This window comes from Camelus dromedarius, chromosome 11 (assembly GCF_036321535.1).
Source record: "Camelus dromedarius isolate mCamDro1 chromosome 11, mCamDro1.pat, whole genome shotgun sequence".
Lineage (NCBI taxonomy): Eukaryota > Metazoa > Chordata > Mammalia > Artiodactyla > Camelidae > Camelus > Camelus dromedarius.
Window position 1 is genome coordinate 9,859,408 of NC_087446.1, and position 131,905 is coordinate 9,991,312.

Genomic DNA, 131,905 nt, shown 5'->3' on the forward strand with positions numbered 1-131,905 from the left:
TTGGCTTCAGAATTAAATTATTCCTCTGTTATAGATGAATTTAGCACTGCAAAATGTAGGAAAATGTATTTAAGTGATCATTGAGCTAATAAATCCAATAAATCACTTTGCTCTTACTGCGATGTCTTAGTGCCTTTGTTTGAACTTATAAACGTGCCTTACTACAGTCTGCAGTAAGATCTCATCTGCCACTTTGCTTATATGGCCTGCGTCCTCATCAGCTGTGATCCAGCTCCATCAGACTTCTATTTCTATCTCAGAGTCTCTGCATTTGCTCGTACGCCTGCTTGGACATCTGTCCCGGATCTCCATGCAGCCTCCCCACCTTCATCCTCACCGAAGGAGGACCCCACCCCCTCCATCCTCAGTTCCACTTTCTCCCACTAATAGTCTTTCTTCCACAGTCCTACTTTAGATCTTTCACAGCCCTTCCTGATATATGAAATAATCATATATATATATTTAGATAGACAGACAGACAGACAGACAGATTTTCATTTACAAGTTCATTGCAATGAAGAGTAGACGTAAAAGATGTGAAAGGAGGACATGCTGCTGGAGAGCAGGGCCTTGGGGCCAGACAGCTCTGCCACTTACTAGTAAGTTACTGGGTAAGTTACTGAATTTTATGGAGCCACGTTTTTCTCATCTGGGATGATAATATCCACCTCATGGGGCTTAATATGGACTGAACTGAGGTCCCTCCAAATTCATATGTTGAAGCCCTAACCCCTCAATGTAACAGTGTTTGGAGCTGGGGCCTTTGGAAGGAGCTCTAATGATGGAATTACTGCCCTTCTAAGAAGAGCTCAAAATCCCCTCACCCTTCCTCCCTCTCTCTCACCCCTCCTCCCTCCCACCTTCTCTGCATTGTGAGAACACAAGGACAATGTGGCTGTCTGCAAGACAGAAGGAGGATTCCAACCAAGAACCAAATCTGCCGGCACCTTGATCTTGAACTTCCCAGCCTCCTGAACTGTGAGAAATAAACGTCTTGTTTATGCCACCTAGTTCACTGTATTTTGTTACAATAGCCGAAGCTGATCTAAGACAGGGCTATTTTGAGGATTTGATGAATTAATAGAAGTAAGGAGATTAGAACAATGCCTGAAATATAATAAGCTCTGAATGCATTTAAAAACTTTTTTTATTATGGAATATTTCGAATATACACAAAAGTAGAAAGAAGAGTATAATAAATCCCCATTAAGCCATCATTGAGCTTCTATAATTATCAATTCACAGCCAATCTGGTTTCATCTATACTTCCATCCATTTCTCCCACCCCTAGCTTATTTGGAAGCAAATTCCCAGACTTAATATAATTTTCTTCATAAATATTTCAGTATTATCTCTGAAAGACAAGGACTTCTAAGCAAAACACAATATCATGATCACACCAAAAAATAATGAACACGATACCATTGTCACACTTTAAAAATCAAAACTTTTGCCTTGGCCTTGGCCACCACTATATCCCCAGACCCAGAATAATGTCTAGTATACAACAGGTATTCAATAAATAGGTGTTAACTATATGAAAGACTTATCTCTTTGCTTTAAAGGTCTCAAATTGTCATATTGGACACACCCTCCAAGTGTCTCAACATCTCTGAAGCTTTCTCTAGTTAGATCTGTCTACCCTGTATACCTTTCCATGCTAACTAGTTTTGGCCTGAGTGTCACCATTTGATACCTCTTCTAGTCCTGCAGGTGGAGGGATAAGATGCAAAAGGGAAAGACAGGAGTATCAACAACAGTTAGCAAGTATCTCCTGCTCCCCAGCTGAGTGCTTGACCCCATGCAAATCGCTGAGATCCAGTGGTGACCAGATCCTATGAAAGAGAAGAGTATTAGGAAAGAACTTGGCTTCTTAGAGATCAAAACATATTAGGGTCTCCATAATCAAGTCCAAATGCTGCTGACGAGGGAGTGATACATAGATCAGTGGAACAGAACAGAGATCAGAACTAAATCAACACAGCCACGAGAATCCAATATGTGCAGTGATGGTGTTGGTATCTCAGTGCAGTTGGAAAAAGAGTAATGGTTTAATAAATGAAACTTGCACAGCCAGCTAGCTTTTGTAAGAAAGTTGAAATCTGATTTTACATCATATAAATAAACCCCAGATGGATTAAAATGTTAACAGCCAAAAAATAAAATTAAATAATAAATACCTTAGAAGAAAATGCAAAGATGGCAAGGGCAGTCATATAAAAAATAAGAAAGTTATATTTAAACAGACATTTTACTCCACAGAATTATTTTTGTGGCAATAGACATCATTCACAAGGTCAACATAAAAACAAGAAATTTGATTATGAAATTATTTGCAGCACAGATATCAAATAAAAGGTTAATATTTATAATATGCAAAGAGCTCTTACAAACTAACAAGAATTGAATGAGGAAGATTGGAGTCAGGCAAAGGATAAGACTAGACAGGACATGGTGCAAATCCAAACAGCCAACAAACGTAAGGAAAGATGCACAAACTCACTAGCTGAACAGGAACTTGAAATTAAAGCAACTATCAGATTTTGTTTTATCCCCATCAGACTGGCAAAAAATTAAAAATAATACTAACACCTATTGCTAGAGTGGATGTGGGGAAATAGCAGGCTCATGAATTGTTGGAGAAAATACGACTTGTTACAGCATTTTGGAAAGCAGTCTGGCAACATTGCTGAAATTAAAAAAAAAAAATACACCCTTCGATTGAGCAATCCCACTCCTGGGGATCCAATCCATCGAAATAAAAATGCCAGTTGAAAGGATGTATGTACAAGGATGTTTATTGCAGCACTGTTTATAGAGGGCGGGAGGGAGAAGGAGCAAGAAATAAAATGAATGCCTGTCAGTAGAAGGCTGGGTAAAAAAATGACAGTAATTCCTCACTATGAAATATTATGCTGCCTTTAAAAGAATGAATTAGATCTATTGCGGCTGACTCGGAGAGAATCCCATGAGTGTTGTTGTTTGAATGATAAAGCAATATGCAGGAAGGGTGCCTCATAGGATCCCACTGTGTGAAACCACCCGTTGACCTGTGAATACACACCTGTAAAGTACAAGTGTGTATTTACATGCAAAAGTTATCCGCATGTATAGTTTTGTTTCCACTTGTGGGAACCTGTAGAAATACGCATGTTGTTAATATGGCAGTGAAGGAGATGGGAGAGTGATATATGTCAGCAGGAGGGAGACAATCCAAAGAGAAAAAAGTAGGACTGAGAGAGAGCTGGCATGTCCCACATCATCGCGGTGATGCCCTCTTGCAGGTTATCTCCACGTGGATTTACGTAGAAAGACAAAGGGAAAAGTGAGAGAACGGACCACGCAGAAGAGCATGGCTTGTCCAGAGAAAGAAGGGGAGTGTGGCTGCAACAGTGTGCATGTGGAGACGGGGAAAGAGGGAATGATGTCGGGGGGACAGGTAAAATGGTGGGTGAGATCGGAGGACATGGGGCAGGTCTGGCTAACCATGTGGAGACTCCATTGCAGGTTCTAAGCAGGGAGGCGCTACCATCTCACACATTTCCGGTGCATCTCTGTGAACCACGCAGTGCTGGGTGCTTAATATAAATTAACCCATACTATCCTGAGGGCGTCGCTATTAGTCTTCTCATTTCTCAGATGAAGAAATTGAGGCTCCAAGGGGGAAGCAGTTTTCCCAGGGTCTCTGGGGACTCTAACCCAGGCTTCTAACTCCAGACTCCACGCTCTTTGCAGTATCCATTCAGTTTTGCCTCCACAGCTAAATATAATCCCCATAGCAGAAGGGACAGGCCCAGGTGTGAGCCCAGCAGCCCCCATCGGGACAAAACACAAAAAAAAAGACAAGAGTTCAGTAGATACCTACTTGTCACCGAGTTGAGGGGAAGGGAGGAGGCAGGTGAACCTCTCCCCACTCAGGGGTGCTGACTACCTGCTGACCAAGACCGTGCCAACGGGCAGAGCTGCGTGCACATCACAAATATGCTGTTCCCTGGCTGTTTGGCTTGGCATGTTCATACCCTGAGCTTCAGTTTCCCCAGAGTTCCTGCAGCTTCATAGGAGAAAGGGTCTGGCACACCATAGGCAATCTTCAAATCAGCAGCTCCAGGGTGTGAAAGCCTCAGAGCTGGAATCAAGACTGTCACCTAGGAGCTGTGTAGCCTTGGGCAAAGCTCTTAACCTCTTGGTACCCTATCTGTGAAATGAAAGCCACAGCAGAACTTCCCACGAGGGCTGGCTGTGGAGATTAAATGACTTCAGCCGATGTGAAGTGTCCCTGGCATACAGGCCATGCTCCGCAAATGTCGTGGGAACTGGATGATCAACAGGATCCCCATCATTAAAGAAAACATGCTGCTGTTAGCCCTTTTTCTCCTCTTCTCTCTACTTCCATGTACCCCATCCCATTCACCAATGAACACAAATTGAGGGCCTGTTCTGTGCCGGACTCTGGGCACGATGCAGAGGTCACAATGGAGAGCACGAGGGACAAGGATCCAATTACTCAGAACTTAGGGCTTATCAGGAAAGACATGAAAAGGTATTTGAGGCAAGGGGGTGAGACCCAAGGGAAGGAAGTTGCGGGAGCCCAGTTAAGGTACCAAGCCTGTCCTGGTCTGGGGACAGGACCCCACCCTGGCTTGTGGAAGCCCCACGTCCACCTGGGAGACAGTGAATTTCAAGCATGTCCTGGAGACGGGTTGCCCTGCTAGTGCACAGTGAGTTACTTGGCTCAGATCACAGACTGCTCACAAACGTGCAAGAGACTCCCACTGATGCTGATGGGGAGATTCAGGTACCCATGGCTGATGAAGTGGAAACTGGCACCCTGAAGAACCGGCATCAGGGGCCAGTGGGCAGGGTCATCGTCCACCGTCATCAGGTTTGGCCAAAGCAGGACATGGTCCTGGGCCCCATCCTATAGGCATTCAGAACTTGGCTACCCTCCCACCCTCCACGGAGCCGCCTTGGCTGTTTCGGCCATTTCCGTAAGGAGCCGGGTCAGCTACATTTATGGAATTGGTGGTACACTTGGCAGTACATAGTAACAAATCACTCGTTATGAAAACTTACCAGAGGAGAGAACCCAGGCCAACCCAACTTAGTCCTTATGATTTCAACAGCCCCATGAAGCCACCATTACACCTGTTTTACAGATGAGCAAACAGAGGCACAGAAAGGTCAGTAACCTGTCCTGAGCTCACATAGCTTGGGATGGAGGGGTGGGTGGAGCCAGAACACTAGAGTCTTGGCCCCACCGCCAGGCTGTCAGTGCCCCCACATCCTGGTCTTTGGATCTATACATCAGTGTAATGTCAATTCCTCCTTTCCTTGCATCCCAGGCCTAGAGAAGGAACTCTGTCAGGCTTAAGCCACCCTCGGGTGTGACTAATGCCCCTTGAAGCCTATAGGAAAGAGAAAGCTGGCTCCTGAAAGGCAGGATGGTGGGCTTTGGGACTGCCATTCAATTGAAGAAAGGAGCAAAGGTCACTTCCTCCAGGAAGCCTTCCCTGCTTGTCATTTTCCATGCTGTGTTCTTGTTGCACCATATACCTTCCTCTATCAATTCACATTCAGTCCTTGGTTCCTGCAATGACATGCTTAGTATTGTTCATCTTTGTATACATCCCAAAAAGCTTGGCACACAGTAGGTGTGTTCAGTGCAAGGCCTCCCTTGACCTGGTCCACCTCCCTTTGCAGCCTGATCTCTGCCATTTCCTCCAGGCACTTTGGCAAAACGGAATTACCTGTAGCTCCCATAAGTGTATTGTGATTGCAATTAAACAATCAATTGTGTAATCAGTGACTTAACGTCTGCCTCCCAGGCATGTGCGTTCCTGGTGGCAGAGGCTGCACCAGTCTTGTTCAATCATGTGCCTTAACACATAATAGGTGCTCAACAAACTTTTGTTGAGTGAATGTTCACATTCCTTACCTTCACATCTACTGTTCCCGCTGCCTAGAAAACCCTTCCTGGCTTTCTCTGCTCTTGTCTTCCACTCCTCCTTCAAGCCCTTGCTGAATAGCCAGGTGGTGTTACCTGCCCTCTTGTGGTGCCCCCGTGCGCCTCCCTCCACCCCCATCCACCTTATATTGAGCTCCATTGCAGGTCTCACTCTGCTGATTATTTCTGAGCAGGACCCACATCTTTTTCATTTTTGCATTTAATTCAAGGCACATAACACTCAATAGGAGCTTGATGCGTAGCTAATATTTACTTAGGGCTTACTATAAAGGAGGCACTGTGAGTACTCTTTTATTTCATTTTGTTATCAGAACCGCAACTCGAGGCAAGCGTGCTGCCCCATTTTCCAGACAGGCCAGCTGAGACTTGGGAACATTTGGCCACTTGCCTGAAGCCACACTGCTAGGAGGCATCAGAACTGGGACTCGATCCCTGGGCTCCCCAGTCTGCCTGTGGTCCAGCCCTGCCATCTCAGCAATGCCTCCTGCTCAGTCTGCCTGAAATCTGCATGGACAGCAGTATCCTCCATTTTCTTCCCTACTTGTCACCTCTCTGGGTTCCACCTTGTCCAGGAACCTCTGAAGTGCCCCCCCTAATCCTCTCAGAAACCTCCAGCACTTTCTCCAGAATATACCATTGGCATCTCTGTGCAGAGTTTCAGGCCAACTCTCCCAAGATGTTCCAACCAGGCGGTCCCCATTTCCTTCCTCCTCTTGCCTGCTTGAGCTTCTGTGTTGCTCCCTACTGACCCAGGGGTTTTACCATGCAGTCCACACCTATGTGGTAAGCACCTACTATGTGCCAGACTCCACGTGAGAGGCAGGGAATGTAATAGCAACACAACCAAGCTCCTACCTTTATACTATAAATAAGAAAATAAATGCATATTCGAGGTGAGAGGCACTGCAAAGGGTTACGAAGAGAAATTAAACAGGTAAAGAATGAGGATGAGGGAAGGGGGCAGGTGGGCTTTTATATCGGGTGGTCAGTTGAGCATACTGTTGTGGAAATAAAGGATTGAATCGGCTGCCAGGAGATGAGCATCCCAGGTAGGGGAGCTGTAATGCAAAGGTCCTGGGGTAGGCGTGGGGCCGTAGGATCCAGAATAGGAGTCTGGTTTGGCTGGAGGAGACGGAGGTAGGAAAGGAGAGGGTGAAATAGGAGAGGCTCTGTGGAGGCCCAGCCTGATCACGTAGAATATTCAAGACTCATACTCTCCTCTCCCAAACTTACTCGCCCAAGTGCACTCCCTTCATCTCACTTTCTCCATCAGTGGTTGGATTCCTGCTCCCCTAAAAGTCACTGAAATCACCTTTTCTCTCTGCCCTTCTGCCCCTTAACATTCTGTTTCTTGCTTCTCCTCTGCATCCTTATGTGTCTTCTTTATTTTTTTAACTCTGTAACTTTCTTATTAATTTTCTATCATAATTTTCTTTGCTGTAGCTCAGTTCCTGATGAAATCCCACACCAGCCCCAGAGGTGGGGGGGGGGGCACTGGGTGGGGAAACATCAGACTGATTCAGACCTCAGACTGAGGGTTGAAATCCCGGTGGGAAAGCTACTTCTCGGTGGGAATTCTTGTCATGAGCACCACTATAGATGGATTTTTCAGGCTCAGAACTAACCACACACCCTGTTTCTGAGCTGGGCCAGCCCTGCTCCACTCTCCCAGACCCTCTGACAACAGACACTCGGGGCTCCCTGAGGTTTCCTCGGCTGCTCTCAGCTCTGCCAGAAGTAAAACCTGCCCTGTCTCCTAGTATCTCCTTTCCTCCTCATCCCAGAGCCTGAGAGCCCCGTCTGGGCCTCTCTGCAGCGGATGCTCCAGCATAGGGCTGAGCAGCCTTGCAGGTGGGAAGCCTCTGGTGATTCACGGAGGGCTGGATTTGCGATCGAGGGAGCAGAGCCGTCCAGGGAGGAGCAGCCTGGAAGCCAAGTCAGTGCTGACCTCCCACGTCTGACTCCGGAACTGCCTCACCCGCTGTCCGCTCCCAGTCCTCTCAAAGCAGCTGGGGGCCCGCTTCCACCTTTCCCAGCTGCACGCCCCATCCCCACCCCCACCCACACCTGCCAAGCACCAGGGGCTTTTAAAGACCTGTTCCTACTATTTTCCAAATGCATATGTGTTGCTTAATCCCCTTAACCATAACCTTAATCTCATTCACTCAAAAACCATTCATTGAGCACCTACACTATCCCAGGCACTTTCTAGGCACTAGGGATGCCGCAAGGAACAAGACAGGTGTGCGCTGATGTCCTGAGTGAGGTGGGTGTGTAGGGAGAGATCTCAGATAATAAACAAGGGAACACCAAGTTGCAATAAGTACTGTGATGAAAACAAAACAGGTCAATGTCATAGAGACTGACATTTTAAATTGTGTGACCAGCAGTGCCTCTCTGGGGGTGATACTTCAGCTAAGACCTGAGTGATAAGCTAGACATCCAGGATTCAGGGTGGACAGCACCCCAACAGAGGGAGCAGCAAGGGTAAAGAACTTCAGGTAGGGACAAACAGACGAGGAAGCTCAGAGCGGTTAAATCACAGTCCAATGTCACACAGAGAGTCAGCAGCAGAGCTGGGATTCAAAGCCAGGTCCTTCTGGCTCCACGGCCTGTTCTCTTTCCATTTTATAGCTTCTGTCTGGACAAGGACATGGATGCCAAAGGATGTCTCACCACCCCACACACAGCATTCTCTCTGGATTCAGCCCCAACCGCCTCCCTGAGGTTCCTGATCCTGCTTCAAGTCTGTTTGCGAGGCCCTCCTCTCTTCCTTGACCAGTTGTGATCTTTTCTCCTGGCCTTTGAGGGTAAGCTTGTCACCAAAGCCATCTGAGACACTCCAAGACAGAAAAAAATATTTTCTGCCTGGACTTCCATAGCATATGTCTTCATTTTGTTCATTCATTCATCAAATATGTCCTGTGGACCTACTATATGCCATTCATGAAACAGAAATCCCAAATCCAGAGAGATTTGCCACAAGAGGAGAAGCTTGGAGCTCGGGGGCACGCAGAGGGGAATGCCAGACACCCCAGATCTTCCTGGGCCTGGGTTGCACTGTCTTGGAATTAACTGACTTCTTACTAATCTCCCTGATTACAGTATTTCAATCTTAACTGCCTCCATACCACCTGAGCACGTTGCCAGACCCAGAGCAGGCATGCCTTTGGGTTTTGATATCAATAAAGTAATTTGTTTTTATCAAGCACCTGCTGTGTGCTAGGCACTACTCTAAGTGCTGGAAATACGGCAAGAACACAGCAGACCCAGATCCCTGCCTTCATGAGGCTTAATTCAAGTAGGGATAGAATGTCACTGAATGGATGGTTCTCATGTCCAATTACTTAGTGGACATGCTGAGGAGAGATAGAAAGAGAACAGAGAGGAGGCAATAGCATGGAACAACACTGTGCACATGACCAAAGCAGAATTCTCCATTTTCCCTGTTTCATGCAGCCCCTATGCTCCAATCTGCCTCTTCCTCAGAGCAACGCATCTCAGTCACGGACACCAATATTTATCAATTTTCTCGGCAATATTCCCTAATTCCTCCACTTCTTTCCATCCCCATCGCCACATGCTGGTCCAGGCCACCGTTGTCTCTCACTTAGAGTCCAGTAATAGCTGCCTTACGGTCTCTCTGCCTCTAGGTTTGGTTCTCACACTTCTTATCCCACCAGCCTCCTCCAGGTGGCTTCTTCTGCTTCAGCCTCCTTCCTCTGGCCTCCAGGCTCTTAGCCTAAAACATTTCCCATCATTGTCTTTAGATCAGACATACTTAGCACGTATTCCCTAAAACCAGCCAATCCTCTTTTCCCACGCATGCACACTTCTGCACTTTTGCACGTGCTGTTCCCTCAGCCTGGAATGCCCCTTCTCTTCTCAGCTCTCCTCCGTCCTCCCATTCCCATCTTAGCCTAGCTGACTCTGAGTTAATCTCAGTTTAAATGTCCTATCCTCCGAGAGGATGTCCCTCACCCCCTAGGTTGGGTTTAGTCTCCTTTTCTGTGGCCCCATAGCATCCCTCACCTAACATTCTCCTCAGCTCAGCATGGTTATTCCTCACCTGTCTGCTCCTTCTGCTTGTCTTCAGGCCCTTGGAAGAAGGGACCACATGTCTCCTGCTCAACATCCCCAGGAAACCTACTCTGTGTACCTGACACATAGTAGGTGCTTGATTTGTTAAAAGAATGGATGAACAAATGAATTTAAACTGTGAGACTTGGATTTCATAAAACTTGAAGCAAAATGTTCAAATCTCTGCTGTTTCACTTAACTTGATATATGACCTTGGGACTTGGTTTATAGCCTCTCCAAACCTCTGTTCCCCTATAGGAAAAGATAGTAATATGCAGGATTGTTAGAATGATAAGTGTGAAAATCTGTGTGAAAACAACTTGCATCTAGAAGTTACTCCCTAAATGCTTGCCAAATCTGTGGATGAGAAGCAAATAGCTTTGGTGTGATACTCTCATTCAGAAAGGTCATATCTTGAGTCAAGGCACAGTGGTTAAGATATAGTCTCTTTGATGAGCTGCTGAACTAGACTCAACTCTTCCACCCACTCCCTATCATTCAGAATCTTAGGCCAGCTATTCAAACCATTATGTGACTCAGTTTCCTCATCTGTAGAATGTTTCCTTCCTCCACAGGATTGTTGTGGGACTCAGCTTAGATCGGTGCCTGTTGTCATTACTTTTAACACATAACACTAACAACCACACTGCAAGGCACCTGCCAGTGGTCCTCCTTAACAGATAAAGAGAGATTTCTAGAGAGGTGAAGTGACTGCCCAAGGTCATACAATGAGGAAAAGGCAGCCTTGTGCTTCAAGGCCGGGTCTGCTGCACCCAAATCCCACATTATTTCCACTCCATCAAAAAGGGAGCTCAAAATAGGCCTGTGGCATTTCAGCTAATTTCCTCTAAGCCCTTACCAAGTCACCAACCACAGGCACACAAAGCTGCTTCCCTAAGAGCATCCATTCAGCAATTGCTAAGTATGTGTGCCTGGTGGATCCAAACTGTCTAATGGGGTTTGCACCAAACCAGCCTGGTCTGCAGAAACCTCAGGAGAGAGCTAGGTTAAGATGAGGGAAATGGAGTGGTACATAAGTTAGATGGAAGAAGAATTTGGAGACCAATCTGGATTTAAATGGGGGGAGGAGAAATGCAAGGCAAGCCACGTTAATTGAGTGCCTACTATGTACCAGATACACCACTTAAACCTCACTATAATCACTCAGCCCTTATTTATCAAGCATCTATTATGTATCAAGCCCTGCACTAGGTCCCAAAGACATAATGGTGAACAAGACACAGCTATTGACCTCAAAGGGCTCACAAGTCAGTGTGAAGCCGACACATGCATGAAATAAAGTGCTACAGATGGGATGGTAGAGTTGGAGCAGGGCGCAGTCCTGCTGAAAAGCAGGGAGTACCAGGGAACAACTTCAGAAAGGAAGAGGCAAAACTAATGTGCTCATTTTACATATGGTGAAACTGAGGCTCTGGGAAGCTGGCTTGTTTAAATTGCACAGAGGCAGGCTGTTCCCCCAGGCCTGCTGTGTCTCCAGAAGTGTCTGTTCTCTCCACACCATCTGCCTAAAGCTGTTACATCCCCTCCATCAGCCCCTTTCCTTTTCTCAATGATTATCTGGCTAGAAGATTAATCAAATGCTGCTAAAGCTGCAGCCACTGTCTGTGGCTAAGATGTTAGCAGGTTCTGTGGACAAACAGAGGCTTCTGAGCCTCTGTTACTGAGCAGAAGATTCAGGGGTTGATCAGAAAGGGATGGGGGGAAGGAATAAGAGGGAGGGCTCTATCTCTAGTCTGAAGGGACTTCTTGGACAAGTCAAAGGCAACCAAGGTGACAGGAGTAAGTGAGAGCAAACTTCTCAGGCTCATGTGGCTGCACCCAAACCTCTCTTCACTGCCCCCAAAAGGTCCAGCCCATCTAAGAGGCCTTCTTGCTGGCCCCTCACTTTTTCCTCAAAGATGGAAGCCAAGAAAATCACTCACCTGAACCACTCACTGAACTTGCTATTTTCCTTGGTGAATGAGATCAGCAGATCAGTACCTCTTCCATCCCAATTCCCACCCATATCCTCAAAGGACATGAAACCAAACCAGAGCAATCCTCAATCTGCAAATGTAGCTCTTGCTATACCCTAAAGGTACTTTAGCAGAGTTTGCTGAAGCCTTAGTCCTGTTCTCCAGACACCAGGACCCTCTCCCAGGTGCCAGGAGCACAGCATTTACCCCTCATAGGAGTCCTTCCCTTCTGAGAAGTGAATACAGAGTAAGAGAAGGAAGTTTTATACAGAGTGGAGAGATAGGTAGTTTTTCTACATCAAAAAGGAAAAATGCACCAGCTGTATCTGCAGACCAACTCTGGGCTAAGGGAAAGAAGTTAGCAACACCAAAGAAAGTTTGTTTTGAATTCAGTCATCTTTCATATGCTCTTTGATAATCACCAAATCACTGAGGAATTGTCAAGCAAATGATCTCCAGACAAAAATGGAAGGGAGAAGAAATTATAGAATATTTGAGCTATGAAATTGAAACATCTCTAACCCCCAATTGACCCATCAGACTCACACCTCTCTCTAGGCTCCTCCCCACCAAAATTAAAAACAGTGCACCTACATCATGCTTCATGTGCTCTCCCCACCTAACTATGAAACTGATCAGAGAGAAATACAATCAGTAGCAGAAGGAATCTAATGGACTTCTTTTTCCAGGGGTCACATTATCGAAAATTTGCACAAATAGAAACAAGAGATGACGCTTTAATTAGCCCAGGATAACGATTCTGCTGAAGAGGGGAAGGTTGCGATGTGTCTCAGTATTCACAGCAGGGAGATTCTTATCTCTTCCAATCCAGTTTACAAATGACATGGGAAACTTAAAAGGACTCACGTTTCACCCAGTTCCCGGGCAAACATATTTATCGTTGAGATGAAATCATTGCCCGAGCTCCAACTGCCAGCCAGTCACCCTTTTGCACCCTTTTCCATGAATAATCTTTCCAAAATGTCTCCTTGTAGGAGGAAGATTCAGAATTTCACGGAAAACTACAGAGAAACACACACAGTGCACTACACACCCCTTGTTAGCCAGAAAGAGACAAAGAGATGAGAGAGGAACGACCAAAGGGAGACAGAGCTAACAAAATAAAACAAATCCTCCAAACAGCAAAGTGAAAATGATTTAAAAGACACATAGAGACGGTATCTGTAATTACCCATCCAGGCTATATTTTCACGGCTTCCAGGCAAAGAAACGGCTGGTTGAAGTTTGGTGCCCGTCTGATTGTGATGGGAGGGTTGTATTTGAAGCTCTGGGCACGTAGAGATGGAATGAGAAGGAGGCTGAGCTGGAAGAAACACCGAGGGGGGAGGGATGGGGAGCGAGTGTGAGAGAGGGAGAGGGAGCGGAGCTATCTCTAGCTACGCCTTCCTCTAAGCTCCGGGAGCCCAGAAGAGCGCTCATTTTAGGATTTGGGAGAGGGGTAAAAAGAGGAAAGGCAGCCCGTGCTCCGCCCTGGCCTTGCTGCCCCCGAAGGGAGGGAGGACTCTGGCCCGCGCCCCCCTCCTGGCGGGCCGCCCCGGGAGCCGGGGAGCGCGCGAAGCGGGCGGCGCAGGGAGCTGTCCAGTTCAGCACCACCCGGTAATGCAGTAGGTGGGAGCGCCTCCGCCGGGGGCCGAGCCGGCAGGGAGTGGGGGGGCAGGCGGGCGGCCCATCCTGCAGCAAGACGCCGGCTCCCTTGTTTCCAGGAGCTTTGCAGATAGGGGGAGGGAAACCCGCCTCGATTCTCTGGGAGAAACCCCCTCCCTCCCCCACTTCGCCAACACTACCACAGCCACCAACAACAATAACCGCCGCCGCTGCTCGTCCTGCCGCCGCCGCCGCCGCCGCCGCCGCGCCTGCCCGCCCTGCTGCCACCGCTGCCGCTGCCGGGGCAAAACCATGGAAGGCGAGACCCCCGCACCTGTTCAACTGACATCAAGGGCTTACAGAATACTGGGAAGTCTGGTCTGAAACGAAAGCGCCAGAGACCTCCCAAGGAAGAGAACTGGCGGAGCAAAGGATTTTCATGGCGCAGGCCGCAGAGCCGAGAGCGAAGACGGAAGGTTGCATCTCGGCTTTTACAATCTCTAACTGTCTAGGTCCCGACCATGAGAGATTGTGTTGAGAATGCGGCTGTTGCCTGGTTCACTGTGGAAGCCATCTCCAAATTAGCTATCACATATGGAAACTGGAGACCAGAATTTTAGGAAAAGAGATTAAGGCATCTCACTTGGGGGGGTGGGGGGGTGTCTTTTTATTTTTTCCTTTTTTTTTTAAATCACTGCAGCTGGAACAGTTTCTGATCTCAAAAGGCAAGCCTCTCTTCCCGTGTGATCTTTATAATTTACACTCTTTTCCGTGAGCTTTCTTACCTCCTTTTTTTATATCTCTCCATATTCTCTATTCACACATATAGCCATTATATTAGTAGTGGAATTATTTTTATTTTTATTTTTATTTTTTGCTTTAGTACTCGCACCCTCACACACACTCTCCCGAGAACCAGAAGTCGGTTGGGTGTTTATATAATGAAGAATTATGGGGCTGTTTGATCGAGGTGTTCAAATGCTTTTAACCACCGTTGGTGCTTTCGCTGCCTTCAGTCTGATGACCATAGCTGTGGGAACCGACTATTGGCTCTACTCCAGAGGGGTTTGCAAGACCAAAAGTGTCAGTGAGAATGAAACCAGCAAAAAGAACGAGGAAGTTATGACCCATTCTGGATTATGGAGAACCTGCTGCCTGGAAGGTATTTGATTTCCCATCTCCTCCCCTTCTCCACCCCCCTCCCCTTCTCACTCCCCCTCCCCACCCTCCTCCAAATAAGTCCCCTTTACATTCCACCATTTTCTTACTTCACTCCTTCCACCACAGATCAAGGCTGGTTGGGTTAGTTTCAGAAGAAAGAAAATCAATAAGCAAAAACCATACTCAACTCTCAAGCCTCTACCACCCCCCTTCCCCCAAACCTCTTCATTGGAATAATCTCTGATATGATCAAGACAACAAGAGATTGTCTTTAAAAGTCAAATGTGCTCCACCTGCTTTGGAATCATTAGGATTTGCCTTTTGAAGTAGCATTGCCATCTATGAGGGGGTAAAAAATAATTGCATCTCTCAACTCTGCTTCTCTTTTCGTAATGAAGAATTCCAAAATGCTCTCCCTTTTCCCTCCTCCTCCCTTTACTCCCCAGAAGTCCCAGACACAGCATCATCTGCAAATCTCCTTTTAAAAAAATCTGTTGTTTCTAAGAAACCTTATTTGGTAAATCCTAATTATTCCAGGATCGCAAGTTGAGTTCAAGAGCATTTCGTAATGTCTATGAGCCACACATATCATTTGTTCGAGGCGACCGGCTGCGTCTGTGTATGTGTGTTTTAACGTTTACAAAGTCTAAAAATACGTACGTCTCTCACAGGAAACAAGCCCAAGTTCTAATAAACAGCAATTCACTGGCAGGTTAGGCTGAGAACCAGTTCACTTCCACGCAGAGTGACATGTCTGTTATCCAGAAGAGAGTAGAGTCAGCACTGCAGCCAGCTTGGGAATCAGACATTGTGCAGGGAGACCGGGAGGGAGGCGAGGGCTTGGGAGGCTGAGGGAGGACAGGGGGGAGCAGTGGGGCGGGGGTGTCAGCTGTTTGCCTTGATCTTGCAGGATCATTGGGACATGTGTGCCTGTGCATGTGCTGTAGGCAAAGAGGTCCCCACAGTGTAAAGGCTGGGAGATCAGGGTACAGATGAAAGCATGTGCTTCTGAAACACATTAATAAGCACAGGGGAAGAAGAAAAACAACTCCTGCACATCATACAACCTGCATTTAGCAACAGACTTTAATATGAGGGACTGCATTTGAGAGGCTATGTCTGTGTGTACAAGCCACAGCCACCCATAGAAAGACGCACAGATTTACATGTTTCTGAGTGGAAAGGACAGCTTATGTTCTATGCTTCTGATATGAACCAATACGGAGGCCGTTTGAGGCAGCGTCGGGGAGCGGGGACTGCAGGATTGTTTGTTAAGCTCAACATGGGATGGTGATGCAGGGAGTTGAAACCAGGAGATGGAGAAGAAGAGAGGGAAACAGAAGGAAGACGATGGGAGAAGGAGGACTGATGTGGCCCCAGGGTCTAACCCAAACTGAGCAAAAGCCACTCTTTGGGAAATGGTTACTTCTGGGAAACGGCACCAATTCCGTGCCCCCGCTCCCAACATTCTTGGTGCAAATGGTTGAGTGATGGCTGAACATGTTTTGAATAGCTAAGTGACTTCATTGAGCGATGGTCTATTTGACGCATACTGCATTTGGTGCCCTTTCTCAATCCAAACTGCTGCCTTGAACATAGTCTGCAGAGGAGCTCTAGGCTGAATACTATATGCTCTTCCCCAGCCAGAGAATCAATATCGGGAAATTAATAGGCACTGTTTTAAACATACCGCTCCTTTAAAAAATGAAGAGCCTTTCATGCAGCTTGTCATTCACAGTGGAAAGACTTCCATTTAATTAAACATTGATGGCAGACTTTTATTCCAAAAGAGAAGAAAAGCAAAGTGAATGAGGATCGCTATAGGGAAATGATCATAGTAGCAATTTACCTTCCTCGGATTTTAGTTAGACAGATGGAGATAGGCAGCCAAGAGATTAGAGGAAAGACAGGACATGGTTTTAGGAGAAATATTCCCAGAAATTGGTGAGTTGGTATAAATTACTTTCTTATCAGGGTTTTATTTGCAAAGTCTTAATACTGTGATCTTTTAAACATTTTATAATTCCCGGAAGGCAAGAGGACTAGAGGTAGCTTTGGATCACTTGTGCATTAAAAGTCTTAAGTATGTTCATTAAAATTTTGCTTGGCATCCACATTCCCAAATGTGCTGCCCACCCCATTCACCTCTCTCTCCAAGTCGCAACCCCAACTCTTGCTCCCTGAATCATCCCTAAAAGGGTTGGAATTGCAGCACTTCCCAAGAATTGTGTGATGTGCACGGGAGCCCTGCGTTTGGCTCCTCTCCCCAGGATTGGGCCCTCCAGGCAATGGGGAAGCAGAGGAGGTGAGGGGGCCGGGCCAGCTTCCCTTCTGAATTGCTATTCCTTTTCCACTTGCAGCCAAGGCCCGGGTAGGAAGGGTGGGTACTCAGGGCCCCAGTTCAATCTGACCTTTAATTTCCAAGCCTCTGTCTATATGGGGTTTTATAGGCCTGGGACCCCTTTAGGAGATTGGGCCTTCATCACTTAGGAAGTGGTTTGAAGGTTTTAAGCCACACATTTTCAAAGACTTGCCCTGATTTCCAAAGACTACAAGTGCCCTAATTCCCAAAGGTTGGCGTAGATGGTTCTTGTGGGGCGTTTGTGTGCTGGCTTTTTCGAGCATTCAGAATAGGGTCGGCTTTTATAGAAATCAAGTTGTCAGGATCCCCCAAACTATGTATTTTTTGTGAAAAATTAGACTTTCACAGAAGTTCCCCCACTACCTGTTTCTTGTGTTCCCTCCCTGTACCCAAAAAGTTGTGAACAGATTTCAAATCTTCTCCCCAGGATGCTCCTAATGACTCCAGGTGAAAAACAGCCCTGTCTTCTTATGATCTCTTTGGCTCTCGGGGTTGCATTAGGGCTTTTTGTATCCTGAGATGATTTTTTTCATTCACTTCTTGATAAAAATTAAGAATCAGAAAATATTTCCTTGCCTCTCTGGCCGCTTCCTTTGGAATGAATTCATCTGCTGAGGAATGAGCAGGGACAGGACCACCTGTTAGTGGGAGACACAGCAGGGAGGGGAGAGGAATCAGGAAGAAACCACAACATTTTTCCCCCTCTGCAGAGTAAACAGCAGTAGTGTCTCTGTGTGTGAACTTGAAACTCCTAGCAAACGAGTGCCCTTAATGGGATTTGAGGGGGTGGGACATGGTCTGCACATGGATGGATACAGGGAGGTGGAGAGCGATAGGAGAAGTTCTCAAACTTTTCAGGAAAGCTGCTTTAAGAGCCTCCAAATGGAAAGATGAATTGGCTCTTTCAGGGAAGAGTTCAATAAAATCTTCAACAGGAACACTAAAACCGCTTTCCCAAGCATGATGTCTCTGGGCCACGCACTGGCTTGCTGCTCAGGATATTAACCTCTGTTGTCACCGAAAGGAATCATTGTCTCCAGGGGCAGCAAAAAATTCACTCTTTGTGTTTATTCTCTCCTGCCCTCTCCTGCCCACTGTCTGGGCTCCATGCCTCCCCCAGAGGATTCCCAGCCCTGCAGGGGAGGAGCCAGCAGCAGTACAACATGGTCCATAGCAGAAACGCAGCCTCCTCTCTCCCTCTCTCGCCCCTTTCCTCGCTGTGAGGCAGAGCAGTCATCTTTCTCTGTCTAGACTGTTCAAGTCCTTCTGTAGAATTCCTAAGCTCCTCTGCCTTCCTGGCTTCTCCTCTCTTCCCCTCCACATGCTGCTTACTCACAGTGGCTCTGCCATCCGTTCTCCAACCCTATTCTCTTTAACTCAGAAGTGTCTCAATCTTCCTGAACTATCTTTCCCAAGTTCCCAATTGCAAAGCCTTTGCTTGGCCCGCAAGGTGGCGAGTGCACCATGCTGGGTTCAGCCACGGCTCTCTTGTTCTGCAGAAGGAAATCTTTTATTTTAGGAATGCCCACTGCCTTTCCCAGACACTCTTTCCTTTAAGTGTGGATAAGCTGAGTTTGGAAGTTATTAATGGACCTTCATACCGTGTACATATCTCTCCATAATCTCCAAGATAATTTGACTCTCTTTAGGTACGTTACATACAGTAGGTGCATAAAAAATGTTAATCAATTGGATGATTCAGAAATTCTTAAAATTATTGAAATGAATTCAAAGATCATAAGGACATGTGGCAACCAAGTAATCCAGAGACAGAGAGAAAGGGATGAGGAAGTCAGGATGATTTGTTTGTTCTTCCTGGAACTTCTCTTTTAAAAGAATAATAATGAGTCATGAATTCAGTAATACAAAATAAGAGAATTCAAAAGGAGTCAGTTAGTGGGTTGCCCAGCTCCTCATTAGCTAAAGAAAAATTATCAGTACATTCAGCCTCTACAGGGAAGGAAAAAAATAACCCATTGATTTTCTTCCCTCTTCAGCTTTTATAGTATGCCAAAGTCTAGTTTGATCTTAATACTCATCAGAACAGACACTTCGGGCAGAGAGCAGGCATCATGGACCATCCCTGTTTAGCTTCCCTGAAACCTTCCCCAGAATTGTTCACTAAACCTCCCCACCAAGTTCCCAGGACCTCGAGAAATTTGCCCAGGATCTTAGGTTCTGATCAGCAGTTTTCCAGAAAGCCAGGCCCCACATTCCTAACCCTTCTCACCTTATAGGACAAAGCTGACTCCTTTACTGAGGAACCAGCCCTGCAAGCCATAGCCCATTCATACTGCCCTCCTGCCCCTCCCTTGATAGGTAAGCAGACTGGGGCACCAGGTGTGATGCCAAGGCCACATGGGCAGAAGGTGGCAGAGCCAGAACTTGAATCCAGGCCTCTTGTTCTAACCTGCCAACTTCCAGAAGGCTCTACGCACAGACTCTGGTCTTCTGCGGTCTTGTGTTCATATTCACTGCCAGCATGGATTCTATTCTGTCTGCGATCCCACTGAATGTCCCCACTGAGCGCCCAGCCCAAGCATACCCGGACACCTGAGTTCTGACCCACCTGACTCCCCAACCTGCCACTCCCTCCATCCGCCCACACCTTTCAGGGTGACAACTCTGTCATAATCCCCTCAGTCCCATGAGGCCGAGGGAATGCAACATTGAACTTCAGGCCAGACTTACCATACGCCTCCTTGGTTTCGCCCTTCCATTTTGAGAGTGTCCTCCATGTAAATGACCTGTGAGGTTTATGTTTGCAAGCATTTTTCAGAAAATGGCAAATTTATGTCCCCTGAAGTCATGGAATTTTTCAGATGCAGCTTTGTGATGTATGGTCCTGTTGAAAGAATTTTACAGCCACCCAGACCTGGGTTTGCTTCAAGCACTACAGCCTTATGAGTTGTGTGAGTTGGGGCAATTTACTTAACCTCTCCAAGCCTCAGTTACCCTTTCCACAAAAGGAAGTATAATAGCCTTCTCACAGCGTGGCTGGTGGCTTAGGGATTAAACCAATGCGTGTCTGTCATCTTCTTTCGTGACCACCAGGTTTGAAATTACAGTCAACAGCCCTACCCCATATCCCTCATACACCCTTTTGTTTTGTTTTGCTTTTTTTTCTTTTTTTACATAGTACTTCCCACCTTCTAGCACACTATGAAATTTAGAAATTTACTTATGCTGTTTGTTGCCTGTTTGCACCACTAGACTGTCAGCCCCATGAGGGTAGGGATTTTTGTCTGTTCTGCCCATTGCTGTAGCCACTGCAGTTATGATGGTGCAACATGTTAACCCACCTTGGTTGGCAAATGAACAAGCCCACCACTGTCCACTACAGGGAGGGCACTGAAAAACAGTGGGCCCTTCGTATCATCAAAGGATTGTTTTTAAATTACAGACCGTAAGCAATGGTGGCAGAAGCATCTTTTTTTTTTTTCCTGACATTCCAAAAAATAAATAATGGACTCAACACAGAGAAAAGAGAGAAGAGGGAGACAGGGAAGGAGAGAAAGGGGAATGAGAGAGTTTCGACACACAAGGGACAATAACAAAGAAGGATAATCAAAAAAGAAAGTGATCGGAAAGAAAATAAACGCTGAGAAGGAGGCGCTGGGGGGTGAACGTCCTCTAAATAGATCCTGGCCATGCTTTCCTCTGTCCACATCATCCAGAGCGTCTGTCACAAAGCTCCTCGGGGACAGCTTCCCATGAGTGTTCGCTTTCAGGTCAGTGGGGGAGGAGGAGGTATATAACCTGACTGATAATGCAAGAGATTTTTTAAATGGCTCAAATTTCATTGGTTCTATTTGGCCATGAATATATATATATAAGTACTTTGGCCCCAAAACCCTTATTCAGATGAAATATGCATTTTTAATTTCCAGATTAGTTTACAGCCACAGATCAAGCAATTCCATCACTTGTTTATTTTGTTTGTTAAATCTTTGATGAGTCACTGCAACATGCCAGGTGCTGGGCCAAGGATTGGGGTCGTGGTAGGAAGTCGCTTCCTTCAGGGTCACTGCCTTCAGGGTCCCTAGAGCCTTCTGGAAGAGACAGATCCTACTTCAAAGCTTTCTCCAAAGTATACAGAAGTTATAACTATTATAAGACTCAAGGCCGGTCACATGAGACTGTGAGTTTATGATATTAAGGCCATTCTAATCAGAGAAGGCTTCCCTGAGGAGGTGAGAGGTGAAGAGGTATCTGAAGCATGCATAGAAGTAAACTGGGTAAAGAGAAGAAGGAACATTCTAGGTTGGAGGGCAGCAGGCACAGAGGTCAGTGAGGAAGAGTAGGGGCAAGTAATGGGAGGAGGCCAGGGTGGCCGGAGGACCCAGATTCAGGGAATACCTGGTGGGGGGATGATGCTGGATGGAGGCCGAAGCAGAAGTAGTTAGGACTCAAAGGTGTGGACTTTGTTGGTCTTGATAAAGTTTTCTTCTTTGACTTCTGGCTTCTTGCTTATAAGCTGTGTGACCTTGAGCTGGTTAATTCTGTCTCTCTGCCTCATCTATCTAATGAACCTAATAACGCCTGCCCCTAGGGGCACTCCCCTTTTCTTCTTTGTCATGCTCTTACTACTTCCTCCCAGATCTGAGCCTGGTGGTCACTTTGGCCTCAAACTTACCATTACAGTGCAGAGAAGGGAGGAAATAGATTGTTTTAGCTCCAATCAACAAAATTCAGTGGAGGTGTTGACAACTGGTGCCAATTCTGCACTAAACATCGAGAGGCAGTGGTGAATAAGCCTCACCCTCCCTCAGGGCTGTCCAGGTGAGTCCCAGCAGGGAATCCCAAAGAACAGGCATCTCACAAAATGACTCCACTCCATGCAAGACATCTGACATCGCCTGCTGCCATCTCTCCTTATCACCCTGCCACAAACTTAGAGAGATTCCAGGCATCTCTTACAATCAGTTAGGATCATCAAGGATTTGAGCTGGAATTGGAATGAAGCTCAGTCAAATCCATGAGATTTTTTTAAAATAGGAATGAGAATAGAGAGATGCGAACTGTGTTCCCAAGGCCAAAAAATGCCTGTTATGGAATCGTCAGTGAGATCTATGACCTCGCCAGAAGCCTGGCCCTTTCTCCTAGGTATCTAAAGGGCTCTCATCTCCCAGTTCCATCTTCTCTTAGTTCTGACGCCATCAATTACAAAAATGAACTATCTCCTTGAAGAGCTTTCAAGGGAGGGGAACACAAATTTAATGTACACATCAGTTGTAAAACACTGTAATTTCAGAAACCTTTGAAACTTAAAACATATGCCTCAGAATCAAAGGAAGATGGTAAGCTGTCTTGCTGGCAGAGAGAAATGCAGGCGAGGTGCTGAGAGAGCCCAGGGAATATCTCATTGTGCAGTAGTGCCTGTCCCATGACTCAGGAAGCAGCACAGAGAAGCATGTGGTCTTATGAGTGCTTTTCTTGACGAGGAAAAGGGCGATAGTTGATCTTTGTTCCACAGCTGTTCCCCGACTACTTGCCAGGTGCTGTGTGAGAGTCTAAGACAGAGTCAAAGTCTCAGTCTCCCCTCAAGGAACTTCTAGTCTAGTAGAGAAAACATACCAGTGAACAGACGATGATGATGGCCCAACATGAGTCAGAAGCACAGGGGATTCTGGGAGCACAGAGACGGGGGAGGAGGGGATGCCAGGGAAGATGGGGTTCTGAAGGATGTGTAGGAGTGAGCAAGTTAGGGAGAGGAAGCGCACTTCAGACAGAAGGAACAACATGTGCAGAAACATAGATGCCCGAGCGGCCATGCCAATGGTTCAGTGTGGCTGGAAGGTAGAAGACAGGGAAGGCACAGTGTGGGAGGCAGTGGAGACGTGATTCCAAAGGGACAGAAATGGCTCACAGGACAGTTTGTGTTTCCGCGTGGAAAAAAAGGGAGGCCTATAGAGGTGGTAAGCAATGAGGGTCGCAACTGGCTTTGCCCACTAGTGAGATCACTGGATGTTCAGAGACCCTAATGGATGTGATCGGAGTGGGTGAGACTTAAATGGGAAATTGTGAGGGGGGAGCCTTCCTGACCAGCCTGTCTAAAGTAGCCTCCTGTCCCATTACCCAATTTTATTTCCTTTTCTAACATTTTAACATTGACTTTTTTCTTTTTACTTGTTTATGATCTGTGTCCCACTAGGAGACCATGAGTAGAGGCCAGAGGCTGTGTTGGCCTTGGCATTGAAAGCGTGCTTAGGAGCTAAATGTTGAGTGAATGACTAGGGAAATGGTGCCTGCCCTCAGGGAGCTCCCAGCTGGGGAGGGAGGGAGGTGGGCTTTTCAACAAAAACTCCAAGCCTCCTCTTGACCCATTGTCCCTCTCAGGTTTGGCTGGAACTGCAGCAGAAGGACACTTGAGAAGAGGCTAGGGTTTCCCTAACACCCCGCAATCTGGGGTGCTCTCTGGGTGCCTCCTGGGCCACAGCTTTGCCACAAAGCTTCAGGAAGCTGATAAGCCACTGCGAGCCTGTTCCCTTCTGGGCAGCTGTCCTCTTTGCTCGCAATCCAAATCCTTGCGTTATCGCCTGGCCCGGAGGTACTGACTTAGCCCTGGGTCAGCCTCTGAGGAGCTGCCTCCCCTTTTTCCTTATTGACACTATATTTATTCACTCTTCCCTGAACTTCCTTGACTTTGGGGAGTCTTCCAGCTGCTCACAAGGATGCGAAGGATTAGGTACGAGATCCCAGATGCATGGTTGCTAAGGGATCAGCACCTTGCTTTGCTGCTGCGTTCACCGTGCAATCAATTTACACATCCCAGGGCCAGCCTCTCCCCAGTCTTGCCTTGGGGCAAAATTCACTGACGACTGGCTGTTCCTGAACCCTAGACCTTTCTTTGTCCCAGCTTTGTCCCCATGCTCTCCTTTCTCACTTTCTCTGCGTAAAGTCTTTCATTCTTTTCTGCCATGTTTTTCCCTCAACCTGGATCTCTGTCTGCACAAGTCATCTTCTTTATCCTTCTTGACTTTTCCCTAAGACAGAACTCTGTTCCCGAATTTTCCTCCAATGTATTTTGCAAAGGTTATTTTGAAAAACGACTATTCTGGCATTAACACCAATAATAACAATAATAATAACAAATCACTCATTGAGCCTTTCCTTTGGGCTGAGCATTCTTTAGATGCTTTCAAGAGATTAGCTTTTATTTAATCTTCACAATTTTGAAGGTATGTGCCGTGATACCCATTATCTCCATCTTAAGAGGCTCAGAGAAGTTAAGCAACTTGCCCAAGGTCACACAGCAAGTGGCAGAGCTGGGATTCTGACCCAAGCCTGTCCAACCCCAAAACCTGGGCACAACCTTCTATTATATGAATTATATTTACACCTTCCCCTTGGTCCCCAAACCTATAAATATATTTCTTTGAGAAGCTGAAGACAAGGCTGAGCAGAAAGTGCTGTTTGTACTCTGTGCATGATTAAGAATTCCAAACTTTGAAGCTTAAATTAGGATGTGCTCTTTACTCAAGGCTGAGTAGGGAAAAGTGGAGGGGTTGTCAGATTTTCCCTTCGGCTTTGAAAACAGAAGGATGCCTCAGTGTGCATGAACAGCCCTCTTTCTGCAGTTTGTGGAGGGGAAGGAGGTAAAGTCATGATATTCCCTCTCCCTGGCCGTCTGCCTAGAGGTCCACCCCAACCGCATTCCACTTGTCTTCAGGACTCAGCTAAGTTGTCACTTCCCCTAACAGTTCTGCCACCTCCCACCCTGTTTCCTCCCTCTTTCCTTCCACAGCATCTATGCATGCCTCCAACACAGCATCTTCCGTCTTCTCTGTTGCCTGTTTCCATTTCTGCCTCCACCTCCAGACCACGAGTTCCCAGGTCCATTTCTTCAACAAAATGTACTCAGTTACTGCTGTGCGCCAGTGACCGCCCTAGGCTCTGGGGCCCCGCCCTCTAGGAGCGATGGGGACACAGGCAAGCACACACAGGGGTGGAGAGATTGTTCCAGGAAGAGGTGTGAGAGGGCATGGGGTGTTTGGGGGACCTCAGAAGGGTTCTAGTATTGCTGGAGGACCAGGTGTGGGAGGAGAGGAAGGGGAAGGTATTAATACTGAGAAGTGAAATTAGACAGAGATGGTTCACATGTAAAGAAGCCAAAGAGGAGAATTTTGAGAAGGAAATGATAGGATCAGGTTTGCATTTTAGAAGGATGGCTCAGGAAGCCGTGTGAAGTTGAGATGGGAAGAAGAGGAGGACAGAGCAGGGAGTCCAGGAAGGAGATGATCACAGAGACCGGTGAGTGATGAGACAGCTGACCCAGGGCAGGGGCAATGGGGCTGTCAAGCAGAAGAACAGACATCAGAGGGTCCACAGGACCTGGGATGGTTGCTTGTGTTGAGTAAGGAGTGACAGTGAATGACCTCCACTGAGACAGGTCAAACAGGAGAAATTTGCAGGAAGAAGATGGTGCCTTTAATCTTGGATAGAGTGATGCCACACCTGTGTCTCCAGAGCTTTGCCCAGTGCTTGGCACATGGTAGGTACTCAGTCACTGTTGAATGAATGAATATAGGGAAAAAAACCTTGCATCTGAGATTATGGTGCATATTTAATCTCAGATTTTCCCCAGCATCATCATAATGAAAATGCGCATTAAGTTCTAGCCAGGCCTGGAGTTCGGGTCAGCTCTGGCAACGGACAGACTGGGTTCAAATCCCACCCCCCCACCCCCACCCCTTGATCCCTTACCAGCTTTGTGGCTTTGGACAAGGAACTTCACCTTTCTAAGTTGATTTCTCCGGGTGTAAATGGGGGAAAGTGTATCTCACGCATGAATTGGTTGTGAAATTTTAGTAAGATGCTCCGTGCAAAGTGCTTAGCAAGATGCCGGTCCATAATAAAAACTCAGTAAATGCCAGGCGCTGTTATTATCGGGGGGGGGTACTATTGATCATACCAACAGTTGCCCACGGGGACCTGCAAGCGAGTTATGTTTGGCGCTCAAATGTTCTACAAATTGAGAATTTTCCTATAAAAGCTCTGTCTTTGGCTTCCCTTGGGGGAAAAAAATGTCAAGAGTTTTGTAACCCTGGGCCCCCTTCTGGCTTGGAAAGTCCCCAAAGCTCCCGAGTGTCTTTTGAGGCTGCTGGGCTCCCCTGGCCTTCCCCTGGCCTCTGTAGGCATCCGAGTTTGCAAACGCTCCTCTCTGCCAATGGCAAATTACAGGCAGAGTCTTTGTCTTCTGAGGGCTGAAAACGTAAGCAAAACACCACCAGCCCAGGCGGAGCGTCGCAGCTAACAGAGTGAATAAAGCCATGCATCTGGAAATAAATGCATCAACGTTCAGCATTCCGGGCAGTGCTTGCTGATAAGATTCAGGTGGAAGGTGATCCTCATCTACTCCCTTTTACTCAGCATCTCTAGGGTAAGTTGTTACTTTTAAAATGAGAGGCTCTCGCCCATTTTGTGCCACCCTCACAGCTTCTTTTTTTCCGAGGCTGACATTTTCTGACCTTGACCCCAGTTCGGAAAGTGCACCCAGTTGTGCCGATCACGTGGTGGGCTTTATTCAATAACTAAATGGCAGACGCCAGGGAGACAGTCTACCATTGTTTGTGCTAGCCGAAGAGAGAGAGAGAGAGAGGCGGGGGTATTTCCGGAGAAGGTGGGATTCGCTACTTAAAATTTTTACCTCCTATTAAGGAGACTTCATAGAGAAGAAGGGAATTTCACGAGTTTCTTAGTAGAAAAAAAAAAAAGCCTAGCAATATCTCTGAAAGGACGTGAACTTAAAGACACGCAGTTTGATCTGGGAAAATGGTCAGATCTGATCCAATCTGACAGTTTTTGTATGTTTGATACGTTGGGCCCCATGTTAATTCGTGAGGCACAGAAACAAGTCAGCTCCTATGGGGGCTGATCTGCCTGATCCCTTCTGCTAACAGTACCCAGCGTGTTCCCAGTCTCTCTTGTCTATTTTATTTTCTTCCTCACAGTTTACGTTCCCTGAATTTGCCTACAGTATATATTATTTCTTTTCCAACCAGAATATAAGGTCTATGAAACCAGGACCCTTTTCAGTCCTATTTACTCCAAAGCCCAGGACTAAGATCAGCACCTGGCACCTACTAGGTGCTTAGTCAATGTTGATTGGATGACAGAAGACATATCCCTGCTCTGAAGAAGACTGAGGCATAGAAGAGACAGGCATGTACTGAGATCATTCCCAGCGATCTCAGGCACTGTGAAGGCCTGTGTCAGGGCCAGACAAAAGAGCAATTCTATTTGGGGAGGTGGGGAAGGGGTCCTAAGGAAGCGCCCTCTGAAGTGGGTTTTGGAGGATGAATAGGAGTTTGCCAAATAGAACAGAGGAGAAAGGCCCAAAGCAGATGAAAGAAATTAAATCAACTGAGGCTGCCTCTTAAAGAGTAAGGGCAAGGAGAGAACGGAGCACTTCTGGGTCTAAAGCAGTACTTCTCAAATTTTGGTGTGCACAGTGATCCCCTAGGGATCTATCTTGCTGAACTGCAGACGCTGATGCGGAGGTCCAGGTTGGGGCAGAGCCTGTGTTTCTGGTTCTCAGGTGGGGCTGATACCACACTTTGAGAAGCAAGCCTTTGGAGCAGTGGGCTCTGATGAACATGGAGCTAAATCCTACCTCTGCCACTGGCAGACTGGCCCTGTTTCCTCAGCTCTAAGAAGATGATGACCACCTTCCTCCTAGGCACCGAATAAATTCAAAGTGCCTGAATTTGGAAAAGCTGTCAGTTCAGCCCTGAGCACTTCATATCAGTGTATTTCAGCTAATATTGGCATTAATGGCTAAAGGTGATTGACTAGAGGTGTAAGAGAAAGGGACGATTTTCCCTAAGAACTAATGTGTTTGAAAGTCCCCTGTGTGTTGGTCCCATCCTAGAGACCACTCATGCATCACCTTCCTCAAGCCACACAGCACTCTATAACGTGGGGGTAGTATGGTGTCACTTTGCCAGTAAGAAACCAGGGGCTGTGTATTCATTTCCGGCATTCCACACGTGCATTCGCTGCTGTAACAAATGACCACAAATTAGTGGCCGAAAATGACACAGACTTATTGTCTTACAGTTCTGTAGGTCAGAAGTCTGAAATAGGTCTCCGTGGGCTAGAATCAAGATGTCAGCAGGGCTCTGTTCCTTCTGGGGGCTCTAAGGGAAAAGCTGTTTCCATGCCTTGTCCAGTTTCTAGAGGCCACCCACATTCCTTGGTCAATGGCCCCTTCCTCCATCTTCAAACCCAACAAGTCAGACAGAGTCTTTCTCATACTGCAGTCCTCTGATGCTTATTCTTCTTCCTCCCTCCTCCGTTTCTAAGGACTTTTATGACTATAGGGACTCCTGGGTAATCCAGGATAATCTATCTTAAGGTCAGCTGATTAGCACCTTTAATTCCGTCTGCAAATTTGATTGCCCCTTACTATATGAAACATATTCACAGGTTCCAGGAATTGGAACCTGTACATCTTTGGCAGGTCACTATTCTGTCAAGCACAGGGAGTGAGTGCTTAAAGAACTCCCCTAATGTCACAAGCTTAGAATCTTTTCCCTGGTAGGGATTTTGGAGCTTTTATCAGAATTAGATTTGACTATAAGCAACAGGAAAAAAAAATTAACAGTGGCTTATACAACAAAAAGTTTATTCTCTCTCAAGTAGACTAATCTGGAGACATGAAATACAAGGCTTGTCTGGAGGCTCCACAAACTGGTTAGCAGTTCAGGCTCCTACCAGCAAACTGCCCCACCATCTGTAGTGTGTGGCCTTTGACCTCACAGTCCAGAGTGGCTGCCAGAGCTCCAGCCACTGCCTCCACATTCCAGGCATCAAGGTGGAGGATGGCACAAAGACACAAAGGCAAAAGGCACCTGTTGCATAGCTCTTAAGAAGTTTTCCTGGAAGATATCACACAACATTTTTGCTTCGGTTTCATTGGCCAGAAGTTTGTTATGTGGGACCACACATTAGCTAGAAGGAAGTCTGGAAAACATAATTGTTATTCCAGATAGCCACCTGCCTGGTGAAAAATGAGAGATTCTATTGCTACAAGGGAAGGAAAGAAGGAAGGCAACTAGCGATGTATCCAGGAAGCTCACCTAGTCCAGACCCTCACCTTATAATCCAAGAACTTGAGGTCCAGAGAGGGGAGAGACCTGGTGCCATGGAGCCAGCTTGCAACAGTGCTGGGTCTAGAACCCACATGCCTTGGTCCCAGTCTAGCGCTTAGCTTCCAGCACCTCACACAGTGCCTGGCACACCATAGGAGGTGAGTAATGCTTGTGTAACTGAAGGGATCTGGCCGTTCCAGTGCACCAGCAGTCCCCTCTGGACCGCACACTCTGCTGCTGCCTCTTCAGGGCAGATGCAACCCCACATTTAGGAGGCCCGGCCAACTTCACTCCAGGATCTCTTCATCCTCCTTCCTCCCAGCTTACATCCCTGCTTGCACTGTTGGATAAGCTCTGGGCTTCTCTATCTGTCCCACAAAGTCCCATGAAAGGGCAGTGGGATTTGGCAAAAGAGAATTCCCAAATAGCACTGAGAAATGGAGATTATTTTCCCCTTTGGGATTTTCTGTATGACCAGGAGATTCTACTTAGAGATTTATATCTGGGGTGGGTTGTGGCAGGAAACAGTTTCTATCATCTTGGCATTCCAGTTTTCATTCTGACACAGTGAAGGGAGGGATGCGGACTGATCAAAGCCAGAAGCCATGTGGCAACCCTCGCCTTTTTCCCACGGGCTGCAATGCCAAAGGAGCGCCACTGGCAGCATTTGCTCCCCTGCCAGTTCAGACAGGCACAGAGATCTGTGTACTCTCCCATACCTCTCTGTTTTCAAGTCCTTGTCCACCCAACCAGACAGTAAGGGTCCTGAAACATGATGGTGTCAGGTTGGCCTCTGTGCCCCTTGCCTGGCGTGGTGCCTGGCACACGTGGACACTTGGTTAAGAAATGGGGGATTGACCAGTTGGAATGAAGCAGCTAAGGCAGTGTCTGGCACATGGTGGGCTCTCAGCAAAATCTTTCCATGAAAAAAGGAAGAAAATGAGGACAGGAAGAAAGGATAGAAGGACAGATGGAGGGAGGGAGGGAGGGAGGAATAAATTGGTTGGAGTCTTGGCTTGCCATAGAAGCAGCAGCTCAGAGAAGAGGCGACTCTCCCGCCTTCGGTCCTGGAATAGCGAGTCCCTCCCCCAGGGACCGAGTTCACAGGAAAACATGAGAACCCAGAAGGTCTGTTTCAAAGGGCTTCCCCTCCAGCTTGAGAGCACTGTGCCTTTCAGGCTTCCCAACAGGCCTCCGCGGCCATGGTACCTGATGCCAGGGCTACAAGGACGTGACCAGAGGCAGAATGGGTGGGGCGGCTGATGTGAGGGAAAGAGGGATGTAGGGGAAAAGGAACCCCCTCCCCAACCCCATGTCTAAGTCAGTGGCTTTTCAAGCCAAGGGAGAGGAGGAGACAGGGACGGGAGGGATGATGGGAGGCAGAAGCTCAGCACAACGAGGTTGGTGGGGGAGGGGCGAGAGCATGGAAAGGATGGGCAGAGGAGACCTGGGCATGGAGGTCTGTCTGCTCTTGGAGCAGATGGAACATGGGGGCCAGAGAGTCCAGGACAGCTGGTCAGAGGGAAGGGGAGCAGCACAGAAAGTGGGGAGGGGCCTGCCTCTCCCCAGGCAGGGACAGACACCCTTTCCAGCTCCAGAAACACTGCAGAAGGAGAACTCGCTGAGACCCGGAGAGCAGAGAGAACCACTGGGCAGGGCATAAATACTTGTGGAGTGAGTGATGAAGCCACAGACCCTGTGGCCAGGGCTCAGGCTAAAATTCCAGGCCAGACGACAGGACCACACACTAGAGCAGCCCAGGACCATAGATTTTCCTTAGAACCCAACCACTTCCTGCCCTAGTTTCTTCCCAGATGGATTCGGCAGCAGGATCTAGCAGAAAGAGCCCTGTTTGGGCATCAGACGGGCCTGGGTTTGAATCCTGATTAGCCCTGGATCCTCAGGCAGGGTGGCTAATCTCACTGAACGGCCATTTCTTGCCTGCAACATGAATAATAATACTTAGCAAGCAATGTGTTATAAAAATTAAAATAATCTGCATAAGGGATTTGCACACAGAATAGGGGCTCAAAAGATGATTGACGTTGTTTTAAATCAAGATATCCCATCCTTCAGTATTTTGGGTACCACCTGCATTATTTTTGCCATATCCAGGTACCACCTATATTGTTATTAATCAAACACCTATTTTTAAATTGATCTCAATTTTAGCTTCATTCTAAGCAATAATATCTAAGGAATCCCTGGTTTAATGCTCTAGTTACATTTGTGACACACATTAAAAATACTCAGATTAAATTTGTTTAAGTGTTCACCCCTAAACCAACTAAGTTCATCTCGGATACCAAAATAGCCCACCACTCACTTTGCAAGAGCACCATTGTGACTAATAAACCATCCACTGGCTTTGAAAGAGGGAGAGACGAGTGTCCATCCATCCCCATTACTCATCAGCTTTTTTCTTTAGATGATAAAGGGGCAGTATGATGGAACGCGAAGAGAAGGTCAGAGGCCAATCCTTAGAAATTGCTTAAACTACAAGAGCCGTTCGGTGGCATCAGGAACCCTTAGCTCTTTGTTACAATCTGACCCATTCTTCCCTCTAGGAAGGACAGTGGTGTGGGTTACAGTCCACAGAGAGAGAGGCCGTGAACCCGCTTCCCTTGTTGACACGCTGGCTTGAGCTAGAGGGTCTTCACTTTGTCTTCCTGCAGGGTCTTCAGGAGATGCCCCCTCCCAAGACCACCAGAGTGAGAGGAATTAGCTCTTCCCTCTGCATCTACCAGAGGTGAAGGGATTTCCTTCTTTACGCTAGAGTCTTTTAAACATAGAGGGATTTGCCCCTAGAGTGAAGACGCACTATGAGATTTCTCAGTAATGATTGTGACCGGGGGCAGCGGGGGAGAGGAAATTCAACCTTTTAATAACAATGACAACTGTCTCATGACAGCAGTGGCAGAAAGGATTTGGGGGCATATAGGATGGGTTTGAAATAATGTGATCAGAAGAGTCTTAAGGGTCAGGAACCCAGATGTGGGGTCAGAGCAGGGAACACCGGTATCTCCTTCCTTACCTTTGGTCCTGACTCAATCACTTTGTTTGGTGGGCTTCGCGCCCCTCACCTAGGAAGCACGCTCTGAACTTGAAGTGTTGAACTTCACCCCGAGCCTGTTTATCGGGAAGATCCAGCACTGTCTCGTTAGAGTTTAGACTACTGAGAAGAGACAGTGATTTCTTAAACAGTTGAATGAAGTAACACATTTATTAAAGATATAAACTAATTTCTGGGCATTAATGTGAGGGCCTGGAAATGAATCACAGGGTCTGTGCAACCGTGAATGGAGAGACCAGGAAAGAAAGGCAGGAGGCCTCAAAGAAAGAGTCGGGAGCAGCATGCCTCCCCTTCGGAGGGGCCTGAGTGATCATGGACTAGTTGGCTCTAAGAGCCCCCTTTGGGATGGCAGGCGTGGGGGAAGTAAGTGTTCTCGCAATGAAGCTGATGGGATTTTAATAGCCAGACAGATGGTCTGAGAAAAAAGGAAGATTTTTTTTCAAATGAGGGAAAACACTTTCATAGCTTCCCTTCAATTAAAACAAAATGAGAGCCCTCCGTGTCGGGAAGATTTATCACCATTATTAGTATTGTCACTTTGGAGGTCTTCTTTTTAATAATTGCATGATTGAGCATCAGTGATAAACTAGGGTAGTATTTTCAAACAAATCAGAGGGTGTATCTGTCCACTTTCAATGCAATTATTATTTTGGCTTCATTGGATCTCACAGTTTAATGATTCCCAATCATTGTGTGGTTGTCCTGATTTATGTAATCAAACATTTATCACTTATTGGATTTTTTAGTGGCCAGTCTCCTAACGACTGCAGGTTCCATACAAGCCATGTGTGAGCCACCAGCATTTCTCAAAATCTGTTATCACAGAACCTGGGAAGAAGAGGAAATGCATAGAAAGGAAGTCTTCAAAAAGAAAGAGGATAGAGAGGGAAGGAAAAGGAGAAAAGCAACACCTATTTGAGCACTCAAATGTTTTTATTTTATCCTCAGACCAACATGCAGAGTCTGTTTTAGGAGCCCCATGTAGCCGATGAGGAAACGAAGGAGCTGAAAGATTAATTGCCCAGATTCACACAGTTAACAGGTGCAGAGGTGAAAGTCAGGTTTAGGACTCCCTCTTTGCCCTCTTTACTCCAGCCTGGGACTTTCTTCTCTAAGCATCACCAAGCTATGGGGAACATCCCCATCCGTGGAGATGGGCTGTGTCATAGGGCTCCTACAGTGAGTAAAGGGGCAGCAAATTCACCTGGGAGCACTGCCTGCTGGCCTGCCTATGTCACATTCCCCTAATTCAATGATCAGATTCCCCTATGGGCTGAGCACTGTAAAGATAAGTTGATGGTAGAGGGAGAATTGAGCCCCAAGAGCCAAAGCCAATGCTTTGGCTGTACCAGAAATACACACCATGGAGAGAGGAGGAAGTGACATTCCACATGAAACATGCATGTGCCGAGCACACATCTACCATGGGCTGGCCACTTTGGGGGCTACTGTGTATACCTTATTTCATTCAATTTCCACAACATTTCCTGTGTAGCAGCGATTACCGTGACAAAGATGAGAAAACTAAAACCAGAAGAAGTTAAGTGATTTTTTTTTCAGGCTAATTATTGGTGGAGTTGGAATTTAAACCCTATCAACCCAATGGATTCCAAATGGTCAATTTTGCTTCAGCATCTGGGTCATGAATTTTGCTAAAAGACAAAAGGAAGAAGTGGGAGAGATTAGGGATATGACCCAAAAAGAGATTGAGAATAAAGGCGGCCCAAGGGGCTATGGATTTAATTCCTTTCCAGTCCAAAAGCTGACACTCTAATTCAATTCAGCAGGCCTTCACTGGATGTCACCAGTGTGCACATAATGGTGCTAAGGTACCAGAAGCTGATCAAAGATTTGGATTACTGCCTTCTTCCATTTTAGAAACATTTCCTCTAAATGAAGAATTGTACTTTTTTCCCCACAAAAGATTAAATAATTTAGTTGCTTTTCATCCTGCAATTTCCAAACAGAAAGAGTCTGGTATCTTTACGAGGACATCGGGAAGCATTTTCAATATTCTCAGGTGCTGCATCAGTTACTTTAGACTGAGGTTTAAACCAACTACAAGTGATGCTGGAGGAATGAAGAAAAAGGAAGAGTCACAGAAATATAACCAAAAATAGAAAAAAAAGTGAGAGGGAGAGAGAAAGAGAGAGACAGATCTTGAGCTTCGAACTTATGAAGAAAAGATAAAAATTCTTAAAATAATTTTTAAAATAGGAAAAGATTTTTTCTATTTTTCTTTCTTATTCTTTATAAAGGCTAGAACTGCAAATATAGAGGATGACAGGGGGAAAGAATATAAGAGGTAAAGATCAGGATCGGAGATGTTCACATACAGTGGTGGTAACGGTAGTGGTAACAATGAAGGTTGTGATGAAGATGGTGATGGTGGTGGTGGTGATGCCAAAGGTGACTAACTGGGTTGAAACTGGTGGTGATGGAGCTGGTAGTGATGATGCTGATGGTGACAGTGATGAAGAGGTAGCCATGAAGGTGGTGGTGCTGATGATACTAGGGATTAACATAACAATGGCTAACATTTGGAACATTATTCACAGTATCCAAAGCCTCTCAACTTGCATGACTTCATTTTAGAAGAAAAATCCTATTCACATCAATATGCTAGATTTTTTTAAAACAACAACTATTTCTAATCCTACTTCCACCCTAAGTATCGCCCCAACACAACCAAGTTCAGAGAAAAAGAAACAGTGTGACGGACTCTTTCTGCATCAAGCATTAGTGGACATTTAGACAAGGATGAATGGACAGTTATGGAAACTAGAGCAGTGCCACAAAAGCCTTCTCCAGTCTTCCCTCAACCAGTCGCCCCTTCCCCAAGGTTATTCATCCAAATTAGTGCCCAAAATTGATAGTACGTAATGCCCTTGTCACCTGATGGCTCTTTAGCAGCTTTTATAAAATGCATAAATGATTGTGGTCTGGTTCCAGTGGATAAATAAAAATCGTTTGTGATAATTGAAACATATTTACTTTTTAATTAGGTAGCAGCCAAGAATGAGGAGTCCACGGAGAGTCATCTCCTATAACCTCTTAAGGAGTCCTACTGATGTAGCAAGGGGGGTGTTCAGTGGCAGGTGCATTTATTTGCTCTTTTCCACACTTTCCAGTAAGGACCTTTAGTCCCTGACTGTCAGTCACCCCACTTCACTGGAACTATTCACACATCATATTTTTTATAAAGAAAGAAAATTCAAACTGCTGACAGATATGCTGTCAACAAGATGATTTCTTTAAAAATAACCTAATAACTGCATATCAGATGAAGTCACAGGCAGCTGTACAGTTTCCTCTGGCCATGCCAGGTCCCATGGTAATTGTGTGCTCTGGGTTGTGCTGCAGACTTTAATTGGGAATGTTGGCTGTGTCAGAGGGCTGGACATTCCAGCAATAACACAAACAGAGTGTCCTTGGGAAGAGCAGGGGCAAGGAGATGGGTGACCTGAGTAGGGTTTGTGGAGTGGGAGAATCAGGTCATGTCACACCATCCCCGTGAGTGTTCTCAAGCAGAGAAAAGGTTGACATGCAGAAGTGAAGCTGGGTCTTCAGTACTTTTAGAGAAGGAGCTAGTGTCCTGTGTGCAGGATGAGGAGGTAATGGTTCTGGCTCTGGTCCATTGGGATGGAAGGTGGGGAACAGGTGTGAATGATTAGCATGGAGGCAGAAATTAGGTCAGATCCGTAGTGTGGGGAGGTGTAGGGGGAACGTTATCGCATGTGCATGGCGAAGGATGGAGGCAAATTGGGTCACGTCTTTGTGGAAATGATGAGAGAATTGGGTCAGAACTGTGGGGGAGAAGGCTCGAGAATTGGGTCGAGTCTTTGGATAGAAGGGGGAACTGGGTCAAGTGTGAATGTGTGGACAGAGGGTAGGTCTAGAAGGTGATCTAGAAAGTGGGCTGATTCTCTAAGATCAGAGGTGGAGGAGAATGAGGAAGCAACTTTGACTCACACAGGGGTTAAAACTTGAACTTCTGAGTTGTGGTCATTGCCTCCCAATTCCATTAACTTGTTGGCTATCCTCCTGTAACGTTAGACAAAGTAAGGTTTTCTTACTCTTACCCCGAATTAGGTGTCTTAAATCTCCACCAGCACAGGATGCAATTCACTCTTCTGTACTTTGCAAGCTAGGTTGGCGTTTGGGAATGTAACAGTTCCATAACTTGATGTGGCCTCATTCCACCTGGGACGTATGTCTGGTGAGCAGCCCACCTCCCCTCCGGGTTTCCACTCATCAACAAACCCAACACCAATTCCCTCTTCTCTTCAACCACCAGCATCATCATGGCATGATCACCACATGACTTGGCGCCTCAAAATACATTTTGTAAATAAAAGCTGAGTAATAAGTTCATTTTAGCAACCTCCACACTGGCTTTGTTTGAATCCATGCAATCATGGGGCAGTCGAACCACAATAATACTCTAAATTGTACCTAAAAGGAATGTACTTTTATTAATTAGCTGCGTTCCCATTGGCTACTTGGTTGAATAGAACTATTCTCAAAGCCAAAACAGAAATGGGCAATTCACAGCTCTGTCTGCTGTGAAGCTCTACAGAGAAAATTGATTAAATCCACTGAACTTTATTATGATTGAACAGAGAGCCACAGGGTCAGCAAACGCCAGTGTATATTTCTCTGGTAATTTCAGTTTCATTTATGCCCATGTGGGTTAAGTAGGGTTTCTATTGAAACGTACAGTACACCCATGACCTGCCATGTCCTCTGGGGACCTATGTAAGGAGTTATAATGAATCTGCTTAGATAGGGCTACATTGGTTAAATCTGCATTTCAGCTTCTTCCGAGAATTCCCTATTGATGTGGCTCACAGTGATTAATGGGATAAGCTTGTAATAGGCTTCTGTGGCATATGGACCAGTCTGATCATCCCAGAGGAAGATGCACGTGTGGACAGTACAGAGGTGGGGAAATCGTATCATTCTCCGTGGACCAGAGAATGCTTAAAGGAGAGATTAGAACATCAATGCTTCTTATTCTTAAGATGACATTGGTGGTATTTTGGAATTACCAGGATAGATACCTGACAAATAACACTTTTAGATCAGATCATTTGACTGGTTTTTCTTGACTCTCAGAATCTTTGGATATAGAAGGATCTTGCAGATTCTGAAAGCCGTCGTCACCAGGAAATGAAGAGAGAGAACAAAAAGGGAGTCATTCTCTCTGCAATTCAAATCAAACCTTCAGTTTCTTCAGCAGAGTTATTTTAAGTCATTCATTATTATTTTTGCTCTGAAGCGGAGGCTGTTTGATACTGTAAGATTGTTAGAACCAGGAAGAGTAAAGAGGACACTGAAGTATTATTCTTGCTGCAATTTCAGATGAATCTGGTGCTGACAAAAGATTTTTTAAATACACACACGCGTGCGAGTGCGTGCATACATGCACAGAGACAGACACACACACACACTTCATGTTATAAGAAGCAGAAAGAGAGACAAGTCTTCCACCAGGCAGCTGAGGGAAATGAGGTCCCTGCCGTTTACCCAGGGCACTCACCGAGGCTGGCCCCAGGTGTTCCCAGCAGTGGGGTAGACAAAGTGGCGCTGGATGTGGAGGCAGAGAATCCGGGCTAGAAGGCGGTCTGCATCTTCCACTTCTGAGCATAAGGACCTTGATCAAGGCTCTTTGCCTCGCCAAGCCTCCATTTCTTCCTCTGACAGACAGAGAATGCAGAGAATATCTAGCACTTCAGAAGCAAAAGGCGTCCAAACCCCTTCCTAAAGAGCCCCACAAGTCAAACCTCACAGTAGCCCCATGAGGAAGGGGATGTTGACACGATGGTCTAAGGCAGGGCTCCACAGCGTGGATCTGAGCATCGAATGACTTTAAATAGGAGCCAGCTGGTGTCCTTAGGCCAATGGTTTAGCCTCTCTGAGCCTCATGTTTTTTGTTTGCAAAATGAGTGCTGTTGAATGAGGTCCTAAACTGGGATCTATGAGTGACAGGTGGTCGGGACATGTCAATGGTGGCCATTCGCATTGGACAGGTGGCAAATACTCTTCTAAAGAGAGGGCCGTGGTCCCAACCAGAGAAGAATCTGCTGCCGCCAACCTAGATTTGGGTTTGGAGGGACTTCCAAGACAGTTGTAATGAAAGGTCAAAGTGCACTGACAGGAAGGGCAAGAGCAACTTTGTCTGCAAAAATGCACGTGGGGCAGCAAATATTCCATGTCTGGCCTTCCCAAGAGATAGCCCAGGAGGACCCCACCCCACAAGGATTGGAACCACACAGTGTTCTATATCGCACAGGCCTGGGGTGACTGGTCAGCATCCACCGCGGCCCAGGCATGTGGATGTAAATCTAGTGCATCTCTCTGTGCCTCCCAAAATCAGGGATGGGAGCCACATCGATTTCCTAGGGTCGTTGCGAGGATTCGGCTTGATAGTGCCAATGGCACACTTCCGGAAGAACCGTGGCCACTCCTGTCACTGTGTTATTATTGCTGTAGTCACTGTTGTTAGTGGTAGTAAGAGAATATTAAAACCAGCCTTTCTTTTCCTTCTCTCTCTTTTTCAAATATCTCCCTATGGAGAGAGAACAGGTGGGGCAGGATGCTGTAGTCACAAGGGAAAAGGTTTAAGGCAGGAGAGAGAAACAGTAGTCAGGGAGCGTGTGCTGGGTACTTTGGAGCCCTGACACTGCTATGACAACTGTGCCTTCCACTCGCAGGGTGACATCAGAACCCTAAAGTAGCCCAACAGGCCCCCTGGATATTTGATGGCACATGATTCTTACTACTGTTATCCAGACAGTGAGACTCGCCATCTTGGAAGTACTCCCAGTGCTCTGAGAAAAGTCAACATAAAAAAGTGGAGCGTGTGTGTCACAGGATGGAACTCAGTCCCACCTGGCTTTAGAATCTGATCGGAGCTTACCTGTTGGGTCAGAGAAGGAGGAGCGGGGAAAGGGCTATTCATTTTTGATCTCGCATCTTGGAATCTTTGGATATAGAATGATCTTGCAGATTCTGAAAGCCGTCGTCAGAAAATCAAGACAGAGAAGAACAAAATGACTTTATTTCATCCTCTCACCAACCCTATGAATAATGAGAGTGAGCATTGATTGAGCACTTACTGTATTCCAGGCACAGTTCTAAATGACTGACTTGTAGAGCCTCATTTTAATCTCCAGAACAACTTTTGAGACAGTTATTGTTAGATTATTGAGACAGAGATGTTATTGTGAGTACTTTTCATTACGACTGTGTTGGGAGCCCCTGCAAACCCGAATCTAGGCTGGCAGCGTACACATAAAATTATGGCAGCATAAATATATACTAAAACTTGTCTTACAGATGAGGAAACTGAGGCTCAGGGAGATTAAGTGACTTGATCAAGGCCACACAGCCTTAATTAGCAGGGAGCGGGGACTCAAGTCCAGCTCCAGAGCGCCCACTTGGAGCCTCCATCGCCCCCTCTCCCCTGCAGCCTGGCACAGAGAGTCAGAGCATGGCCTAGGGAGTCCAACTTCCTGTGTTCAATCCAGCTCATTCAGTGGCTTGCACTAGGGTCCCAATCACAGGTATGGTTTAAGAATTAAAAGAGAATGAGTGAGTGTATCCTGGCTTTATCTGGAGGAAGCATTTGCCAGAAGAGGTGGAACAGTTTTCCCATGGTTGCCCTTCCTCCTGCTCATAAGTAAGAGAGCTAAGAACACAGCCTGGTCTGAGCCCACCACGTGGCACCCTCAGCTGGGACCAACAGTAGCCCACAGCTCTCAGCTGCAGAGTGGGTACCAGCTAAGCCATCTCTTCCATCACCAGGGCTGACCTGGTCAAGCACGGGTGCCACCAAGTCTGTCTTCAACTTGATCATGAGGGAGGATGGCCACCAGCGGCCCCAAGCCCTGTGACCCACACACCATCGAGTGCAATCTAGAAAAATTCATATGGGACGCCGCTATCAAATCACCCTGTCCCCCTTATTCACAGGCATATCCCCCTTCCAGAAGCACACTGCCACCTCTTCCGCCTGCCTGAGTTTTTCACCTCCTGGAAGTGACAAGTTGAGGGTACATGTGTGAAAACTCCAGTGCTCCACAAACTGTAAGGTGCACTGCTCAAGAGAGGTCGTGGTACAAAGGCTGGGACCTCTGGGTGGAGTCCGCGGCCCTTCTCTCCCCATCTGCGCTCACCTTTCTCCATCTTTTGGCAACAGTGCAGCAGAAAGGCGGCCAGCTCTCATTTGCTCTCTCCCAGGGCTTGGGACCCAAACTTCCCTTCTCTCCCCTCTCCTGCCTCTCCATCTGCCTACCCTACTCCAGACTATTCTTCCCACTGGAATGATCCCTCCATGGAGATGCGTTCCCGCGGCATTTAAGAATTTGTAAGAGATCAATATATGTCTTCTGCAAGACGTCTTTCTCATAGGCAGGCTACCGTCCACATAAGAGTTTTACCGATAGTTCTGACATTATTTGAGTTCAGAGAATTCAACTTCCAGCCTTCTCTCTCTCCTCCTAATCCTTACAGCCTACTCAGATTGATTGATGGCCTTCCTTTCTTTCCTGGACCCCCCTTCCCTGCCCCCACCATCTTTGCTCCTGTAGAGATCCATGCTTTCCCTCCTTCAATGCATGTCTATTAAGATGCCAGTACATGTCCAGCCCTGTGTTTCGGGATCAGAACAGTAAGGTAGGCACCGTCCTGAGCCCCGCACGGAGCTTGCCATGCCCAGGTTTGCTTCTCAGACTTTGATGTGTGCCAGTCTCCTGGGGTCTGATTCAAACACAGTTCTGGTTCAGTTGGTTTGGGGTGGGGCCCTGCTGTAGGGAACCCAGTGATGAATAATGACAGTGATGTCCTGGGAAGCAGAGGGTTTATTGGGAGCCTGGGGAAGGAGGACTGATCGTGTGAACTGAGAACTGGAAGGAAACTGAAATTGCTCCCAGGTTCAAGGTCACCCCAACAAGCTGGGAAATCTGACATCTTAAGACCCAGCTAATCAGAGTGGCTGCTATCTGCACAGAGCCTCTCTGAAGCCAGCCTGTGGAAGCCCCTTCACTGCTTGTGGTTTCTCAGTCTCCTGCCCTATTCAGAAGGTAGCCCCACCTGGTGTCCCTTCCTGGCTTCCCTGCCAGGTTTTCCCAACAGGTGTAGCTTCGAGGTCTGTGTTCATCTTCTCTCTCTTACCTCAGGTCCGAGGAAGTGTTTCTTCTCTTTCTGAGAATTTGGTCTGTTTCTTTCTTCCCATCACTCCTTGGTGCCCTCCTTCAAAAGTGCCCTTTTATTTTGGTTACCACCATCTTACCCGTCTCAGCCCCTCTCCCCATCTCGAACCTCTTATCTCCAGGAACATACCTCTTATCTCCAGGATCATACCTCTTTTCTCTTCTCTTCAAAGAGGCTAGCCATTTTGCCCATGAGTCCTGGGCAAGCAGCTGGGAGAACTTGGAGTTCCCCCCATATTAATAGCAGGAGATATTTGTACCAGTGAGCCTGGAAAGGCGATGAAGCTCCGTCCTAGAGAGCCAGGAGGCGGGGGCTCCATGCAGACCTTTGGAGTGTGCAGCTCCAGCCAGAGCAGTGACTTAGAGCGCAGATGTCTCCATGTGTCCCAGAAAACACGGCCAACCCTCTCCTTTTGGTCACAGGAAAGCTAGGAACACACGTATGTTCAGAATACCCCAAAATTGCTTTACAAAAGTGAGATCCTGACAGAGATTTGCCTTAAGATGCTGGGGGAGGTGACTGTTTGAGCCTCTCTCTGGAACATGTCAGCCTGTAATCTCCCATCAGTCACAGCCCTCATCAAGCAAATGCCAACTCTAAGCAACGGCCTCAGGAGAGGCTATGAATTATTTAAACCAATCAGCTGTCAATGAGCGGAACCATTATGGGGGTCGAATCCAAGGGGAACATAGAGGTATTTTTCAGCCTGCTTGGAGATTGTCAGATTAATTTTCACTTATTTATTTCTGGCCTTACAGAAAATATATTACTACAAGGTCAAAATATCTCTCTATAACTTTAGAACTTCAGAAGTAGAGAGATAGAAATCAGTAAAGAATACAGATTTTGGACCTAACCTGCAATTCTGGCTGCCCTGCCTCGTGGGCAAATGATGTAAACTCACTAAGCCTCAGTTTCCCCTTCAGAGTGGTAGGTATGAGGAGTCCCATCCTGGGAGGGTGGTCTGGACATTAAGCAACTTGTTAGTGAAGCCTTGTATTTTAAAAGCTCAATTATACGGTTATTATGATAATCATTCTTTGCATCGCAGCCCAGCAAGATTGCCCTGTTACAAAGATACAAACTTAAAAATAGATCTCTCCAAACAAGCCAACTAGTCAGAAGGTGTTAAGCTATATAATCTATATTTCTACTTCATATTTAACTTTATTTGTAATTGACAGCATGATTTGTTAAGTTAGGTCAAACTTGGCATCATGGAACTTTGGGTTTCAAAAACTACATGGGCACGAATCTATTGGTTTTTCCTTAATTCTCTCTTCACATTTGCTTGTCCATCAACAGTCAGTCAGGGTCTAGCCCAGCACCCCAGTGCTGGTTATGGTGTCTGGTATACAGTAGATGTTTAATAAATGTTTGCTGTTGCTTTTTTTCTTAATGAATGAAGCGTGTCAGGAGAATCTTCTAGTTTGATCAGTGTTCTGTTGGAGCTGAGAAGCAGAGAGAGAGAGACTTGATACCTATATTCATATAGTTTATAATCTAAATATGGAAAGGAAGTGATCACACAAGCATGCACACACACACACATACACGCCCACTCACGCACGCACATGCATGTGCACACCACCCCTGAGCTGCCTAACATTAAAGCAGGTGGTTTGGACACCGAGTGCAACAGGAGCTCAGAGAGAACTTTCTGGCCAAGTCAGGATACAAGCCACACCTTGGAGGATGCATGGGGGATACAGATGGGAGGTAGGCGGACATCCTGGGTTGGGTGGGCAAGAGCACAGGAAGGCAGGGACCCTGGATCACCATCACCCTGGAGCTCGGGTTTATGCCTGGGAATCCACGTGCTCTGCATGACCAGAATGAAGACTGGGAGTGGGAGCTGGGAGATAAGGATGAGGAGGAAGAAGGGGTCTGAGAGCCACGCAGAGGCGCCAAAGTCCCCGGAAGCAGTGATTCTCGGTCCCCTGCCTGTAAACTGGGGATAATGGTATCACCTGCCTCCCAGATTGTGCGGAGATCTGAGGAGTCCGTGGGCCTGAAACACTTGGAACAGCACTGGGCATGGGGCTGGAGCTGGGAGCCTTGCTGTTTGGTGGTGGTGATTAACCTCTTCCCTGAAGGCTTTGAGAAGGAACAGCGTAGATGAACTGTTTTAGGAAGCCGAGTCTGGCAAAGCAAAAAACCAAGATAATTACCAGATATTTAGGCCAGAAGAGAACTGATTAGCATAGCTCTGTAAGGCACACTTAACAACACCCAGTGACCTAATTTCTCAAAGGAGAAACACGAACCCTCGCTTTCTTCCTCCCGGTTACAGAAGTGATGGGAAGGCAAAGGCAGCGCTCCCTCCCCCGGCTCTTCGTCTCAAAGGGTTTTATCCAGCGAGATAATCGGAACAGCCTTTCACGGTTCTGCGTGGACTTCACATTTCCCCATAACGGGGCATGCGCTCACTTGTAACAATAGCAGGTTGCAGGGGCCCCTTCTGGCCCGCACGTTCTCCTTTTTTAATGCTCCAGATCCATTCAGCAGCACGAAGGCACGATGCTAAGAAGTGGGCAGGACAGGGAGTTCAGAAACAGCAGGGCCTATGTCCTAACTGTCGAGTAAGGGGGACGGTCATGTGAACAGCTCAAAACAATGAAATTATGAAGGAACCTGGGCAAACCCTCTGGAGGGCTCAGTACAGGCACAAGAGGGAGCAGTGAATTCCAGGGTGGACAAAAGGGTCAGAAAATTCTCTCCAAGGAGGGTGTTGAGTCTCAAAGCTGACTCCATGTGGCATATGGGCAAGAGTGGGCGGTCCTGGCAGAGGAAGAATTACCAGCAAAGCGCAGAGAGTAAAAAGCAAGGTGCTGGTAGGAGCTGCTGGTCATTGAGTCCAGTGGGAATTCAGGGATGGACAGACAGAGCAGTGATACAGAAAACTAGAAAGTCCAGCAGAGGCCAGATCACAAAACACCTCAAATGCCAATCTTTCCTCTGAAGGCAACCAAGAGCCTCCACTCATGGTTTTTAGAAATGGGGGTCATATACACAAGGGTCAAATAATGACAACACCTCATGTTAACTGAGAATCTACTATGTGCCCAGCACATTGGTTCATTCGATCTTCATGACAACCATGAGTACGGCACTATTTCAGTCCTCACTTGGAGATGAAGAAATGGATGCTCAGAATGGGCTAGTAATCCGCCCAGGGTCACACAGCATAGGAAGGGCTACACTAAGCTTCAAAACTAGACAGCTTGGCTCTAGGGCCCACATGCTAGTCACTAGTCTCTACTGTTGCCAGAAAGATCACTTTGCCTGCCCATGAAGGGGACACTGGGAGAACAAGCTGGAGGCTTGGAGAGGTTGGAGGAGGAGTTTGAAATAAATCCAGTAGGTCACCCAGATCTTCACTATCGCTTGCCTCCAGCAACTCTCCTTCCTTTTGACAATTCTCTTCCCATCAACCTCTCTGCTCCATCCTAGTGTCCTTCCGGTGGGACCTCCCATCCTCAGCATCTCCCTCCAGCCACCAGCCTGGTCTTTCCTGGGGGGCCAGTCTCTCAGGGTACCCAGCATCCCCTCAAAAGAGCTGAGTTACATAATCAGGAATCGATTTCTTCTGGGTCTATTCTCTTTACATTTCAGCCTAAAACACGTGCTTTTCTCCCTGGAAATTCCTGTCTTAATTTTGCTTTCTTGTTCAGTAAACATTAGGAGATGATGCTTAAGAGATGACTCCGTTTTATTACATTGCAGCCTAGCAAACATAATCGAATTAGGCAATGCCTTATTTGAGCACACTTCAGCTGCATTCTTTCTCCCGGACTGCACTGTCTCTCTCAGCTTGGCTTTCTTTTTTTTTTTTTTTTAACATTTTTTTTTATCGAGTTATAGTCAGTTTACAATATTGTGTCAATTTCCAGCGTAGAGCATAATTTTTCATTTATACATGAGCATACATATATTCACTGTCACATTCTTTTTCTCTGTGAGCCACCACAGGATCTTGTATTTCCCTGTGCTATACTCAGCTTGGCTTTCTTACTTAGCTTTGAGCAGTAAGTAGAAAGAGAAGGGGCCTGGAATCTAGAATCAGATTCCAGGTCCACAAACCTGGACAGGCTGATCTCTCTGAGCTTAGATCTCTTGTCTAGAAAGTAGGGGTTCGGGTGGTGTCCACCTGTTTTACTTTATAATGTGAAATTAACCCTATGACATCCCGGCTCCTGGAGAAACTCTCCCACTAGAACCCTGAAATGAGTGTAAGCTCCAGGACAGTGAGAACCTTGGTAGTCTTGTCCACTGCTGCATCCCCAGTGCCCAGGACAGAGCTTAGCACCGAGTAGCTGATCAATAAGTATTTTTGAGTGAATGAATGAATGTCAAAATACGCTTCTCATTTCTCAGTGCACATGCATGCACGTGTCTGTGTCTGTCTGTCCCCGCAGTTTTCTTGGCTCTTGAGTCCTTACCGTAGAACTTTTCAATTCTGTTGTGCTCTCCTAAACCTACCTTGCATTTCCTAAGTCAGTGGAATGAGGTCTGCCTGATGCCAAGTTGCAAATTTAGGGGGCCACCTTCATGCAATGCCCAGCCGCAGGGAAGGAGGCGTGGGAAGCAGCATTCAGCTAGGCAGTGACAGCAGAGCTGCGGCGGATGGAGATGCGGGCACTGGTGACTGGGTGTGCTCCTCAATGAACTCAGGTGTGACCCCTCCTAGGCAATATTGGTGCTTGTCCCTGCAACGGACAGCCTGGTTCCTCCTGAGTCTCGTCAGGGCATCTGTGCCCTTGGTTACAAGCGGGCCCATGTGACCGAGGCCCGTGTCCTGGATTCCTCTTGTCTTCCAGCCCCCCACAGATGGGAGCTGGGTTAGAGCCGCCTTGTTCTTGCCCAGGACACAGCAGGTCCCCGTGACGCGGCCCTGCTAGACTCTGAACAGTATCAGACAGTCATCTAAGGCGCCCAGGGATGCTGAGGACTGTGAGCGATGCAAACTCTTTGGATGTCTGCTTCCCACAGCTTGCAGGAGAGGCCCCCTTGCGACACATTAATAAAGATTAAAGGTCTCTCTAGTCCCTGTGATCTTCACCATGTCAAAGGGAAAGAGTCATTTTTCCATCCTTCTCTCTGTCATTTATTAATATTGCAGGGTTTTGCTCTAAAAAGGAAAAGCTCAGGATGCCTGGAGAAGATGGGTATTCTGAGCACCTAACTTTCATATCGCTTTGTTATTTCATCTCTTACTTATGCATGCAGCAGTCATCAGAACTCCAATTTCTCTGACTCTGGGGAGAGTAGGGATCGCTTTTTCCTCTACAGACCCCTTGGCATAAACCAAAGACCTCTGGATTCAGGGGCTCCAAAGGAGATTGTGTTCACAGAGAGCAGAACTGTCTAAAATTTCACGCACAAGGGGAAAATGCAACCTAATTGTCAACGCCATATTTTCTGAGCATTCCCTCTGTGCTAGGCACTGGAATAGGCATGCATTGACAGACTGATGCAATGGGCACTTCTCACAAGGCTTCTGCTCCTAATGAGAACTTGTCTTAAACCAGTGAGGAGGCTGGGAAACTGGGATATTTGATTGAGTTCTGCTTTTTTTTAAAACTATTATTATTCTAGAAACACACCATGAGTGCTCAGGACCCATTCAATAACCACTGTTTGAATCCCTACATCCCTACGTGGTCTCTCACAAAAACACCTGCAAGAGGGATATTGGTATGCCCATTTCCCAGATGAAGAAACTGAGGCTCAGAAAAGTTAAGGAATTTGCCAGAGACCTCACAGGGAGTGAGGGTAGAAATACTGCTCAAATCTATTCAGTCTGAGTCCCAAGCTTATCAGGCCACTTTGCCTCCAAAGCCAGAAGTTTCATCCTCTGACAAATTCTAGCCCCCACCCCCACCTCAGGGGCCCTTAGTTTGGTGTCCCTTTCATTTGGTGGCATGAAGTGGAGCTAGTTCCAAAACAGCTCTGCCTTCCACCAGGCTACCCATCTCTTCACGCAGGAGAACTCTGAGACTTCAGAACGACAGCATCGCCGGTCAAGCTGGCTGCTCTTAGGAACAGAACTCAGTTTTGAATTCCCCACTCCAGGCCCCATGCTCAGCCCTAACACACAAGACCACGCTGAACCCTCCTGAGTCCTCTCAGTGTAGGTGCAATTATCGACGCCATTCACAGACGAGGACGTAGGCAAAGGAGAAGTTGAGTCAGCTGTCCCAGGTCACTCAGCTCAGAGGTGGCAGAGGTGGAATGCCAAGGTCACGCTTTTTCCTCTTTATCATATAATCTTCAACTGAGTAGGCACCATGTTTCCATCTGAAATATGTCCTCAGGAGCCCAGCATTTAAATTTTGCTCCCCGACCAGCATGGAAGGAGTGGAGAGGCCAGCAAGGTGTTCAGTCCTCATGTCAGCCCAGTTCCTCGTGCAGTTTCGTGACCCTGGAGACTTAATCCAAGTCTGCTCTCAAAGTGGGCACCTGGGAGAGTCCAAGCACGAGGGTGATTGATTTCACAGTCATGGGGCTTGTGGCCAAGGAACATCGCGCCCTGCGGAGGCCTGAGCTCAGAGAACACATGCTAATGCTGACACAGGACATCAGCACCCCAGCCAACAGCTCGTAAATGCTTATTGTCCACCAAGCACTGAGCAGTGTTGCCACCAGATCTCATTTTTTGGGGGGGAGGGTATGAGGACATTCATTATCACTGTATTTTAAAATGAAAACATAGAGTAATAATCATTTAAAATCATGTTCTTAATATTTATGGAAAATGGAATCTATGTAAGTGGGGAAAAGGCAGCTTACAAATTGGCACATATAGTGTTGTTGCAAAGTACATCAGCTATATATATGCATACATTTTAAAGACTGTAAGATCTAAAACAATTCTTTTCATTGACGTATAGTTGATTTTTTATTGAAGTATAATTGTTAGTTTCAGGCGTACAGCAAATTGATTCAGTTATATAAGATTCTTTTTCAGATTCTTTTCCATTATAAGTTATTACAAGCTATTGAATAAAGTTCCCCGTGCTGTACAGTAGGACCTTGTTGTTTATCTATTTTATATATAGTAGTGTGTATCTGTTAATCCCAAACTCCTAATTTATCCCACTCCCCCTCTTTCCCCTCTGGTAACCGTAAGTTTGTTTTCTATGTCTTTGAGTCTGTTTCTGATTTGTAAGTAAGTTCATTTGTATCTTTTTTTTTAGATTCCACACATAAGTGGTATCATATGCTTTTTGTCTTTCTCTGTTGGACTTACCTAACTTAGCATGATAATTTCTAGATCCATCCATGTTGCTGCAAATGGCATCATTTCATTCTTTTTTTACGGCTGTTAAACAAATATTACTAGTGGTAATCTCTGGGCTAGTAATTGACATATTTTATTTCTTTATACTTCTCTGTATTTCCTAATTTTCTCAATAAACATGCATTAATGTTATACTCAAAAAAAAGTTATACATTTTTATTGTTTTGAATCTACATTTTATTTTATATTTACATGACATTAATTTGCAATCACATTGCATTATAAATGTACATTACAATACATTTCCATTCTTTCCTTTTGGTCAAGTAGAGTAACTTTTTGGCACCATCCTACCATCATGTTAACCATGTCTCATTTAATCTTCATAACCGTCTTGTGCTATGACACTTCCATTTTCCAGGTGAGGAAACAGAGGCACAGAGAGAGTGAGTTATTTACCCCAAGTCACACAGCAATTGAGAAACTAGAAAGAGGCCTGACTTAGAAAACCAGGGGTGAGGGGGCGTGAATAGGGACTAGGGTGCATGACTGTCAGGGTTATTCCCATTGGCCAACTCACGCCCGTGTTTATTTCACAACCCGCACCTCCCAATCCTGGGTGTACTCACTGTAAGGTGATTTGTGGGTGAGAACTGGGCCAGCGAGGCACACAGCCTGCCCCCTCTCGCCTGGGCAAGTCTGGGGGTCAGGCAGGCTGGCAGAGGGAAGGAAGCCACTAAGCTGGAAGTGGCAACGTCTTTGTTTGTGCGGGAACTCGGTGCCATGTGCTCAATTCCGCTTGAATCACGTTGGCAAGAATTCCAGGAGCAGCGTGGAGTTTCCTTGTGATTTTCCAAGACAGAATGTGAGAATGGGCTGGAATAAAACCAGCGATCGAAAGCATCAGAAGGAAAACAATGCTGAGATATGGCAGATGCCTGTGCATGCTTTGCACGGAGGGCCGCTGCTTCAGGGTGAGTGCAGCTCAGACCCCGCGGTCAGGGTCACGGGACTCTGTCTCCACCGGGGTCGGCAAGGGTGGGGGGAATTTCCTGTTAGATTCAAAAGGGAATTCAGCAAATTCTTGGTGAGCAGCCCCTACATGGTCCGAGGTCCTGTTGTGGGCACTGGGGACGGGAGATGACTCAGGCACATCTCTGCCCTGCAAGTGCTCACGGTCTAATGAGGGACAGTGACACATTAACATACAAGCGCATACAATAAAGTAGCACAGCTGTGTCCTGGGCCGTGAGAGGGCCACCTGGTAGGCTGAGGATTCCTCGGGTACTAGGAACAGAGTCGTGATGGGCTTGTGCCGGTCCATCCCCCAGAGGAGGCTGGGCACTCAGAGCAAGCAGGGAGGTGTGAGGCCACTGGGCCACTGTCCTCTGCAGCTCCGGTGGCTGGGAGCCAAGGTGAATGAGTCAGGCTCTTCTGGGGGACTGCTTACTCAGACCTCCAGAGGCAAGAGCAGCTCTGGGGGCCTCCTCTGGGGGCGGCAGGCTGGGGGAGGGGCAGCGTGGGGAGTTGAGTTATTCAAGGTGGACCCTCTACTTGCTAGATTCTAGCAACTGGCACAGGGGTGATCTGAACACAGGTCCATCTGATCCCAACAGCAAAGCCCACTCCAGCATGCCAGAGTTGTCCCTTCACCATCCAATCCCCGCCTTCACCCCTTCCCCCGGAATGACCCCCAGGTCCTGCTTCTTTGATCTCCCTCCCTCCCCGGCCCAACTGACCGGCTGCCCCCCAGCCTGGTTCACAGGAAAGAACATGGAATTGGAGTCACCCTTACCAGCTGAGTGACCTTGGGCAAGTTACTTTAACCTCTCTGAGCCTCAGTTTCCCCATTTATAAGATGGAGACAGGAGAGGCATCTAGGAGATAAGGCACATGAAATGTTCAGGGCGGAGAAGGCTTTGGCCAGCGTTACCTCCCCTCTCCTCTCCTTTTCTCATCTGTGAGAAAGGCCATGGGGATCTCCACAGTAGATGGGCTTCGAGCCACATGTGACCCCCCTCCACCCGCCCCCACTACCTCATGACTCCAACCTGGCCTCTTCTCTGATTCGAGGTCAGAGCTTGTGTTGTGACAAGGCAGGCTGTGGTCCAGGACCTCGCCCTCAAAGGGGTGGAGCCCTGCCTTCCGGTTTGCCTTAATAATGCGTCAGGAATCTCTCAGCGGGGCAGTGTCCTCACCTGTAGGGAGATGGTTGGTATTTTCTGCCCACACCATCTCTTAAGATTTCCAGGGGCCACAAGTTTCCTACCCACTGTGTAAAGCGGTGTTTTCCCTTCTAACTGGATGCCCTCTTGGAAAGCCGCATGTTAGCGTGAGAAGGGTCCACGCTCTGGAGAAACACCTTCAGATTCCCTTTCCCCTCTGCTGACTCCTCTGCAGACTCAGAGGTGTTCTCTCAGCTACCAGGACAGACAAACCCCTTCCCTCCCGACTCCGCACCCAGCCCTTCTCATGCTGGGCGCCATCTTATCTTAAGTCTGTGTCAAAGCCAGTCCCTGACCACCCAGCCTAGGGAGCTTCCACCCAACTTTCTTTCCCATCCCTTCACAACACGGTCACCATCTGTGATTGTTATACTGATCTGTTACTTTGTTCTTGGTCGACATCCCATCATAGATTGGAAGCTCCAAGAGGGCAGGAACAGTCCTGCCTGAGCCACTGCCGGCTTCCCAGTAACTGAGCAGGGCCTGGCACTCAGAGGGTGCCGGATGCGAATGCATCAGAGGAAGGAAGGAATTAAAGAAGAGATAGCAGAGAAAGACAGGTGTAGGTCTGAATCCCAGCTCAACATTTAGAAGCCATGAGACATGCAGTAAACTATCTAGGTTCTGAGCTTCATTCTCCTCATCTGGAGAATGGGAAGAATAATAACCATTTTCGGACGTTTAAGGTGCTCGCATATGTGAAATGCTTAGTATGTCCTGAGTGCTTCACTCCTTTGCCCTTTTTTGGTGAGAGCGGCATGTTCCTTTACTATCAAGGGAAACATCTGACCTTGGTTCTTGTCCTGGTTTGAAATCCACAGCCCCAGGACCCATCTTCCTCCCAATCAAGGTTAGACTGTTTTCCCTTTACTCCTGCCCACACTTAAGTTCACTGGCCATTTTCTTCTTCACTTCTGTGGCTTTGTGAGGTCTTTGTTCATGTTGGTTGGCCCTGTATTTGCTCGAACAGCTTAAGGATTCCCACGGACCATGCTGGCAGCCCTACTGCAAACCCATACTTGCTGTAAGCCGCCATCAGAATATACTTATATGTGACAACCCAGAGGGATGTTCTAGATGACCCCCTAGAAATGACACGTCTATAGGCTTATCCCACGGAACAAAGTCCCTGCTGGCCCACTGTCTTCTTTAAGCCTCTCGAGTCCCCCACGCTCAGAGCGGCTGCAAGTGGACAAGGACTGGAGAATTGCTTTGTGCCACCAGGCACCAGAACCATGGCAGGACTTTACCACCTGCCTGGGTCACAAGGGCCCCAGAGCCCTCAGTGCTTGCTTGATATTCTGGAATTAGAAGCTTCCACTCCCTGGGTCATGGCAGAGAAAACACACAAACCTCAGAACATCCTTCTTCATCACAGCACTGCTCATTCACAGGCCAATCTTACCATGCCCAGTCAAAAAATGTTTCAAGATTTATAAAAATGAAAACTTGATACAGGTTAAAAAAAAGTTAAAGGCAGAGTGTAAACCCAATATCTAGCCCCATCCAGTTTAGGAAACAAAATCTTATCAAGATAAACTTCTCAATCCAGGGAATATTCATCCAAGTAAAGGCAATTCCAGCCCCAGGGTCCCCCAGCCTGACTTCTCCTCTCAAGCAGAGGCTTCCCTGAGCCCAGGCCAAGCTTCTCTGTCCTCGACATGTGAGCCATATGTGTCTTCTGAAGCCAGTGGCTCTTTTCCTTTGAGGCTGAGTTCTGTATACCCACACATCTAAACATGAAGCATAGTCTCCTCTGGTTTTGATCTCCTATGGAACTGAAGACGTGGACACCTTGGTTCTCTTCTTCTCAACTGTCCTTCCATGCCCAGAACCACTTGGTCTCTCCTGCAGAAAGCAAAATGGCAAGAATTAAACATTAATCCTCCACAATTAAGCCACAGGTGCTTCACACATATACACAATCATCTCCGCATGATCGTAGTAAACATCAGAAACCAAGGCACGTGTCCTGGGGAAGCGACCACCCATTGTCTGCAAGGGCTCTCAGCGTTCATTCCACAGATGCTGATGGGCACTTTTATGTTCTAGGCACTGTGCCAGGGGCTGGAACACAATAGTGGGCAGAACAAACCAAAGTTCTCACCCTCATGAAGGGCCCTCGTTCTACGGAAGATAGACCGTCGATAAACAAATCAGAAAGCCAAATGTAGGTCAGATGGCAGTAAGTGCTACGGGGAAGAATTCAACAGGGAAAGAGGCTGGGGAGGGTGAGCAGAGGAGCTGCAATCTGACGTGGGGAGGCCAGGGAAGGCCTCAGTGAGAACAATCTAACTGAAGAGAGGGAAAGAGCCACAACGATATCTTGCACAGAGCCTCACATGACAGGAGAAACAAGAATGTGCTCCGTGTATTTGAGAAGCACGAAGAGGACAGTGTCCCTGTAGCTGGGGAGGTCAGGGAGGCAGTCGGGGCCAGATTGAAAAGACTTTCTTTGGCTTTTGTTGTGAGCATGATGGAAGCCATTGGAGCGCTAGGAGTGGAGGAGGGTCACAATCTGGTTGGTGAATGGGAACAGACCCCAGGGGCCAGAGCCATAGGAAGACCAGTCAGGAAGCCATTACAACAACCCAAAGAGTGAGGATGTGGCTTGGGTTGGGAGAGTTGGGAGGAGGTGATGAGAAGTGGTTGGATTCGGGCTGTGTGTTGAAGGTAAGGCCCACAGGATTTGTTAGGGACAACAAATGTGGGTTAGGAGAGGAAGACAGAAGTCAAGGATGGGTCTAAGTTTGGGACCAAGTGAGTATCACTGGCAACTCGCCAATGCATCATCTCTTCTCTCCCTGAATCATTTATAAGAAACATAACAAGGGCCCAACACTGTTTCCTGGTAACATTCATATTCCTGCTCTTCTCCATCCCAGAAATAATATATTAGAGTCATATTATTAGACTGCTCCATCCTAGGCTGCCTGAATATTTTCAGTAGAACCTTGATATGGACCTAAGTGAAGAGATTTGAAAGACTTAAGTCAATCACATCCATTGGGAGCCTCATTCATTTTGTTCAACAAACATTTACCTAGTGCCTAGCATGTGCCAGCAACTGTGGTCCTAGCAATGGGCTAAATCTATAAAGAGCAACAAAACATAGTTGGTCTCTATTCTCCAGAGCCTTGTGACCAAGGAAGGGAAATAAACATGTAAACTGATGAATTGCCATGGGAGGGTGGGTTAAGTAGAACCAAGAACAACCAGGTGTGGGGATGTTAAGAAGCTAGCTATTTGCAGAGAAGAGGAGGAAGGTTTCACTCAACCCAGATTTTTATTACTTAGCTAAACCCTCAGGTAGAATAGTTGATATTCCCCTTACAGGAATGATTTTTCCCTGCATCCAATAGCTTAAACTTGTGTAACCCTAACAAATAATAAAGCTCTGAGTGGCTCAGCTCTGCAGAGAGTCACATATGAAGAAACCAGTCAAAGAGGAATTTTAAAAGAATTTCAATCCAATCTCTACTCAGGATCCCTAAAGAACATTAAAAAGGAGCCAATTTATAATCCACAGAAATATTTCTCACTTCTGCAGCTTCCTACACCAAATGCCAAAATCCTCCCACCCCAGTCCCAGCCTTCTGCTGTCTCCTCTCCCCAAATCACAGATGCCATTCGTCAAGATGAACCTGGGCTTCCTTGGCAATCCTTTCCCCTTTCTGTCTGCCTTTATGTTTCTCTCAACACTTTTCTTCATTCTGCATCACAAAGATGCAGACATCAGTATGGTAAGAACTAACCTGGAATGGAGAATAGCAGGAATATGTCCCATCACATTGGTGTATGAAGGCTGCTTTCCTGCCCTTGATAACCAGAGTGCCCCATATGGAGAAGAAACTCAAGCATCTGAAGCACAGGCCCCAGCCGAAGCAGCCCCGTGTCAGCTCCAGCCAGCTGACGCACTGTAGGCCCAAGTTTTCTGGATCTTTCGATTTTTCAAAAGAAGCCAAATATTCAAATGTTTATGTTAAACCTCATGTGTTTTCAGTGTTAGCAACCCATTCAATTTTTTCAAAAAAAAGAAGGAAGGGAGAAGAGAGAGAGAGAGAGAAAGAAAGAGAGAGAGAGAGAAAGAAAGAAAGAGAAAGAAGAAAGAAAGAAAGAAAGAAAGAAAGAAAGAAAGAAAGAAAGAAAGAAAGAAAGAAAGAAAGAAAGAAAGAAAGAAAGAAAGAAAGAAAGGAAGGAAGGAAGGAAGGAAGGAAGGAGGAAATGGAAGGAAGGAGGAAAGAAAGAGAAAGGAAGGAGGAAAGAAAGAGAAAGGAAGGAGGAAAGAAAGAGAAAGGAAGGAGGAAAGAAAGAGAAAGGAAGGAAGGAAGACCATGTGGGCCAACTCTGTGCTTGCCAAACAAAGCATCTCCACATATAGCCCGGGCCCTCCAGCATGGGGGCAACATTGTGTCTTGGCCTTATGGCCAAATGCCATCATCATGCCCCTGAGGTGTTTCTGTCTCCTTGGGATGGGTTTGAAAATCAACTCCCCAGTGAATACTCAACATAATTTAGTATCTCAGCAGGGCACCTTGCCCCACATTCACCCATTCGAGCAACAGTACTGGGCATCCACTGTGTGCTTGACGGCAGCTTGCTGGGCAATGGGCTGCAAAGATCTCAGAAGTGTTGTCCCTACTCTCCGACCTTACAGTCCTATGGGCAAAAGAGACACCAATCAAGAAAGCACAGTGATCACTGTCCAGTCCCTGAGACGACAAGTCTTACAGAGAAGAAGCACCTGGGGGTTTGGCCGTGACAATAAATATTGGAGAGATTTAGCTCAGAGGTTCAGGAAAAGGCCTGAGATATGAGGGTAAGCAAGAGTTCATAGAGTGAAGGGTGTTCTAGAAACATGGGATGGAAGGGTTTACGTGTTAAAAAAAAAAAAAAAAAACAACAAACAAGCAAGCAAACAAAAAATCAACAACAACAGCAACTAAAACCATGTTTGCAGGGTCAAAACAAGGCCAGAGAGGCTGCACTGCTGAGAGGCAGAATGAGAGGATGTGGCAGAAAAGGTGGACAGGGCCAGCTCAGGCAGGGCCTTGAGGTCATGCTAAAGACTGTGATCTTCCTCTCGGGCTCTCTGCCCTGTACAAGGCACTAACTATGGGGACTCTTTGGAGGGGACATATGGGGACGTTTGGAGACCTGTTAGGAAGTGCGTTACAAGGAAGCATCCAGGTAGTCTGGCCAAGGGAGGTGCAGCGAAAATAAAGAGGAGAGAACAGGAACAAAGTGTATTTAAGGAGCAAAATGGATGGAACCTGAATACTGGGGCCCAGGGAAACCTATGTCAAGGATGACTCCAAACTACTGGCTAGTTTAACTGGGAGAACTCATTTATTTACAAATATTTCTTGAGTCTCTGCAACTTACCAGGCTCTGTTCCTAGCACTGCAGTTATAGTGATGGACAAAATAGACAAATGTCCCTGCCCTGGAGCTCACTTCCCAGTGGGAGAAGACAAAAGTAACAAAATAAGTCAAATATAGATCATGTGGCTAGGGCCAGCTCCATAATTTGTGGGACCAAGATCAAAACAAACTTGTGGGATCTCTTGTCTAAAAAAAAAATTAAGAATTTCAAGATGGCAACACTAAAGCATTAAACCAAGTGCAGGTTCCTTCTAGGCACAGGATCTGTGTGACTGCACAAGTTGTACACTCACAAAGCCAGCCCTGTGTGCTGCAGAGAGACCAGGGCTAAGAAGAAAAATTCATCAGGGAAGTGGGCTAGTGCGTTTCTGGGGAAGGGAAGTTGCAATTTTATATAGAGTAGATAGGAAAGTCCTTAGTGAGAAGGTAACATTTGGGGGAAAAAATACCTGAAGAAGATGAGGGGTCCAATAATACCTAGGGAATGATAAACAAATAATAAATATCTAGGGGAAGGTGTCATAGCCGGTGCAAAGGTCCTGAGACATGGATATGCCTGCTGTGTTGAGGAACAGGAAAGAGGCCAATGTAGCCAAAACGAAGCAAGCAAAGCAGAAAGGAGAAAATGATGAGACTAAAGATGTATGGGGATGAATGGGGCTGGGGGGAATCACATGGGGTCTTATAGGTCACTATGAGAATGTTAGCTTTCTCTCTGAGTGAGGTGGGAGCCATTGGAGGGTTTGGAGCAGAAGCCTGACCTAAACTGACCTGTATTTTAGCATCATGACTCCAGATTGAGTTGAGAATTTAACGAAGGAAGATGAGGGCACTAGGGGAGAGGACAAGTACAAAAGCAGAAAGACGAGTTGGGAGGCTGTTGCCATCATCCAGGCAAGAATTGGAGGTGTCTTGGACCAGGGTGGTCCCAGAAGAAGCTGTGAGATGTGGCCAGATTTGGGGCACATTCTGAAGATTAGAGTTGATTCAAGATTTGCTGGCTGATTGGAAATGGGGTGTGAATTAGCGAGAGGAGTCAAGGGTGACTCCAAGTTTTCTGGCCTGAGCAACTGGAAGGATGGGGCTGCCACTTCCTGAGAGGAAGGAAGTTGGGGGAGGAACATTTGGGAGTTGGAGAGAATCATGGGCTCAGTTGAGGACGTGCCCAGTCTGCCACCACTGAAGTAAGGATGTTGAGTTGGGAAGGCCCTGAGGTGGGGACAGCAATAAAATTAAAAAGGCAAAAACTAACTCACACAGGGCTTTAGAAGTCATGGAGGGGAATTTGAGTATTTTTCTTGGTGAAATGGGAAGCCATAGAAGAGTTTTAAGTACCAGCTAATTTACTTTCAGAAGATTAAGCTGACTACTGAGAGAAGAATGAAGGAGAGGGGTGGAAGGGAGAAGACCCATCAGGAAACCTCTGCGGGGTGGATGGTGGTTATGATTAAGACGATGGAGTTGGAGAAAAGGAACAAATTTTGGACAAGACTTGCTGGTGGATGGGATATGACTGCTACTGGAGAGAGGAGAAAGAAGCCAAGATGATTCCCAGGGGTCCACCTTGAGCAAATGTAGATGGAGCCATTTACTGCGATGGCAAAGAGGAAAACTTCAATTGGATACAGAAATGTTGGTTAAGGTGTTACTTGGGCAGGGAAATGATAAAAAAAAAAAAAAAGTTCATCTAGGGAATCCTGGAGATGGAAGGATGAAGAGGAAGGAAGGAAAAGGGTAGATGGTTTGAGGCAAAGAGAACCACGGGTTCCCATTGTGGACTTGTTTGGGGCACACTGAGCAAGGCTGTGCTGGAACATAATATATGAACAGTGGATGGCAAGACGAGCTAGAAATGCTAGCAGGAGCCTAGTGAAGGGGAATCATTTATTTCATATCAGAGATATGGGTCCTGAGGACAGTCCATGTCAATGAATTCTTCATTATCTATTTCACTGATAAAGAATCATCACCATTCAATTGTATGATATTATATTTTTCTGTTGCTTGATTTGTAAATCGTATGCCCTTCATAATTTTTTTATTTGTATTTCATTATGGGCTTCTTGGACACTTGCCTTGACTTAATGGAATCGTTTTATAAAGAGATGAACTTATACTGGGAAGAGAATTGGATCATTTCTCAGGTTGATATCACGGACTGCTGATAATAAAGCTGCTTGATGCTGTTACCTGGCTGATCCACATCTTCTTGGCAGTTGGAAAATAGACTTTTGAGCATATAGATTTCTCCTCTGGATCTTGCTTTATTAGACAAATATTTTTAATTTATCCTGGAGTTGTCCATTCACTCATTCACTCAACAAAATTTTTGTTCCAGGGAACCCTGAGCTCTGGGGACAAAGTGGCTCAGCAAACAATTGCGCCAGTTCCTGCTGTTATGAAGCTTAGACACATACTCACACACACAAACTACAAAATGTGCTAAGTGTTGAGAAAGAAATGTACTGAGAGTTAGGGGAGTGTGTAACCAGAGGTTTAGCCTGCCTGGGGAAAGCTACACTTTAAGGGATGATGGTAATTTGAAGAAAGGTGAGGAAGAAAAGGATGTTCCAGGCAGAAATAACAGCATGTGCAAAGGTCCTGAGGCAGGAGAGCAAATAGAGATAATTAAAGACTAAGAAGGAAGGCATAGTGCCTAGAGCAGAAAGTAAAGCAAGTCTTGTGGAAGGCAAAACCAAGGAAGAGGTTTATTTTTATCTTTAGAGCAATGAGAACCACTGAAAGATTTTAAGAAGCTTAGAATCAACTTGATAAGATTTGCATTTCGAATGATCCCTCTGGCTATAGTGCAGATGAAGCAATAAGAAGGAGCAAGAATGACTGAAGGCAGACCTGTGAGGAACCACTGCTGCTTTCCAGATAAGAAGTGATGGTGGCCTGAACTAGGATGGTGATAGAGAGGGAGAAAAGTGGAAGGATTTGAGAAGTAAAACAATAGGACTGAATGCAGTTAAGTAAGTGACAGCCTCCATAGAAATTTAAAATGAAGATATGCCAGAATCTTTTGACTTATTATTTGCAAAATGGCTAATCCACTAGGAACAAAAATCCATGTGGAGCTGTTGTGAACTGACAGTGACTGGATGGTTTGAATAAATAGCATCATTGTCTTCCCCCCACCACCAAGCAATCAGACCACCATACCAAAGGCTCTAAGAAAATATAAAATAAAGGTCCCTACCTTATGAAGTTAACACCCAGATCATTTATTCATTTTTTCCTTTGTTTACTATTATGTGAGAAATCTCATAACATACAAGAGATTATGGGAGCCCAGAGGAGAGACCATTAATGTCTGGAGCTGGGAAGGGTGCAACAGAGGGAAATAAAAAGTGGAGAAAGCTGATGAAAATCTCAAATAGAATAAAAAATCATAACACTAAAAAATCTAGGAGATGTGTGGTGTGACTGGAGCTCAATGTGTTGAGGAATAAGAAAATGGCCATTACTCCAGATATGGGTTTTACATTTTATTCATAGAAAAGAGGCAATTATTTGCTCCATTTTACAGACTAAAATAGGCTTCTTAGATTTTATGGGAGTTTTAAAAGCAAATATAAGTGTTTGCAAATCAATTTTGGGGAGGCTACAGATAAACTTGGCTGAGGAGCTACGAATGGTAGTGATGATAGCATTCTTATCTGATTCAGATTTCATCACCACTTGAACAGCTCCCAAACAAGGTCTGTGTTCTTCCCCTGTGTAGTGCCAAATTTTACTTCTAGTGAATTTTCTTTTTTCAATATGCCAGTATTGATGTCATTATCTCAAACTTGAGTTAGGAAAGAGATATCTTAAAGAAAATGGGTTAGTTTCATCTAACAGTGGCCAATCATACCTATACCTATAAGTATTTCCCTATAAAACAGAGATAAATAGATAATTTTTTAAAAAGAAATACACATATAACGATGGAAAGATACTTCTAACATGAGAGTTTGCTATTAGTCATTTCACATTTTTTTTAACAAAATCAAGCCAAGCCAAGCCAAGATTTTTCATAGCTTTTTAGGATGAGAAACCCAATACATAATTTTAATTATTGAAGTTTGTATCTATCCCTAATTTCCTTTGTTTCTGCTTTATATTTTTATTTCAACTTAATGTTGCTCAAACTTTAGCATTAATTAATGGGAGGGGTGTTCTGTACCCCCAAAAAACTGGCTCTATCCAGGAAATTCTACATAGAAATATGTATTTGAGCTTTTGAAATTTGGATACACATAGTCGCTTTTTATAATGTTTCTTTTCACATTTGTTTAACTGTGGATATTGGAGTTGAATGAGGAGGAGGGTGCAAAAGTGAAAGAAGAAATGCTTTATGTACATTTCCCATTATGAGATTCCTGTAGCTCTAGAGATACAATGTCTCCATGAAGTGATTTAACACCCATAAATGCCAATTGACAAAACATTATCCACTGCTATCAAGGAAAAAATATATTCTCCCTCTTTCCCTACCCAATAAGTAAACTTTGAAAACAATTACAAGCACATGTAATAATAATACAGAAACTTGCATTTCTATAGCAACTTTCACTAGAGGATTTCTCAGTGCTTTGCAAACAGTAATTAATTAGACCCCCTAACATCCCTGTGAGGGAGTCAGGAGACATGGGTATTCAGTAAACAACCCCCAACAATTACTCGCTGTCACCTCTGGGGTGGATGAACAGCTGCTGTTTTAAAACTATACAGCAAACAGAATTTAACATTTTAGAAAATGGTTGGAGTCAGAATTCCAAGATGTAACATAAAATTGGACTTGGTGCCAGCTTTTTGTCTTGTTGTGTAAATATGAAAAGAAGGATGAGAGCAAGACACAGTTTTCTAAGTCATCTGCCATCACTGCATCCCCTAAGGCTAGATTTACCCCTTGGCATGAAGTAACTGGCAGGTTTATCATCCCGAGATGACCCCATTACCAAGCAATTTTGCCTTAAGGAATGTAACAAACTTTCTTAACAAATGCATATACAGAACTTTTTATTTGCCAGGCTCTGTCTTAAGTGCTTAGTAACTTAAAACTCATTTGATCTTCACAGAAACTCTTTCAGGGATGGTTTTTGTTTTGTTTTGTTTTGTTTTTACGATTTTACAGGTATGGAAACTGAGGCATAGAGGTTTAGGAAATTTACCCAAGGTCACTCAGCTAGTGAGTAACTGAACCAACATAGTCTGGCTCCAGAATCCTTCACTCTGTGCTACCTTTCAGGGTTGGCATCACTGGAAATAAACTTGAACTCTTGCAAATTGGCACATTTTCTCAACTCAGTCATGTAGGTTGTATCTTTTTTCAAGGAGAATTTTTTTTTTTTTGACTCACCTGGTTACCAGAAGTAGTGATTCAGAGGCAAGAAGCCAACCTGAGAAAAAGAAAAATAAGCGTTGCTTGTTTCAGCACCTTGGAGAGCATCTTTCAACCGCTGTCCCCTCCAACACAGTGGCTCTTGGAGGACTAATGAGGTTCCACGATAACAGGGTAAGCCTGAGTACAGGCAGGAACCAAGCTAATGGGGATTTTTTAAAACTCATTTCTCTTACTACATCTTTCCCTTAAGATGACAGAAAGTAAGTGCAAGACTGTCAGGCCAGTTTAGTCCAGATCATTTTGAGCTTGGGACATGACAGCTCTGGTTTTCCGATTTGTGGGCTATTGGAATGTCTTTGGCCTAAAAGCTGATGAATTTCATACTTACCATCCAATTTCCCGACTACATATGCATTTACATCTCTCTTCTTTTTATTTTTTTTTTCTTTTTTCCTCCCAGATCCCTGGCAGAAGACTATCTCCTAGGGCAATTAGGCTTTTGCCCAAGGACGATTGTGTGCTTTTTCAGCCTACCCTATAGAAAAGGCAGTAAAGTATATGTTAAGAGCACAGGCTCTGAATTTAGACTGCCTGAAAATTCATTTCAGCTCTGCCACTTTCCAGCTATGACCATGGGTGAGATCCTTAAATTTGTTAAACCCCAGTTTCTCCATCTCTAAGATGGGGCTAGTAGTGATCACTGAGTCATAAGATTGTTCTAGGGCTTAAATAAGGTGATATGATTGGATAACAGATTTTATCATAAGAAATAGGGAGAGTAGTGATGTCCTTTTCCGAACAATGAGATTCATGTGACTGACACACTTTCCCTCTCTGCCCTGGCTGTCAGGGAGCTTTGGATCAAAGTTCCCACTTAGCTCTGGCAGCTCTCTAGGACTTTGGACTGCCCCTTGGTATTTCTTTTCTTCTCCTCTGGTCCTGACCTTCACTTCTGATTGACAACTTCTTTGATCCTGATTCTTTTGTGATTTTACTCTCCGTATCGTTTCAGGTCACTGCATGAAATGGATAGATAGATGTAGATCATTAGACTATAACTCCCTAGTGAACAATGAGTTTTGCCTGTTTTTTTTTTTGTTGTTGTTGTCATACTGGTAAAAGTCTAGGACAGTACAAGGCAGTCACATCTGCCCATAACTGATGCTCAGAATAATCCTTTTGCTTGGATTTACTACAATCACTAGCCCAATAGATTTGCAGTGGTGCTGGGTTCACTGGCTGATATAACTTCATTAATTATCCATGATTCCATGAGCCCTTGCCTGGCAGACGAGCTGCAGGGGACGTTTCAGTGACAACGTTATTCACAGTACAGTCTGTCTTTCCCATTGTGTAAGGACATAAAACGAGGAAGCAGAGCTGGAGGTTAGTTATGGAAATTCCTCTTCATCAAGATAACTAATATTAAGACCTCAGCTGGTACAGGCCCCTTCCCCAAAAAAGCTAACAGGGTTTGACCAATGCAGTAGAAACAACAGTAGTAAAATTAGTCGCAGCAAAAACATGCCCTTCTGACTCAGAGACCCAGTGTGTGGGCGGAGCTGTGCCATGTCTGTGATGGGGAGACTCCCCTGGGAAGGGCTGGATCCTTCCCTGTGGCACAGCCAAAGGCTTCCGTGCTGCTGCTATTTGGGACAGATTATTAGGCAACATGAATTCACAGGAGGGCTGGGAGGGGAGACACTTGGTTGAATCCCCATCCACATCACTGAAGCTAACACAGCCTCCAAATCCTCACCAGCCAAGTTCAACTCCAGTTCAACATAACACTTCTTGAGTGCTTACTGTGTGCCAGGGCCAGGGAATCGCTAGATGCAGCAAATTTCCAGGCACTTGGTTTAAAGAAAATAGTAAGAACTGGAAAAGACTTTCACACGTTTCCCTCTCTCCTCCGCTTCCTCTCCTTGGTCTGTCGGCCTTGGTCTTAAGATATTAACAGCCTCCCAAGTTGGAATCAGCTTCCCTTCTGATTTTTGGAAGAAATCCAGTCTACCCTCTTTTCTCTCTCAGCAGGTGTTATACACACAGCAATTCCAACCAGGCAGGAAATGCTTTTCTTTCTCCCCCTTCAAGAAATCTTCCAGTTCTGGTTCTGTTATAAGAACCTTGCATTTGAAGTCTCCCTGGGAATAAACACACATTTCCGATAACTCTGAAGATTAAGCCAATGAAATAAAAATTCATTTTTGAGACATAAACTGTAAATGACCGGGGTTTCTCACAGAAATATTGGCACTGTGGTGGAGGCATGGGGGCCCTCAAGTTGACAGTAATTTGCTGCAATATGCCAGCAGTCCTGAAGTCATTCAATAGACAAGACATCATCAAATACCACATCTGAATTCTGTTCATATTATTAGAATGAAAAGGGTAATGCAATTCAATTGCCTGGAGAATCATCGTACACACAGACATAAACAGAGCTGGCCAGAGGCAAAATTGCTTAGCAAGTGAAGTTTGTCTAGAGTCCCTGGCTTGCCTTCCTTTGCCCTCCCCACTCAGGCCTCCCTTGTACAGGAATCCCAACCTGCTGCCCTTCCCATGGGTATTTGCTCTTTTAATGTTCTTTCTAGTTGGATAATGAGGGGATTAAACATCACATTTATCAAACACCTACAATGGACCATGCACATTTTCCCAAACAACATTAATGCTGGTTGCATATTACACAACTATTCATTCAAAAAATACATATTGACTATCTACACTGAACCAGGCACGTGGCTGGGTAGCAGAGACCCAGCAGAGATCAAAAATTCAGACCCTCTCCTCGTGGGCTCCACACCCTAATGGGAAGAAAGAAGCAATGAAGTCACAAATATACAAACATTTGCCAGGGATAAGTGTTATGCAGAAAAATAAAGAAGAGTAGAGGATTGTGACAAAAAAGGGAATGCTAGATGATACAGGGTGACCCTGGTGGGCCCCTCAGAGGAGGTGGCACTTGAGCAGAGCCCTCAGAGGAGATGAATGAAGGAGGTGTGTTGATATCTAGGCCAAACACTTTCCAAGTCCAAAGATGCTCAGTGTGTTCCAGATGGAGGCATGTGGGAGACAGCAGAGTGAATAAGGGGAGAAGCGGAGGGAAGTGGGCCAGAGAAGTGAAGGTCAGACACGGAGGTGCTATAGGCTAGGATGAAGAATTCACTCTGAGGGACATCGGAGGCCATTGTGGGGTCTAAGGGGAGGAGCGATGTTCCCTGACTTGGGTTTTCAGAAGCTCGCTCTGGCTGCTTGGTGAAACACAGCCTGTATGGGAATAAGTGTGGAAACAGAGGCCCATGAGGATAAAGTTGCAGTTATCAAGGCAAGAAATGAAGGCAGCCTGGACACGAGTGAATTAGAGGAGGTGATGCTAAACAGTCAGACTTCACCCTCTGATGCAGGGATTATGGTCTCCATCTTGCAGGTGAGGAAACTGAGATACAGAGAAGGTAGGTAGTCGCTCATGGCCAGTTGGTTAATAGGCAGCCAAATTGAATCCTACAGGCTGGCCAGCTGCAGAAGCCTGGCTCCCTGGCTCTGCCACAGGCGTCTGTTATTGGGTGATGAAAGGCTGTGCTCCTTGGTGAAGAAATTTTACACCCCCAGAGAGCAGGAAGAAGAATTTGGGGAAGCTGGGGGTTTTTCTGGGCCCTTGTAAGCTCACTCTAGCCCTTGCTTTAAAAGGGTTCCATCAAGAGTCAATAATAATAGTCACCACATATCGAGCTATTGTTACAGACTCAGCAATGTTCCACGTGCTTCCCACTTGTTATTGTAACTACTGCTCACAACATTGCCCATCAAGGAACTTCTCTTACCATCCCCATTTCACAGACGAGGAAATGAAGGGTCAGCTATATTAACTGGTCCAAGTTGATAGAGTGTGGATGTGGACCCTGGTGGTCTGGTTCCCAGAGCCCCTACTCTTGAACATCATACTATTTATTCCTGAAAGAGATGTTTACTTTTCAGCACTTTTGTACTGAATTTTGGGCTTGGAGACTAAAGTTCACACGACTGGTACACATTTCAGCAAACTTCCATTGACATGAACTCGGGGGACATTGGAGAGTGTCCAGGCAGGGGTTGAATGCCCCTCCCCGAGGGTGCCACCAAGGCCTTCTTGTGCAGGGTGAAAGCTGGATGAGATGGCCTCAAGGTCCTCATCCATCTCCAAGTTGCTGATAAATCTCTCTCCGTGTTATCACTGGCTTGTCCATCCTGGGGCACAAATCTTCCAGATGTTGGGAAAGAAGAATTGAGTAGCCATTAATAAAACCACAGCTGCCAACTCTCAATTTTATCTGATGGATGACAGAGTTGTTTCCAATCCTTCATTCCTCCCAGTTTTAGGAGGAAAGGGGTAACTAGAAGTGCAGGCTAATATGGGGAGAAAAGGATGGGACCAGGGTTGAGAGTCAGGAAGGATGGATGCGTAGGTAGGGGGATTCCCAGAAGACAAACTGAATTATTCTGGGAAGAAAGGGTGGTGTGTGCCCCTCAGGGAGAGGGAGAGATGGGAGAATGCTATTCTCAAAGTACTACAATCCCAGATGTCCCCAGAAGACCCTTTTTGCTCTCACCCTAAAAACTTTCCCTTCTTTGTCCACCTTGCCTCAAGAGCACTTACTCATTTATAAGCACTCCCTTAATCACCTCCCTTAGATGGAATTGACCTAACTCCTTCGTATGCCCCATCCAAGTAATAAAAACAAACCATGATAACAACAACATTTTCTCTTTATTGAGCTTTGCTTTTACATACTTCATCTCATTCAATTTAGCATCAGAACAGCCCTGCAAGATGCATATGCTTATCTCCATTGTACAACAAGACATTCAGAGCTCAGACACATGCAGTCACTTGCCCAAGGTCACACAGTAGAGGAGCTGAAGGGACAGTGATCCAAACTCAGAAATTTGACTCAGGTCTTTGCTCTCCATGTTTCTACATCTACCCTGGCCCACCCCCAAATGAGTCACTAGAGGGCTGGCACTTTTCCTCATTAACTTTTGCATCCTCAGCACCTAGTTGGTACTAAGTAAATATTGATGGAGATGATGCACAGATGAATAAATGGATGAAAACTGAGTTACAATGAACTGGCTTCTATAAATATGCTCATATGCACTTCCATTGTCAGAGACAATGCCAACATTTAGTCATTCGACAAATTTGAAAAATGCTTATTGGAAATCCACTACATGCCAGACTGGTGAGATCGTGGGGAACAGAACCATCTGGATTCCTAACCTTGAGGAGTTCATAAAATAGAGGGGGAGAAAGACCAGAAACAAACTAACAGTTAATGCCGTGTCACAAAGGAAAAGATATTTGCAAATTGATAAAGAAGGAGCGCAGGATACTAAGGAGAGGACTATGGTTAGACAGGAACCGTCACTGTGTAAAAAATATTTAAGGCTGAGTAAAAGTCATCCAGGAAAAAAGTAGGGGGGACAGAGTGTTTCGTGCAGAAGAAATGGCATCTGTGAAGGCCCTAAAGGAGGACTAAGAGCTTAGAACCTTCCAGAAAGTACAGGGAGACCAGTGTCAGTAGAGCCAAGGGTGGAGGAGATGGAAAGAGACGCAGCAAGAGGCACAGGAAGAGACTTGTCTACCACATTGAATATTTTGGCTCCTAGCAAAATGGTGATAGGAACCCTCTGAGGGGTGAGAAGTAGGGACATGACATCTTCAAATCTGTTGCTGCTATGTGGGCGTGGGAACCAGAGAAGGAAGCAAGAAGGAAATAGAGAGACTGATTAGGAGGCTATTGGAGTCATGCCTGTAAGAGCCATTGGGGTCAGGCATGGTGAAAAGAAATGGATGGATTGGAGATCTCCTTTGTAAGCAGGATATTGAGCACAGAAGACAATGTTGACACAACATTGGCACAACTGGTCACATCCACTATGTAGTAAAGGCAGTGGGGACTTAGGAAACAGACAAGATTCTAATCCACAATCTTTTATGGTTATGTGGTTGTAGACAGGGCATAACCCCTTGGACCCTCAGTTTTCCCATCTGTAAAATGAGGCTAAGAGAGCCAGCCTCCCAGGAATACTGTCATTGAATGAGACGTAAGGCAGTGCAGAGCCAGGTGACCCTCCCCAACAAGGAAGCATCTCTTTGCTACCTCTAGATACCAGTAGTCTGACTTCCCGACTGCCCTCCTGATTATTGGGCTCTACTGCCCTAGTAAACATTTTTTAAGAAAGAATTAATCCCCATATACTCCATGCCAAAAAGAAAATGCAGAATGGTCTTGCAATAGCCTACCAGCCTCATGCCATTAATACTTGTCACTGACCACAGCCTCTCATCACTTTAGCAGTAACTCAATTACCAGTCCCTGCGCACCTTCAGACACAAAGCCTCTCCCATGGGTCCTCATTGTTGTCTTGAGAAGCTCAGGACACAAGTCAATTTCTTGGCCCTAATGAGAGCTTTTCAACACCTGACAGTAGCTATTGAGCATGTGTTAAGTGCAGCCTTAAGGCCACCCAGGCTGCCTCCCAAGACGGAGGTCCTGGCTAGCCAGTGGCGTGCAACGGAGGGTCTGGCATCAGAGCCTCACACAGCAGATGTTGCCGCCTTCAATGGTGGCCCAATTATGATGTTAGCACTCTGGACATTAATCCATGGGTCCTTGCCAGTCAGGACCTGCTCGGCTCTCTGGTTTAATAACACAAGTCCTCTGGGGAGGATCAAGGAAGGGTCTTGGGAAAGCCACGCTTTCAACTGCTCAGATTCAAAGCCCCACTTCTCCTCTGCATCACATTCAAGGCCTGAAGATGTCCAAGGATTTTAGCAGCATGAATGCTGGCCCCAGTCACCAAGGAGCAATCAGCAAAGATCGTTATTGCAACTGAGACCCAGAAAATTAAATGTCTTACTCGAGGAAATAAAACACATTCGCAGGAGTTCCCTGAACTGTTTCCTGTTACCCAGGTGTTTGAAATGTGTTGAATAAATGGTAAGCTCCACAAGAGTAGGGGAAACAGCGCAGTGTCTGGCACATAGTAAATATTTTTAGCACAAATGACTAGCCCTGATTCAAATTCAATGTCAGAATCATGCTCTATGGCTTGACACTCAGTTGTATAAACATAGAATATCCACGCTGTATTATCAGCAGTAAGTGTTCTTTAACACCTGGCTCCTCACTGTCCAGAATGACCTGAGCCACATTTTCCCTTGCCCAGTCTGTGTGTAAGCTACGAAGCAGGTCCCAAAGGCACCTAACCTAGATGCAGGACCATGGGCAACTTTCTTTGAAGTGATTGAGTCTATGAGATCTGGAAGATACATATACAAGAACCTGGCAATGGTGCATTTGGAGGTGAGGGAGTGGGTTTGGAAAATGCATTCTGAGCTTTCTGTCTTTGAGACATCCAAATAAAGACATCCTGTAGGCAGTTGAAGACATAGGAGTAGAGTTTGGAGAAGTCAGGGGCAAAGTCATAATGTAGGAGTCATTCTGTGCAGATGGTAATTTAAATTGTGGACTTTGATGGGACTTTCAAGGGACAGATTACATCTAAAGGGTCTACCACGATTTATTTAAGCATTCTCCTGATATTGAACATTTGGGCTGTTTCTGATCATTTGACATTGTAAATGTCCCAGTAATGAGCATCCTTCTTTTAATTTACAGCTTTTTCCATATTCTAGGTTAATTTTCTAAATACCTTACCTTGCTTACATGGTTAGCAATGGATGACTGCTGAGAGAATGAATACATCATGTGTCCAAAATGAAACAGAAATTCTTCTTTGATTGCCCACTCTTTGAGGGGCCTATGTAGCTGCTCTCTTCCCATATAGATGATTTATTGTCTTCCCTGACTAGCCCAACCAAAGGGACCTTCTTCCTCTGAGTTCTAATGTTTAATCCTTGAGACACTCACTCCATTCTTGGTTTTCAGAGGCTCGATATTTTAGGATACAAATACACATGAAGGGTAATTGTCTTCCCCATTGTAGGTATCTGGAACTTGAGATTTGGGACTCTGTTTTACATTTGACATCCTCTTGCAGTCTAGCAAAACCTCAATAGGGTTGATGTGTGATGAGTATTGTAGATTACCTAAGCAAGAGGATGGTAAGAACAAATATCTATTAAACCCCTGCTACATACCAAGACATTCTGTGAGCTTTAAACAAAATGTATATCACCCCCTCCCCAAAAAATCTTTATACCCACTTTACAAATGTATTCGGATAATGGTGTCTGATATAACAACTAAACACCCAAATCCCAGTGGCTTAATACATAGAAGTCTATTTCTCACTTGCATCTGTTTTTCACTCTGAAAGTCCAAAACAGGCAGCCCTCCTCCAAGCAACGATTCAGGGACAGATGCCTTTCAATCTGTAGCTCCACCGTCTTCAGCACACAGCTTCTGAAGGCAACAGGTTCCTCTGCCTCAAACCAGAAGAGAAAAGAGCATGGCGGATGGCCCAGGAGAGGCTCCTATGGGCTAAGCCTGGAAGTAACACACCTCACATTCGTCACATCCTACTGGCCAGAACTCAGTCATGGGGTCATACTTGACTGTGAGGAAGGCTGAGAAATGCAGTCAGGGTGAGTGTTAGACTACAGGGAAAACAGGTTTGGGTGATCATAGCAATCTCTGCCATGTGATGGTAGAAACCAAAGCTCAGAGATATTAAGTACCTGATGATACTCAGTCTATGCACAGGAGAGCTAGGTTTCAAACTCCAGGCAGTATAACTCCGAAGTCCTTGCTCTCTCCACCATGTTCTGCTGATTGGCAGCAATCACTGGGGGTGCTGTCCTTCTGGGACCTCTGAGATGCATCTATTTGGATCACCTTGGCAACTGTTTAATTTCACATATAACCCACCTTCAAACTGCAGCAAGAGTGACAGATTCACCCTAAACCCAAGTTTCAGGTGTATTTCACAGATGCATCCTCTGTTTCTTCCAAATATGTTACCGGTGTTCTCCTTCAAAAAGTCAGTCAACTCACTGACATGCCCTCACATTAGGTAGGCACATATTCCTATTCTGAAGTCTCTGCCTTATAAACTTGACATATTCAGATGTTATGGCTTTTATCGTGAGTAAATTAAGGCTCTTAAAATGTCAGAATGTTTTTGTTTCATTTGACGTTCACCATAGGTCAAAATGCCTCCCAAACAGACATGTCTAAATGGCTGTCTAACCATATCGCTCAGGATGGCTTTTTAGGAAGTCTAGGACATCCAGGAGTGTGGTGATCTGAGGCTCTTGAGCATCAGTAATTTTGTTCGGATCTCTTCCCATGTAAGCAATTTACAGAGCATCTGCTACGCTATGGATCGTGGGCTGGGGGAATCAAAAGTCACTGGCTCTCCTTCTTGCTTTATAAGCATGAACAGTAGAATCTTAAAGTTGGGAAAAATAATGACACTAGTAGTAACAAGAGCAGTAACCCTCAATGAATGCATTCATTCAACAAATACATATTGAGAACCCACTTTGTGTCAAACACAGTTACAGAAGCTGGAGATACAGGGATAGAACAGGGATCTTGTACATAAAACAAGATCCCTGTCCTCGTGGAGCTGATATTCTAATGAGGGAAATGTACAAATAAATACATAATGCACTGAGTGGTGCTGAGTGCTATGAAGATAGATTAAGGAGAGAGGATGGAGACTGATGAGGTGGGGGGTTGTTGGATTATACAGGGTGGCTAGGGACAGTTTCTCTGAAACAGTGACATTGAACAAAGACCTGAAAGAACAGAAGCAGTGAGACTCTAGGGAGAGTGGATAGTCAAGAGCCTTGAAGGAAGAGTGTGCTTGGAATTTTCCAAGAAGAGTAAGGAGATCCAGTGACCTGGGAGAGTGGTAGGAGAGGTGGCAGAGAAGATTGGGGGAAAAGGGAAATTGGCTAAAGCCTTATAGCCCATGATAAGATGTTGGGCTTTCTACTTGAACTGGAATAAGGGAAGATAGGAGGAACCGACAAAGAGACTGAGATGGAGTAGCCAGTGAGGTAGGAAGACAGCCAAGCAAGACGGTACCTGAAGGCAAGTGAAGGAGTTCAAGGAGAAAGTGGTCAATTAGATCAAATGCCACTGATTGGTCAAGTAAGGTAAGACAGAGAACTAACCATCAGATCTGACAAGCAGAGGATGCTGAAGATGAAAGCCTGATGGGGGAAAGGTCGAGAGAGAATGGTAAAAAAAAAAAAAAAAAAAATGAAGGTCTCTCTCTCTCTCTCTCATATATACATATCTCCATCTCCATCTCCGTCTCTGTCTCTGTCTCCCACTTCTCCCTCCCTCCCTCTCTCACCCTTACCATTTTCTGGGCACAGAAGAGAATTTTTATGAGTTTCCCAGTTTCATTCACAGGACCACCTTTTTTTCTCTCCATTTTACAATTGAGGCTCAGAGAGACAATGCAGGTCCTAAATGTGAAAGCTGGGCTCAGCCTTTACGTGTGCCAGACCTCAAAGCTCCTGTCTTCTGTCCTCTAGGCTAGCCATGTCTCTTAGAGGTCGTCTGGGGCAACCAACACAAAATGAATTTCCACTTTTTAAAAAATCTCAGAAAATAGGTCATTCAGCCTCTCTTTAAACAATGTCTGAATCATTCTAATGATTAGCATCTCTCTTTTAGATTTTTAATTAAAAAGGTTCCATAATCCACTCTGGTACACTACCACACCATGGAGTGTGTTCTTCAAGTAAGTTCTTCCTTTCATTACTCCACTTCCTTCCTTGTTTAAAAAAAAAATAGTTTTATTTGGATAGAAAAACAGACCTATAATACCAACTCTTAGAACAGCATAAGCATTGGAGTTCTTTATCCATCTCATACTCCTGAGATAGACAGGGGTCTGAGCTCCAGACCTAGACAGAAAGCCCATGTGTCCACTGGAAATCTGCACCTGGATGTCCTACTGGCCCTTGTATCAGTTTAGATGCTTTGAACTGCAATAAGGGAAAATGCAACTCAAACTGGCTTCATGATAAGGAAATGGGTGGCTCGTGTAACTGGGTGGCTCCAGCCGGTTTGCCTGTTTCTCTCAATATCCTCAGGGCAGTAGCAAGACAGCTACGGTGATTTAGGGCTACACATCCTCAAAGGACACCCAGAGGACCGCAGAGGGTCACTTCCAGATGCTCACAGGTAAAAGCAAGGAAGTTGTTTTCCCAAAAGCATCCAGAAAACCTCTCCTCCTATCTTAATGACCCAAGCTGGTCACATGACCGTTCTCCTGCTAATCATTGGCCATGCTGTGTTACCTGCCTAGACACAAGAACCATCCCCGGAGCTGGGAGGTGTGGTCGGCTTCCCCTGAAGGACACAACTGCATGGAAGAAGGGGAAGGGAGGCAGGTGTGAACAAAATCAGTATTCAGTGAGGAAGGAGGAAGAGCCAAACGGATACCAGGGGAGCAAGACACCACATCCATTACACTCGAGTCCATAACCAAGCTCCTCTCCTCAACCTCCCCCAGGCTCTGCATTGCATTGCAGTGAACAGAAACACCATCCCTGAACTCAGAAACTTCGAAAATAAGAGTTCACTCTCTCCCTCATCTCACACACGTTAACGAGTCACTGTGTCTTACGTCTTCATCCACTAAACAGCCCAAGCACCTGCCCACTTCTATTCATTCCACCTTACTTCAGGTTATCAGTTCTGCCTGGGCTGTTACAGCAGCATCTTAACTAGTCTCTGCTTCTGCCCCATCCTGCAAATAAACTACCTGGAAGCTCATCTCTCAGAAGATGAAAGCTGACAGTGTTGCTCTACTTTGTAAAGGCTTTCATTGACACCTGGGTCTTCCGGGTGGCATCTGGCTCCCTCACGGGGCCAGGAAGGTCCTTCATGACCACTGCCTGCCCCTCCAGCTATCTCTATAAAATGGGGTTTATGCCATATTGAACCATATGTAGATCCTCAAATGCTTGTTATCCTTCCCACCCCACCCCCAATAAATGGCCACCATCTACTTGCCACTCAGGCAAAAATCCTAGGAGTTATCTTTGATTCCTCTCCTTCTTTCTTCCATTAAATCTAATCCTTCCATGGATAATGTTGATTCTACCTCCAGAGTATAGTTCCAGACTGTCATCTTCTGTCCTTGTCCACAACTAACACCTTGACCCAGGCCACTATGACTTCCCATGGAGCCTATCACAGTAGCTGAGCAACTGGTCTACCTACCCACTCCTGCCCCTTCCAAACAATTCTTAAAGTCCTCACCAGGACCCGCAGGCATTCTGCGATCTGACTCCTGCTTACCTCTTTCACCACGTGAGCTCCTTCCACTGTTCCTCTCACTTACTGCCCTTTCTTCTGGTCCTTGAAGACACCGAGCTTAGTCCCATCCAAAGCCCTTACACTTGCTGTTTTCTCCACCTGGAATGTTCCTCCCCAGGTCTTCATATTGCCGACTCAGGGTGTAACATGGAATCATCTCTCTGACATGGCCTCCTGGCCACCTTCATCCCCACCACACTCTCGGATCGCATTATACTTTCTTCACAGCACATCAGTATTTGAAAGCCTCTTTGTTGATTTGCTTGCTTACTTCTTCATTGCATTTCCCCTAGAATATAAGCTCTCTGAAGGCAGGGACATCATCTGTCTTGTTCTTCTACTTCTTGGGACAGTGCCCAGAACACAGTGAGAGCTCTATATATGTGTTGAATGAGAGAATGAAAATAGCTATTCTACTGGCTTTTGTGCTTATCACCTGACCCCCTTTACCTGCCTAACTCCTTTGCATCCTTCAAACTCTGTTCTGCAAATCATTAGCTTGCATGTGCATGCAGGCATATGCATACACACACACACACACACACACAGAAACATACACACACAGACACACACACACACACACACACAGAGTTGCCTCTCTTCTACCTCTCACAATAACAGCCAGCATTTACCTCTTTCACTGTATATAACACTCTGCATTATAGCTATGGCTCCTCCCCCAATGCTCTGGGCTCCTTGGTGATGGGTCTATGTCCTTCCACTCTGCATCTCCATCACCCAGCTCATAGCCATCACAGACAAGGCACTCGGTGACTGCCTAGTAAGTGAATGAAAGAATGTATTCCTCACTGATAGTTAGGGTTTCTATCATTCCTTAAAAGATAAAATTAGACCTGTATTACCCATTCCTCTCAATCAGCCTCCAAGTTTGAAATTTTGGGGGCATCCTCAATTCCCTCTCAATGTCCCTTTAAGTCTTCACTCTTGCTGTAACAGGCTAACACTTCTTTGACTTATTTGGGAACTGGAGCCTCCCTTGACGTTGTAATTCCGATTGGTTGCTATTTGTTTTGACAGCTGTCAGAATTTTTTATTTTGACCAAGCTCTCTCTGGGGTTTACTTTACTGGATCCTCTCAATCTAACACCTAGAAAGAAGAGAAAATGACTTACCTGTAAATCTTTTTTACTGAAGATGTACCATAAACCAGACCTCCTTTCACCTCTCCCTTCTCCTCTGAGATTTAAGGAGTCTCGGTTTTTACTGTTGTCTTTACCACTCATTAGGAAAGGACAGAGCAGTGGGAGCCGGGAGAGGCTTATTAGCTCCACCCAGGAGGGACTGCTGGGCTCCAGACATCCCTGCCAGTGGACCCAAGCAGAGGGAGCATTCAAGGAAATTCTTGACAGTTTCATATGAGAAACACATACCAAACTGAGGAAATTTACTTTATGATACACAATCACAGAGCCAAACTGACAGGCTATTTTCTCCTACCTGTTCCTTCTGTTTGATTTCTGTCATGTACCCACGGGCAAAAACATCAGTTTCCAATGGGAAAGAAGAGCCCTAACTATAAATGAAGATTTCTGGGGCTCCTCCAGAGAGAAACTTTTCTTGCTCATTTTAGCTGGTATGTCCACTCATAAGAGGTGGTGCAGAGTTGAGGCATTTGCAGGAAATGAATATTTCAGAAACCCAAACAGACATTTCCTCTGCCGTTTACTCCCACCCGCCTCCTCCAACATCCATCCAGACTAGAATGTTGATTAAGGTCAATGGGAAATTGCTCAGCTTCATTTTGTCTCTGCACATACTAGTCACTGTCTATTGCAAAAATATCTCGGTCCCAATCATCTATTCTTTTTAAAAATAGCATGTATTATTCTTTGACTGTACAAGGAAAACATACTCATTATAAAAAATTCAATAAATACAGAAAAATATAAAGAAGACACTTAAAATAATTCACCCAGAAGTAAGCACTGGTAATATTTTAGAAGAAATACTAAAAGTTCTTTATCTTTTTTTTCTTTGAACGTAGATATATATTTTTTTATTGAGGTATAGTTGATGTACAATATTATATAGGTTTCAGGCATACAACATAGTGATTCACAATTTTTGAAGGTTATATTCCATCTTTAGTCTATTTAGCCAACATATTGGCCATATCCTCTGTGTTGTACAATACATCGTGTAGCTTACCTATTTTATACATAGTTGTTTATGTCCCTTAAACCCCTGCCCCTATCTTGCCCCCACTTCCCCCCTCCCCTCTGGTAAACACTAGTTTGTTCTCTATTGTAGATATAGATCCTAATCAAGACTCAGATCACTTTGGATACATACTTTTATGTTCTCTTTTTTCTTAACATCAGATCAAAACTTTTCCCATATCCTTAATCTTTGAAAATACGACTTTTAATGGGCTAATTTTATTTCACTAGCTTTATGGTTCATTGCAGATAAAATAAACCCAAAGAAGTTATCAGGTGACAACAACCTAGCTACCCCAAAGTGACAAGTGAGTCCAAAATTGAAAAATTAGAGTTCTTCATGCTGTTTTCTGGATGTCTTCATGGCAATTCGCCAACAGGCAAGACTGAGGTGAGTTTCAGGTAGCTAAACCTGGGAATGCAGAATTCAAAGCCCAGCTGTGGGTCACAGTTCTCTTTAGATTGTGGGATAACAGGCTGTTTTCACTTCCTTTTTTAGTTCTTTCTGTACAGACTAAATCTGTTACCATGAGCATGCCTTGCTTTTAAAATCAGAAATAAACCATAATGTTATTTTCATTTTGGAAGCAAACAACACCTAATTATATATTTACCCTGATTCTCTCAGCCTCCTTCTCTCTCTCTCTCTCTCCATGCACACAAAGCCAAGAGTCCCATTCCCATCTCTGATTTTCCAGGACCACGGTCTCCACCCCAACTCATCCCGCTGCCCTCTTCTCTGCCTCTCCGGGATCCTGGACAGACAGGAGTAGGAGAAGGGGGCTTTGACTTGACTCCTCCCTCTTGCCCTGTCCAATCCACTCATCTTGAGCCTAATGCCAGGAGCCAGCATTGCTCAGCAGAAAGGAGGCAAACTTTGATGGAAACAAGCTTCTGATGTCACAAGGGCTGTGTCACTTCCTGTCTGTATGGCCCTGACCCAGGCACTTGACTTCTCGGAACCTCAGTTTTCTCATCTGTAAAATGAGGATAAGGATACCTAGTTTGCAGGATTATGCCAGGATTAAATGATATCATCTCTGACAAAACCTTGCGCCAAACGATTTTCTTCATCATATGCTCACTGACCACCCTGGGGGGGGTTAGTTTTACTCTAAACTTGTCCATCCTTCCTCTGGCCATGGCTAAGCCTGAGATCTCCTTAGCTACAGCTGCCAACTCTTAATCAGTCAAGACTCTTCTCCTTGGACAAAAGGATACCTTTTAACGTTGGAGCCAGAACTCTCACAAAGGACCGGGAGCCTGGTTTTAAAAGCAAAACATTGAGTAGATGAGAACCAAAATATTACTTGACTCTCAAGAAAGCTCTCTCCTGTTGGTTGAGGTTCAGCTTGCCTTTGCAGTGAAATCTACAAAGATCTTCCGTAAATATTGTCTTCATTGATAAAGAAGGGACCAGACCAAGGAAACCCTGACCATTTCTATTTTCTAATCCCACATTTCATCTGATCAAAAAATAAGAAAGTGGAGGAGGGGGTAAAGGAGGAGAAAAAAGCAAGGAGGAAGAGGAAAAAATGAGAAAGAGTGAGATAGATCAGATGAGTCTCTTAAAAAACCAAAAAATGTGATGGGGGTAAAAAGAAAGAAACATTGGACAAGAGTGAAGTAGGTCAGTGCTGTCGTCCTTTGCCAGAAAAGTGGGCTGGTGCCTAGCGTTCAAGTGACTGTTCAGAGGCTGAAACAAGTGAGATTGAGAAATAGCATTAGAATTTTCAGCTCTTAGTTGGTCTGCAAGTGACACTAATTTCAAAGATGTCCATGAAAATGTATAACTGGTTTTAAGTTGGTTGTAAGACAGCCAGCTCACTCTGCTCAATTTTTCCTGTCTGTGCCTTTAAATTCTCAAGCAGCCTGTTACTAACACTTGTTTTCATTTTTTTTCTTTTCTCCAAGAAAATGACTAGAGGTAGAAAAAAAAAAGCAGTTTGTCAAATTACTTTCAGAAGGTTTTACTAGAAATTATTTTTTTTAACTGGAGTTAAAGATAAACACAATTTCTCCAAAGCTGAGCTATTTTTTTCAAATCAGACAAAACATAATACAGTTTCTTTTCTCAGAATCCAGATTAGCTGCGATCGTGGGTGATTATCTGGATGTACTACAATACCATTTGCAGCATAGAGCAGCCTACTAGATACATTGAAGCACCATTCATTCATTCCACAGTAACTGACTCAACACAGAGTTTGTGAGAAGGGCTATCTGGACCCTGGGAACACTGACTAAAGCAAATGAGGGTACCAATGCCCTCCCTGAATGACCCTGCCCTCCAACAAGGGGATGGGCAGGTACACAAGCAAGTAGAAGGCAGAATGTGATCTCCAAGTTGTAGAACCAAAAGGGTTATCTCATGCAATCTCCATTTAAAATGAGGCACAGAAAGGGGAAAGGACTTGCCCAAAGTCACACAGCAAGTGATTGGGAGCCAGAGTGAGTTTCCTGACTCTATATCCAGTGCTCTTTCCTCTGTATAAAGAATAGATTTGGGTTTAAGTTTTGAAATGTGCTCCAGTCCCACATCTGGGATTGTGCAAAGCCTACTTGAGCTAAAGAGATGCACTTTTAACACATGTTAGGACCCTAGCCTCAAAGGATGCTAAATCCAGAAGGGACCCCCAGGATCATCTGGCCCTGTGGTTCATAATCAAGAGGGCGCATCACCCTAGAGCTACCAAATCAGAGTCTGGGGGTTGGATGTCTTCACTGCTTCTTAGTACCTTGAAGGGGCTTGTCAGACCTTTCCTGGGACACTAGGAATGGGTTTGGAGAGGGGCCAGCAGAAGGAAGGGACAATCAGGAGTTAGGGAAAAGAGGAAGAAATAAACACGGAGGGACAGCTTAGGGTGGTGGTCACTGTAATGAGCTTAGGATGCAGACAAGCCTGGGTTCAGATCCTGACTCTGACCCTCAATCTGGGTGGCTTTGGGTGAGCAGCCTGACCTCTCTGGGCTTGTCTTCTCATCTGTAAAATGGAAACTTTGCATGTCCCTACCTCACAGGCTTTCTACCCAGGCTCAGGGAGCTCTGGGGGATATCGCATGGTACCCGGCAGGCAGTCAGCACTGGATAAAGATGAGCCACTGCTCCCAACACCGAGTGGGCTTAGAAGGTGCCAGAGACCTCTGCCTGGTTCACAGCTTCACCTCGGGCCATCCCGTTGCCTTCCACACAGACGACCAGAGCTCAAAGGTGGTGCGTGGTTTGGAAATTATTTGTGAGGTGTCTAGAATTCCAAATCATGAATTCCAGGGAGCCTGGTCCTTTGACACCTGAAACTCGAGAGAAAGGAGCTCCTGGCTCTAGGATCGCAAGGCTTTAAGAACTGATGTGTCTTAATGATACAGAGTGAGGAGTCAGCAGGTGGGAGCAGCTCGGCCCTCAGAGGACATGGAGGCCAGTCCCACTGTGGAGGCCCAGAGAGGTCAGGTAATTCACCCAAGGTCACACAGGGTGTTAACGGGGTTAACAAGACAGAGCCTCAGTCTCTCCCTCCCGACAGCAGAAGTGATCATTGGAATTACTGAGAGAATGCAATGAAAGTTTGCAGTAGGGCATTTTGCACGTGACTGGCCCACAAATGTCTCAATAAACAATACAAAGGGAAATTTGCATCATCATCAATATCATCATCATCATTACTACCACCACCACCATTATCATCAATATTATTATCATCAGTTTTTAAACTATTCCCCAGAACCTCAATCCAGTTCCCTTTCTGGGGCTTGAAACTCACTCCTCCCAGGCTTCTGAACCAACTAACCATTAACAAAGTCATTGACAAACTCTGGGCTATACCCTGCTGTTCTGACTCACTTGACCCTCACCGTGAACATTATATGGTAGGTACTCTTGTCACCTTGTTTCTTAGATAAGGAAACTGGACACAAGGCAATTAAATCACATACCCAGGATTACACCACCAGGGAGGGCCACAGCTGTGACGGTTACTGAGGCAGTCCTGCCCCAGCACATGAACACTGAATGCTATATACTCTTAACACGTCAAAACCTGCTCCAAAGTTATGTCCCTGTTACTTCTCCAAATTCTAAAGACTGTGTAAGGAAGATGTCTTGCCTTTTGAAGTAATTTAGTGTCACAGCAGGTCTGGCCTATAGGAAGGGTCTAAACATTGTTTGTTTTTCCCATTTGAGTTCCAGAGATGAATTTCTGCTCTCACTGGGCATTTTTTGGCCCTGGCCCCAACAACCGATGGCTTGCTGACCTCACTTTTCCTAGTCTAAGAGTAAGGAAGAAAGGTTTAGACCAATGGCTCCCTGAGTGCATTCCCCAGACCATTAGCACCTGGGAACTTGTTACAAAGGCAGATTTTCTGGCTTCACCCCAAACTCACTCAATCAGAAACTCTGGGGTTGGGGTCCAGCAGCCTGTGTTTTAACAAGCCCTCCAAGACATTGTGGGGCACACTGACAATTGAGAACTGCTGACGGAGTGATTTGTGCCACACCTGGACTGTGCCCAGTGAATACTGGGGACTCAAGAAATGTAGGCTAAACCAACTGGCCAGGTCTGAGTCTTCCCCTCCACTGACTAGTGAAGCAACCTTGAGCAGGTCACTTAACAAATGCTCTGTTTCAGTTTCCCCATTTCTCGACAGGCAATGACAGTACCACCTGCTTTGTAATCGTTTGGAGGGTCAAATGAGATCATAGATATAAAGCATGGAGTAGGGTGAGCAACAGATAGCGAGTCCTCAGTAAATGTCACCTGCTGCTTAACTGCTGTTGTTGCTGGCGAACACACGAACCAACGTGCACACTTAACAGGATGGAAAACCATGTGGCTTGCCTTGCAAACCAGCAAGTTCTGCTTAAATGGCTGGAGCGCCAGTTGTCTTTTTAAGTCAGCTTCACTGGGGAAATATTTACTGAGCATCTACTATTTGCCAGTGCCTTTTTAGGCTGTGATGCTGGAATGAATAAGACTGTCCCAGGACACTGTGCTGTACACCAGAAATTGACACATTATAACTGACAGTACTTCAATTAAAAAAAAAGACACTGTCCCAGGAGACAAATGGAGCTGCTCTTCGGGGAAAGACAGAGACAGGCATGTGTCCTATTACCCGTGGGTGAGTGGAATGGAAAAGGAAGGCTCCGGGGTGTGTGTCTATGTGTGTGTGTGATGTAAGCACATGCATGCACACACACACAGACTCTACTTAACCTTTTTTTTTTTTTAAGTAAAAAGCACATATGGGCATCAGGAATGGAATTCATTCTCTTCTTCTGACTTCTTTGTCAATTTCAAGAATGATTTCAATACCTATGCCACAGTGTTATTAGTCATTAAGCTTAATCCAAAAATAAAAGTCATCTTTGCCCTCAAATTGCTCCCATCTCTTAAGATGTAAGATTCGTAAAGATAAAATATGTGACCAGAACAAACCAGCATGGACCGGGTGGCAAAGCCAGCAGCCAGGAGCAGGCTTGATGAAGGCAGCTCTCGCTCTGTGCTTTCAGAAGTGGGGAAGGCTTCCCAGAGGAGGTGCAACACAACTCAGCCTTCCTGAGGGATAAGACTTGAATAGTAAATACTGTATTCCTTCTTTTTAGAGTTCCTACTAGCCTCTGGCCAAATGCAAGTGGTGCATAATGCAAAATGACCTCGCACTGGCTCATGGGCTCAGTGATACAACACCACACACTGAGTATTTAATATGCATGCTTCATGTGAGCTCTGGAACAAACCCAGTAGGTGGCCACACATTGCTCCCAGCATCATTTTACAGATGAGCAAAAAGAAGCACAGAGAGATTAAGTAATTTGCCCAAGGTCACACAGCCAGCAAGAGGGTTTGCTGGCATTCAAATCTGGGAAGCCTCACTCAGAAGTCTATGCTCTTAAAGGCTTCACCACATCATAGAACAAATGAACTGGCAGAAGGGACCAGAAGAGATGTTGCAGGTGGCAACTGTTTATTTGAAGGAAAAGGGAAAAAAAACATTAGAATCCTTTTTCTCCAAGTGCATTTATGTGAACACATTTCTTCCCACACTGTAAGCCTCCCTCTGCAGTCAGGGTTTTGCTATTGCTTGGCTGAGAATCATTCAGTTGCCTCCCAGAGGACCACCTGCTTTAAGTTCCCATGCCAGTAAGGGATTGCTTTTCTGAGCCACTTGCCCTCTGCAAACAGATTTGGAAGATTTGTGCTGAAAGGTGAGAGTTGCATTCCTTGTCTTTGCTAGTCTAATCTGAGCGCAGTCACAGAGGACGGGGAAGGATTTCCCAGAGTGAAGTCTTTCCTAGACTCACGGTCCAGGCACTGTGTGTGTGTATGCACACATGCGTATGTATTTTCTAGTTGATGATAATCTTTCAAAATCCACTTATGCATAACTGGCTTATCCAGATCTGTAGAGGCCCCTTTGAACACCATTTCAGTGCTGAAAGTTGCCTTTGTGTTCACACAAAGCAACGACCCCAAGTGACAGCTTTTAACTTTTAACAGGTTGATAAACATGTCCAGCTGCCACTCCACGGGCAGGGATGTCCAACTTTCAAGTGACAGCAATCGGCCCTCAGCTTGAAATCGTTTACGTTGCAAAGACTGAACTTCCCTCTTGCGGTCTGTGGCAATGGAAGGTCAGACTTCTTTAATTATCTGATAAATTTGAGTTTACATCACAAAAGTCATCTCATGGAGCAGGACATTTGTTGCCCTGATGGTCACAGACCAATGAGAAAAGAACAGAAGCCAACGTGGAGGACAGACTCTTGTGAACTGAGTTCAAATGATATGGTGGTGGTCTTTATGTATAAGGGTCTTGAGTTCATTCAAGGGGAAACGGTGGTAGATGAACAGAGAAATCACTTGGCACATATTGGCCAAAGCATAATGAACTCAAAAGAGGCTCCAGCAAAACAGCATCATTCATTGCATTAAATCAGTGTTGTTCATCTGAGTTCGATTAGTATGTCACCTCTGTATTTCCTTGGTAATTTTGTTTGTGTTTTACTGTTGTATAAGGGCCACAAACTCTTATGCTGTGAGCATAAGGAATGTGTTTTTACATCTGAAACGTCAGAATTTTTAAAAAACTGTCATCTCGCGGAACCATAAGAATTCTATTCACTTAGTACACCCTTGCGCTGTTCAAGTTTGAGAAATAGAATTGGGCATAGAATTGGGAGCTGGACGGAACTGGGTTTAAATGGCTCTGGCCCATGGCTGTTGCATGATATTGGACAATCCTTTATCAACCCTTCTGGGCCTCAGTTTCCTCATCTGAGTGGTAGGTAGTGAGAATTTTAAAAGATCTTTTAAGGAAAGTGCCGGGCATGTAGTAGGCACTCAATAAAAGTGAATTTCCTTTTCTCTAAGTTTTATCTCCATCTGCATGCCATTCTGTTGTTTCCCTCCTTTTTTCAAAACTGGAGGATAGTCCAGGGAGAGCAGCCACAGCTACTGTCAGCGACATCTCTTGCTTAAGCACGTCCATTTCATTCTTTCTGGCCTGTCAGGAGCAGGGGCAGGCAAGCCCCAGTGGCCATCAGGACAGCAGAGAGGTGGAGGGGAACTGAGCCCAGATAGCTGCCACCTGTCTCCCCAGGAAGGGGAAAGCCAGTCACTCGTGTGAGGGTGGTGAGCAGACCTGGCAACAAATCAGGGCAGCCTCTGCAGCCTGGGATGTGACAGAGGAGCAGCTGCTTCGGAGGTGCCCATCCGGGCACACTTGGCTGCTTTCCTCCAGGCTCCACCCAGGTTCCAGCCCAGCTGAAGACATGGCCATATGGCAGCAGGCTTCTCTTCGGAAAGAAAGGGGAGGTCAATGCTTCCAAGACCCAAGGGAGCAAAGTCACAAAGGAGAGGCTGGCAGTGTCCCAGATCCGAGTCCTGGAACCCATCCAAACACCACCAGGTGCCACCAGCACACAACTCAGAATTCACCACCCACCCCCTCCCTTCTGCCCTCTGCCTCTACCTAGGATGATGTGTAGCCACATAAAATCAGACAGTCGTTCGGCATGTGTTAATTCGTCAGCTACTATGGCCAGGTAGCTGCTGCAAGGACTTCATGTTTATAGTCTTTGTAAGCAACTAAAACAGGTAGGGGTTCTAAGTTTTAGGCTGCTGGCTAACAGAGTTACCAGACCCCAAAATGGGGCAGAGTGTTCAGTGTAAGTTATCTCATTGAAATTCTCAAAAGCAGAAGCTATTATTCCCTTCTCAGAACTCAGGGGCTCAGAGGGGTGATGAAGGCAGAAGTTAATTCTTGTCTGATTCCCAAGCCCATCTCCATCCCACCACACCATTGCCTTTTGAATTGAAGAGGGAAAAGAGATTGATGTTTCAGTGAACACCTACTGGCTGCCAGGGATGGGAAATTTTATGTAGTTTTTATCTTCATAATAAGCCTATGAGGTAAATATGATTATACATCTTTTTTGGGTGAGGAATCTGAGACTCACATTAAGTAAGTGACAAAGCCAAGGTTCACACCAAGTGTGTCCACTTCCAAAAGACCATGAACCTCTCCTCCCTCAGATTCCTCCTACTGAGCAAGTCTCCAGATAACAACTTTTTCATCATGACTAGATTGATATAATCCTACCCATTATCAACTAACTTACATTAAGCACCAACTTTGCTTTCAGCTCTATGCTAGGCTTTGTAATAATTTTTTAAAATAGTTTCTGCTCCTGGTCCCCAAGGAACACCCCTCCAGATAGGTAGATGAGACATGAAGCACGAAGAGAGAGTGTAAAATACACCAGTGCTCTAACAGACTGGATAATGGGGAAGTATCAGTCTCCCTTTTCCTTGTCCTCTGCCCAGAAAGTTCCTGGTCATCCTTCTGGTCTCTGCTTCAACACAGATCCCTCAAGGAGGGCTTCACTGAACCCCAGACTGGGTTATGTCCTAGTTACCCATTTCCAGGATTCTCAGAACTTCCCCTTCCCAACACCCCCGATATGCACCATCTCTTGGTTAATATCTGTGTCCCCCACCAGTCTGTATCTGTCCTGAGTACAAGAATGGTCCCCTATTCATTCTATCTCCCCAGTGCCTAGCATCCCCAGTGCCTAGCACAATGCCGAACACAAAGTAGAAAATAAATCATGATGCAATTAATGAACAATGGATTCATCAGGAAAGACTTCATGAAGGAGGAGGGATTTTAGTTGTGCCTTGAAGAACATGGGAGACTCAAACAGATCATGAGAAGGGAGATGCCCATCCAGGCAGGGAGCACCTTATATGCCAAATAAAGCAGGACATGGGGCTGTACCAACTGGATATCCACAAAGGGACAAAATGTATCTCGACCCCTACCTCACACCATACAGGAAAAAAAATTCCTAGCGAATTACAGATCTAAACGAGAAAGGGAAAACAGTAAAGCTTCATCCAGCTCTCTATTAGCAATAGTCTAATCTTCAGGGACTTACATTCTCATTGGGAAGATAGAGCAACAAGAGCAACTGGAGACAATAAAATCCAGTGCATCATAAGGCTCTGCTCTGTATGGTGCAGCCCCACCAGGATAAAGCTCAATAGTAACGGACAACGCTTTAATGTAAATCTTACCTACAACACAATTGCATGAAAAATACATCCAAAATGCAAGGAAAGAACTTTTAACAAGTGGGAACTTCAATTAAAATTCAATATTAAAATGGCTCAACAATAACAACTAATAGGTAAAGAGTTCTTAGAATGTGCCAGGCACTTCTCTAAGCACTGAACCAAATTAACTCCTTCACAGCAACTCTATGAGCTATATACTTTTCTCATCCCCATATTACAGGTGAGGAAACCGAGGCAACAAAAGGTTAAGTAATTCCAGCCAAACTCTTAGAAAAAGAGAATACAACAGTGGTTGCCAGGGGCTGAGGAAGGGGGAAATGGGGAGTTGTTTTTCGACAGGTATAAAGTCTCAGTTATGCCAGATGAATAGATTTCTAGACATCTGCTATACCACATAGTGGCCTCTAGATAACAATACAGTATTGTGCACTTCAAAATTTGCTGAGAGGGTAGATCTCGTGTTAACTGTTCTTACCACCAAAAAAAAAAAGGCCAAAAAGGGGGGATTGAGGAAACTTTGGGAGGTGCTGAGCGTTTCTATTACCTTGATTGCGGTGATGTATCACAGGTGTTTACAATCATCCAAACTCATCAAATTGTATACGTTTAACATGTGCAGTTCTTTGAGTATCAATTATATGACAACAAAGCTGTTTTTAAAAACTAAAAAAAAAAAAAAAAAAAAAAGCTAAGAAATTCAAGGGCATTGTCATTCAAAGGATACCAGATTTGGAGTCTTTGGGGCAAGTGAGCCCTGTGTTAGAAAAATAGGAAGTGAAAATCTCTCCTACCATTAGGCAGTTGTAAGGAATAAATGAGGGAATTAACATCAACACATTTTTTTACCTTTCAACGCAGTTTGCCAGTAAGGTGTTTGTTTTTTGGTTTTTTTGTTTGTTTGTTTTGTTTTGTTTTGTTTTGTTGATGCCCACTGTGACATTATTTCTTTAGAAAAAAGAAGGATAAATCAGAGCATGCAAAAGATTCATTCACGTACCCCGTCATTTTTCGTTGAGCACCTGCTATGTGCCAGGCACTGATTTAAACACTGGGGCTGCAACAGTAAACAAAGCAAAGCCTGGTCCTTGTGGCTCTTCTATTCTCACGAGAAAGACAAATAAAAATGCAATGAGACATCAGCTAATGATTAAACAAGAAGAGAAATAAAATCCGCTAAGGGAATAGAGGATGGTGATCAGATGATTTTGGTTCAGAGACCTGAATGAAGCAAGAAGGATAGCCATGTAGATGCAGGGCAAGAGCACTGCAGGGGGGGAGACCACAAGTGCAAAGGCTCTGAGGGGGAAGCCTGCCTCGTGTGTTTCAGGACAAACTAGGAATCCAGTGTGGCTGGAGCAGAGTGAACAGGGGGGAGTGGCAGCTGAGTGTAGCTGTCACCACAGACTAAACAAAGTGGAGCCCCTGTAGGTGTGGTACCTACGAGATACACAAAATGTACACACTAGGCGGCAACTCATGCAGCTTGCTCACTGGTCTTTTTTGTGTGCGATTCCAGCCAATCACTACAAACCCTGTGCACACTTCCTCCTAGCCAATCCAGTGGAGCCTTATATGCTGAAGTGGGCGTATGGCTGAAAACACATTCTATTAATTCCTTCCTTCCGCAGACGTGTCTGAGCACCTGGTGTGTAAGCCAAGGCCTTTGCTGGGTGGTGGGAATGCATTGTGAATAGAACGCCTACAGTCCCTGCTCCAATGGCAGGCATCCTCTAGTGAGGAGGAGAGCAAGTAAACCAAGTCACGGTGCCTGGTGACAGAGGCCCTTGCTGCCAGCCTGGCACTGCGCAAGGGGTGAGAAAAGGCACAAGAGAAGCTGGGAAAAGAGAAATCGGTTCTGCCCCCAGGCAGAAGCTCCCTTCCTTCCTGTGCAGTAGGTCCAGGCCATGTGTCAGTGCTGCCAATTCCACATCACAGCTGGTAATGGGCAAATGGGTTGTTGCAAACCACAGAAAGTCCCCAAACCTCGTTTGAGTCAATAGATGCAATCTCTTCCCTCCACAAGCCTTCCACTAGCTGCACCACAGCAGAACTGACTGTGGCATCACAGTTCCCACGACTTATTGCTCCCAGTACCCCGCCCACTCCCTGGCAAGGGCTGAGATGGTGCCTGGGCACGTCTGGAGACACAAGAAGGTAGGCAGGCCACCCTCTGCCTAAGGACATGGTGGTAAACACAACAGCTCTTTAAGAGGCGAGGAAACAGGCCATCTCAAGGTGGTGGGGGAAGTGTTACCAAGTTGGCGAGCATGAAGGGCTATGGGAAAGAGAAAAGGGGTGATGTGGGGGAAGGAGCAGACTTCAGGGAAGACTTCCTAAAGGAACTGATGAGTAAACTGAAAGCTGAAGCACCAATATGAGGCATTGGGTGTGGGGGCGGGCAGAGAGGAGGGAGTTCTAAGCAAGAAGAAAAGGAAGCCCAGGCAGAAAGTATGTGGAAAAGTCTGAGATAGTAGCAAGCATGTGGAGCGGCTCATGGGTGTCAGGACAGCTCAGGGTGGCTGGGGCGTGGCTTCTGGAGAGGGATGAGGCTGGAGAGTTAAGCGGCAGTCAGACTGTGCTGGATCCTGAACACCTTGCCCAAGAGACCTATCCCATAGGAATGGGGAGCCATCAAGGGTCTTTAAGCAGAAAAGAAGCAGCCCAGATTTCACCTTTTGCAAATCACAGTGGCTGCAGGGTGGATGGCAGACTGGAAGTGGGTAAGAGCAGTGCGAGGAAGCCAGTTGGAAAGTCAGTAGTGGTATGAGGCATGAATGATTCAAGATGTGCTAAAGGACTGGCGATTAGACGAGAGTGAAGATGGAGAGGTAGAAATCAAGGGAGACTCTGAGATTTGCTGTTCGGGAAACCGGCTGCATGAAGGGAGGGTTTATTCAGAGAGAGACTCTGGGAAGAGAGTCTGTGGGGGAAGGAGGCAATAAGTTCATATGGAGGTTCAGATATCTGTGGGATGTTCGAGAGGGAACATCAGTGCAGCATAAAGTCCAGGGTAAACAGATTTGGGTTGGAAATAAAAACTCATGGGTCATCAGTATGTAGATGAAAATTGAAGTCATGAGATGAGCTTCTCGGAGGAATTTACATAGAGTGAAAGAGAAGAGAGCCAAGGGGAGAGCCCCAAGGACACCACATGAACAAGACAATCAGAGCAAGAGGAGCTTGCAAAGGAGCCTGGCAATGAGCAGGAGGAAAACCAGGCACCAAGGGAAGAGGTGAGTCAGGAGGCAGGAGTGCTGGGCTGGGTCAAATGATGCCAAGAGGGCACAGCGGAGGTGAGCAGATGTTGTAGGGACATGTGTAAAAATGCCTCCCACGCTAGCACTCAAGGAAAAGAAGGTGTTGGAAAGCTTTGTACTCTACTTTTTCATTACCCTCTGCTCTGTATGAAAGTACAGGTGTGAAATCCAAGATTCATTTAGTGCAGTGTTTCCCAAAGGATGATCCAAAGAATCTGCCCCATGAGGTGAAACACACACACACACACACACACACACACACACACACAGAGTCTCTAGGGAAATGAATTTTTTAAAAGATTCTGCCCTATATTCCTACATTAGAGTCTGACAATGCAATTAGCATAGTAAAGGCTCAGAAAAGCCCTACAGTAAAGAATCCTATTTAACCTCATTTAACCCAGCATTGCCCCCAACTTTGGCAATGGAACCCCACTACAGTGTATCCACTACTAGCATCTCTTGGGCTGGAATCAACGAAACACACTTTGGAAATCATAGTATTCACGGAGAAGGGTACATCTAACTGATGAGATGTCTGCAGCTGGAAAACCACTAGTAAAACGCATTCTCTCCCACGTTTAGGACAAAAGACTTCCTTGGTCTGGATTCCCTCATTATCCATTGACTTAAAATTTATGGGGTACCTGCTAAGTCGTGGCATAGCCTGGAGGGTGATGGACATGGTACATTTAGAGAAACAAAATCGAGGAGACATGGGGGAGGGCATTCTTCGGACATACATGCTTGTGTTGATTATACTATTGATTGTATTAGCAAAGTATCCAAGCAGTTCCTGGTCAGTTAGGAGGGACAGAGGAAGAAGCATCACCATGAGGTGACCTTCTCTCTTCTAAGAAGTTATACAGTTTGGGGGACCAAAAACAGTACAGAAAACATTGAGTGATAAGGCAAGAATACTGGTAAAGACCATTCTCAAAGTGGTTGTAGTCACTACCATTTATTAAGCACCTATTCTGTGCAAGCATTTACACCATAGCAATAAAGTAACATTTACTGAATTCTTACTCTGCACCAAATACTTCCCTAAGTCCATTAGCTTATTCATCCTGCCAATAACTCTGTATATATTTACGATCTCATTTTTTGGACAAGGAAACTCACTGAGAGGTGGCATTTCTTGCCCAAGGTCATGGCTAGTAAGTGGGAGAGCTGAGATCTGAACCTAGACAGTCTGGTCCAGATAGTGTACACTTAAACTATACATTCTACACCCCTTAAAAACATCCCACTGATAGTTGAACTTGGATTGCTGGAGTCTGAACCTAAAGTGCTAACCATTACACCCAGGAACCACCCACATTATTTATGTTCTTTGATTTTCACAACAATGTTTTGATGTAGGTGTTATTATTAACTCATTTACAGAGGAGGCTCAGAGTACTAACACAGCTCGTAGCCGGCAGCACTTAGGATTTTAATTTGTGGCGTCTGACTCCAAAGCTCCTGCGACAGGTCTATAACCCCTTTCCACCCAGACTATTGTCACTTTCAAGGCTGGAATTGGGGTGATAGTCAGCACACTGCATGACTGCTGAGACCTCAGACCCTGGCCAGACAGGGCGGACGCTGGCCATGGTGCTGGAACAGCATCCTGGAGACACTCAGTGTCAGGATCCAACACTTTAGTAGCCGGTCGGGGTGGGGGGCGGGAGAGGGCAGTCGAGGAACTCCTGAAGGAGGGGCCAGTGTGACCAGGGCAGTGGGGGGGAGAATCTGGGGTGCTTAGACAGCAGCCTTTTTCCAAACCCATATTTGACAACTAGTGTAGCTGTATCAGAGATACCTGCAAACTGTCAGCCTTGGCTGGGATCAAAAACATGACTGTTTACCAGTGTCCAGCAGCCTGGGCCTTCCATGCCCCTGGGGTCAGGGCCAAGTGGACATGAAGACAGTTCTCCAGTCCACAGATTCCTCACTTGACCTGGGGTCATGGCCTTGAGCCTCACATAGTTTAGGGTTCATTTGCATCATTCTACAGTCACATGCTGCAGCCACAACCCCAGCAAACAGGCTTCCACACACAGAGTGGGCTGGGACCCTCCATTACCTCTACCAGAGCTGCAGAAAGCAGTGTTCTTGAGCTAGAATCTGCAGACAGCGAGCTTCTGGCTCAGTGGTGCCATCCCAGCCTGAGCAGCCCCTCCTGGGCGCTGGAGATCCAGCAGACCAGACCCTGAAGTAGGTGCTAATTGAAGGGCATGCGAAGCCCTCTGTGCATGGTGAATCTAATTAAGTTCTGACATTACATCAAATTGAATCCTTTTATTAAACATTTATCTTCAGATTCCAGAGTGTCACAACACCACATTGTTTTAAGTGACAAAAATGCAAACAGTGCCTTCCCAACAGCAATCAAAGTGCTGCCCTTAGCAGCCAACCGTGGGACAGAGGCTCCAACAGGGCAGGTCTTGCCGGAGCCTGCTCTTCCTCAGTGGGGCCGCAGAGGCCTTGGGGGATCCCCCCAAGAGTTTGCCTCCATCTCTTCCACACACACCTGGTAACGGGTACAACCAACTCTGCCTCCCTCCTGATCTTTGTCCTCACCAAGCTGTCTGGATCAGCTGCAACTTCTCTCAGTAATTTTCCTCATCTCTCAAGAACCCCTTTCTTCTCGGGGATTGTGGTAAAGAGGCAGGAGGTGGCCTGGCTGTCTCATCTGCTCCTCTCTGAGTACAGGCTGGCTTTAGGGAGCGGAGCTCACTGGGTGCACCCCTCTGTCCTCCTCTAACCCGTCCCTCAGACTGGGAAGGCTTCAGAGCAAAGATTCTGATTTTTTTTCATCCTATCTGCTTCCCTAGAAGAGTGGTGAGCACAGAGAAGGCTGCCAACGTGTTTTTTGATCAATTAATTAATCAATAATTGAAGACCAAGTCTTACCCTCAGCTTTATAGTTTCAAGAACTCTTTTTGCAATTTCCCCAAAGGTGATTGAGTTCTGGAGGACTGATTCCTGACAGTCAGACTCATGAGAGACCCAATGAGTCCCATGTTTCCATTTCTACAAATGGCTTCTTTGGGTAGGATTGGGTAGGATTCTTTGTCCTAGGGAGAGGGACAATTCCAAGAAAATCACAAGCTTCAAGGGTGAGTAGCCTGTCTTCCCACTGGATGACTGATCCAGTTCTATTTAAGCACCTGGCAATAGGAACACTCACATTCTGGTCTTTCGTGCTTTTCTAGGTATGACAAGTCTTACCACTCTGGTGATAACAATGACCATAGAAATTGATAACAGATAACATCTACTGAAAGCTCATGGCATGCACTGTTCTAAGACCTTTATATATATATGTGTATGTTAACTTATTCCACCCGCACAAGAACCTGTGAAATTGGTGGTATTATTATCCCATTTTACAGTGAGGAAACTGAGGGTCACAGCACTTAAGCAGCTTGCACAAGGCTCCATCCCCAGGCAGTATGATAGCATCAGTCCTGAGTTTCTGTTGAAAAGAGTAGCTAATATTAATCAAGCTCTATGAACCTCCAGTTTCTCATCTGTAAAATGGGCTCAGTAACAGAACCTATCCAAGGGATGGATGTGATCACTGAATCAGGTGAGATGTAAAGTACTGGCACAGAGAGGATTTTTAATAAATATTACAGAGTCTCCCACACCCACTGAGAGAGAATGGAAAGTGCACAGTTTGATCCCTGTCCTTGGTGCATGTGGAATGCTATTAGGAAAATGACACATACACTCGTGAAATTTGAAATGACAAGAAAGCAATACAAGAGCTGTCACGAGGCAGCCTGTGGTTAATTGCCAGATGAGTGATCTTGGAGGTAAAAGTGGAGTTGAAAGGAAGGAGAGGCCGCTCTGAGCTGCGGGGTCAGGGAGGGATCCTTAAATCCCAGCTTCCACAGGATAGAAGACCTCAGAATCCCCTACTCCACCTCCCAGTTACTGCAGAAATGCCCTCTTCAGCTTCCTTAAGAAGCTGCTCACCATCTTCTTCTTTAACTCCTCCAGTGACAGGGAGCTCACTCCCTTGGGAGACAGTTCTGAAATCACAACACTCACCCAGGTACTGATCCAGCATCTCCCCTTCAGTGGGCCAGGCTAGCGCGAGCTGCAGAATTGAAGGAGGTGGTGAGTGCCTCCTTAAGTTTGGATGCTACATGACCCTAGTACCCATCCTGCCTGTACATCCCTACCCATGGCTCCTAGCTCTCCCTCTGGAGTAAAAATGGCATTGTTTTAAATATAGAAGATGGGAGAGCTTGATTCAGCTGGGAGGGAATGTGTAAGCAATGGTGAGGAAAGGGGAAAAGGCAAATGCTTTTCTGAGTCCAGCGTAGCTAAGAGAGAAGAGTCACAGCAGAAAATGTGGGAAGCTTTGAGTCCAACTGGACATAGCTGGGAATCTGGTTCTTAAGATGTCTGCCCTTTGTGCTGCAGACAATGGGATTCTTGAAGATTTCTGAGCAGAGGAGTATGCTTGGCTTGGAAACAAGAGTGTGGTTAGATGGGCATCCCCAGGCTTATGGATCCTCATTGCATGAAACGTTTTTATCCTCATGAGTCAGTGGTTTCAGTGGCATTCGATCACTTTGGCCTGGATCTCTGCCGTGAAATTGAATGTGCCTCAGCAGATGAAAATGAACCACAGTGGGGGCTGGGGGAAATCGGCGGTCAAAAAATTCAGGTGGATTCTGCAAAGTGAGAAAGGCCACTGGCATTTTCTCATTCCATGGAGACCTTCATAAGATGCTGGTGGGAAGGAATGCCCTTCAGATGCCAATGTTATTGGGACACATCCTGGCAGCCAGGCCCCACGATCTGTGTGCACAGAGTAGTGGAAGACACGGTATCTCTGTAAAGATTTTTTATTTCCTAACACATCCTATGGGGCAGGCATAGTGTCTCGCACTCTTCCCATTATATTGTTCATTTTTACAACAACCTAACCCCCTTTTACAGAGGAGGAGACAGAAGCTGAGAGGAGGGAGGTGACTTACCCAGGGTGGCACGACGAGTGAGTTTTAGAACAGCAGTGTATCCGGGTGGGCAGAAGTGTACACACGGAGGGACAACTGTGTGTCTCTTTCACTAAAGGATGCCCATGCTAATCAGCCTGCACCTTGGCACAGGGTTTTGCAATTTACCAAGTAGGTTTATTAACTCTCAATTTTATCACATTTCGTCTATTCAATTACGCCCTCAGGGAAGCAGGACTGGCCCATTTCCCCATTTTACAGATAAAAAGATCTCAACTGACTTCATATCCCCCACGTCTCTCCATCCCCATGCCTCCACTCCTGCCTGGGCCACCTCCATCTCTCATCTGGACTACTTTCATCACAGTGGTCCAGGCAAGAGATGCGTGGCTTCAGTGGGGCTCATGGCTTCCAGTCTTGTCCTTCTAGTCCACTCCCCACACAGCCACCAGGACCATCATCCCAAAATACAAGTCTGGTTACACTAGCCCCCTGCTTAAAACCCCTCAGTGGCTGTCCACTGCTCCCAAGTTCATACTTTGAATGGCTTATTAGGTCCTGAATAATCTAATTGAAGCTACTATCTCTCCAGGCTAGTTTTAAACCACCCCCCCACACACACACACACACACACACTTATATCCAGCCCAACCATCTGCCCTTCAGATAAACCAAAGCTCTTGGCCACGAGACCCCAACCTCACTCTCTGGTTAACGCTTGCTCTTCTTCCCAACACCTCCCCACCCTCCCTCTCATCTGCCAATTTCCACTTATCTTTTATGGCTCATCTGAGATGGGGCTTATTCCAGGAAGCCCTCCTGACAACCCACCACAACTCAGACAGAGCCACGTACCTTCCTGTCCACACTCCAGCATCCTGTGCTCTTGCTGTAACAATGTCACCTAGAACCCCACTGCCTGGGGTCAAAGCTCAGCTCCTTGGCTCACATTGTGAATCCTTCGATGCATTTCTTCACCTCTCTGAGCCTCTATTTCCACACCTTCGTGGTGGAGAAAATAGTAAGAGGTTTTTTTAGGATTAAATGTAAAGAGCTTAGCCCAGAACCTAGCTCATGGCAGCTTCTCCAAGGGGCACCCACGACCATCCCTACACTTGCTGTTGGTTTCATTCTGGGTCATGTAAGTTAATTATGTGTCTCAGTGCCTTCTAGACACCGTTCTTGGGGACGAGGAATCCTGCTGTACTGATCCCTCTCTACCACCATGCCCAGCTCAACAAGTGAGTGGGCACTCAGTAAAAGTTTGAGGACCAGCTGAAATATTGAATAAATCCAAAAGTGAATGACTTGCTCAAGATCCCATTGTAGAAAGTGTCAGAAAGACAGCTCAAATGCCATCTCTCCACTACACCTCGAGCTTCTCAAGATGAATTTAGGGATGTTGGCACATGACAGTGTTTATCCATTACCTGCCTACTCCTGGGGCTCTGGGGTTGACAGAGTCATTTGAACAGTCCTGTTCCACAGGATCGATGCATATCAGGTTCCTGTATCCCTGGGCCTGCCTCCAGCCGGGAGCAATCTCGACACAGCAGAGTAGAATCAGTACTCTCTCTGACTAGTCCGTGAGCTTCTTGAAAGTAAGGACTGTGTGTGATCCATTTAAGCCCCCAGCACAAGGCCCAGCAACAGGCAGCAGCACTTGACCTGCTGGGTGCCAGGCACGGGCTAAGTCCTCTCAATGCAGTGCTTATGCAATTCACAGACCTAGGAGCTAGTCTACTGTCTCCCCATTTTACAGATGAGAAGACTGAGATTCAGGGAGTTCAGTGATATAAACTGGAATGCGAACTCAGGCGGCTTGCCTCCAGACTCTGAGGCTAACCACTTAACCTTTGCTGCCTCTCCAGCAATGGGAGCTGAACTAACAGAATTGTATTGGGGAAGGTTCCTTCATGGCCTGTGACAACACCCAAACCTAGAGGTCTACCTTTTACATTTTAGGTTGATTCGTTACCTCTGTGGAGGGTCCTTAACCTCATCAGGAAAAGGCTTTCAACCACATTGTGGTGCTTGTGGGTCTGAGGCTTTCCTGTCCCCAGGAGCCTGCTCCAGTGCCAGCACTATGGGGAGGGGACAGAGCTGCAAGGCTGTGATGAAGGGCCTTGGAGTTCAGAACCCAGGTCCTTCCAAGTTCTCAGTCTTGGAGAGGTCATATCAATCTGCCAGCCAAGGACAGCATCCCTGCTCATGAGCCCCAGAGCCCCGGGTGTAGGGCCCTGACCACCATCTCTGGGGCCTCATCCACAGTCTCTAAGCACCAACAACCCTGGTTCACTTACCATCACAGGGATCCATTCACTCTTCCTGTCTGAAGTCGAAACTTGTACCTCCTTCCTGGCTCCCTTGTCTAAGGCAGATTTACTCCCTCCCACAGTCATTCTCAGCGGTGCCCCGCCCACCTCTTCCCTTATTCAGGGCCACAGCCAGCACTGAACCGGAGCAAAGTTTATGTTGAACAAAGAGGTTGTGAGGAACGCTGAGACAGCTTTCAATTCATTCATTCGTTCAATTAGACACTTAGCAAGCTCCTGTTAGATGCAAGCACCGAGAGTTGAACAAATCGCCCTCTTTAAAATGTGTTTAATATTAAGTACATACAAAAGGCTATTTTAACATGTGTGATTACATTCATTAGGATTAAGTTTGCAGCAAGGGGTTTTTTTTTTTCAACTAAAATTTAAAGGATAGTTAAAAGATCGTTTATTTTTCTCTCATTGCCCAACTCTGGGGATAAGATGTTCAGGAGATAAGACACTCCTTGGTGGCATGGCCCAGATGCCTATATCTTACTCCACCAACGTGCAGCTCTCCAGGCTGTGTCATGGACCAAGATAGCAACCAGAGTTCCATGTTCCCCGTGCCCAGAGGAAAGGCCTGAGAAGGGCACGTGCCACCCCCAGAAGGACATTTCTCAGGAGTTGCTCCCTCCACTTCCACTTCCATCCCATTCTTCAGAGCTTGGTCACATGGCCACCTCTAGCTGCAAGAGAGGCTGAGAACTAAGGGCTATATTCTGGGAAGCCATATGTCCAGGCAAAATATGGAAGACAGAGAGAACAGGACATTAGGAAACAGTCAGCAAACTCTGCCACAGCGAGGTATAGAAAATAATGATAAAATGAGGGCCTGAGCACCCACCAGAAGGTCAAGAAATGGAGCATCTCAGTGCATGGACGCTCGTGTGTGTCCTCCCTGCCACCACCCCCGCCCCTCTCCCATCTCGGGGCAACACCCCCTTGAGTTCTATGTTTTTCGTTGCTGGCTTGACTTTACAGTCTCACCACAAAACAACCTACAGTCCAGTTGTACACGCTTAACTCTGTGAAAATGGAATCTTATCATCGATATTTTTTCCACGGTTTGATTTTCATGTTCAGTATTATGTGCATGGAATTTACCTGTGTCAACATGCGTAGCTGTAATCTACTCCCCTTCACAGCTGTGTAATATCCAATGATATTAATATACTCCAAGTTATAATCAGTCTTCTAACAAAAGAAATGAGTTGTTCCCAGTGCTTTGCTGTTGCAAGCACGGGTGTTAGGAACATTTTTGCACACAGCTTCTGATGCATACATGCAAGAGTTTTCCAAGGCAGGTGTATAAGAGAAATTGCTGGGTTTGGGGTTATATACATATTCTGACATTGTCAAATAGGCTTTTAATAAGAGAGGTGCAAATGTTTCTGGTGTCCCAGGGGTTCTAACAGTTGGCAAAATGTCCATCTGTTCAGGAGAATGGAAATGTACAGTATACTCTCTGTCCACGCACACACACACACACACACACACACACACACACTGATTCGCTCATTTATTTATCCATTTGTTCAATAAACATTTGTCATGTAGCCGTTATCATTAATTATAAGACACACCATCAATGTAATAATGATTTTTTGGGAGAACAGAGACACACTGCAGTCAATGAACCCATCAGTGACAAGACACATCCCAAGTTCACTGAAATGTGCATCTGAGCATCTTGGAATCAAAGGAAATATGGTATGCTCAGGAAACTCTCTAGACGAAATTCTACCCTCAAGGAGCTTACGGATTTGCAGCTATTTGTTCCCAGACAATAATACTGAAACACAAAATATGATCAAAGCAGATATAAAGTGCTCAAAAAACAACCCAAAGTGTGATCTGCCAGGGACCCTGCAGCATTGGCATTGCCTGGGAACATGCAAGGAATGCAGAGTCTCAGGCCCCACCCCAGACCCACTGAGTCAAAATCTGGCTCAACATGATCCCACAGGGATCCCTATGCCCATTAAAATCCAGAAGCACTTCACGGGGCATGGGGAAGAAAGAGTTTTTCCAACTGAGGGCAATCACGAAAGGCTTCCCGAAAGAGGTGTCATTTGAAGAAGAAAGAGAAAGAAGGACTACATTCGTTTAGTGCCTGCTCTGGGTTAGGAACTGCACTAAAGGCCTCCGCTTCTATCTCATTGAGTCCTTGGAATCACCCCGCAGGGATTAATATTCCTTTTCTACAGCCAAGGAGGTGGAGACACAGAGAGGTCACATGACTTGCTCAGGGCCTCAGAGCTAATAGCCAGAACTCTCTGAGTCTGGGGTCCAATCTCTTCCCCATATCAAATGGAAAGAACTAAAGAAGCAACTGTGGAGACAAGAATGACAGGAATCAGGACAGGATATCCTCCTGGTGGTTGTGTGAGCAATGCTGTGCCCAGGACTTCTTGGGGGCAAGAGCTTGGGGCACAAGATAGGGCAGACTCAGGGAAGGCAGGTAGGCACAACGGACTTCTTACCCCTCCCTAAGTGCCTTTGTTACCGAAACAAACTTGGGTCTGCTTGCCCATGCGCAGTAAAGCCAATCTCCTGACCCCGGGTTGTGGGGAAGGAGAGTGCAGCGTTTATTGCAGGCGCCAAGCAAGGAGTCCAGGCAGCTAGTGCTTCAAAGACCTGAACTCCCTGACTGCTGACTCCTGAACTCCTCGACTTTGTTTAATGGCTGAACTAGTACTATTTTGTCTTGCTTGACTGTTTTCCTTTCTTTCTGCATTTTCTCACTTCTCTGATGAAATGTACTCTTTGGAACTCCGGGAGACTAAAGTTTTTCTACAGACCAGAGGCAGGTGGAAGACATGGGCAGGGTTGTGGGGGGGTCCGTTCTGGGAAGGCCCCATGGGGTCTTGCTCAGTTACACCTGCACAGGTCCTAGTACATTGCAGGTATTCAAAACAATTCAATGAATGAATGAACAAGGAATGAGCAAACTCACTGACAGCCACAGAGGCTGTTTCAAACCCTCCAGCACCAGCTGATGGCAGCGCTGTCTGGGGGCTGGGGTTCCCGGGAGGGACAAGCCAGGCCTCGCCCACCCATCCTGAGGTTTCCTGAATCCCTGCCGTCAGGGAGGGCTGTGCCGGCAAAGCAAAAAGCCAGGAGCAGAAAAGGTTTAAAACACAGTGAAAGCAGCTTCTTACCAAACCCTTCATTTGCTTCACTTAAAAAATTACTTAGACAGCCTCCCCCCTAGGCGTCAGCGGGCCCCCTCTGCGCGCCCTCCCGGCACCCGAGCTGCTCTCTCAGCCTCTCACGAACATGTGGAAAATAAAACAGCGTCTGTTCAACACTTAATGACCAGGTTTATGAAGGGCTTATTGTATCTCAAAGAAATGAGACAGCAGTTGGGGTTGCGAGATATCAATGTGCTTTTTACAAAGCTGATGAAACCTCCTTTTAAACTACTTAATACCTACAAGCTGAAATTTCCAGTCTGAAGCGGTAAACTCCTGGAGGCAAGACCGTGGCTGCCTAAGGCAGCCTTCCCACCTCAATTTGCCCTGGAGTCCCTGGGCCCTGGGGTCCACGCGGCACCGCCGGCCCTTCTCGGGTGGGGGTTCAGTGAAGATTTCACGGTTGTTGGGCCCCTTGGCAGAATAATCTTTTATATTTCATGATGGGAGCATCTCCCCCACATCCTCACTCTCTGAAAGTTCAAAGCCAATGCCTGAGTGGGGAGTGGGCTGTGAGATGCTCTCTCCTCTGTTCAGCCTGGACCACAAGCCCCTGAGGGAACTGGCCCCAGTCCCCTCCACACCCCTATCTCCTGCCCTCACCCTCACCCATCCAGCCCCCTCAGTGGGACCAATCTGCTTGTAAATCTCCAGTCCCACAAAGATGCCATGTCTTTGTACCAGCCAACCCCTCCCATGGGATTAACCTCACCCTAACCATTCGTCCAGGGGTGTGCTGGTAAAAGTTTAATGACTGGTTCTCTGAGAAGAGGGAAGGGGACCTAGATCTGTAGTGTTTGCCAATCATGCCCCAATACACATACACACACACACACACACACACACCCCTACCTGCTTCAACTGACTAACATCTTCTTGACCTTCTGAGTCAGCTCAGTCCCCTCCTCTACAGAAGGCCTGGGTCAATACCCGCACATGCCTGGATACACAGCTCTCCGTGTGCTCCCAACACCCTGCCTTGTCACAACACATGGCATCTGTTGTCTGTCTCCCATAGATGGCATGCTCTGTAGGGACAGAAAGCATTTTTTCCCTCTGTGTCCTTGGCAGGTTGTACAGAGCATGGCATACAGTTGGTGCCACATAAATGTTAGCTAAACAACTATACTCCCAGAAGGTCTTATACATCCCTCTAGTACAGAATGTGAGATGTTGTATTCTAGTAAATTATGTGCTTTCTGTCTTTCCCCCGAGACTGTGAGCCCCAGAAGAGCAGGAATCAGGTCAGATTTCCCTCCCTGACCCCAGGGCCAGGCCCTTAGTCATCCCTTAGTCTTCCCCTGGGGACAGAGCCTGCCCAAGAATGAAGCCAACTAGAGGAAAGCCAAATAGAGATGGTGAGAAACACCAGATTTTTTGAGCACCTGGATCCACCTATGCCTGAAGCTACATCAATACTTTTTGCTAATTCAAACCAGAAAGAAATAGAGCAGGACTCTAGGCTAGCATCAGGAAAATAAGGTGACACCACTCTTCAATGACTGGAATGACATCCGCCAACACAGGTCTTCTACCAAATTTAAATTCCACCAAAGGTGATTGGTTGCCACTGGTGGCACCACCCCTTCATGGGTCTCAGCACCACGGTAGTCATACTAAGTCCAGAGACACAGAGCGCCAAGTGCTCCTGGAGACCTCTTAGGCTTCCAGCTGACCCTCACAGCCTCATCGTCACCATCAACCTCAGAGACCACTGAGACCAATCCCATCACGACCTGGGACCCAGTTTACCTGGCTCATTCCTCACTACTCATCATTGTCCCTCAGGGCTCTGTTCATCCCCTAATCTGACCCATCTCCAACTCCCCCAGCCCCACAAATCCTCGCCCAGGGATGGGTGGAAGGGTGAGCTCTGTGCCGCAGGCAAATCTGGCTCTGCAGGGGGAGCACCAGAGCCAAAGAAGAACAGAACCTCCGTAGAGCCCTGAGTGGCAGAGCCAGGCTGCGCTCACCCCACTGCCCGTGAAAGCACGACCTCTAAATGTTCCAACAGTTCTGATGGTTTCTGTCCTTCTCACCACCACCACCCCGACTCTACCACTCCCAGTACCCACACTTGCGAGGACAGAGGGCTATTTCCTCAGAGACGTCCTCCAACTGACCAGCATCAGACAGGTTAGGAGAAAACTCTGTACCACTGAGATGGAATGACTCTTCCTCTAACAGAGAAGGGCCGGGAGCATCTGGTGTGATTCCCTGTGTCAAATCTCAGTCCAGACAGGGCCATCATTTAGCTTGTAAGAGCCTCATCATCAAAAGATCACACCAATAATTTCTAAAAACCAACCATTGATTTGGGGCTTATTAGAATAATTTGATGAATCATTTGCACATCAGTGTTTGACTTGGTAAGCAGTTTTATCAGCTATACTTGGTGTGTGTAGGAAATAAAAGTGGACATTTAGTTTTATCTTCGAAATAAAAGTTATTTAGTTTTGTCTTGTATATTAATTTGTAGGAGCTTTGCTAAACACTTTGAATGTCATCCCTGAGCCACCCAGTTCAGGGTCTTATCCTTGACCCTGGCGTTATCAATAACCACGCCCCCTCCACAGTGTCTTTTGCATCTGCTCTCTGACTCCCATGCCCCACCCTTCCAGCTCACTCCTGTGAGCATCTCCCTGAAAAAGTTCCGTGATCCTCCCTAGGCTTTCAATGCATTGATCCCCCACCTTTTCACTGCCCTCTTTACCAGCTTAGGGTCTAATCCATTTTCATAATCATTCCCTTCCCCCATTCCCTTCATGCATTCACTTCACAGACCCCCATCCTGATTAAAGAAAACCCTCCAGCTAGATTGCAGCCACACGCTAAATGTGTTCAGAGAAAACCACAGAATCTCAAGAGGGACCTTCAAGCCACCCCTACACATACACCTCATGTCATAAGCCTGGTCCATTGCCTCTCCCATTCTCCTGGAGAAAAATTTCACTTCCTTCTTGCTTCCTCAAACCTCCAACCCTTCTACCCCTCCCTCGGTCTCAGTTGATGATTCTGCCTCCCATTTGTCAGGAAGATAGAAGCAACCAGTAGAGACGTGTCCCAGGTTCCCACCATGTCTACCCATCTTCTGTATCTGTATCCACAGGTGCCCCACTCCCTCCAGGTGCAGTGGGTGTACCCTTATCCACCCCATCTAAGGCCAACCTTGCACCTGTGTCCTGGACCTCATCCCCTCTCACGTTGCTCCTGCATTGCTCCATCCCCTCCCTGGGTTATCAATTGTCCCTCTCTTCTAGAACATTCCCACCAGCATCACTCATGCCTTAACCCCTCCCCTCGACACAGCGAGCATAGCAGTAGACACCCCACTAGTACAGTGCAGGAGGGCAAAGGGAGGTTGAGGGAGGAACAACAAAGGATATGGTGGTAGCACAGGAAGCCAGACTGACATGTGCAAAGGCCCCATGGCCGGAGCACGCGCGGCAGGAAAGACAGCAGAGATGGCATGTGCACAGAGATGAAGGGGAGACCAGACAGAAGTCGGGGGTCAGGCCCTGTTAATAATGTTGAGCTTTTCTTGAAGAGCATCAGGAAGCTGTTGAGTGTTTTAAGCTGGAGGTGACTTGAGCAGATTTGAATTTTCAAAGGCTCACTATGACTACTCTCTAGAGACGGATAAGAGTGGGTACAAAAAGGCCAGTGGGGAGGCTACTGCACTCATCTAAGGAAGCAAGGAGGGTGGCCTGGCGATGGGTGTTGCTGTTGTTGGAAAGCAATCGATGAGTCTGAGAGATACTGAGAGCTAATGCAGACAGGGCGTCGTGATGGATGGAGCCTGCAGGGAAGAGGAGATGTCAGCGATGGTGGCTGGGCTCAGGCCTGCACGAGGGAGAGATGGAGAGGCACTGGATGACCTAGTTGGTGGCTCCAGAAGACCAGGCTTGAGGGACAGATCATGAGTTCCGGTTTGGACCTGCTGAGTGTACGATGGTTTGAAAACATCCACCGGGAGATATCAAATAGGCAGCTGGACACCCAGTTCTGAACCTCACAGGAGAGGTCTGGGCTGCTGATTATTTCACACGGCCTCTCAACCAGCATCTCTGGAGCCCTTCTCCTGTGACAGGACCTAGCGGTCCACGGATGACTGAGGCCCGGGCTGGGGCAGCGGAATAGCCAGGCTGCATGGGGAGCAGGTGCAGGCGTGATTCACCAGCCCTAAGTGGGGCCCCTTAGAAGACAGGCGTGGAGGCACCACCTACCAGCCCTTGGCTGGGGGTTGAGCAGCGCCCCCAGTTTGTAAGGATCCTCAGGTCGTGTCAGTACTGCTCTCTGCACCTCACCTCCTGCACGGATTCTTTGTAAAGATGCCTGGCACCAAGTTGGTGCCTACGAAATATTTGTCAGGCTGAATGGACAGAGAATGAAAGTGCTTTGCAAAGTGCTTTTCAAATACACTGATTTGTAATTTTAACAATGGTGAGGGTATTTTATCCTCTTAGCAGCCGGTATGAAGACTCCTCTCAGGAGAGAGGAGTGTGTGGTTGGTTAGGAGGAGGGGGAGGCCCCTGGTTAATGCACCAAGATGCTAAGAGCAGAGCCGGCAGGTGCTCAGGACAACAGAGGAGGGGGAGACAGCAAGGGGTGGGGCGAGAGAAGCAAGAGGAGAGGCTGCCCAGCACACTTCGGGAAGTGGCCTGCCCTTTGGGAGCATTTTGAGTGAAACGCTGTGCTCTTCAGATCCTGCAGAGCTTCAGTGGAGCTATTCAAAGTCCCGATGTGCTCTGGGGAGTGATTTTTCTTGCAGAAGTCAAGAAAGGGAGTGAATTTGGTACAGAGACAGTGAAGGGGGGTTTGGAGGGTGAGAGCCAACCATCTTCTCTGTAATGCATAGTACAGAATTATCGATACAATATAATAATAGCTAGACATATCTACAATACTTACGTAAGCACACCTGTATCCTGTAGATAGCAGCTGTATGTGATACATACGAGTCTGTGTAATAATGCCTTCAAATTCCTAAATAATCCCTATAGTATATATTTTTAAAAACCTACTTTATGAGCTATGAAGACTCAGGACCTTATAAAGAAAATAAATTGCTAACATGTATTGAGGACTGCATTAATTAGGTTATATTAGCTCCTATCAGAAAAATCCTGAATGTCAGTGGCAATGTAGTTGAAGTTCATTTCTCTCTCCCATCAGTGCCCCCAGCACATTTACTACCGTGCCAGGCACCGCTCTGAACACTTTATATGTGTGAACTCATTTAACCCCCACGACAATCTGTGAAGGAAGAACTCCTACGATCTCCACTTTCAGATGAGGAAACTGAGGCATCTCCAGGCTGCTGAGCCAGACGCAGGCAGTCCAGCTGCAGTACCTGCCTCTTACCCACTGTGGTCACATCTCCCAGCACAGGTCCAAGTATTCAGTCATTCAGAGAAAGTGAGCTGACATCTGTCGTGCCTGTGCTGGTGTTGGGGATACGATATGAATGAAACAGACAAACGTCTCTGCTGTCAGGAAACCGATGTGACTGTAAATTCTATTCTCTGCATGAGTTTGTATGAAGATTGCATTCAATGGTTCATTCATTCATTTAGTGATCACTGCTGGAGCTCCTCTGGGCACTGGGCAAGTTTTTCTCTGAGCACCTTCTCAGCAACCACCAAGGAAACTGTTAGAAACAAAAGGTCTTCGTTTGAGCCCTGAGCCCATCATTTCCTGGCCACGAGGACTTCAGTCATTTAGACTCCCTGAGCCTCAGTTTCTTCATCTGTGAAATGGAGATGATAGTATCCCTCTCGCAGGTTGTATCTTAGTCCAAGAGACCGGCAGAGGGCGCAGCCACCAGTGGGGGCTCAACCCAGGTGGTATTTCAGAACTTACACGGGCTCTGTCCAGTGAATTCCATGTAATTGCAAATGGGAAGATGCTTTACCAGCTCATCTAAAGGGCTGTGGGAAAGTTCGCCAGCCTCCATCTGGGGTCTGCCTTCTTTGGAAAGCGATCTGCTTTCTCGCCTGTAAAACGCGGGGTGACTCCCTGCTGGGCTGGGGCATAGAGGCAGGTGCACTGACGTTCATCAGCCTCCTCCGTGGCAGTCCCCAGCCCAGAATCAAACCTCCACCACCTGCCAAGCTTCAGCTAATCCTCAGAAGCCTCGATGCAGAGATGGAAGGCTAGGTTTTGAAGTCTTAAGCCTTAGATCCTCTCCGCAGCACCATGGGTGTGTGTGTTTTGATTCACCAGGCAGATGTCCAGACAAAGTGATACCTTCCTTTGTGGGTGAGGGAGAGGGGTGAGCCAGCTTCAGAAGAGAGAGGAGTCAGGAAGCGGCCGGTGGGCGCTGAGCCCCTGGAGATGATGCTGTCTCACAAGTACTTTTTCCCCTTGTTTTCTAGGGAACTTCAAAGGTCTCTGCAAGCAAATCGATCACTTTCCAGAGGATGCAGATTACGAAGCTGACACAGCAGAATATTTCCTCCGTGAGTGCATGCAATTTTTTATCTCCCTCTCGGTGGTGGGTCCTGCCCTTCCATCCTTCGAGAGCCCAAGGCCTGGACTATCTAGAGGTTCCTGTCATGGCAGAGGGCAGGATAAAACTGAGCCTCCCTCCTTCCCTCCTGTCCGGAAGTCAAACCTTCAAGCATGCTGTTCCCTCTACCTACAACACATTTCTCTCCCCGCTGTCTTGCAAATTCATACTCATCTGCCAGGTTTCAGCTGAAACATCACCTCCTCCAAGAAGTCCTCCAGGCCCCTCAAGGGCTCCCCAGAGTACAGCACCTTTATCATGCTTTGTCTATTTGAGCAACCATCTCTCTCAACTAGTGCCAACCAACTCCACTAGGGCTCTGGTAGGATTCTACCCACCTCTCACCATCATATTCCCAGCCCAGTGCCCGGCCCGTATAAAGCACTCAGTAAACATTTCTTGAATAACTGAATGAAGACACCCATCAGGCAGTGCCAGATTGGAACTTCTACTGAAACAGTCAATGAGATTTTTTTTCCTTCCTCCACAAGTCAAGGCAAAGTTAAATCCTGATGTAATAGCTGTGATCTTAAACCCACCTGAGACATATTATCAAGAGAAAGCATTTTGAGGCCCAAAGAAAATCTCTCAAGAGTCAGCAAATACTAACAAGGTAAAATGTTCCCTGGAAAGGGATTTCCAGGAGAGGGCCTGAGGGTCCTTGACGCCTGGAACAGCAAAGCCATCCTAAGCAGAAGTGACTGAAAGCTCTGCTCCAGGCTCTCAGGCAGCACTTCCTGAGGGGGTTTGTTCTCCCAGAAGCGCCTCCCCCCTTCCACTCCTGCACAGCCCCTCCTCCGCTTCTACCCCCAGGTGCCCTTCCTCCAGGCCATGGAGGCCGAACAAAGCCTCCCTCCCACCCCATCCCCCACAGCAGTGGTTAGTTTCACCCCTGGCTCACTTTTATGAAAAATGTAGGAAGCTTTTTATCATATGGATCACCCCTGTCGCTTTTGATAATTACTCCTCGCATCAAACCCAACTCTCAGGTCAGCCTGGAACGTGGGTTTCACTGTGGAACACGAAGCCTGCCAGGCGGCGGGAAGAGAAAGGAAGAGAACATGATGTCATTTATGGATTTCTTTTTAAAGGGGGGAAAATATCTTATAAGGTTCATCCTTCCCCGTTATGCATTCCTGCAAGGCACTGCTCTTAGGTGGAATTCCTAAAGGGTGGGTTGGTCATCATTCCCGGTTACCAGGTCTGGGGCTCTCAAAGGAGGCTAGCGGCAGCATAAAAGAAAGTTGAGCACCTTCTGTATGGTGGAGGCTGTGCTCAGTGCTGGGGAGGTCCAGATGAATGAATGAGACGCAGTCGGTGACTGCACAGCCTGGCGGGAGGACCCTCAGAGAAACAGCTAGATTTGGGAGGCAGGGCCCATAGAGATGCAGCCCGAGTGTGGAGATGGGGAGGTGGCAAATCTGGCAGAGGCAGGAGTCTCACTGGCTGAGCACAGCGAAGGTGTGATACTTTATCAGCTGGACACCAAGTGCATGGGGTGGGAACCTTGTCTCATTCATTGCTCTGCCTAGAACAGGTCCTGGAATACAGTGGGTGCTCAATCAATGCTGTTTGCTAAATAAGGAAAGACAGGATTCTTTAGAGGCTATCCCTACCTACTCTCTACCTCCATTTCCCTAATTTTAAAGAGAGAACTGTTTAGAGTGTTTGGTTTATTTTGGTGTCTCTGGACAGAAGACTTGAATGTATGCTAGCAGTGCAGGATTCCGAGGGTCTGACTTGAGTTGATTCAGTCCAACAATATTTTTTGAGCATCTGTAACAGAGATCAGCCAACTTTTCCTGTAAAGGGACAGGGAGTATATATTCCAGGCTTTGTGGGCCATAGAGTCTCTGTCCCAACCACTCAACTCTGACCATGTAGCACAAAAGCAAATATGGAAGCAAATGAGTGTGGCTGTGCTTGCTCCAATGAAACAACTTTACTTACCAAAAACAGGCAGCAGACCTCACTCGTCAATAGTTTGCTGACCCCAGATCTGTAATATGCTAGTCTGGGACTAGACAACAAAGGAAAGTTTTTAAAGTTGGAAGATATGAATTCCTATCATTCTCTATTAAGCTCTAACCTGGTTGGCTAGAGAAGCGACCAGTCAGAGCAATGTGGGTTAGAGCGTGGAGAAGGAGGGGCAGGCGGGGGGGGGGGGGGTGTTCCTTAGATAAGGTGGTCAGAGCAGCTTCTCTAAATGAAGAGCCGGAGGAAGTAAGAGGATTTCTGGGAAGCAAGTACCTTCTAAGGTGGGAGTAAGGTGGTCTGTTTGAGGATCAGAGGGCAGACAGGTCTGGCTGAGCACAGGGCATGAATGAAGGGGCGTCTGCAGCATGAGGTCGGAGAGACAATGGAGGGCCAGTATCATGTGGGGAAGAAATCCGATCTCACTCTAAGTGTGACGGGAACCATGAGCAAGGGACACTGACTTGGAAGGTCGGTTCTGGCTGCTGGCAGGGAGGCAGGGAGGCCAGTTGGAGGCTGTTGCAGTCATCCCTGGGAGAAGTGATGGCCGTTGGACCAGAGAGTTGGCTGCAGTGGTGGTGAGAAAGTGAGAGTTTGGGAGGCAGAGCTGACAGGGGCAGGAAGGCTGAGTGACTAGGGGTGGCCTGTGGGACAGGACACTGTGGGTTTCCAGACGACAGTAGAGGACTATGAGGAGGCACTGGGGTGGAGGAGCGGAGAGGCCCTGGGGCCCCTCTGGGTGACAGCACAGACTCAGGTGTTCTCTCCGGCTGAGGTAGGAAGCCATTGGAGGGTCTGAGCAGAGGAGTGACACCATCTCACATTTAACAGGACCCTCTGGTTACTGTGCTCATAAGAGATTGAAATAGGGCCAGGAGAACAGTGAGGAGCCCGTTACAATGATCCATACAAGAGATGACAGCAACTTGAACCCAGGTGGTAGCAGTGAAGGAGGTGGGAAGGGGTCAGATCCTGAAAATATTCCCATGGGTCTGCATACAGGATTTTCTGAAAGGCTGCATGTGGATTTCCCAGGGACAGGAAGCAATCCAAGATGACTCAGAAGTCGGCAACCATGAGGGGAGAGGGTTGGGACTGAGAAGGACTAGCGCTCAGTGTCGGCCACATTAAGGTAGAGAGGCCCACGGGCTCCCCGGGGAGGTGTCCTGGGGCCTGGGACTCACATGGCAGGACCTGGCCGGGGACAGGGGTTTGAGAGCTGTCAGCATGTGGATAGTATATAAAGCCATGAGACTTGATGAAGGCGCCAAGGGACTGGTGCAGAGAGAGAAGAGGTGTGGGAACCAAGCCCCAGGATGCCAAGGTTTAGAGGCCAGAGAGAGAAAGGGCCCCAGGGAAGGAGCTGAGGAGGGGTGGCCAGTCAGGCGACCTGGGTCACTCCTGCATCCTCGATCTGCCAGCTGGACAGAGCATCTGGAGCAGGGAGGGAGAAGGGAGAACGCCAGAAGGGCGTGGCTGGCCAGGAGCACAGAGCTCATCTCCTGGGCGGGCAGAGAGGGCAGGCCTCGCTTGCTCTGTAGCCAACAGGCCAAGCTTCGGGCAAATCCAGCATCCCTTGGAGGACCAGGAAGGAGGCTTCCGCTTAATATCTGACGGGATGAATGAATGAATGCACGCTCTTCCTCCCTAGTCCCTATGGGTATTAGAGGCATCCACAGCCTCTCCTGAACCACAGGGTCCAGGGGCTCCTTAGTGAACAGGAGGAACAGCTCTAGCCGGTCCCCATCATCAACCTGGGCCCACAAAGGTGGGGCTAGTATGGGCCCTGCCCACCGACCCCTAGCTTACCCAGGAAGGAATGTGACCAGCCTGTTTTTCCTGAGCAGCTCCGTGGGGCAGTCGGATGGGTTGGCTGTGGCACCTTCCTATTCCTAGTCCTGTCCCTCCTTACCAAAGCTTGAGGATCTGGTGAAGAATGGAGGCGGTGGTGACCGGGGTGGTGACTTCCTATGACTCTCAGTGTGTGTTGGTGTGTCCGCGTGTCTGTCTCATGCACGAGGGCATGAGTCTGTGCTGTCTTCTGTGTCTTCTGGGGCCTGCACATCCATGCGCCTGAGTGTCTATCAATCTGAATATAAATGGCTATGTGTTTGCACGTGTCTGCCTGTGTGCACGTGGGTCTCTTTGTGGTGTGTGTGTGTGTGTGTGTGTGTGTTGTGTCCAGGAAATGGAAAGTGGGATTTCCCGGCTGTCCCAATGTGATTTGGAGGTGGGGAAGAAGATACAGAAGAATTTAGTTCCCTTCCACAATCATGTATTAAGCACCTACTGTGTGCTGGACTCCAAAAATCACTGTCATGTGGCCCAGGACTGCAGGGTGGGCTGAAGCTCTCCCCACTCCACAGTCAGAGCCTGTGGTGATGGGCCCCAGGTTGGCTACTGTCCCTGACATACTCTGCCCAAGGGCAGGGGAACGGGTGGCACCCACAGGCCACATGCACACACATGCATACACACGTGTATGCACATCATACATACATGCTGCAGTATCAGAGCCTCGCCACATTAATCACTCTTTTTCCAGGGCTGGAAGTGAACAGAAGTGGGGTGGGAAGGAGGGCTCTGGGGGGGGCCTATTTCTTCCCACCCAAGAGAGGTCTTACCTGAGTACACTTGAACTAGGAGTTGACACCTTCCCAGAGTCACTGACCACCTGAGAGCAAGCATAAGCAGGAGGAGTGTTCCCGGGGCAGCTGCGGGCCAGGGACAGACACCTGTCAGGGAGACAGAGGGGACATCTGTACGGGAGGTGGAAGGCAGCCAAGACATGGAGGGCTGAGGATTATTTGGGGGCTAAATTTGCGGACCTCTGCCACCAGTAGAAAGCAAGAGACACAACAGCAGGCCTTAACACACGCTGCCCAGATTCAGATCCGGCTCTCCCACTTCTTGGTTAATTCCCCTGGGCCTTGGATTCCTGGCAATGGGGATGATGTTCTCCGGTACTTTCCCAGGGTTGTAATGAGGCTTGAGTGAGTCAGTATAAAACATCTCTTCACTCCAGCCCAGAGCATCATAAGCACTCGGAAGGCATTAGCCATTACTGTGTATGTTACACAGTGAAAAGTACAAAGGATAAAGATGAAGCAGGGAAGGGAGAGAGGGAGTGCCGTGAGTTTTCAGTAAGTGGTCAGAGAGGTCCTCACTGGGACGGTAACATTTAAGCAGAGACCTAAAGGAGGTAAGGGAGTGTGGCTGGTCCTGCAGATATCCTGGGAAGAGCATTAAGGCAGAGGGAACAGCCAGTGCAAAGTGTCTAAGGCTGGCATGTTCAGGGCTGCCAGGAGACCATGCAGTTTAGCAGAGGGTGTGAGTAGTGAGTGGGAGGCCAGGCCAGGCCAGGAATTTACTCTGAGATGGGACCATGGGGAGGTTCTGAGCAAAGAGGCGTGGACTAACCTCATCTCTCCACTTCTGCTGGAGAAGTGACCAGTAGGAGATGGCCATAATCCAGGCTGGAAATGTAGGTGCTTGGACCAGAGCGGAAGTAGGGGGTCATTGAGAAGAAGGTGGGTTCTGGAGCCAGCAGGATTCACTGACAGGTAAAGAAGGCAGGTAAGAGAAAGAGGATTCATGCAAAGTCCTGGCTGGGAGACTGAACAGTGCTGCCCTTTTCTGAAGCCAGGAAGAGCGAGGAGGCTGGGTTGCAGGGAGGTGACTGCTCCATTTTCCGACCTGCATGTCATGATTTCTGTTATGGATTCTTCTTTCCCACTGGATGGTGCACAGCTTAGGACACTGAGACGAGTAGCTACAAAGAGAGAGTCTGTTCCCACCCACATCCCACCCCACCCAGCACAGGACCTGCCCCCAGTCTGGTCTGGGAGATGTTTGCCAAGTGAATAAATGAGGAATTACCTGCCCCTCTATAGCCACCTGGCTGTTTACCTTCCTCCCAGAATGAGGATGGAGATGCAGGGTCTCAAGCTGAGCCAAAGCCACCCTTCCCAGCCTCAGAGAACCCCCCTCCTCCCTGTTCCATCTCCACCCCCCTCTGCCCTCCCCACCGGGCACTGAAGGCGTTCCTAGGTACCTAGGTTGGAAGGTGTGGGGGACACCAGTTGTCATAGTCTGAGCTTGGGACATGGAGTGAAAGGTTCTGAATTCAAGATGAGTTCTGCTCTGTGGCCTTGGAACAGTTACTCAACTTCTCTGAGCCTCGATGAATACCAGTCCCTCAAGGATACAATGAGACAAGAGTAAGGGCAGTGCTTTGTTAGGGCTCCGCAGCTGCCCTAGAGGAGGGCTGGAGGAAGTCCACCATCCCCTCCTTCTCAGGTTTAGAAGTGCGGAGAGACATCCTTCTAGCTCCTGGAATGTGGGAGGTAGTCACTCCCTGAGGGTCACCCAGCCTCACTCTCCCATTTTGCAGATGAGGGAAAAATTGAGGCCCAGAGAGAGAAATGACTTACCCCAGCCCAGGACACTTTCTGGGATGCCAGCTGCCTCCCAGATGGTTATGGGGCTGATTGCTCCTGTCTGCTACCTCAGCCCTGCAGCCCTTTCAAGCAAAATTGTTGAGAGGGACATTCCCTCCGGAGGTCACCACGATGGGCGTGGCTAAACTGCAGTGACCACACCCCGTGGTTAGGGAACATCTAAGCTACAGCTCTGTACTCATATGCGTGCGACCAGTGCACACACTTCACAAAACAGCGCCTCCCCATCGCGCCCTCCACACATGGAGACAGCTTCTGTTCTGTCCTGGTTCATTTATTTAAGTGCTGAATGCCGCCACCACCACGCTGCCTTCGCGACCTGGACTTTAATAAACACCAGTCGAGGTAACCCCAGGCCCATGAGAAACAGCAATAATACGCTCTGCTGTGTGAGAACTAACATCTCCTGGTGCTCGGCGCTGGGTACCCGGCACTGTGCTAATTGCTTCAAATGCGTTGACTCATCACCCCTCATTGCAGCCCTGGGAGCTGGGTGAGCCGATCGAGCTCGGGGATGGGGGTGGGGGGGGCAACGTAGCAAGTGGGATGTGCTCAGGCCACTCTCCTGAGCTCCTGCAGCCGATCACCAACCCCAGGGACCACAGGAAGTAGGAAAGCATCCAGCATCTGCACAGGTGGCGCCAAAGGAAGCCCGCTGGGCTCCAAAATTCCTTTCATAGGTCAGTACGTATCACAGACATTCATTGGACACTTGGCTATGTGTGTGCTAGGCCTGTCACTTTATAGCTTCATTCATCTCACAACAACTGTAAGATGTAGGTACTGTTGATGTCCCCATTATGCAGAGGAGAATGGTGAGGCACAGAGATCACACAGCCAGTGCGGGGCCGGGGCAGGAGGGGACCCCAGACGGTCTACATCAGGAGCCCATCCTCCGAGCCACCACTCTCAACAGCTCTCCTTCCTCCATCCAGAATCTCCTTTCCCCCCTCCTCTTTCGTTGAGATCTCTCATCTTCAGGAGCACCTTCCCTCTCCCTCTCTCTCTCTCCCCCTGCCTCTCCACTTCTCCCTTCTCTCTCTCACCTCCTCTCTCCCCGGTCTCTCTCTTTCACACACACTCTCTCGTACACACTCGCTCTCGCATGCATTTACAGCAGCCTGACCCCTTTCACGGTCCCTGGCTACCCATCCAGCACAGCACGGAGGAGGAGAGGGGGAGAGATGCCCCAGAGCCTAGAAGCTCCCCGCAACCCAGCACATCTGCGATTCTGTCCTGTTAGAATCGATCAAACTCCAGATGGAATAACAGGCATAAAGAGCTTAACGCCTTGTCCAGAAAAGAGGAAGCCAGCCCTCCAAATACCCAACCATGATGACTATTTTGATTAAAGGCACAACCGGCACCTGGCCGGCCTGACTGAGTGGTCCTGGGGCAGAGGTCTTGGAGGCACAGGACCATCAGGGACAGGCAGAACCTTAGAGTTCATCTGGTCCAACCTCATCAGAGCACAGACCCAGAGGAGGGAAAGCCCACCCTCAGGCTCGTGAAGAGCCAGGCAGAGTGGGCTCCAGGCTCAGGTCTGCCCACTCCCCCCTGGACCACTCCCCTCCCCACTGCCAGGGCCTCCGCGTGCAGCTGTCCGCCTGCCCTCCAGCTGTGCCCACCGGGAAGAGCGATTCCACGGCAGGACACCATAGGTGCCCGGCCCCCAGAGCGCTAGATCATGAAAAGATGTGTCTACAGGATTTGGCCAAAAAGATGGTTAGTGAGGAATTGATGGCTGAGGCCACCCCCTCCAGAAGACAAGATGTCATGCCCTCCCGGGTACTTATGACACTCTTCATTTCTGTCACCAGCATAGAAAATAATACATTGTTCGTAGTTGACTAACATTCTGTATTTTCTAAAGCTTCCGCCTTCTTCCTGTGGAATCACGGTAACCCTGTAAGGTAGACAGAGTTTGGTTTTTCGTCTCCATTTTACAGACAAGGAGGTGGAGGCCCAGGGACACTGTGAGATTGGCCCAAGATCTTCCCAAGCCAGTCAGCAAACACTGGGGCTCCCCAGGCTTCAAGGCTAGCCCCGCTTCTCTTCTGTGCACTTCTTTTCTGCGACCCCCGCTTACAGCTTCAGCCCAGACTGCACGCCTGAGCCCCTAAGCATCCATATCTGAATGCACCCCAAAGTCCAAGTGTCTCAAACCAAACCTTGATTTCCCTCCCCTCACCCCTTAGACTTCATCCTCTCCTAGTCTTATAAGTGGTTTTATCCAGCCAACCGGTAAATCTGAGACTTAGAAGTTATCCTCAATGCTACCCTCTTCTCCACCCTGAACATCCCTCAGATCCACCCACCTCTGCCCATGCCCTTCGTATTCACCCTGGTCCAAGCACCACCAGCGCTTGTCTGGTCAACAGCAGCAGTCTCCTCACTGGTGCCCTGTAGCAACCCTTGATCCCTTCTTTGTTTATTCGCTTCTTAAAATGCAAATCAGATCGTGACAGCCCTGCCTGCTTTGAGGCCTTTAAAGGAAACCCGTGAGCCCCCATATGTCCTGACCCCGAATCCCTTAGAGCACCCCTAGGCCCTGCATTAACTCTTCGTGAGCCAGCTCTTTTAAGTCCCCACATGAGCCATGCCTCTTCCTTGCTCAGTGCGCTTCCTCTCTCTGGAACCCTCCCCACCCTCTGCCTCGCTTCTGCCCAATCAGCTTCTCCTTATCCGTCGACCTCAGTACCGACATCACTCCTTCAGGGAAGCCCTCCCTGAGCCCCACGTGAGCTCAGAGGATGCTCTGGGAGGCCTGAAGCACGGGGTGCAGTGATTAGGCACACAGAGCCGGGAGTCAGGCTCCCTGGGCTCACAAACCCAGCCCTTCCATTTCCTTGCTGGCTGGCCTTGAACAAAAGGTTTGACCTCTCTTTGCCTCAGTTTTAACCTCTGTGTGATGGAGGTAATTAAAGTACTTATTTCATGGAGCTGTAAATGAGAACTGATGGGTTCATATATGCACAGTGCTCAGAACAGTCCCTCACTGAATCCCCAGTGAACATTGGCCATCTACATGTGACATCAGCCTGTCACTTGCCTTCATGGGGCCATATGGGTAGCTTTCTTGCATAACACTTCATCCTGGTTGCTAATTACACATTCCTCTGTGCTGTCTCTCCTTCATGAGAATGCAAGCCCTATAAAGGCAGGGACCTGCTTTGCACCCCTATGTCTTCCATGCCCAGCCTGGAGCCAGACACGGTGACTGCCACTGTATTTATTCACTGGACTCACACCTAGTCAAAAGCAAAGCATCTCCCCACTCTGGACCACACAGCTTTTCCCCAGTATAGTGTATGATGCTCTCGGCCAGGGGAGGCCAGATTTGGCCCCCCGACTGTTTCTGTCAGTAAAGTTTATTGGAACCCATCCACACTCATTTGCTCATGTATCGTCCATGGCTGTTCTCACGCTACAAGGGCAGATTTGAGCGGTTACAACAGAGACCATATGGCCGGCAAAACCAGAAAGATTTACTATGTAACCCTTTACAGAAAAAGTTTGCCAGTGCCTGCTTTAGGTGTTTATAATCTCCTTGATGCCAAGGTCTGTGGGTTTCATGCGGTTGGTGTGAGGTTTAAATGGGTTCATCCATGGAAGGCACTTAGAACGGAGCCCAGCAGATAAGAAGAGCCCCAGAAATGTTATAGATGCTATGTAGTTCCAAGTGCAGAGGAAGGAGCTGATATCTTTGCCTAAGGAAATCAGGAAAGGCTTCATGGAGGAGGGGACTTTGAGCTGGGTTTTGATAGATGAATGGAAGTTTGCTGAGTGAAAAAGAGCAGGAGAGACATTCTAGTAAGAAAGCTCGGGATGTCAAAAGTCAGACATGTGCAATAACACGTCATGGGGAGTTGGCTGTGGCTGGGCAAGATGGAACGTAGGGGTGGGCAGAGACCAAGTCCCACAGGGCGCTTCGGGCCTCATGAGGCCCTGGGGTTTGATCCTTGAGGAAGTAGGGAGCCCCTGCAGGGCAGTGAGCCAGGAGGCGGCTTGCTCCCTCTCCCTCCCTCCCTAGCGTTGCCGAACAACCCCTACTCTGGTCCTGTGTCCATAAACCCCTACTCCTGTGGGATGTCCTCTCTCCTCCCTCCTACATCCCCTGTCTCACAGCCACGCCACTCTCTTTCCCCAAACCTCCATGTTCTTCAGGGGCTGTGAGGGCTTCGAGCATCTTCCCGATCCTGAGCGTGATTCTGCTCTTTATGGGTGGACTCTGCATCGCAGCCAGCGAGTTCTACAAGACTCGACACAACATCATCCTGAGTGCCGGCATCTTCTTCGTGTCTGCAGGTAACAGCCACTGAGCCAGGCAGGCCAGAGTCCAGGCCCCCCCAGTGGGGCGAAGGCTGAGGTGTGGGTACCTGGTGGCTGGGACGAACTGGCAGAGACAGGAGGGGAGAGGAGAGAGAATTTCCAGGCCTTGCAACAGGTTGAGTTGTAGGGAAGGCAGGCTGTGCTGGGGCTGTCACCCCATAGCAGTGCCTGAGCCCCCACTCCAGGAACATCCCTAGACCCGGGCCCTGAGCCCAGTGGCCCCTCTCTCTCCCACCTCCTGGAAAAGGGCTCAAATCCCAGGTCCCTCTCAGGACATTGGGACTATCCTCACTTGCCCTCTCCCCTCACTGTCCTACCCAGGTGGGAGCAGGCAGGCACCCGAAACCACATTTCTCAGCCCTGTTACATGACAAGTCACACTGGCTTCAGCTGCCAGAAAAGGAACACGGGCTGCAGCACGAGCCGATTACTAAGAATGACTAACGTTTAAGCAGCTCTTACCACGTCCCAGACTCCAGCAGCTCTCTCGTGGAATATCTCATTTTAATCCTCTCCGTGGCCCAACAGGAGTATGTCCTATCATTACACCCATTTCACAAATGTGGAAACTCAGATGAAGGTTACCTTGCTGAAGGCTTTGCATTCAGGCAGTCTGGCTCCAGGAGGCAGTCTTAACCCCCAGCTACACAAGCTTCAAGTCCCTGTGCAGCCTTAAGCAAGTTACTTAACCTCTCTGTGATCTGTTTTCTCACTTGCAAATCCGTTGAAATGTACTCAGCAGTGAAGGCAGGTAGTAAATGCTCAATAAATATTATTATTATTATTACTATTATTACTATTACTACTACTACTCAATACATTGTAGAATGCCTCCCTCCCCTCTCCCTTCTTCCTGTATCTGTTTCCATTAGCTCTTCCTTTGTGGCGCTCCCCAAATGGACTGATAGAATAGTAAGGTGATGCTGGTAACATCCCTCTATACCCATCCGTCTGTTCTCCATGAAAACGCCGGACCAGGGAAAGCCCATCCAGCTGCCGTGTCTTTTAATCCTGCCCAGTGCCTGGCATCCTCCTGGGAAGCTAACCTTCACTCTCTCTGCTTTCCCTTCGCCCCGCCCACCCCCAACCCCGTGCCCGGCAGGTCTGAGTAACATCATTGGCATCATAGTGTACATATCTGCCAATGCCGGAGACCCCTCCAAGAGCGACTCCAAAAAGAATAGTTACTCGTACGGCTGGTCCTTCTACTTCGGGGCCCTGTCTTTCATCATTGCCGAGATGGTCGGGGTGCTGGCCGTGCACATGTTTATCGACCGGCACAAACAGCTGCGGGCCACGGCCCGCGCCACGGACTACCTCCAGGCCTCCGCCATCACCCGCATCCCCAGCTACCGCTACCGCTACCAGCGCCGCAGCCGCTCCAGCTCCCGCTCCACCGAGCCCTCACACTCCAGGGACGCCTCCCCCGTGGGCATCAAGGGCTTCAACACCCTGCCGTCCACGGAGATCTCCATGTACACCCTCAGCAGGGACCCCCTGAAGGCCGCCACCACGCCCACCGCCACCTACAACTCCGACAGGGATAACAGCTTCCTTCAAGTTCACAACTGTATCCAGAAGGACAACAAAGACTCTCTCCACTCCAACACAGCCAACCGCCGGACCACCCCCGTATGAAGCTCACGGGGGGCCTCGCCAGCGCCGCCACCGCCGCCGCCGCCGCCGCCGCCGCCGGGGTCCCAGGCAGAGCCCGGAGGAGGGGCGCGGCCCCGCCGCCGCCGGGGTGGGCCAGGGGGTGGGGGGGAGGGTGGGGGGATACCAAACCATCCATGGGGGGTGGGGGGGAACCTTCCAAAAGCAAAAAAACAAAAAAAAGAGAAAAACATAACAAGTAAATTAAAAAAAAAAAACAAAAACAAAATATAAGAGGAACAAAGAAGCAAAATCATAGGAAATGTGAAAAAAATATAACCGAGGGAAGGAAAAACAAACTTTAAAAAAAAAGCGAGAGAGGATACAAATTTAAAATAGAAAATAAATCTAAAAGCAAATGCATGATTTCCCATGTACCATTATTTTAACATTTAATAAAAACCAATTTAAATGAAAAAATAAAAGGGAACCAAGATAATATTAAAGCAAAATGTGAGAAGGAGCAGAAAGGAAGGGAACTGTCCTTTGCATTTATATCAGGGGTTTATGTTACTTTTTTTTTTTTTTCTTTTTAACGCGGGAGAGTTACTTTTCTGTTCCCTTTAACCCCAAGCGGGCTCTGCCTCCCTGGGCAAGTGGGGGGTGGAGACTCAGGGCCCCGGGGCCAGGTGAGCCTCTCGGTCACTGCCAGGTGCCTGGAGCCTCTGGATGGATGCCCCAGGAACGCTGGGCAAGCTCAGTGGCTTGCAAGCCGGCTCCACCCAGCGTTGATGGGGCAATTGTAGGCCTCCAGGTGACCCAAGAGTCCTTGGTCCCTCCTGTCCGAAAGGTGCCTGGAGGGGGGTGCACCTGGGGCTTGCCCAGCCCTGGGGTTCCCAGTCCTTAATGGTCCTTAACCCACTGTGATGACTTCCTAGGCCTTGAGGGAAGGGAAGGAGAGGGATGGCTGCTGGTGGCTTGTGAGATGCCCGGAAACCCCGGAATCCTCAGGGTGAGCCTCTTGGGGTCACCACCTCAAGCTCCTGTCCTTGGGGGCAGGAGATGCCCACCCCCCGGGGGATATAAAGCATCTCTCCCTCCTCACCCCTCACCTCAGGGCCACACGATGACCCTGGGGCGATGGTGGACCCCCAGATTCATAGGCCCTCCAGCCCCTTGGGAAGGGGGCTCACTGACCCTTTGGGGGTCCTTGGACTCGCTGAAGCCCCCTCAGGGCCCAGCGGGTCCAACCATGACACTGCAAAAAGGTTTCTTTTTACAAAAGAAAAAGGAAAAACAAGTGGTGATTTTTTTTAATAAAAAAACCACAGACTATAAATAAATGTAAATATATAATAAGCGGATTTACTTGCAAGAAAATCAGATAGTATTTTTCTTTTCATTCTTTTCCAGCTTTAAACTGTGAAAACAAAACAACAACAACAAAAAAAACGGGGTGGGGTGGGGGAACTTAAAATTTAGCAGGGAACTTGTAAAGAGAAAACAGAAAACAAATATACAAATCCATTTAAACAAAGAAACAAACAAAAAAGCTGCTGTGAGAGATGAGAGCTGGGCTTCAGGCAGGAAGGAGAGGAGAAAGGCCCTAGGGAGCTGCAGGGAGTTGTGATGAAAGCTCTCTTCCTTATACCAGGAAGGTGCTGCTAATGTGGAGGAGAGAGAAACAGGATGGAGAATTCGGTCTACACGAGGGAGATCGCATGCCCCACTCACACACTCACACACACGTGCATAGTCCTCGGAGACCAGTGCTAGCATCACTCACGGGGACACTCGCTCAGTCCAAACCCTTCCATCCCCTTCCACAACCAGAGGCAAGATTCATGCCCTCCGAAGCCATTGACAACAACAGCTCCATACTGGCCTTTATGCTCACGCGTGCCCTCCTACCACACTACACACACACATGTACACACGCACACACCTCACTCACATGTATGGAAAGGGCACCAGTTTAGAATCCAGCTCTGGATTCTGGAATCTTTTGCTGCGTGGCCGCTCTGGGTCTCAGTTTCCCCCTGTGTAAGCATGTGGATGCGCTCCAAAGGTCCATTCTTATTCTTGGTGTCGTTGACTTTTAAGATCTGCCACCTGCTCAGAGGAGGATGCCAAGGGATGACCAAAATAGCCACCATCCAGCCCCCAGACGTTGAGAACATTCCCAAACCATCAGTCAGCCGCTCAGCCACACACACACACACACACACACACACACACACCATATGCCTCCTCACTGTGCTCCCAACCCCCTGTCCCCACATTCAATGTCAAAGCAAAAATACACACACGTGAGCAAACGTCTTCTGTGGTTCAGAGAGAGAGAGGGAGGCACCAGAGGTCCCCAAGCCACTCTTCATTTTGTGTCCCCCTTTCTACAATGCCATAACCCGGTCACAGAGAGCAGAGGGGACTTCCTTGCAAGAAGAGATCAGCCATCAGGCTTCCCCCAGTGTCTTCGGGGATCAGGGAAAAGAAGGCTCCTTGGAGGTTTGCTGGGAAGGGTAAAGGCTGAGGGAGGCAGAGGAGAGCTTTACAAACTTTGGTCCCAGCCCAAGGACCAACCCCAAAAGTTCAACTGAGACTGTGGACTGAAGTTTGGGGGCATTCCACATTGCTCCCCTTTCTCCTCGGAGCACCGAGGGACGGTGCAGACTGAAAGGAAACCCATCGCTTTCCCAAGCTCAGATTTCCTGCCGGTCACTCTGCTGAAGGTGGGGGCCCCTGCTGCCCCCATCAGCACCGCTTGGTTTGTCTCTTTCTTGCCACTGGCCTGGTCTGAAGTTTCTTTAGCTGAGCTCATGGACTTGTGGGGAGTGGCTGGAACATCTTTGGGGGCTAGCACACCCCCGGCTGCCCTTCCCATCTTTTGTCTGGGAAATGAAAGCTCTTCTCTCAGGTCAGTAGCAGCCGGACCCCTGAACTCAGCCTGAGCCACTAGACAGAACATCTGCCCGCCAGCCCAGAAGTGCATGAGAGGCCACAGGGGGCCCCAGGACAGAGCAACAGGGGCCAGTGCCAGGTGTGGTGCAACCCAGTACTGCTCCGTCTGGGCTGAAGTCACAATCTCTCCCTCCCCACTCCAACCTTACCCACTGCCCCACCAGATTCCAAACCTGAAAGGATCAGGGACTAGAGCGAAGGGAGAAGCCGTGCTGAAACAGCAAACAAGCGGGCACCATCCGAAGAGGAAAACTGCCCCAGTTCTCTGAGTGCTGGCAGAGTGTCTGGGATGGCAATCAGAGCTTCTTCCCAGGCCGTGAGGCCTGGGGCCTGGGTCCGCTGGAAAAAAGCCATCCGGGTGTGGAGTCAAAGGGCTAGGGGGCCGGGAGGGAAGGAGCTGGGATCAGGACTGCCAGGGCGTCGCTTGCCAGGGTAGACGATTGCTCATGTCCAGCTCAAACCAGTTCAAGAAACCAACCTCCATTTTATTTTGTTGGTGGGTCCTTTTTTTTTTTTCAGACTGTTAACAGAAAAAAAATTTTAAAAAGCAGAAAACTAAAAAAAAGAAAAAAAAAGAAAAAAATCCTGGTACATGAAATAAAGATTTTTTTTTATAGCTTGGTCCTCACTTCAGTGGATTTCTTTAATTGCTTTCCCAACTCCTGGCATCCCATTTCAAAGCATCCTAAAACCTAAATCTGAGAACTAAGGATGGGAGGCTTAGAAGTCATGCAGTAGAGTTTTCCTACCTGCCAGGTTACAAGTCTCCTCTTGAATATCCCTTACTGATACTTGCACACCTCCAGGGACAGGGGTCTCACCCCCTCCATAGGTAGTCAGTTCAGGTGACTATAGCAAAGTGCCATAGACCGGGTGCCTCAAACAACAGACATTTATTTCTCATAGTTCTGGAGGCTGGGAAGTCTAAGATCAAGGTGTCAGCAGATTTTGATTCCTGGTGAAAGCACTCTTGCTGGCTTGCAGACAGCCACCTTCTTGCTGAGTTCTCACATGGCAGAGGGAGCACACTCCTGTCTTTCTTCCTTCACTAGAAGGACACTAATCCCATCATGGGAGCCCTACTCTCACAACTTCATCTAAACCTAATTACCTCCCCAAAGCCTCACCTCAAAATAGCATCACTTTGTGGGTTAGGGGTTCAATATATAGTATCTTGCGAGGAGACAAACATTCAGCCTGCATAGGATGCTCACCTAACAGGAGAAGTTGACCATCGACATTGGAAAAAGATCCCCTTTGAAGGCAGCTAAAGAACTGGCCCACCAATGTCTGCCCTGCTCTGGTCAAACCGCCAGGGTCAGTTATTTGAAGGAAGGCGGTAAACACCTCCCCAAATGTATTAAATACATTTAATTTTGTTTATCCGAACTTTAAAAAAAAAAACTGTCATATTGAATAGGATGGGTGGAAAGAAGAAATTTCCAAATCAAACCAAGATTTTAAAGCAGACCCAAAAAGGACTCAATGGTTGGCAAATTGTAAAGTGCTTTTTCTCCTCCTTCTAACAGGGACTTCCTGTGCCCACCTTCCATTACCACCCTCACTGAATTTATTATCCTTGATTCAGAAGGTCAGGTGTAAACTCACAACCAATGCCATGACAAACAGAAAAAAAGAAAAACTGACTAAAGCTTGTTTAAAATGAAAATATTATGATACATCGCTCTGAAAAGAGAAAAAAAGCATGACATCCTTGAGTTTTCAGTGGTAGAATAAGCCAGCCCCCTTCGACATCCCAGTGACACTGCAAGGTCTCTTCTCCATTCAGTCCCACTCGCATCTCCCACTGCAGACTGAAAAAAAGCATGGAGGTCTCATCCATCACAATGGCTGGGATTCACTGGCCTGGTTATTTTAACATTTGCAGTTGGAAAGTCAGAAGAGTGATGCAGTAGGGTAACTGAGTCACCTTAGAAACAGTCGTAACAATGCACAGTGATGGGGACCAGGGAGAGCCCGAGACGTCACAATCCCAAGTCCTGACACAGACCAGGACTCCTTCCTGAGCTCCGGAAGCTGGGATCTCTGGGAGGGAAGACACTGTCTAAGATGGGGGAGGGGAAGGGAGTGGGGCAAACTCAGTCATTGCACAGTTCTCCTTGGGACCTAGGGGAAAAGAGATGGCTTGCAGTGGCACGGACCAACGATGAGGCCAGCCCTGAGCCATGAGGCCCCAGAAAACACCACTCTAGAACTGACGAACATTCAGAACTTCACGCTCAATCCAGCCCACATCCCCTCAGGCCACGTTGCCAAGCCTCCTACCAATCACAGTCATCTCTTCCTCCGAGCTCACCGCTAACATCTACTGGTCCCAGGGCAAGAGTAAGAAATGGGGGCCCCTGTACCATAAATCTAAATATTTAACAGCTACCAATCAAACGAATTCACTTTAAAATATGTTCTCTCCTTCTGTCCTGACAAATCTATCTCCGTGATGACCTAAAATACTAGGTTTGAATTTAGAATTCTCCACGCCCTCTGAATTCTGCACCTGAAAGTGGCATGGGACAAGCCCACCCTGGCTCGGAGTCCACAGCCCGGCCCCCTCCCCTTCCCAGCTCCGGCTCCACTCAGCACTGCGGGACCTCTCCCACACAGGGGTGCCCCCGCCAGCCTGCACATCCCAGTTCCAGCTGCAGCTGCCCCAAACAGTGACGCCCTGGCCAGTGCTCAGGCCAGTCCAACCTCAAGGCAGATGGTAGCCAGCCCTGGAAGCTGGCTCAGGAGCCTTTGGGAAGAAATTCTAGAGAATCAGGCACCACAGAGAGGGGACTACAAGAGGGGTGCAGTCTCAGGATGAACACATCCCATTGGCCTAAGGACTGTTCTCCTTGATGGGAGGGGCAGGTTGGGGGGAAGCCAGTGAAACGTTCCCCAAAGCCCTGGCCCCTTGTGCCCGTGTCTGGGGGCAGCACTGCCTCTCTCTAGCTTTTGAATACAGATCTCAGGGTCCAGCCCCAGGGCTCCGACTCCCAGAGAGTCAGGTAAGGGGCTGTAGAGCTCAGAAGATCTATCCCTTCCTGGAAAAAAAAGGCACTATTAGAGGCCAGAGAGGGCAAGCAACTTGCAAACCAGACTTGCAAAGTGAAGTGGCTTCAAGTAGGCTGCCAGCCCCAGGACCTGGCCTCCATGGTCCCCGGCCACCCATTCTGATGAGGTTTGAAGCTTTCCTTCACCTCCCTCCACTGTCACACTCCAAGCTTAGAGTCTCCTCCTCGCAGAAGTGCTAACCTCATCAAACTCCAAATGCTCTGAGAGTGTCTGCGGGGGGTGAGACTAGGCTGCTGTCTCGGTGAGTGTCTAGACCTGCCTAACAAGGAGCATCGCTTTGGACTGGCTTCCAAGCCGACGCTGAGAAAGCTGGCTGGAGGCCAAGAAACGCCCCGCTCCCCGGTGCACAGGCTCTGGAAAGATGTGCCTGTGGGCCAGCTTGCAGAGCCTCTCCCAGGCCAGGCTGGAAGACCTTTGCCCTGCCTGCCCTCCTGGCCACGCTGTCACAGACATAAATCCAGCATGTGGCCAGGGCTGCCTCCTACATGCTCACATGAACCAACCATGCACATTGCATCTCCAGTCTGTGCTCAGTTGATGCCCCGCTGGCGCCTTGAAACTGGCTGTGATGGGAGTGTTTACGCCGCAGAAATGGGCAAGTGTTACAATTCAGGCAATTTTTCTTTTAATGGAGAGATGATTGTCAAACATTTACCAGCATATCGTTGCATAAACCTGTAGCTGTGGTGTGTGCATGTAGGTTCACTCATGTGCACCTTCGGGGAACATCCGTAGCCCCCCACAGTGCGTGTGCCTGTGTGTATGTGCACACGTACACTTTCTTATGTGCACACATGCATGTGTGTGCTACACACACATATCTCTGGAATTAGATCCACCCACACAAACATATCCATTCAGTTTGTCGGCATTTCTTGGCCACATCCCCTCTACAGGTCTTGGTCTTGGTCCCAAGTGTACAAGACATGACAAGGACACCGACTTTCCTGCAGGAAGCTCTCAGTAAGAGACAGGACCATGGATGGGGAAACAGAGGCTTGCTGAGAACTATAATAAAACTGCACAAAGGCGTGGAGAGGAGGGTGAGTTGACACCGGACGGGCGTATAGAGCAGCTGAAGCTTCAGTGAGATGTGCACACCCGCCTGGCACATATTTCTCTACGCACTTAACCTACATGCACTCGTAGACCCATCTGTGTCTTTACATGCACAGGTAAGCATGGAGGCAGGTACATTATGTCACAGATGCTTGCATCTATGTGAACACACGTAGCATATGTTTGTGTGTGTGTCTATACATGCTCCAAACATTGCTCAGAACAAAGGAACTCCACACAAGGGGAGATGGCCCATTGTCGCCAAGAGCCCCCAGCCTTGCAGCAGCAGCCCAGCCTTCTTCCCAGCTCTCAGTCTCTCTCAGTCTGTCTCTTTTCCAGGCTCCCTCACCCTCTCACTCTTGCTCTGGCTATCCTTCCGCCTCTCTCCCTCACTTTCTCTCCCTCCTCCCACTGAGTTCCCAGTCTCACCTCACCCATACCGCTATGCAAAGGATTCCCAAGGGAATGAGAAATAAATGGTAAGATCACCCCGACACCTCTCTCAGCCTCTAGTGCTTGAAGCAGAGAAGGAAAGCAGCCAATGGAAAGGCTCTCTCGGGCAGCCCTCTGAGGTGAAACGGACAAGAACAAGAACGTTTGTCTTGGGGGCACAAGGAGGGTAGTCCTTCCCATCCCATTTGAGTCAGGAAGTCTGGGATGACCTGCCATGGCCCTTAAACAGTTCAAACTCTCACAGCGGAGATAAGACACCAGGATGTGAGACTCAGACACCAAGATCAGGCAGGATGTACTTAGCTGTCAGAGGGTGACTGGTGGAGAGGAAGGAGGAAGCCAGGGGAGAAAAGGGTAGGACTTGAGCTAAATCACTGTTCCTTTATGTCACTCCCTCACTGAAAAACCTTCAATGGCTCCCCAGTGCCCTCACGATAAAGCCTTTAATGCCTTTCCGGCCAGGCCCCTGTTTTTCTGTCTTTCCACAGCAAATTGGGATTTGGGGGAGCCTACAATGTACCAGGCACTACCTCATCACATATTACGATAGCTTAACAAGCAAGTATTATTATCCCCTTTACTGATATGGAAACTGAGGCTCAGAGCAACAGAAAGGTATGGAGGTTAAGAGGGTGGGCTCTGGAGTCATATTGCCAGGGCTCAGTCCAGGCTCTAGCCACTTACTGGCAGTACAGCTTTGAGCAAGTTATCTGCGCCTCAGTTTCCTCATCTGTAAAAGGGGAATAATAATAACAGCGTCCAACACGTAAGGTTATTATGTGGAGATAATGAATTGAAAGCATTAGAGAGCCAGCTGCTTAACCACAGTCACACAGCACTTCCTGTTTAAGTGAACCCCTGAAAAACGTGGCCATGGCACCAAGACGTAGTCAGAATGTGGCTGAGCTGGGATTCAAACGTGGGGGTCTCTGAGCCCAGGGTCCTCATTCATACCCACTACTCGGTCCACTCCCATCATCTACATATACAGATGCACACAGGGTCCCAGGTGCCTTTGAGAAGGGCTGTTCAGGGCCCAGAAAAGCAAGGAGAAGAGAGGGAGCAATTCTCTCTGGTAGGGGCCTGGGGGTCCAGGGTGCAAAGGCAGTGCCAAGAAAGGCTTCTCAGTTCCAAGTTATGAAAGCCCTTGAGAGCTGCGGCTTGAACCGTAACCACCTCCTTCCTGGCACTGCCCCAGCCTGGCTCTCAGGGACCCTGCAGGACACACTGACACCTTCATCCATCCATCCATCCATCCGTCCGTCCATCCATCCATCCATTCAACTCATATTACAGTGCCGCTCTGTGCTCAATGCTGGAGGCAGCGGTGATCAAGACAGACACGGTCCCAGGCTCCAGCAACTCATTTTTCAGCGGGGAAGAGGGAAAATTAGCAAGTTAAGAATCAAATCATTATATAACCACAAGTCATCATGAGGGCTATGAAGTAAATGCACTGGGGTAATGATTTTTTTAAAACTACAGGGCTTGACCTCTCTGGTTATCTAAAACTTACTGGCTTGAAACAACAGTAACCATTTTCGTATCTCTCACAATTCCACGGGCTCAGCTGGGTGGTTCTTCTGCTCCACCTGGTGGTGGCTGGCATAATCCAGGAGCTCTTCTGGGCTGGAACAACCAAGCTGGCTCACACCCGCCCCCGCTAGAGTCAATGCTTACTGTCAGCAGGGAGCTCCGCTGGGGCTATTGACCTGAACACCTCATTTCTGCCCCTGTGGCCTCTCGATGTATTGGGCCTCTCATAGCCGGACAGCTGGGTTCCAAGTGGCAGAAACTGGAAGCTGCCAGTCATCTGAAGGGCCTCAGAAGTCTTAACAAGTCACTTCTGCCGTATTCTGTTGGTCAAAGCAAGTCCCAAGGCCAGCTCCAGGGGGAGGAGGAGTTGAGTTCACATTCTGATGGGAGAAGCAGCATGTGTGTGAGAAGCAAAGAGACACTGGGCGCCATCTTGGAGGGCTAGCTGCTATAACCCGTAAGATAAAACAGTCAGGGAGGCCTCTCTGAGATGCTGACCTTCAGCTGAAATTTGAAAGGTAAGGTGGGAGGGCCAGGAAAACAAGGGATGGGAGAGAGGGGAAGGAAGGTTCCAGGCAGAAGGAACAGCAGGTGCAAAGCCTCTTTTCCTGAGGCAGGAAAAAATTTGGCCTATGAGTAGATCTAAAAGATGACCCAATCATTATCCCAGGTGAGCAAGGGACAAGTGACACAGGAGGAGGTGGAAGAGGTGGGCAGGGGTCAGTCCTCATGGGGCAGGCCTTTAGATCTTATTCCAAGTGCAAAGTGAGTCTCTGACCCAAACATGATAGGGAAAATCACTGCTGAGCTTTCCATGCAAAATTCACCAAGCCAGAGCCAGGGCTGGACAGAGTGGGAAGGAGGGAGATGGGTAAGACACATCCCTTTCCGGAAGCTCATAGTTTTATTTGAATTCTTTACTTGTGATTTGCAATCTGCCCTTTTCCTTTCAATTAACCTCTATTTTTAAATCTCCTCCCAAGGGTGGAAGAGCACACAGCAAAAGACACATAAATAAAAAGGATGTTAAAGGCAGAAACCCAAGCCATGGAAAGGAAAAGGAAACAATGTGAGAACAGTATGCGCTTCCTCACAAGCAAGGCAAAAAGGGAAAGTCATAAATTCTGTAGCTTTCATAGTCAAAGTCAACACTTGTGTTGTAGAGAAGAAAACCTTTTTCTTGATCTCATACACTCTGGAGAAGCGAGAAAACACATGTGAAATGATAATTAACAACTCAAAGTAAAAAATACAGAAGGCCAAAAGTGTGCTCCAGAGATTGAGATGGGAGTCTTAGAATCCTTGCATCTCAGGACACACACCCCTTGAAAGGCAGCAGAGCAGGGCAGGCAGGAGAGCCTGGGCAGTGGAGTCAGAAAAGCTTATATATGGAGCCAGCTATGTGACATGAATAAGAGACAGCCTCCCTGAGCCTTTATTTCTTCATCTGCAAAATGGGTACAATAATCTCTACGTAGGATTAGTGGCTGGGATGCTCTGAGGAGACATGGAACGTGAAAGCTCCTAGCACCGTGCCTGGATGTAGCTGGTGCTCAGTGCCGAGTAATAAGAATCATAGCTAGGATCTGTTCAGCTTTTCCTTTGTGCCAGGCATTCATGTAAGCACTCTCTGTGTTCCAACAGCAACGTGATGAGATGGATCCTAGTATTACCCCCATTTTACAAATGAGGACATTGAAGCATAGCGAGATTAAGACATGAGCCCAAGGTCACGCAGCAGGAATATGGCAGAGCCTAGACAGTAAGCCCAGCAGTCTGTGGCTCCAGTGCTCACGTCTTCACCCCCACACTAACTTACTTCTCCAACAGTGATCTCCTTGCCCCTTTCTCTTGACCTTCATCCCCACTGAGTACACACCCACTCAGTTGGCTAGAGTGCTCCGAGCTGAATGCAGCTCCTCCCTCCATGAGGCCAAAATCCCTGCCCCATTGGCTCACCTCATCCTCACCTCCTTCCCACACGTTGCCTCTCCCCTTGTCCTAGCTCTATCCTGTGGATTTGGGGGAAAACCTGACTAAACTTTCTTCCACAGAACAGCCCTTCAGAATCCATTGCTTTTGCTCAAGGGACTGGCAAAGGGTTAACAGAAGTGAGACTCAAAGCTGGCCGTGAAGGATGAGGAGGACCCTTCCTTGGGCTCCTTGACAGTAGAGACATAATGGACCTTTCACTTGTTTGGCACATGGCAAGGTCAAGGAATCTTGTGAATTGAATAAAGGTGAATTGAACTAAACTGAGTTGAGTTGAATTGAACGGGACTGAACTGAATTGCAAGGTTGAATGGATGGAGGGTGGGTCAGGAGTGCAAGGATGGATGATTGGATGGATGGATGGATGGGTAGATTAATGAATAAGTGGATAGATGGATGGTTGAATGGGTAGATGGATGGATAGCTGGTTGGATAAATGGAAAATACGTGGATTTTTATATACAAAGATGGTGGATGGATGGAAGGATGGATGGATGAAAGTAAATTCAGTCACCACAGATGGTAGGGAAAGCCAACAACTAAAGGTACACAGGCTGGAATGTCCACGGTATGTTTGGGAAACACTGAGTAAATCACTTTGACTGGGGCAGAGGGCTCATGCCAGGGAGGAACAGAAAAAGAATAGACGCCCACATTCCCCATCCTACAAGGACAAAGGGAGGCACTGGGGAGGGTGCTGTGCAGGCTGTGTGCCCGCTCCCTGCTGGGAAGGGAGGAGTTAACAGCAGGACGGCTCCCCGGCCAGGCGACCAGGGTGACACTGACAGATTACAGCGTGTCCTCCCGCACTAATAACACTGCAGCGTCCTCCTCCCGCCGCTGCCTGGCTTCAGCTCCAGCGGATCAATACCAAAAGGCACGCACTGAAAATCCTTCGCCATCTCCCTCCAAGGCACAGATGCTTGAAAAGACTGAACTGCAGGGTAAAAGGGACCATTGAGATCAGCTCATTCCCTGGACTGGGCACTGCCTGGACCAGGGATGACCCACCATTCTCCTTGGCATCGCCCATCCCATCATAGGGCCAGGCAAGGACAGCCCTCTCCAAAAGTTTGCTGAGTGAATGAATCAACCTCCCAGCCAATGCGAGAGTCCTTACAAAAACACTTCTAAGGTACCTGGTCTCTCAGCCCCGATTTGCATACTTCCAGTGACGGGAGGCTCTCCACCTCCCCCAAGAAATGAGAGCCTTCTTTGTTGGACAGGTCTGGCAGTTAATCATCTTCTCTATTCTGAGTTAACCTCTCCTCCTCTTTATTTGTCCAGGGACTTCTATTCCCCATTTCTTCCTCTTCCTTAGCCTCCTCTCTTCCCCTCTCCCAAACCATCTAGTAATCCGGTCCTCACGCCCTGGGGTGCTGAAGTCACATGATTGAGAAGGGAAAAGAAGGGAATTTGCATCCACTGAGCACCTGCTCTAGGCAAGATACGTCAGAAACCTATGTGTGCTGCCTCATGTAATCCTTGTGGATGTCCTGCGAGGTAGGTGCTATTTCCCCCACGTCACAGACGAGCACCCTGAGGCTCAGAGAGGTTAAGCAACATGTCCAGAGTCACTCAGCTACCCGGCAGCACAGCTGGGGCTCGAATCCAGGTCCTTGGGCTTCGCCACGGCAACCCAGGGGCACCCAGTGTGAGTACTTCCCACATCTTGTTCTCGGCGTCAGTCAAGTCTGGAAAGGACTGAACTGGTCCTCTAATCCCCCACCCCCAGGGGATGGGGGCGACTCAGTCAGGGTGACCAGGGCTAAGGGGCTGCCCAAATCAGGCAGAGCTGGCCGCTTCCCTCCACCTCTCCACCCGGGACCGCAGCCTCCTAATAGTTCCCTGGGAGGGAACCAGGACTCCTTGGAGAAATGGCTGATTCCAGCACTGGGGAAGGGAAAGCACACAATCCATCTGGAACATCTTGTTCTTCCAGAAAGCCAGGGAGCTACCAGAGACTCTGAGAACCAGGTCACAGGGTTCAGTATCCAACTCGAGGGGGCACCCACGGGCTGGAGGTGAGGCCATCTGAGCATTAAAAAGCATGGGAGGATGTCAGGGAACCCACTCATGACCTCAAAAACTGGTTTCAAAACAGGGGAGAGATGACAATCAAACAAAATGGTATATATATGTATTACATATTATACATTATATGTAATACACATTATACATTGGTGTATATACGTTAGTATAACATGTAATTTTTTTTTAATGGATTGAACCAAGGACCACCCACTCTACCGCCGAGCTATACCCTTCCCCCAACATGTAATATCAAATCTATACGTAGTTTCCTCCCCTGCCTAGGAGAGCTCTGTGCACCGGGGACACTCATTCAGATGCAGCCCGGAACCCCCTGCAGAAGGATCCAGAGCCCCAAGCCAGCTCCAGGCTAAGCCTCCCCCAAAGCCTCCCACTCCTCCAGCACTGCCTTGCCCCCCACGGTGAAG

The 131,905-nt window shown here is 47.3% G+C and overlaps 1 protein-coding gene across 1 annotated transcript; it reads left to right on the top strand.

The window, feature by feature from the left end:
* The first annotated feature begins 14,331 nt into the window (after positions 1 to 14,331).
* On the top strand, positions 14,332 to 118,455 carry CACNG2 (calcium voltage-gated channel auxiliary subunit gamma 2). Its single transcript, XM_010998982.3, has 4 exons — positions 14,332 to 14,788; positions 105,878 to 105,961; positions 116,613 to 116,753; positions 117,880 to 118,455. Exons 1-4 carry the CDS (start codon positions 14,578 to 14,580, stop codon positions 118,413 to 118,415), a joined length of 972 nt encoding a protein of 323 aa, XP_010997284.3. The 5' UTR covers positions 14,332 to 14,577; the 3' UTR covers positions 118,416 to 118,455.
* The last annotated feature ends 13,450 nt before the right edge of the window (positions 118,456 to 131,905 follow it).

Bases quoted from the DNA above. Each gene is read 5' to 3' on its own strand.
- CACNG2 (XM_010998982.3), top strand. From the start codon at position 14,578: ATGGGGCTGTTTGATCGAGGTGTTCAAATGCTTTTAACCACCGTTGGT. The intron at 105,962-116,612 runs GTGAGTGCATGC...CATGTTCTTCAG, and splicing joins CACAGCAGAATATTTCCTCC to GGGCTGTGAGGGCTTCGAGC. The intron at 116,754-117,879 runs GTAACAGCCACT...CGTGCCCGGCAG, and splicing joins CATCTTCTTCGTGTCTGCAG to GTCTGAGTAACATCATTGGC.